General features: G+C 48.5%; 2 protein-coding genes across 2 annotated transcripts in view; both read left to right on the forward strand.

Moving 5' to 3' along the window:
* Prkcb (protein kinase C beta) overlaps positions 1-4,712 on the forward strand; it is a 294,255-nt gene extending 289,543 nt beyond the window's left edge. Inside the window, exon 17 of the mRNA XM_026392125.2 lies at positions 4,354-4,712. Coding sequence (XP_026247910.1) covers positions 4,354-4,506 — 153 coding nt within the window. The 3' untranslated portion in view covers positions 4,507-4,712. The remainder of the gene's footprint in view (positions 1-4,353) is intronic.
* A 33,091-nt stretch (positions 4,713-37,803) lies between these two features.
* Cacng3 (calcium voltage-gated channel auxiliary subunit gamma 3) lies at positions 37,804-111,762 on the forward strand. Its single transcript, XM_026392166.2, has 4 exons — positions 37,804-38,014; positions 100,399-100,482; positions 106,956-107,096; positions 111,251-111,762. The coding sequence occupies exons 1-4, from the start codon at positions 37,804-37,806 to the stop codon at positions 111,760-111,762; spliced, it is 948 nt and encodes a 315-aa protein (XP_026247951.1).
* Positions 111,763-144,179: the final 32,417 nt, after the last annotated feature.

A 144,179-nucleotide genomic window follows, 5' to 3' on the forward strand; every position in this document is an offset into this window, starting at 1 on the left:
TCTGAGAGACTGTCAAGGGAACTTAAAAACAAACTTGACAGATGTCCTTGGAGCAAGCCTTCTCCCCTCTAGGGAGACCATACGTTTGGGATTCTGCCGAGGCAAAGTCCCTTGTAGACCGTTCTTTGTGGCCCTCTTAGTTCACCTGGCTTCAGTCTTGGGGACCAAGCCTGCTGTCACCATTGTCGAACAGTCTGGACCTAAGGTGGAGCAAACTTGAAGTCCCAGCCGACTAGGAGGTTGGAAAAAGAGGGAAATCAGGGCAAACCCTCCCCCTGCCCCTTACTTTGAGAGGAAGTAACCTGCCCAAGGTCCCTCAGCTGGGACCCAAACCCAGGTGTCCTGACCATTAGCACAGGTCTCTTTCTGCTCCGTAGCACCCTAACAAAGACCTGTGACCCCTGCCCACCCATAGACAAGTTATTTGAGGCCTGTCATCTGGCAGGGACACCAGGCCTCTCCTTGGATATGTTCTCAGGATCAAACACATAGAGAAACCTTGGGTTATTGACAAATGATCGAAGATAACCTTAGAAAACAGTTGTAGGATGGATAGGTAGATAGAGAGTTAGATAGATAGAATATAAGTGTATATTTATATACTGCACTCTACATTTTCCAAAATCTTGCCATTATTTTTCGAGTTTCCTAGTTGGCAGAAATAGATACTCAAGCCAAAGCCTCCGTTCCTCTAGCATGACCTGGCTAAGGGTGGGTTTGAGAAGTGAGGGATCATTAGTCAGAATTCCTCCTGTTTCCATTTCCAGCAACACTTCCTGTACCCAGGGATCCAGAAACAGAACTTGCATCATCTGTAATCTCTGGGGGAAAAAAAAAAAAAAAACCTTTGCAAATTTTTATCCAGGAAGAAAAACTTTTATTTTTGCCTTCATCCATTGATCCTGCCCTCCATTCACTCAGATGAGCATTTACTGAGCACCCAGTGTCTGCCCGGCTGGGTGCCAGGAGCACAGTAGGTCATAATCAAGATGCAATCTGTCCCCTGCCTCCTTTTCCTCTCGCTTGCCATCTTCAGGGGGAGGGCAGCCATTCAACCAGGAATTGAAATCCAGGTGTGCTCTAGAGATAACGAGTCTCTGGATCAGTCAGGAACAGCTTCTTAACAAAGAAAGATATCATCCAACATCTTCACTGGCTTCCCTTTCTCTTTAGAGACCGCAGTTTGAGGCTGGGTTTCTGGAACAATCAGATAGTGCCATGGGTGGGGAAGGAGAGGTAGGATGGTCCACGGAGCCACTCCCTTCTAGAAGACCAAAGGCACAGAATCACCGAAAAGCTGAGCAGAGACAGATACCCACTCACGTGGCCTCTTTCCATGGAGTGGGGCGGGGCTGGTCTGTCGAGCAGGGTTCTGAGTTCCAAGTGTCACCTCTCAGGTAGCATTTCTCAGACTTCTGCAGGTACCACCTATTCCCACCCTCTCCTTCAAGCACACGGTCTCTAGATGGCCACACCTGGTTCTTCCAGCCTACCTGAGAACAGGCTGAGATGTTCCAAAAGAATTTAAACGAGGGGAGGATTTAAAAAGAAACAGAATCAGAAAATTCAAAGTCACCTCAACGATGTCCTTGTGAGCTAGCCGTGGCCAGTCGTCCACCATTTGGCTTTCTTCTTTGGACTTCCCCTGATCGTCTTCTGCTCTTCTAAGATAGGATCGGGCCACAGTCACAAGGACCTTCTTGGAGGATTTATAGGAAGCCCGTGGCATGAGTCACCTCCTCTAGATGAGGTCTACTCTTCGCACATGGCTTCAGATGCTTTCGTCCCCAAAGGAATGATCCCAACCCAGAGGACCACCCTCTCCCAACTTCTAGGGTACAGTTCTCAAGTACTTTCCAGAAGGATCTACTCGCAGGACACAGGCCTTAAAGGCCGATGCTATTTGGACAGGAGGCTGCCTGCAGCCTGGGTCTTCACCAGAAGAGCCAATGAGAAAGGACTTCCCAAGTCAGGGATGGTGGGAAAACAACTTCTGCCCCAGGCTCCGGGGCAGGAGAGGCCAGGTAGGGCGACGGTGCCTGAGGAGACCCCAAGGGGGACAGCTGTCCATCTCCTCACTCCGGATAGGCCCGCCTTCTGCCCCACACCCAGCCCTGGAACTCCCAGACCTCGCAGGGCCCTCACACAGTTCAGTTCCCGCTGGGGTTCGACCTAGTGTCCGAGGGGGAGATCCTGAGGGCCCGTGGGAATGGATTCAGAGTGAGATCCCTGGCTCAGGGTGGTTCTAAATGGGCAAAAGCCAAGAAGCGCACCCTCAGTCAAGCCCTCATTCATGGATTTATTCCCTCCACAAATACTCAGGAAGGGCCTCCTCCATGTCAGGTACTCTTCTTGGTACTGAAAATACAATAGCAAAGAAGCAGACCAGGGCCGCGCCCTCCTACAGAGAAATCACAAATAAACAAGACCATGTCCGGAAGCAGTCAGCGCCATGCAGACAATTAAAAGGATGCAAAGGGATGCATGGATAATAAAGGACAAGGAGGCATTGGAGTTTCCCCCTGGACACAGGAAGTGACACACAGAGTGCCCAGGCTTGGACACCCTCCCCACCCATAGCACGCACTGACCAGGCAAGAGGAGGTGAAGCAGATGGGACATGCAGGAGGCGCCCCACCATCCAGAAAACGGCTTCACCTGCATCTGTAGCAGGGTCCTCTTTGGCCACACCCACCAGAATATATTTCTTTTCTTTCTTTCTTTTTTTTTTTTCTTGTTGTTGTAAAACTGCTTGAATCGAGTTCTGTCCACATTACAAGCTCTGGGGTGAGCAATCTCCCAAGTATCTTTCTTTCTCTCTTTCTTTTTTTTGTGGTGCTGGAGATTGAACCCAGAGCCTTTTGCGTGCAAAGCACAACTGACCCACTAAGCTAGATCCCCAGCTCCCAAATATATTTCTGATACTAGTTTTGTCTCCCTCCCTCGCACACCCCCCATTCAGACACCCCAAGGGGAAGTGGGGAACTGCACAGAGACATTTCGCCTCTATCAGGGGCACATCCTAAAAGAAGCAGCTCTCGTGAAAGGCGTTTTGCAGAAGGAAACAAGCCCAGCAATAGTACACCCTTATCCATTGGTGCCCATAAAGCCTGGATTTCAGTTCAGCCCCAGGAGACTGGCCAAACTCGAATCAGCCAGTCCTTTCCGACCCTGCGCTCTGCAGTCTGACATAACTCTGGTTTCAGCCAGGCAACCTCCCTGGGGTCACTGAATCCAACGCATTATCTTTTATTGTTCTGTAATGACACAGCCATCAGGGCTGTCCCTGCAAGCCACAGGGGCTGTGTTGGGGCCCTACTTAGCAGTGATACGGTCAGGTAAGACTCAGCCACCCACTGTGCAATCCTGGGCCAGTCACTTTACCTAGAACGGCCTCCATTTTCTCATGTCACACAATGGGGTGAGGACCCCAGCTCCACCTGCCCTCCAGGTGGGTGGGGTGAGGCTGGGAAGAGGTCATAGACTGACAAGGATCCCCCAAAAGTTAAGACATCATGCAGAAGAGCTCACACTCTGATGGATGGTCCCTGGTCAAACTTGCCCCAGACTTTAGATAGTAAACTGGGGTTCATGCCCCACCCCCATAACACACACACTTAAAACCAGAGAGAGAAAGCAAGCTCAGACTAGCCGGGAGAATGGAGTCGTGGCATTTTTTAAGCCTGCTCTCACAGACCTTGGAAGCTTTAGGTTTTGTTGCTCAGGATGCTAGAAACATCTTTAGAGGGAACCTCTGGCTCCTGAAGACCCAGATTCTGCTCTGCAAGGCTTTGGGGGTGGGCTTTGGAGCAGCCCCTTAGAATCCTGGATTGTACCAGCGAGTGTGGAGTGGACCCTGCTCAGCTTCTTTGGCGGAGCAGAGACCTGATTTCCCCCCACGGGACCATTTTAACTCTGTGCGGTGAATGGCTTCTTTTCCAAAGAAGGAGGCCTCCCAGACACAGGGGGTGCTGTTGAGCGGGTTTCTGTGCAGGACGCTCTATCTTAACAGCTAATTCTCTGCTACTCTCAAAGACACACCCCCCCCCCCACACACACACCCACTGCCCCCAACACACACCCACAACTCTTTAGGACAATCTTTAAAGGAACTCAGTGATTTATTTCCTTTCTCAAAAAAAAAAAAAAAAAATCCACCAAGGTTTCTATACCCAAAGCCAACATGCCATGTGCAATGTGCCCACCAGGGACCTGCTAAAACCTGCCCCTCCAGGGCATCTTCCTGCCTCTGCTCTTGAGATGCCATGGGCCTGGCAGGCGCCAGCGGCGTGTCTTGGTCCCTTTCCTCCCTCTTCTGCTTGTGTTAATGTGTGTGTGCTTTCCGTTTGGCAGAGAGACAAGCGAGATACCTCCAACTTCGACAAAGAGTTCACCAGGCAGCCTGTGGAACTGACTCCCACTGACAAACTCTTCATCATGAACTTGGACCAAAATGAGTTTGCTGGCTTCTCTTACACTAACCCCGAGTTTGTCATTAACGTGTAGGTGAATGCCCACACCACTGCTCCGCCTGGGGTGCCAGGCTTCAGGCCGCTGTGTACGTACCACTTCTCGTCTTCCAGGATCCATGGTGCCCTGTGCTGGCGTCCGGCATGAGGAGAGCTTGTCTAGAGGGCTTCTCTTTGTACGTGTAGCTTGCTAGTTTGTTTTCTACCATTTGAAAATGTTTAGTTTAGGAATAATAAGCGCATTATCCAGTGATTAGAGGTACAATTTTCCAAACTTCCAGAAACTTCATCGAATCAACCAGACGATGTCAAAACTACTGTGTCTGACACCAAGATGCTTCCGTATTTGTAATTTTTAAAGTCAGAAGCTGATGTTCCTGGTTAAAAAAAAAAAAAAAAAAAAAGTTTTTACAGTTATTCTCTAATATCTTCTTTGAATGCTCCGCATGACCGGTATTTTTAAAAGTTGTAAGCTTTGCAGTTACTGTGAACTATTGTCTCTTGGAGGAAAACATTTTTTTGTTTTGTTTTGTTTTGTTTAAGAATTGATATGATTAAACTGAATTAATATATGCACACTCTCTCGCTTGTGTGTCTGTCTTTAGGTCGACCGGCTGGTATTGCCAGCGGATTGAACTTTCATTTCACTCGGGCAAAAAGTTTATTTAATGAAAATCGTCATTAACATTTTGGAAATGGGAGGTTTTAAATGAATCTCCAGACCTTCAGATTCCCTTGGGGTGGAGTGGTGTGGGGGGGGTACATGGGTGTGTGACAGGCTTGATGACCTCAGTATTTCCCTGTGCCCATAATCCGGGTACCTACACAGTTGTCTAGTCCGTGTGGTTTCATGTTTATTATTAAGTACAAAATGCATAACAAAAAAATCATCCCACCCATGTGACAGAGGCCAGGAAGGAGGCTGGCCTCTGTACAGAGGGCACTTTCTGTGGCCTGTGAGGGTGTTACCGTTTGGAAAAGGCATACACCTCTCTCTTACTGTGCTACCCTAATTCAGCTTAGCATCTGCAAACGAACAAACAAAGACAACAGAAAAAAGAGGGCCCATTTGTCAACCACGGAGGCCCAGGAGAACTTGAGGAAATAAGGCAGGTTGCTTCTCCATGTCTGGGGCATGATAAGGAGTCCCCGCAGGGTGAGAGCCGATTGTCACGGTGCTGCATCTCTGTGTCCGCTGGATGCTGTCTTCTCTGAATGAAATCCTGCTTCTAGTTTCTTTTTGAAAGATGTCGTCATCCCATCGGCAGCACATGTCTGCGTCACTGCTGAGGCTGGTGGGTAACCTGAGAGCAGACCTGCCACGCTCAGGCCATTAGGACTCTCTCTCTCTACGGGGTTGGCTCATCTCCTTTCTTGGAGGAGGCCCAGTAAAATGGAGCAATTGGGCAGATAGAGTGAATCCATTGATCCTACCTAGTGAGCTCATCTCGGCAGAATTTTGGAAACTCTGCCAGTTAAAATTGGCTGGAGCCAACCTCAACTTGAAGGAGAAACTGTGCGTTCTGCATACCATATTTAGAAAACAAGAATCCATGGGTTTTCTGATAGAGGTTTCTAGATGGGTTCCACTTAAGATGGCATTAGAGAAGAGGTTACTATTGCATGCCAGCTTCTCCCACTTTTCCATCTGCTAGATATAAACCCATCTTTTATTGAATAAATATTGAGTGCCTACTCAGAACCCCGTGGAGTCCTGGGTGCTGGGTAGGCCAAGTTGCACATAAAGTCAACTGGAATGATCTGGAATTCACTCCCAAGCTTCCTGACATAATTATTGGCAACTTCAGATCCCCACCAGAGGGGCTGCCTCTGGACACAGGACCTGGCTTCCCCTAGGGCAGATGATTCCAATGAGAGTGCCCATCGTGGAAATCGCAGACCTTTTATAACCTAATCTCAGAAGTGACATCCCAACTTGTTGCTGTTTTCTATTCTTTAGAATCGAGTCAGTTATTTTCAGCCTGGGGTCCAGGGGATTATCCAAAATGAAACTACTGGAAGGTCAAGATCCTTGGGGACCATCTGAGAGGCCATTGCCACACACATCACGAGCGGCACCTCCGCAGCTAGGGTCAGATTCATGCTCAAAACACAAGAACGGAATTCCACAGCGCTCTGCACACCAACAGGAATGGGTTCTTGGAACAAAAGGGATATAGGTTCGGGAAGCATATTCAGATTCTCTGTGGACAGGAATTTTGGTCTACCCCAAAGATTCGTTGCAGCTGGTGACGTATGAGACGCCATTAAAGGAGTGGCTCCCGGCTTTGCCTTTGACCATGAAGGTCAGTATCATTTCACAGCCTCGCTCACTGCCTGAGTTCCACCCTCTGAGGAATTATAGGCTTTTGCTTTCTGGGCCTGAAAATCCACCCACGAGATGAGCTGGGAGAAACGTTCACATGATGAAAATCTGCATCAGCTGCCTAATGCCGAGTGACACACCACCTCAAAGCCAGTGGATTTTCAAAAATGCCATTTATTTGGCTCACGAGGGTGGCTTTTCTGGTCTAGGTACCAGCTTATCTCTGATGGATTTGTCCGTGTATCTTCAGGCAGTGGGAAGCTCAGATGGTGACAGTGTCAGGGGGACCTCATTCACTTCTAGGTGTCTGATGGCCTGGTCAGCAGGTTGGCTGTTTTTGTTCTGAGTGCTCTTGGGTGGTCCAAGAGGCTAAGGTGGGCTTCTTCACAGAGTGGGTTTAGTGACTCCAAAGGGCAGGACTAGGAGACAAGCCCAGTGCTCAAGGGCCCACCAAGCCTTGGCTCCTTTCCCATATGGTAAATCAGCAGGCGGAGAAACAGACTCCTAGAATTCATTTCTAAGCCACTCACATGCTAGGACTTAGTTCCTTGTGGGCTATTTGATTGAGGTTGCAGTTCCTCACCGGTTTTAGCAGGTGGATACCCTCAGTTCTTTGCCATGTGAGCTTTTCCAAAATTGTAGTGTGTCCATCTGTTTGCTGTTGCTAGAACAACATACCCGAGACGGGGTCATTTATGAAGAATAGAGGTTTAGGTAGCTCACAGTTATGGAGGCTGGGAAGCCCAAAAGCATGGCAACAGTGTTTGCTGGGTATCTAGGAAGAGTCTTCTTGCTGCTTTAGACTACGGGCGGCAGGCAGTGCCAAACCACCCGGCATAGGCCCATGGAGGAGAGGATGGCAAGTTTGTGATCAGTTTTCTATCCGTTACACAGTCATTCCCCGGAATTATTAATGAATTTAGGGAGCATCAAAGAAATAAGACCAATGGGAAAGAAATTGCTTCCCCATGGTGCCTTCCATCCCTGCAGAGACACGACACCAGATTTTAGGCCTGTCAGTGGGATGGCCAGAGTCAGCTTCAGAGCTGATGATAGAGACTCTTCAAACCAACGACGGCAAACTTAAACCCTCTGATCTAATTCCTGTCATGTTTTCTTTCTTTTTTAAAAACCTCGAATGCAAGCTGAGATGCCGGTGTAATCAGGAAGGAATACAAAGCAAGAAAGAGATGGACCCGAATCCGGGACATCCAACCAAGTACCACCCTGTCCATGCCCGACTCCCCAAACCCAAAAGCCAGACGTCTCGGATCCCGTATTTTTGCTTGTTGGAATTCTCTGGCTCACCGCTTCCTGAAAGCAAGCCGAGTGAATCTGGTTCCCAAAGTGAATCTTGATTTTCCAAAAAAACAAAGGGTGGAGCTCAAGGCCTGTCCAAAGAGTGAACCACCACACCCTGTCCATTGAGGATAGTCATCTCCTGCAGTCTGGTCTCTCTGACATACAGCTCGCTCAAATTAGGCCACATGTCAGGGTGAGATGAAAGTGACATTTAGAAAAGAGATACAAGGACGTTCTGTTCTGTTTTTGCCCAGGGACTTCCTCTTATGAGGTCCAAGAGACAAATACATGCATAACGGACAGTCCTGAGCCAGTGGAATTTATGACTATTTGAAGATATGGCTCCTTATTCAATATGAGATCTTAACCCTATTGTGGGCTGGCTTTTATAGGGAAATCCTAGATACATGTGTCTTCTCATCTATGACTGTTAACAAGTGACACCAACACTTAGCAGCTTAAAGCAATACACATCTGTTATCCTAGTTTCAGCCTGTTGGGAGGCTGAGCAGGGCTTAGCTTAGAACCTTCTGCTAAAGATTCCACTTGGGAAGAATTCACTTCTAAACCACTCACATGCTTGGACTTAGTTCCTTGTGGGCTATTTGATTGAGGTTGCAGTTCCTCACCGGTTTTAGCAGGTGGATACCCTCAGTTCTTTGCCATGTGAGCTTTTCCAAAATTGTAGTGTGTCCATCTGTTTGCTGTTGCTAGAACAACATACCCGAGACGGGGTCATTAATGAAGAATAGAGGTTTAGGTAGCTCACAGTTATGGAGGCTGGGAAGCCCAAAAGCATGGCAACAGTATTTGCTGGGTATCTGGGGAGAGTCTTCTTGCTGCTTTATAACATGGTGGAGACAGAGCAAGCATGCTAGCGTGGATCACTCTTCCTCTTCTTATAAAAACATTAATGCCATCCTGAGGAACCAACCTTCATCTAATTCTAATTACCTCCCCAAATCCTCCCCCTAATACCATTAACACAGGAATCAGGGGATTAAATTTCCAACATATGAAATTTGGGGGAGCAGATTCAAACCAAAGCAGGCAGCTTACTTCAACAAAGTGCATGAGGCAAAAGTCCTTGTAAGGAGAATACCAGTCAGACGGACGTTCCATTCTGCTGTAACTGGATCACAGAAGGGACAGTACATCATTTTCTCTGTGTACTCTTCATCACTAACAAATGACACACTCCACGGGAGGGAATTACCCAAGGGGCATAGATAAGCAAGGCGGAGATCCCTGGGAGCCACATCAGAAGCTGTCTAGCTCATAATATATCCTGGGATCTAGGACAGGGGTGTCTTAGGGCTGGACACTATGTCCAATGAGTGTGCTCCATCTTCTTTTTTGGAGGGGTGCCTACTTCGTTTATAGCTCATGTGAATGACCATGTTGAGGGCCCACAGGAAGGTCATGGGCCCTACAAGCAAAGGATTGAGGTCAGTGGAGGGTCTGCAGTGGGGCTGGTGGGCTGCATCCTGCTGAGCCGGATCCACCCTCCTACATAGAGGGGAAAAGGAACCCGGGAGGGGAGACCATGGTCACACTTGCTCGGGGAGTTTCTGACTTGATGTCGATGGGCACCATTCATCCAGATGAAAAAGGATCTGAGGGACCCCCTGGTGAACAGAACAGATATATCTTATATCCATGAGATGTAAGATCCGTTAATTTGGAAACAGAGGAATTCCCTTGAATCCCCCCAAACACAAGCAACATCAGCTTGTCCAGCTAAGAAGCAGAAAGCCAAAAGGAGACTGTTTTGTCAACTTTTTCTCTGCTGTGACTAAAGGATCTGACCAGCACAACTGTAGGGGAGGGAAAATTTATTTCAGGGCTCATAGTTTCAGGGGTCTTAGTTCAGAGAAAGCCAGTTCCATTCCCAGGGGTTTGAGGTGAGGCTGGACATCATAGCGGGAGAGTGTAGCAGAGGGAAGGAGCTTGCATCCTGGTGATCATGAAGCAGAGAGAGAGAGATAGACTCCAGCTCCAGATACAGAAGATGCACCCCATGGCCACGCCCCCAAGGAGCCACTCCCTCCAGCTCCAGATACAGAAGATGCATCCCATGGCCACGCCCCCAACGAGCCACTCCCTCCAGCTCCAGATACAGGATATGTACCCCATGGCCACGCCCCCAATGAGCCACTCCCTCCAGCCACACCCCCTTGCCTCTAGTCACCACTCAGTCAATCCCATCAGGGATTGATTCACTGATGGGGTTAAGACTCTCACAACCCAATCATCCCCCACCACCCCCACCCGGAACCTTCTTGTATTGTCTCATATGTGAGTTTTGGGGGGACACCTCATCTCCAAATCATAACAGGGACTTTAAATGAAGAACCCCTTGAGGTTATGTGACCTCAAGATCATCCTCAGGAAATTCTGGTGGTTGTAAGTAGACAGAGCCCAACCAAAGGACTTACAGAAGAGAGGAGCAAAGAGGAAATATTTGAAAATTATGTTAAAGGGGAGGAAATTCTGAAGAGCCCAACGAGGAGAAAAAACTTCTGGATCTCGCCCTCTATCTTCTCACGGCTCCAACCTGGGCTTGTTCCTTGTTCTGTTACTACAAGGGATGAAACTCTTCAGGGGGCCCATGACCCCAGCAAAACACCACTAGACATGGAAACTATATGTCATTCTTCATTCAACCAATCTCTTGGGGACCAGTGACTGTTCTAGGTAGGCAACAAAGCATGGGCCCCCTTCCCAGGTCGCTGATGTTCTGGAAGGGATGCGTATTAAGGGTGGTGAGTGATGGTATGAAGAAAACGAAACAGGGTGGTGATAGGACCCTGGAAGGGTGGGAATGGCCAGGCTATGTAACTCCAGTGGTCAAGGAGGGACCTTCTTGACAAGATGGTAATTTGAACTCAATAATTAGAAGCCAGAGAAGAGCATTTCAGATTGAGGCCACAGCAAGGACCGGATGTGATGCTTAACCTGTTGGGGAGGAGAAAGTGGGCCTGGGGGCTGAAGAACAGCAAGCCCTGGCAAAGTAGGGGGGAGATGAGGCCAAAGAGGAGGGTCGAGGCCTGATCATGAAGACGACGTGCAACCTCAGTGAGAAGTTGGACTTTTTAAGTTCAATGAAAATCCCTTGGAGACAGTATTAGTTGCTTGTTGTTGCTATAACAAATTACTGCAAACCTCATGACTCAAGACTGTTAGAGTCTGTAAACAAGTCAGGATGGCGCCTGGCATTTTGCCAGAGAAATGTTAGAGTCTGTAAACAAGTCTGGATGGCGCCTGGCAAAATGCCAGAGGGAGTGGTTTGTGAAGTAAGGCCAGCGAGCCATTAAGTGTGGAGATTCCTTATTGGTTGACTGATGTATTTAGTTTATGTTAATTAGATAAGCTGTGTGGAATGTATAAATACCGTTCCTGTCCTACAATAAACGGCTTCCATTCCTGCTGTATCAATCTACACAAGTTCCTCATCACACCCCCCCACACACCCCCGGTTATTTTGCCCAGCCAGCTGGGCTGCGGCACAAGACAATACAAATTTATTATCTTACAATTCTGGAAAAGTCAGAATTCCGAAACTCAGCCCCACCAGACTGAAATCAAAGTATAGGCTGATCTGGTTTCTTCCAGAAATTCTGGAGAGGCATGTCGACCACCCAGAGGCGGCCTGCATTCCTTGGCTCAGAGAGATCCTTTGCCTTCAGTGCTTCACCGCACCCTCTGCTTGTGTTGTTACAACTCCTTTCTGTGGTGCTCCCATGTCCTTTGTGATTACAGTACACCCACACAGACAACCCAGGATAATCCCCCCAGCCCAGATCCTGAACATGCCTGCAAAATCCCTTTTGCAAGTAAGGTGACAGAGTCACAGGTTTCAGGGATTGGGATGGGGACATCTCAGGAGGGCCTTGATCCTGCCTCCCCACAGTGTCTTTAAGCAGAGAATTGCCAGGTCCCCATCTACTTTAGAGGGCACAGTTGGTAGGGGTAAGAGCAAGAGTGGGAAGAGCGATGTGGGTCATTGTCCTTGTGCAGAGGGAGGTAGATGTGGCTTATCTTGACCCTTGTCATCCTCGTGGAGACCAGAGGAAGAAAACTACAGAGAAGGAAGGGGACGATCAGACTCCTCCTGCCCAACCCGTCCACCAACTCTAGTCAAGTGCTCTATCAAGCACATTCACTTCAGCCTCTCTGGGGCCCTCAGGATCTGTGTGACCGGGCTAAAGAGAAGAGGCCAAAATAGGCAGAAAGGAAAGCAGCCCGAGATCAGGACTTCAGCAGAGGGGAGGAAGTCCTGATGTGTGGGTAGGGGAGGGCTACCTGAAAATGCTCTGCACCATAAAACACCTGCAGGGATTAACTTATCAGAGACTGACTTAACTCGTGTCTTTGGAAGTTCAAGTTCACCATCGAGCACCTCTGTTATTTGAGACCCCTGGTTGGGGTGTTAACAGCCATGTCGGGGGGACATGGAAGAACAAAACTGTCCCCTACATGAGCCAACAAGCAAAGAGAAGAACAGAAAGGGGTTGAGGTCCTACAGCCTCCTGAAAGGACACGCCCCCAAAGACCTAAAGACCTCCCATCAGACCCCGCCTCCCAAGGTTCCAAAACTTCTCAGTAGCGCCATCCAGGGGGCCAAAACGTCACACCTGGACTTTTCAGGGATACTCACCCAAACCACAGCTGGTATCACATCTTCACCCTGGAATTTAGAACCGTTAAACTTCTTTGGAAAAGGCATCTTTGCAGCCGTAATTAAACTGAAGATCTTGAAAGGAAGAGATGGCCCCGGGTATCAGGAAGGGCTTTTAAATGCTATGACAAGGGTCCTTATCAGGAAGAGGTCAGGGGACATAGGAAAGATACTCAGAGGAGGTGTGGCCACAAGATGAAGCAGAGAGAGATGCGACCACCAGCCCAGGCAAAACTCTCTGCACGCACCTTGATTGTAGCCTTCTGCCCTCCAGAACCATGAGAGAGACATTTCTTCTGTTTAGAGCTACCCAGTTTGTGAGGGTTTGTTACAACACCCTGGGGAGCTAACACGACTGGCTAGCATCGGGTCATTGGCCTAGGGTCTAATCCAGCGGCTGACCAATGGGCCAAGCTGGGGATCCCCAACCATGCCCCAGAAGACAGGGGTGCCACCAAGAAAATGCACTTGGAGATAGAACCTCACCCCCAGTTGCAAACGAGATGAGAAGAAACCCACAGGACCACTCTTCCAGCCAGGGGAGCCAGGTGCCTCTAAACCCCACCAGCCAGAATGAGGAGCAAGGACCCCCATCTCTGTGGGTGCAACCCTCCCAGGAGGGCCCCCAAAGACAGCCGGTTTTGCTTTGTACAGTTCAGGCCTGGGGACAGCTGGCCTCCCCCTCGCGATACACCCACCTGAGTTTGGCTCCGACGCCTGTCTGATGCTGCAGCGTGGAGGAAAGCTACAGAGACTGGACAAGACTCACGGACCATCTGTTTCTCTTCTGTGTTTTGTGAATTTATTTTCAAATGTGAAGCATTTGATAGCAGTCGGCAGGCATCATCTCAAAACCTCACCATTTGGGTAAAGACTTTCTCTTAAAAAAAAAATAAAATCCTCGGGAATCGCTCATAGATTAGCGATTCTCTGGGGTTTGGAATGATGTGGGGGGAGTCATATTTTTGAAACAACATCTTCAAATATTATCATATAATTTTATAACCGGAAAAGGGAAATAAGATGTCTTGTTGCTATAATACAGACTTCGGGGAGGGAAGCTTGACAAAATTTTGCTAGAAGAGCCATGTTGGCAATGAAGGAATTTCTTCAGAGAGAATGAAGATCCTAGGGGTGGGGGGCTTGCTGGGATCTCCTGGCCCTGGGGAGATGCTCTGTGCGTCTCAGGAAGGGACGCAGGATACACACAGGAGTGTATATGTGTGTATGTATGTATCCACATATATATATACACACATGCATGCAGATGATGCATAACACCTTCAGTATAATGATGTGTCACCTTGATGTGATTCTCAGCCTGATTGCAAAGTGAAGATACCTTAGAGTCCAGAGGTGCATGCTGTGCTTGACAAGGATACTCAGAAGGTACCAACTTCTGGGCTCCACTGTGCGCACAGACTCTCACTCCAAGTTCAATGGCTTCTAGCAGGAGTAAAACTGTCCCGGTAGATCACAAGTCGTCTGGAGATGCCGAGGGCCAAGGAGGAGTTAGGCAGCTAAGTCCCTCAATATGGTCTTAGGCATCCACCACCTGATCCCTCTTGGCCTACATGATTTTGACCCCCCGTTGTCCCCCCGCCCAGCCGAGCTCCCGTTTCATTCATACACCTGCACAGAATTTTTCCTAGATGGGAATCAGTTTTACCCAGGTAGGAATTTTACCCCAGGATTCATTCAATGGAGCCGTGATAACCTGGACTCTGGAGCCCACTCTGCCCCATTTCATCTGCATCATCTTGGGAAGGAACGTGAATGTTTCTTAAGTTTACATCCTTAAGATAGGACTATTTGGGGATGGTTGTGGAGCCGGATTGAGACCGTGCCTGGAATGTAGTGTGTTTTGGGTACCTGTTGGTCCTTATTTTCCTTGACAATCCAGGCCACTTAAGGCAAATCCGTGAAGCATTTCAGAAGTGAAAAAAAAAAAATTGGAGTTCTGTGACCCAAGAGTTCTTGGCCTGAAGAGCACTTGTCTTGTTTGAAGTGCACTATCTGCTCCAAGTGACCGTCTGCAAAGGAGGGAGCCCAGCGACACCATCTTTTCCCAATCCACCCGAGAAGCAGGGAAGCCAGATTTGTATGTGAAATGTCCTAATTTTAAAATATAGGACATTAATTCTTATTAAAAAAAAAACTTTAGGCTGTGCCAATATAATAGTCCATTGGGCATATCTACAAGCTTGAAACTTCCAGCAAGGAAAATCATTTCAGCCCTTTTAAGAAAATTCTAAGGATATGGGGCGGGGGTGGGGGGGAGGCATTCCATTTGCATTCACTGGACATTATCATTTATACTAGATTAATTTGGCACTTAAGGATGTCAAGCCCCATTCTTAGGGCTTTGCCCTAACAATCCTCACAACAACCTGTGAGGTAGGTACAGTTGCTTTTGCCATTTTGCATTTGGGGAAAACTGAAGCCCAGAGAGGCTAAGTAACTTGCTGGAGATAAAACAGCAGGTGGTGGAGTCAGACTTTGAATGCAAGTTTCATTTAATAAATGTAGAGTCAATCCATTGTCAACACGTGCATACACATGTTGGCATGGCCAGAATTGTCCCCAAAATGTGTATTAGAAAGGCAGTGCGTTGCTGAGTGATCCCGGGGTAAGCAGGCTCTTAGGGAACCCAGGGAACCACAGCTCATCCAAGCCCTGTCACACTTAGTCACCCGTGTCCACCAGAAGTCAGTGTCTGGCCACTGAATGTGCATATAGTCGAGGTGGCACCATAGGAAAATCACACAGTGGGTAACCACAGCCCCGTGCCATCCACGGTGCTCAACGCTCCTTTTGAAGTTGATTAATTCTTAAGTTTATTAATTTGTTTAATCTCTCTGAGGCAGGCACCATTTCCATCATCCCCGTTTTATGTGGAAACTGAGCGACAGAAGAGCAGAGCCCTCAATCCAAGTCCACTGGGGCCCGAGCAGGGTCCACGCAGGCTGGTTCCTGGGTGCATGCTCTGCTCCACGCCGTGTTCATAAATCCACTGAGAACACCCATTACCTGAGGCCGTGTCCACCGCCAAACACCCTGAGCAAGAGAAGACACAACAAGGGGGAAATCTTTAATTACGTGAGAGACAAAGCTGAACGTTGGGAGGGAGACTCTGTGTCATGATGATGGCAATTGCTAGCCTTGATGGAGCGGTTACCAGTGTGACATTCACGTTAGACTCCCAGAAACTCCAGGAGGTGGATGTCATTATGAAACCAATTTTACAAATAAGAAAGATGGGTCTTGGAGGTGCCAGGTAACTTGACCAAGGTCACACAGCGGGTAAGGGGCCACACCGAAGCTTGGATGCAGGCCTGTCTGACCCTAGAGCTTGTGTGCTCATGTCTTTCATTGAGACGTTTTGCAGCTTGCTTGTTCCTGTTTGGCTTCTGCTAAGGGAAGTGGAATAAAAAAGATCAGAGACTATTTGCTACTCAGCCTGTTACGGTTGGGATCTGGAACGTTCCCCCAAAAGTTCCTGTTTTGAAAGTATGATTCCCAATGCAGCAAGGTTCACAGGTTGGGGTTCTAGGCACCGATGAGGACTCTGACCTCATCACTGGATTAATCCATTTTGCTGGATTAATCCATGCATAGCTCAGTGGACCCCTGGATGGTGACTGTAGGCAAGCTCTTCAGGCAGGACATGGCTGGAGGTAACTGGGGGCATGGATGTGGACTAGATCTGTCCCTGGTCCCTTCCTCTCTCTTTCTGCTTCCCTGTCCCCACGAGCTGACCGACATTCCTCTGGCACCCTCTTCCGCCATGATGTTCTGCCTACTCAGGCCCAAAGTGATAGTCAGAAAATTGGGGGCTGAGACCTCTGAAACCATGAGGCCAAAATAGACTTTTTCCCCCTCTAAATTGTTCTTTTAAGTCAGTTATTTTGGTCAGTGATGAAGAGCTGACTGGTGCACTGACCCTGAGTTGAACTCAAATGGTGGATTTCCTTAGGATTACAAGTGGCAAAACCCACCTCCAATTGGGGTCATCATAAGAAAAACTATGCATTTTTTCAGGTAATTCAAAGGTCCTTGGGGTGTCTGGCTTCAGGTACAAAGGACCCAGGGACACATACTGTATCAGAAAACTGTGCCTCTCCACCTTCACCTGGTTTTCTCCTTGACTTGACTTCCTGGGTGGTCTTTAGAAGCTCCGCCCACTATCCCCAGGGCTTAGCTGGTAAGTGGAAGGAGCATTTTTTCCCTCATCGTTTAAATGAGAATTCTAGGATTGAGTTTTATTGTCTTGGTTTAAATATCCATCTCTAACTTAAGTTTCTTAAGCAGGCGATGATAGTGGCCTTGCCAAGCTTGGGTCACACGCTTACCTCTGGGGTAGGGCAAGGGTAAGAGATAATCACTGTGAATCACGTGGAGCATGGTTGGTTTTCCAGAGGAAAGCAATATACTTTAAAGAACAGGGAATGGGCTCTGGGATGATAGTAATGACAGATGTTCTTCTAAAAGATCAGCACCTAGGGTCAACTCCCTTGGCATGCTAAGGTTCTAAGACAATCCTATTTAACTCACAATGTGTTTAACTATTCAACCTTAACAGCAGGTGCTCATGATCTCTGAAGCCTACAGGAGAGGCAATGGTTAGCCCATTTTCTGCTGCTATAACAAAATACCCAAGACCAGGCAACTGATAAAGAGCAGAAGTTGATTTGCCTAACAGTTCTGGAGGTTAGGAAGTTCAGGCATGTGGTTCTGGCATCGAGCGATACCAGAACATCTTAATGCATCATAACATGGCAGAGGGCATCACAGAGCAAGCATATGCTAGATTGAGTCTCCCTTCTTCTTCATATAAAGCCACTAATAGCACCATGGAGGCCCCATCCTCCTGACCTCGTCTAATCTAATAATGTCCCAAATACCATCGGCATAAATTTAGGGCTTCCGTGAGACATATTGAAACCATGGCATTTGATGTAGACAATGACATTTCGTTGCTGGTGTAGATAATGGAGGTGACCCTTCTGGAAAGATCACATCAATATTTCCTATTGCTCCTTTCCATTTTTATCCTCAGAAATGCTGGTTCAAGTGGCATTAGCCATGCTCAAGGCTTAAAGTGTGAAGCTGTGACAGCTCCATCTTCCAGGCACAGTGATTGGGAAGAAGAGTTTTCTTCTTTGGTGGTGAGAGGGTAGGTGGCTGACCAGGAGATACTGAGGGGCCATTTGCCAACACAAGGACAGATCTGGCATAAAGAAAAGAGCTGAGAGCTGAAGTCTGAGCCCCTGGATCCAAGAGTACCTGGGAGCCAATGGATCGTCTGTCTTTTTTTTTTTTCCCTTGAATTAAACCAATTTAAAGTACATTTTTCCATGATTAGCAACTGAAAATTACCTCCCTCCTAGTTCCAAGGTTCAAAAAGCAGTTTTGCCCTTTTTCTGCCCCCCCCCCCCCCCGGTTAGCTCCTGGTACTCTTGGATGCCCTGTCTCTGGAGAAGAGAAGTCTCTCTTACGGGGTTTCCAGGACAGGAACAGGGGTGAGAGCTAATTAATAATTCTGCCCTGTGCCCTCCATGGCTGTAAGTTACATTGGCCTTGGGAGAGCAAAAAAAAAAAAAAAAAAAAAATTATAAAGCAAGAAGGATGCAAACCAAACTTGAATATGTGTCTGAGCCAAGAAAATATTTGATGGAGACAATGACAGCAGGCTGGACCCAGGTGATAAGGAGTGCTGGTGGGGGACCGCAGGAGAGCACAGACCCGATCCAGACTTGAAAAGTCAAAATTTCTATGAGCAACAAAGCAAACCCAGGGGCAGCTAGCTCCCACGTCCGGCAAAACCGTGGACACGCCGGGGTTCCAGGTGAGGCCCATGCCGTGAGCCCTGAGGGGCAGCTGCCTGATGCTTAGTGTCCCCATGAATTAGAGTTCTCGTCTCCTATCCTCACATCCTCCCCGCTCCCGAAGCCGGAGAATCAGAGGGCCTCTGAGTCCATGGCTCTCCTGTGCATTTCAAAACGGAACATGACCACTCTTTATTTTTAATCTCCTCTTCCCCTCGTCTATGCCTTCGAGCAGCTTTTCTGGGGAGAGAGTGTGCGCGCCCACACTGGCAGATCGGAGGCTCTGGCCAGGCGCCGGCTGCGTTGGGGCTGTTACCATGCCCACCCACCCCCTCAGCAGGGGCTCATCGCGCTCTGAGGACAGGGGACGTCAAATCCCACAGGTGGACTCGGGGTGGACAAGGCGCCCTCCGGGTTTAAAAGGGACGTGCGTGGTGACGGACGGGAGAAACCATGTCAGGACAGAGCTCCAGGGAGGCGTGGTGGCTCACCCTAGTCACCTCTGTGCCTGGATGCTTTCTCCTGTGCCCGGATTCTGCAGGCGGTCTAATTTGATCACCTCCACTCTACAGAGAAACAGGGAGCTCCGAGAGGTCAAGAACTTACCTAAAATCACAGCACCGAACCTAGCTCCATACAGGTCCCCAACTACAACTCTGTGCCCATATTATAATGCTTACGGGGAGCGTTAGGACGGTGACAGGAATGTTCTGAGCTGTGGGACCATCGTATTTACTATTGATAATTATTAAAGAATCATCGGATCCGTATTTTCCCCTCTCAACTGGAAGAGTAAGGTTGTTCACAGATTCTTCGAGAGCCCTCCCATGGAAAGGTAGAGACCAGTTTCCCTTGATAATGGGTTGGCTTGGAACAAATAGAATGTGGCCGAAGAAATGCCTTTGTGACTGTGAGGTTGGATCAGGAAAAGCTGCAGCTCTTCTCCCTGGGCTCCGTGTCTTGCAGTGCTCAATCTGCCCACCCCACAGGGAGGCTATGGGTGGCGCTCCCTGGGATAACCCCTGCTGAGGTCCCAACCCACAGCCCAGCGTCAGCCGTGAGACGTGAGACGTGGGAGCCGGGAAGCCTTCAGGATGAATTTCGTCCCAGCTGTCATTCAACTGAAACCAAAGGTGGGGGGGGGGAATCTTAGAGCCAGAACCACATAACTGATCCCAGTCACTTCCCAGAACGGTGAGGAGTGGTAATAAAGGATTGCCATTAGGAACCGTTCGTAGAAACAGTTCCTGTAACAAATGATCAATCCTTGAGCTCTGGCACATGCAGAAAAAAAATTTAAAATGAGCTGCTTGACTTGTATGATCAGGCTCTGAACTAAATAGACTTCATCTCTACAAGATTCATCGGGCCTTCCTACAGTGTTTATACATTGGATTATCATGAAGAGGATGATTCATGCTACTACTTCTTGAGAGCTTCGGTGGGTCACGCAGACCCCTTTTGGTTCCAAACAATGGTATTACCGTTTTCTCAGGTTCTTCTGGTGCCAAAGGTACCAGCTAGGATGTGGCAAGGGTGGAGTTTTTAACTGAGTCACTAATCCAACGTGTGTTTATGAAGCTACGACTATACACCGCTCACCGCACCAGGCCCCAAGGACCACCCAAATGGGCGTTTGGTACTGATGTCCCAGCACAGCGCAAGGTGATAGGAAAACAGACAAGTAAGTGAGTGAGTGTTATGTCACTATAATAAAAGATCATACCAAACAACAGAAGCCTATTTTTTTTCTCTCACAGAATCTGCAAGTCCAAAGTCAAGGGGCAGTTCACATGGCTCCCTGGTGAGGGCGCTCTTCCTAGTTGGCTCAGCAGGGAGCAAAGGACAAAATGAGAGAGAACCTTATCTCTCTTCCTCTTCTGGCAAATCCCATTCCCGGGGCTTTGCCCTCGGGACCCTGTCTAAACCCAGTTACCACCGAAGGCTCCCCGTCCAACCACCCTCACCCTGAGGACCAGGGCTTCAACCTGCGAACGTGGGGAGAACACAAATACTCAGGCCACCGTGATAAACAGCCGTGGTGGCTGGGATCTCGGCTGTGAGTCAAGCCCTGGTGGCAGTCAGGTGGTCAGCTGTGAACCCCCTGAGCAGCTCCCTCAGCAGGAACAGGATGTGGCATCCATGCCATGGGATCCAGGAGAAAGAACGTCCCCAAAGAGTAAGCACCAAGAGGAGGGACGCAGCTGTGAAAGGGTTCGGCCCTTCAAGAAATAAAACATAATTAAAAACAAACAAAAAAACAGGGCAGCAGATAAGAGAATTAAAAAGGGGGGAGGGGTGGGCCTGGGATGAGGCCCGAGGGGGAAGGATTCCCGGCCCAGGCAGGGTCTTCTTGGCTGGGGGAGTGAGCTTTCTGTTGCTGCAGCAAATAGCTCGATTCAATCAGTGTAAAAAGAAGAAAGGTTCCTTCTGGCTCAGGGGTTCAGAGGTTTCAGTCCATTGTTAGTTGGCCCCATTACTTCTGAGTCTATGGCAGGGCGGACATCATGGCAGATTGCTGGGTAGAGGGAGGCTGGTCCCCTCCTGGCAGCCAGGAAGCAAATAACATGACAGGAAAGGGCTGGGTCCCGGTGTTCCCTCCAAAGGCGCACCCCTGTGGCCTAACTTCCTCCCCATAGGTTCCACTTTCTAAAGGTTCTGCCACCTCCCAAGGGCACCCCAGGCTGGTGGCCAAGCCTCCAACACCTGGGCCTTCAGGGACACTCCAGATGCAAACTACAGCCTTGGCCAAGGTCAAGGAGGTGAGTCTATTATGAGACTAACAGGAAATTGGCAAGTTTTCTAACCTGGTCATGACATGAGCCGGTCAACCTTTACAGAGTGTCATTTCTGACTGTTCCATGGACCACAGGGAGGTGGAGAGGACGACGGATGGACTGGGAGACCCCCGCCATGGCCAACAGAGGGAAGAATGTCTGAGCTCCTGAATTCGACTGTGCACATGACCTCCAGGACCCGGAACTGAGCTGCTCGGCCTCCGCAGAGCAAGGTCCATCCAGAAGTGGGCGTCCTCCTGACCCACAGTTCACACCAGAGCCCAGAGGACAAGATCCTGAATTCAGGGAAGGAGAGTGGGGGGCCCTGGAGAGGAGGGGGCAGCCCTCATGATTCCCATCCGTCGAAAAGAGGAAGAAGGAAAGGAAGTGAACATCTCTGACTCCAGAAGTTACCAAAGGCAGTGAAACTCCACATCTGCAAAGTCGGCACTTGATAAAACTGGTGTTGATCTGGGAAATCATGACCGAAATTCATTTAAGGTTTAAGAGAACACAGTGATGAGGAGGGCGGGCGCCGCCATCAGGGGACTGTGCATTCAGTGCCACCACCACTCCCTGGCTGTGCGAACGGGGATAACACTCACTCTCCCGGCTTCTACCACCAGGATGAGAACAGACCCCGACTTGGAATAAATTCGACACCCCGTGTGCAGAGCATCTACGAAGCCATAATAAAAGAGCAGCAAGGGAATTTAAAATAAGTTGCGATAAATAGAATTAAAGAGTGATTATTTAATAACGTGGTTCCTTTCTCAACAAATACAAGGGTTTGATGCAATTTTCATCAAAATCCTGAGGCAATTCATTTTCCTTTTGCTGTATTTATTTCCCTTTGAGGGGGCAGGAGAAGAACTTGACAAAGTCACTCTAAAATTCCACCGAGGAGAATGAATGGGCCAAAGAGCCAAGCACAATTTGAGGATGAAGAATAATTAAGGGACACTCTAAAATAGATATTAAAACAGGCTATAACGTCTCAAAGATTAAAATAGCACAGTACATAAATGCTGTAACTGAGATCAATAGGATTTATGTTACAATAATTACAAGCCAGTCGATGGGATAGAACGGATAGCTCCAAGACCATCTTTCATGTACCTGACTTTATTTCATAATAAAAGTGGCCATACAAGTCTCCAGAGAGAGGAGGAGAAGACACAGTAAATGACACTGAGACAACTGATTAATATTTGAGGGAATAAATAAAACAAAATTAAATCCTCACCTCACATTATACATCAGTGTAAATTCCAGATTGATTAAAGAGTATAAAGCAATTTAAAAGTTAATTAAAACTAATAAACAATCAAGACAAAGTTCTGGAAACTCTGTTACTGGATCAAGGGCATCTAACATCCAACTGCCCTTCTTTGCTCCTAATTGCCTCATTTTAAATATATAGAGACCTGTGGCTGTAAGTATGTACATATGTGATGTAAACATGTAAGATATGCAGAATATTCAGACACATGGGTTTCGTAAATGGGATGCACATATAGACATGCACAGTTTTTAGGAAAAAAATTACTATATATAGGGAGGTTTGGGAGAAAACATTATGTACAGATTTTGGTGCTAACCATGGTTTTGGGTATGCACTAGGAGACTTGGAATGTATCCTCAGCATGGATAAGGGCCAGATACTGAAAGCATATATATATATAGATAGATAGATAGATAGATGTCTATTTTTATATATACTATGTGTGTGTATGTTGACTATATTCTATATACTGTATATACTATGTAGAGCTTATAGTATATTTATATATACAATATTCATATATAATATGAATTCATATATGTATAATATATTATTCATGTATATAATATGAATATATTACATAATATATATAATGTTCTATGTGCTATATAGAATATATAGAGAGATGCTTATAATATATATATGAATATATATCCTGTCTCATATATATATATATTTCAATATACCATATATAGTATTCATAATATGAACATATTATGTATGATATATAATAGTCTATGTATTGTATAAAATATATACAGAGATGCTGCATAAAATGTAGAGATACTACATAGACTGTAATATTATATAAATATGTATGAAAGAGAGTATACTACATACTATATATATAGTATTATGTATGGAATATATGTGTGTATATATGTGTGTGTGTATTTGTGTGTGTATGTGTGTGTGTGTGCGTGTGTGTGTGTGTGTGTATACTTCTGGGAGACACTAAGGATAAAGCTTTTTCCGTGCTGGAAATTATGGAAGGCTGTCATCCATGTATTTAAAATTTTAAAAGCATTTATATTCAATATGGTATGGATGAGACAAACTCAAAATTGGATATTGATAGACATTAGGGGGAATCAATAAAAAAAAGAAATCTTCAATTAACATAATCAAGTGAGAAAAGACACCCTTAAAATAAGAGAGGAATCAGAATTACAGGTAAAGAAATCTAAGCTATGAGAAAACATTATGCATACATTTATGTTGACAAAGTAGAAAACATTTAAGAACATCGAGGATAAGAAAACATGCGTGACCAAAAAATGATTCCAAAAGAATTTTTTAAATCTCAGATACAAAGCCACGGGAAAGACAGAAAAATTAGTCGAAGCGTGGCAGTGGGTGACCCATCAATGAGACCAGCGTTTTGGGGGACAAACTGATGAGAGTTGGTGGAGTCTCTTCATAGATGTCTCATCCATGAGACATCGGGGTCCCCTGGAGCCAGGGGGCTGACTTAGGACTCGCATAGACAGCAGATTGTAGGGCGGGGGGCTGCAGCCAGTTGAATCAGACGTGTCTCACGGAAGGGGACAGATGCTACTCCTCCGACCAACTGCTGGCAGGAATAAGGACCCACGTCGAATTCAATTCAGTGCAAATTATAAAACCAGGAGGGCGAAGCCACATAGGCAAACCGGGAAGGACCCATGAGCTACCATTCGCAAGTTCTCCAGGAAACACTCCAAGTGCCAGAGACTTGGGGAAGCTGAGCTCCAGAGACTTGGGGAAGCTGAGCTCCAGGACATTTTCTGGACTCACTTTTTGAAACTCTCTTTTAGAAGAGAGCAATCTGCGAGTCAGTCCTTCCAAGTGGGACATGATGCTCAATAAATATGGGTCAACACGGAGGCAAGAAAATCGAGTAACAGCAAATAAGGAATTCGTCCTTTACCTCAATCTGGGCACCTCGAGGGTGGTGGGGAGGGAAAGCTGGACGATTCTTCACGGTTCACTCACTTCTCCAGCAAACAGTTCCCAAGCATCGACCAGGTAGGATGCACTCTTATAAGTATGGACTGAAATAAGGAATGAAACAGAAAAAAAATTCTCTGCCCTCCTGCAACTTTCTGTTCCAGAGATTACAAAAATGAGCAATGGACAAAACCCAGGGTCTTCGGGTCCATTTCGATTTTTAAGAATCTTACTTTGATAATCAGGACCCCTGCACAGCATCTGAAGCCCAATCCTGGAGCGCTCCGTGTCTGGGGCTTGCTGCCGAGCAATCCAGCAGGGAGGGCCAGTTAATGGGGCGTAGAGGTGAACAAGACTGGCTTCGAGTCAAGAGCTGTTGCAGCTGGCGATGGGTACAGGGAATTCATTCATTTTACTTCTCCGGCCACTTTTAGGTGTGTGCGAAAGATTTTCATAAAATGACAAGATGTTGAAAGTCCAATTCAGTCCAAATCGAAACTGCAGCCTCACAAAGCTTTGTCCTCGGTCTCATCCCAGCCTGGTCATGAGTGGACTCCCTCCCCTGGGACTCCTCCTCTGGGGCCAAGATGGCAGTAGGGGAGTGGGGGGGGGTGAGAGATGAAATTCTCCTCACTTGCCTGGTGCCTTGGTTGGTTCTTTTTGGCTTCTGATGCTCTCTGCATTGCCAGCATCGAGTGCTGTTTTCCAGAGCATGCAAATGGTACCCAGTGCATCTTTGCCACACCCAGTCCCTGGGAGTGGAGGCTGAAAGCGGAGGCCAGGAGTGGAGGCTGCCTTCCTGAGGCCCTTTCTCCTTGCCCTGTAATGGTGGGGTGCAGTCTCTTGCCATCTCGATCTTCCAGGAAGGATCCAGGTACCATTGAATATCTGAGTGTTCCTGTGTGTCCCCAATGCCAGACAACACCCACCATGGTCTCCCCAGTCCTCCCTCTGGGTGCTCTGCTTTAACCCGGGGCTTCTATTTAGGTACCAACTTAGAGGCTCCACAGCTCAGCAAGCGCCTTTCCCTTCTTGCAGATTTCTAATCCCTCCAGTGAGCCGATTGGGCTTTCTTCTCCCTTGGCATGTTGGGGAACCCGAGCCAACAGGAGGAAGTCCCAGATGACATCCTACTTCACTGATTGGGGGAAGGGTTCCAAAGTGGGTTTTAAGCCTCTTGGTTGTCTACTGAGGTGTGCATCTCGGTCTCTTTTAACAAAGACACTTTGGGGTTTCTGAGGCCTCTGGGTGATTTTGTTTCCTTAGCACCTAAGTCTCGAGGAACCCGATCAACCACGTAGCAGTCAGCCATTTGTTATTTGAAGGGTGGCCGATGAAAGCCAATCTCACTGAGGACGCCAGCTGCTCTGGCATCCTGGCTTTATTCACAGCCATGGCTGACACTTATTGGCTACTTAATACATGCCAGGCACGGTGCGAAGCACTGACGTGCATCGTCATTAGATAATCCTCCTTATTATTCAACGAGGAAGGTCCACTGACCAAAGAGATCAGTCCTATTCCTATTCTTAATGTGGAGAAAAGAGCGGCGTAGAAAGGTTAGGCAAACGTGTCCACGTCACATAACGGTGATGCCATTGGGACTCGAACCCCAGTTCCCCTGTCTCCAAGCCACCTACTCTCCACCAACACTGACTGCCATGCACCAAGTCGGGTATTTGGTCCTTCCACAGATTGGAGCTTTTCTTCCTCAAATCCGTGAGGGATTACAGGTGAACAATGATTCTTTCTCCTGGTTTCTCCCAGTGAAGTTTGTCCAGGACACATTGTTGGGGGGATATCAACCCTGAGTCTGGTTTCCATAGGCAGGTCTTGAAGAAAGGCCAGTTCCAAGCTTCTTCTCCCCGACCTCCATACTTCAGTTTAGGAGATGAGCAGGACAGCAATCACCCCAGGGAAACTCGGAGCCAAAGGGATCTGCTCTTTTCTTGCCGTCTTCTGGGTCCCTGGTGTCATTTCTACCCAGGGAGCAGACCTAAGTCACTGATGTGCTACTGGAAAAGCACAAGCCGATCCATCACTGCCTGCTCAGAACTTCCCAGGGCTCTCCACGGCCTGCAGGAAAATGTCTGATAACGCCAAGGTCGAGGGTTCGTTCCCCGTACGGGCCACCAAATGCCGAAGTCTGGCTGGGCACAATTCAGGAGCCACTAGTCAAAAGAAACTAACTTTATTTTTAGAACTACAAATGCCAAGCAAAACAGCTCCTCAGGAAAAAACCCTCAGAGCCCAACTGCCACCACCGGCTTCCACAAGCCTCTCACCCACACACAACTCACCACCTCCCACAATCCTCCTGCTCTTGAGGCCGATTGGCTGGGTCGCATGGGCGGAGCCAAAGAAGTCCCCCAATGAGCAGCTCCGTGGTCTGAAAGGGCAGGGAAACAGCCCAATGAGCAGCTCCGTGGAGGAGCCAATCAGCTAGATGTTGCTGGGGCCGCTGTGAGCCAATCATCAGCCGGCAGCTGGAAGTTTGCTGGGGCCCCTTTGGCTGTGGCTCTCAACAGTTGTGTTTCTTGAAAGTCCAGGATGCGGTTATCTCCAGCCCAGGTTAAGGCCATGGGTTCCTGATTTACCTCCTGACCTTCGTTCTTGGCCCTGGTAGAGTTCATCATCCACTCCAGGGCTAGGGTGGACTCTCCAAACCACACACCGCATCCTATCAACCCCTTGCTCAGAATCACGCAGTGGCGTCACACTGTGAAAGAGTAGAACCCACACTCCATCTACACTGGCCACCTCGGTCTCCGCGATCTGGCCCAGCCTAACTCGATGACTTCATCGTGCGCCATTTTTCCTCCTGGGCGTGGAATTCCTGCCTCCCCATCCTTTCTGACCTTCAGCCAGCCAAGCTCATGATCATGCCGCAGGGAACGTTCCCTAGATCCTGTGAGGGTTGGCTCTTCCCCCACACTGACTTTTCTTTCTTTCTTTTTTAATTTACTTTTCGTTGTAGGTGGACACAATACCTTTATTTTGTTTTTTTATGTGGTGCTGAGGATCGAACCCAGGGCCTTCCACTCTCGAGGCGAGTGCTCTGCCGCTGAGCTACAATCTCAGCCCCTATCGTTGACTTTTCTTAACTCCAAAATCATTTCCCCCAGAATGTTCCCCCGAACATGCTACCGAAAGCAATTCGGCGGCTTCCAACACGGATCACATGTCACATTACACAATTTCATTTTTCTTCACAGCATTTATCATGACCTGCAGGCTGACATTGGATCTTCAATGTCCTTCAAAGGCCCATGTGTTAAAGGCTTGTTTACAGGGTGCCACTACAGGAAGATGGTGGAACCTAGTGGGAGGTCCTTAATCCACTGAGGGTACACCTCCAAAGGGGACTATGGGACTCTGGTCCCTTCCTATCTCCTTCTCTCTCTGGCCATGAGGTGAGCAGTTTTGCTCTGATGTGCTTCTTTACCCACAGCCATGAGACTGACCCATCAAAGACTGAAACCTCCAAAACGGTGAGTCAAAAAGAAACCTTTTTCTTCTTTATAAAGTTGGCTAACTCAGGTATTTTGTTATAGTTATAGGCAGCTGACTAACACGCTGCTCTTTGGTTGATGAGTTGCTCACATCTGCAGCTTCAGTACCTACAGCAGTGCTTGGCAAATCAGTGCAGATTAATTTGTTGGATGATCTCACATGGCGACAGTGCTCAGTGTGATGTGGCGTTTACCTGCCTGCAGGGCACAGTGAGGAGCTCTTATTTTTTCTTCCCACCATCTATCCATCCCTTTTCTGTTAACAACATCCTCAGCTTTCTCTAAAGAATCATCCCTCCGCCCCACTCCCAGTGCACATGGATTAAGACAAGGTGGATCTTCCTCCCCATGTGTCTGAAGTTAGAAAGACAGCCCAGCTATGAGGTCCATGAATGGTTTTCTGCCCACCATGACAGCATCCAGGTGGGCATGAGCCAATGGACCAATGAGAACCAGGAGTTCTGGGTGCTTCCGAGGAGAGCCAGGCTGATTGCAGAGCTAGAGCAGAGCGGGTCAGGGCTGAGGCAGAGAGAGGCCGGTCCGAGAAGCTCCTGTTTAGGGTCCTGGATCCGGTCCTGCCTGAATGTGGACTTTGAAGCTACACACGGATTCATCACTTTTCTCGGTTTGATGTGCTTTGAATTGGCTTTCTGTCAACTGTGACTGGACACTTCCTGACCAGCAGACTCTAATTAGACTTCACCTCCTCCATATCAATTAGAATTGTGCTCAGTGGTTAAACTTGAAAACGAGTAAAATCAGCCAAAGAGTCTATTTTTGTCTTGGAGTAAGAATCTTGGAGGTAAGGAGTCCTGGACTGTGATGGTGGGTCCACGGTACGACTAGAGACTCGGGCTTCTCCTATTTTATTTGAAGCTGCCCCAAATAGGCACTCGTTACCTTATGGGAATAAAGCAGCTGCTCAGCCTCCAGCATTGCATCCTGGTTCCAGGCAGGAAGAGACTGAAAGAAAAAAAGCCACCACACATGTGGTGACAAAGCCTGACCACCAACACCCCCTTGGAGGACATTTAACAGAAAACCCACGAAACTTATTTTTGCAGGGAGGGTACCAGGAATTGAACCCAGGGGCTCTTAACCACTGAGCCACATCCCCAGTCCTTTTTATCTTTATTTAGAGACAGGGTCTCACTGAGTTGCTTAGGGCCTCACTAAGTTGCTGAGGCTGGCTTGAATTCTCAATCCTCCTGCCTCAGCCTCCCAAGCCATTGGGATGACAAGTTCGCGTCACCGCACTCAGCTCCACAAAACTTTTTTACTGTGGTAAAACACAAATAACATAAAATTTGCCATTTTCCCCCATTTTTAAGTGTATGAGTCAGTGGCGTGAAGGACGTTCACAGTGTTTTGTGATGTTGGCCATTTTCCCTAAGATGTTTTCATAAATGTAATGGAAATTCTGTATCAGATAAGCAATAGTTTCCCATTACCCTCTCTTCTCAGGCTCTAATAACCTCCAATCTATCCTCCGTCTTTACATATTTTCCAGTTCTAGGAACCTCATGTGGGTGCAATCTTTGGTGTCTGGCATTTCCACTTAGCATACTAATGTCTTAAAGTTCCATCCATGTGGTAGCATATATCTGAGCTTCAGAACTTTTCATGGTTGCATAATATTCCATTGTATGTATCTACCTACCGCATTATGTTTCTCCATTCATCTGTCAATCATCACTTGGGTTGTTCCCACCTTTTAATTATTGTCCACACAACATATAATTTTAATTATATTTTATTGAGCAGAATTTCATCACAGGTCTACCCTTCTTTTTAAAGAAGACTAAAAAAAAAATGCAACTTTCTTTCAACTCGACAAAAATGTCCCCCATTTCCCCTGGAGTTTTATTAGTAAGAAGAAACAAAGAAAGACCCGGGCTAAGCAACGACCGGGTGACTGCAACCGTCCCCTCCTTTGCCAGCAGAGTCTTTCTACGTGGAGAACTCATTAACCTTTTCCCAAAGGCTGCCACCCCAAGTCTCGCCCATTTAAAATGCAGGATTTCTAGGTGATGTGCAGTGCCCTTCAGCTGGCCTGGGTGTATCTTCTCATGGCCTAAACTAAAAACAAACAAACAAACAACTTGCTTGCTCCCAGCAAGCCCATTATTCAAGAGTGTGGAAGGAACCAGACAGCCAGTGAGGACTTTCAAATTCAGAGTCCAAAGTGCACAGCGCAGTCCAAGGCAGGCATCCAGAAACATCCACCTGAGCAAGACCAGCAGCACTGCTCACCTGGGAGTGGAAGGAGGGTCGGGGCTGGCCCACCTGTTCTTTTATCAGTCAGCAACTCCCTTATCCATTAATTCCCATCATCCTTCTATTGGCCTCTGGAAGGTTCTTTGTTATCCCTCTCTCCCCCCCGCCACCCCGGGCTCATCTGGGGTAGAATTGGAGAAGATGAGCATCCTTTTGGACTTACGAGATCTTTCAGGAGTTTCACTTACCACCCCAAGTTGCTACAAATCAAAATGGAAAATCGTTTGGTCACCTATTTTCTTCCCAGAGCTAATAAGGGTGGCATATTTTCTATGGAGAGGATCCGTGAGGGAACATCTGTTTGGACATAAGGTGTCAAGCATGGAAAGAAGCCTGCTACAGTCACCCCCTACACTCCAGCCACGGCAAACTCGTCTCTTTCCCCCAGACTCATCATGGACCAGGGCTTTGAACATGCTGGTTCAACTGCAGGCAAAAAGTCCCCTCAGCCCTTCATGAAACTGTTCATCCTTAAGAGTTCCATGGGCCGGGCACGGGGGCAGCACACGCCTGTCATCCCAGCAACTCGGAGGCTGAGGCAGGAGGATCGAGAGTTCAAAGCCAGCCTCAGCCAATGAGTGAGATGCTAAGCAACTCAGTGAGACCCTGTCTGTAAATAAAATGCAAAATTGGGCTGGGAATGGGGCTCAGTGGTCGGGTGCCCCTGAATTCACCAAAAAAAAAAAAAGAGTTCCATTAATGTGAAACTTCAGTGAAGCCCTCTTGATGACCTTTGGTGACATTAATTGTCCTTGACCTACAGTTCCCCACCACAACACTTCTCAGCCCTCCTTGTTGTCTTAGGTGGGATTCTCTAGAGGCAGAATCTGAGGCAGGGATTCAGATGCATCCTGACTTATGGAGAAGTGATCTTCAGGGGAAGGGGGAGGGAGTATGGGATCCAGGATGAAAAAGAACAAGTGATTTTTTTTATTGCTAGAAATGAACATTTTTAAGCACCACCCTTCTTAGAAACTCTGGGGGTAGAAGCCAGTATCCTGGCATTTGACATGACTTTTCAATGATTCTAATGTACACTGTGGCTTAAGGACCATGGGGGACAGAAGACCAAGTCAATTAAGGATGTGATAAAGTTGAGTCTTAGACTGGTCCACTGTGATCCACTGTCTCTAACAGTTATCAGACATCCCAGGACAATAGGTGTCCTGGGTATAGCAGGATAATAGCAGAAAGTTCTTAGCACTGCAACAGTAGGATAGCAGCAAAAAAATGTTTCTAGCTCTGTAACATTTTAGTGCACAAAGGAGCCTCTGACTGCTCACAAACCTTGAACAATGTACAATGGTCCTATAGTTTAAATTCCTGATTATGAGACCCTGTATAATCAACCTGCGGAACTAGTTCTGAGTCACTGTTCCTCCATCAGAGTGCAGTGTCCTACCTGGCCCCAGCTTGACTGGATGATGTCTCTGTGTTTTTCTCCATCTCCAGTCACCCCTACTCAGGAATCCTTTGTTGATGCTGCATGGGTCATGGCAATCCACAAAGGACTCTGGAGCATAAATTGCATCTTGGAGCCATCTCTGCCCTGGACCCAATTCTGACTGGCTGCTGGCTGCCCTGGGGCATGGGAGACTGCAGTTCCTTAGCCAAGACAGATCCCATGAGCTGAGATTAATTCTTCCAAGAAGGGGCAGTGGTGGGTTGGGTGGGGTTGGGAATAGAGGAAGGTAAATGCACCAACCTAGGAAAAGAAATCTTAGTAGGGCATCAAGAGCATCTTCTACCATTGTTCTTATTGGCCCACTGATCTGTGACCTCCCCATTACACTGAACGTGCCAGGTGATCAAGGTCACTGTGTTTCTTGCTTGTTATCAACTCTCCAGGGCCTGTCGCAGGTAGGAAACTTAATCATTTATTTATGCAATTAATTGACTCAGCAAATGCTAGTTGAATATCTATTAAATCTTGGGCAGTAGTCTTGGGTTTGGTAATTTAGACATAAACAAATGAAAAGCCCCTGAACTTCTCAGGGAGATGAAAATAAATGCAAAAATATATACGCATACGTCTCCATGTATGTACACATATCCACGATATCCAGTCAGGAAATGATAAATATCATGAGGGAAAACAGAGTGGGAGGATGGGGGAAGGATATTTCAGACAGTGTGGGGTGATATTTTAGACAGAGCAATGAAAGGAGGATTCTCTGAGAAGGTGACATTTAAGTTGAATGAAGTGAGGGATCAAAATGTGAGGATACCTTCTAATGGCAAAAATTTCTATGTCAATTCAAAATTATTCCAAAATTTAAAAAAAATTTAATTAAAAGGACATCTCAGGGAAGAGCGTTCCAGGCACAGGGAAGAAATGGATGAGTCACAGGAAACACCTGGAATTTTTGTATTGATAAAGCAGAAGGTGGCTGAGAGACATGGACGGTTGACCTGTGGCTTACTATGAACATTTTTTTTAATTAACTTTAAACATTTTTTAAGTATACATGCACAAGATTAGAAATCAAATAGGATAGAAAAGTCTAATGAAAAAAGATATCCTGGCCCCACCTGGTCCTTTTCCCCAAGAGCCATCAAGAGTCATGATTTTTGTCTAAGTTTAGCTTACGCCAATCTCTCCTCTTCTCCAAATATAGTCATAGGATATTTTTGGTTCTGTTGGTTACTTTTGTGATTTTCAATAAAATACCCAAGTTCGAGATACCCTCTCATCAGCCAGAGACCTATATCCTTGTTTGTCTCTTTGTCATATAAGGATATTGCAGGTCACCGTCCTTCCCCAACTCACCAGGGCTGGTCCCAGGGGCCAGGCTGTGCTGGTCACCCGTCATCTTGAGCATCACCCCTGACTGGAAATGCTTCACACACAGGCTGGGCCAATCAGATGGTCTCTTCTGGAAACTTGGACCGGAAACGAAAACTTCTCATTTTTTAGTCGGGTTAGGTTCCTTGAATAGAAATGACACGAAGACTCAACATCTCACTCCCATCTTGAAGATCAAAGAGTAGAGAAGGCAAAACAATTTCTTCCAACTAAAAAATATGAAAAGAGGAGAAGATGAAAAATGGAACAACTGTCAAAGCTCCTGATGGCTTTTTCTTTCCTAATTCTAGTTCTTTGTCAAGGCCTCCTGGTGCCTGGCCTCACGGATCCTTAAAATGTTTGCCACATCCTTCTACCAAATCCCCCATTTTCTCAAGCTAGTGCCAGCGAGTTTCTGCAGTTTACAGACAAAAAATGTTCTCACTAGTACCAACCCCTCACTGCATAATTGGCCTCTGGGGGAATGAGGACTATATCTTTGTTCCAAAGTACGGAGCAGATTGTCTTGCACTTAGTAGGGACACAAGAAGCAACGATTGAATTGAATGACTTGTTGGTGCTCCTTAAATAACAGAGCTACTCTCTTTCTTTGTATGCTTTTATTAGTGCATTATAGTTATCCACAACAGTTGGGTTCATTTTGACGTAATCACATATGCAAGGAATTTGATCTACTGCATTTCAGGACTGGTACCCTACCTCCTGCCCTTCCATTCCCTCCCCTCCCCCTCCCTCCCCTCCCCCTTCCCTCTATTCCCATTTATTTATTTATCTTTAAATAAAGATAATTTATATATTTTTTAAATATATATAAATATATATAATTTAAATAAAGATAATTTATCTTTAATAAAGATAAATGCATTTATTTACTTATCTTTAACTGATGATTTATAGATATGCATAAAGGTGGAATTAACCACTTTCACGGGGAACTCACTTTTCCGGAGGTGAGTAACTGATATAAAAGGATGAGCAGGAAAAAAACACAAATAAATACGCTGTGCCAGCTACTCACTAGCTAAGAGTCAAATGGGAGGAAAAAAGTCTTAAGAGAATCACACCTGAGTTTCAAGCTGTCTGAATGCTCTGCCAGACTCTTGCCAGATAAGTGGAATCAGAAAGGGTCATCAGCCAACACAGACGACTGTAGCTCCCTGGCTTTCAGGGAGGGCTCTGGGAATCTCTGGGGGCCCTGATTGATCTGGCGAACGAGCCCTCTAGTGGTGAGAAGGGGAAATTGCACCTAGGCTTAGAAACAAGATTTCTACGCACCGCGTACACACCTACACGTTCTATTGAATGAAAGGATGAGGTCACCCCCTAGTAAGTGGGGAGGAATTATCAGGAACTAACTGGCGGTCTCCCTGCCTCCGCACTCCCACTCCAGTCAGGTGTTCTGACTTGCTCCATATGCAGGATCAGGACTTCCCACACTCTGTGATCAGCTGCTGCTCTGGACAAGAGTTACAGAGGATGCTCTTGCCTCCCCAAGGCAAAAGCTCAGCATACCTCGCCATTCTTGCAACTCTCTTGCGTCCCCTTTCTCCACGTTGTGACTGTGATTGTTACCTTCATCTACCTGGGTTCCTGACCCCTTCTTCCCACCAGCCTACCTGGATACTTGATTCTTCTGCAGAACAACTTCTTGGCCACCACACCTGGATGTCTGGGCTTCTAGTACAATCCGAGGGGTGGAGATGGATCTTCTCTTCTTTTACCGCAGATCTGGTGAATGGAGAGATTGGCACTCTCTCCCCAAGGCCCCTTGACTTTCTGTCAACGTGGTCCTACTTTAATAGAATACCTTTCTTGCCCCGTACTGGAGTAATGCAAGAATAAAATGTCTTGGGGTGACTGTTGGGTCAGTATGAATTATTTCATATTGCTTAAGTTTCTTAGAGTGGGAAAGGAAAATTCACTAATTTAATAACTTCCACCAGAAAAGAACAATTTCACCTCCCTGTTATACATGGCCTTTTCCTTAAAAAAAAAAAAAACTAATAATAACCAAGGCAGGATATTTTATGGAGAAGAGAATTTTCATTAGAGGAAAAAGAAACAGCACTAAGTTACTGGTAGGAGGCTTGGTACAACTTACTCCATGATCTGCTGGGGTATGGCTACATGTGATCCTGGCCCCAAGTTATATGTTGCAATTCTTTTGTTTATGCAGCAAATTTTCATGATACATTCACATGAAACCAAGTACATACATGTAAAAAGCTACACATTCCAATCCATGCAGCATGCTCACTGCTGCATGTTTATATCAGATATGAGCCCATGGGCCATGACACTGCTTCGTACACATAGGTTTTGCAACAAATCTCCAGGCATTCAGAACTCGAAGCAAAGTTGAACACAGCACAGGTAAACATTCAAATGCAAATAATACCATAATGGCATATTCAAATCAATGCATGCACATACATGTATATCTAACACCACGAATGAAGTCTTCAAATGACCTTAACACCAAATAAAAACAGCAAAGTCATGGAGAAGTTGGGAGTGGCTTTTGAGAGCCCTCTGATACATGCTGCTACTCAATCAACGGAATAGTAGTTCTCAGACAGCCAGAGATGGCTCCGTGGCAGTATGCTGTCAGTGATTATCTCCTATTACATTTTTGTCCAGTAAAATAACACTTAACTGTGACAGCTAGTTGTGGACACATCTCAGGGACAGCAGAAGCAACTCAAGCAGCCTCGATTGCAAACACTCAACCTTTGACTGTATCAGTCATATAATAGCACAAGAAAAAAAAATAAGAGCTAGTCTGTAGAATGTCTTCAGTCAACTAATTCCGTGGGTGCTCATGTGTGTGCTGGAAGACATGGTGCTGGCTGGCTCAGGGCTGATCCTTTGCAACATGGTCTATTTCCAAAGGAGAGAGCTTTCAGGTATGCAAAGGCATTGTACTTTGGACTAACAAGGAAAGCAGCTCAGACTTCACCTGTTTTGTGGTCTGCCTTCGACATGGATGTTAACAAATGAACATCACAGGGCGTTCTGGAAAGAATCTGACATTTTCAATGGCTCTGGCATCTTGGATTCATGACCCCCTCAAATGTAAAGGTGTTAACCTATGTAAGAGGTTTAAGCAGACCCACAAATCTCACATCCCATCACTCAAGGTCCCTGATATGTGAACAACAGAACATTTAGTTCCTTTGGTCCTTTTAGGAGTACATGTTCATATTTATATGAAGAGTTTCCTGGTCTGATCTGAGCACGTTATCTTCCGTGTAAACCAGAGCTCCAGAGAAAGGAGGGTAGACATATTGGTTTGTTTTCTGGGGAACCAAATTGAGACAGACTATACACAGATGCGCCTGTGCCAACACTTTTGCCGGCCCAAGTGAGCCACAGAACCGTCACCCAGACCCGTCGGTCCCTTTAAGAAGGCTAGGTCTCTCTGATCTTCTCTGTCCCCAGTGGGTTTCCAGCAGCTCCCGCAGCAAAAAGCAAACTTGCCTGGCTCCCGGGGCCCGGGGCGGGGGAGGGGAGTTGATTGGCGACTGCTGCGTCGGGTGGGCGCCGAGAGAGCGCCAGAGTGCGCTGCGGGCTGCTTCCCCTTCCCCTCTCCTTAACCCTTGGCGGAGCGGAGGACGAGGATCGTGCCGCAGCGCCAAGAAGCCAGGGCGCTGACTGCCCTGGGCTCCCGAAACTTTGCCGGAGCGTGGGCTGGACTAGACGGAGCCGAGCCTGCTGCCTGGCCGGGGAAAGGTGCCCGGGGAGCGACCCTGGTGCATCCCGGGTCCCTGGCCCAGGCGCGATCGAGGCAGGGGTGCAGCTGCAGGAGGGAGCTGTCCGTTCAGCACCACGGACCAGCCACCCCGGGCGGGAGGAGCCAGAGGCCGGGCAACAGGCGGGGAGCTGTCCCTTCAGCACCACGGACCTTTGCCCTCCCTGGAAACCAGGCGGCCCCCGCCCAGGACTCTGCCTTTTTACCCAGTTTGCGCGGGGGTGTGGGAGCAGGCGGAGAGCTTTCCTGGGAGGCTGGGGAAGCAGTGAACACTCTTCTCAGCGATCGCCTCCCAGCAGTGCTATTTTTTGCCATCCGCCCTCACCCCCAGCACACGCGCTCGCACACACACACACACACACACACGCACGCACGCACACACACACACACACGCGCGCGCGCGCGCACACACACACACACACACACACGCACACACGCGCACACAGACCTCTCCGGATTTCTTTTCCTTGAGTCTCCCGGGGCTGTGAGGAGCCAGGCGCATCTCAAAGCGAGCTGGAGGCTCCAGGCTCTGAAGCCATGCCCTGCACGAACCCTTGTCCTTACCAAGCTGCTGAGGAATGAAAGGAAGCCAGGGATCCTCCGAAGGCAGCAGTGATGTGGACCAACCCCCTGGAGCCAGCACCCTCCCGAGGGCCATAGACGACCCAGGGAACTGGAGAGAGCTCAAGACAGGAAACCCCAGCTTTCCCAAAGTCCCCGTGGATGCTGACAAAAGGAGATCTGAATTGTGGGGAGAGCCTGTCCTAGGTTACACAGCTGCAGAGTGATTTTTTTTCTCCTCCGGCACTGAATCTCCCCCCCCCTCCAACCCCCAGACGTCCAGAGTACCATGAAGAATTATGAGGATGTGTGACAGAGGTATCCAGATGTTGATCACCACCGTGGGAGCCTTCGCAGCTTTTAGTTTAATGACCATTGCAGTGGGCACGGACTACTGGTTATATTCCAGAGGCGTGTGCAGGACTAAATCTACAAGTGATAATGAAACCAGCAGGAAGAATGAAGAAGTAATGACCCATTCCGGGCTGTGGAGGACCTGCTGCTTAGAAGGTATTTACAAATTCCTCTCGATGGCTCTGAATTATCCGGCTTCTGATATTCTGGTGGGTGTTCAGGGAGCTATGGAGGCAGGGGTGGGGGAAAGAGGAATAGTTGGGATGATTGCTGAGAAGGTGCAGGTGTCCAGACTGTTCCCAGCAAGAGCGATGCTGTGTGGGATGAAAGTGTTGGATCTTGTTGATTGTTTTTGGTGTAAGCTTCATGTGACGAGATTTGGGTGACACTCGAGGCAGCTTCTGCAGTTGAGATATCACGAAATCCAAAATCCTCGGGCATGTTGTGAACTGCTTGGGTCTCTGGTTAGAAAAGAGGGTCTTTACAGTTGCTTTGATTGCATTTCAGTGGTGGGGGTGAGGAAAGGAGGAAGCCAAGATAGAAGGGGGGGGAGAGAGAGAGAGAGAGAGAGAGAGAGAGAGAGAGAGAGAGAGAGAGACAGACCCTGGTCTGACCTGGTGCATCCTGAGCTATTTCTTAACATAGTCTTTTCAGTTTCTTCTGAGTTTGGTCTAACTAGATATTGGCATAAACTTCCAATGCCAACCAGTATCAGGGTAACATGTGGAAACCCCCACGTCCTGCTACACACATTTAAAGAAAACTTCCTTATTTATACCTGTGTCATTATTTCGGATCAAAATAAAACGGAAGTCTTTGGGAATTGAATCCACCTGCCTTCATTCCTAAATCATCCCCAAACCCCACAAATAATATTTCATGGCATTTACATAAGGTTGATTCCCCCAAGAACTGCAGCTCATCACTTCTAATTCTAAAGATTAGAGGATTTGTTCTACATTATAATGAAGAGGACAGAGCCGTTTTAGAATGGGTAGCCTATCTCACTCTCCAACTTGTTTCACTACATGAGGGTTGACTCTCAGTATCTCTGGGCAGTGCCTGGGTATCATGGGGAGAGAAAAGAGAGATAAAGAAGAAAATCAAAGCCCTGTGGAACCTGGATGCCTGAGGGAAGTCATTGGATTAGAGGGACAGTAGACAGTTTTTTTTTTCAGGCTTCTGAGGAATCTGTCAAGCTTATCACAGTGATAAGCAAGAAAATATGGATTTCCTATGTCCTGCCCTCCCTTCCTGTCATAGCTCTCTATACCTGCATTCCCAGTGGCTGGTATTGTCAGAGCTTCTGGAGAACTTGCATTTATGTAAATGTCTTAGGAAGTCATGCTATGACATCACTCACTAGTGTAATATTGCACCATCCCTGGCCTGCTTCCCATGCCCTGACTCTGAACAACTGCTCTCCTGACTGTAGCGCTACTACAGTTGATTGTGTTTCCAACGCATATTTGCAACTGGTGGGAAGCCCAGGTAGGAAGGGGCTCCTTAAATTGCAACTATGATCATGTGAAGTCGAAAGTCCCGAGCAAGGCTGCAAATGACCTGGGTAACCTTGGCCAAGACCTTTGCCCTCTCCAACTCTCTGTGTATCAATAGGAGCAATGATTAGTTTGCAATTGGTGGTCTTGCCTAAGCGTTCTCCCACATGTATACTGTATCCAAGGCACTGACTGAAAATTGTAAGATGATTCTTTCCTAAACATTGACAAAATGCTAATATTTGTGATTATTTGTGATCATGTACAAGCTGGATGGTGAAATCATTTTCCTTAGGGAAATTCCATGAATTCCCTTTCCTATGTTGGCAAGAAGGAATCAAATTATATTTTGGTGATACTGGGATATGGTGAATGTTTGGATGCCTACATAGTTCCAGAGATGGCATTTAAAAAAAATCTGAAGCACCTCTCAAGCCCCAAATGGCACATAGGTATATCATGTTTTAGTCATTTATAGTCCTTCTGCTTCTTGCAACTAAACCTGGAAGTACCCAATGAAACACCAATTTTGGCTTTCCCCATTATACTCTATGAAAAAAAAAATCTGTCAGAGCAGAAGTGTGGCCTAAAATTTCTGAACCCTTGCTCAGAATTTCTCAAGTGATGGTTTCCTCTTTTTTCCCAACATCATGTCCTACACCCACAATTTGCACAAGGAATTGGAACTCCACCCAGGCTTTCTGTGGGCTTGGTGGGAGAAGTGAGAAATTGACTCAAGAAGGGAACTGGATGAATTGAAGATGTGTTCTTAGGCAAGTGAATTCTTCTGAGAAAATTCATTTGCAGTCTTCCTACAGTTTGGCCCAGCTAAATCTTTTTTATACTTCTGAAATATTAAATACAACAAGATGCACAAACATTAATGAATCACAACAAATTTTTTTAGCTAATGAATACAGCCCTATCACTAACATGTAGATGGGCCTGGCTAACATTTGAAATGGGATTCTTTCTTAATATACCAAATACATCAAGTGTTCAAGGAATTTGCAGGACCCTTTGGTGTCTGCATGGTAAGATACAGGCTGCAGGCAACATGTATTTCCATCCTCTGAGATTGAAGATGCATAGCCATCTCCTATTTGGTATCTCTTTTCTGTCCCCGAGCCTCAACATCTTCATCTTCTGGTCCTTTATGTATCCAAGGAGACCGGGGGTGGGGGTGGATCTTGTAGCTCAATTTTCTTACAGATCCAATCAGAAGAGTTCCTCCTTCCATACATTTTTAAAAGCCAAGAGACAATGTGACTAATTTGTCCAAAAGAAGAAAATGCTCAGGGGGGACATGGCAGTTGTCTGCAGGTATCTGAAGGGCTGTCATTTGGAAGAGAGATTTGAAATGTTCTATGTAGCCTCAGTGTGGGTAGAAGTAGGGACTAGAGTTAAAAATAAATAACTATCCAATGTGGAATGGGAATCTCCAGGAAGCGATGGAGTCCCCGACATCAATGATACTCACATAGGAGAAAATAACTTCAATTGTTCCCTGACTTGACTAGACATTGGAATCTCATGATGAGTTTTTCCAAAATAGATCATCAGAACCCACAATTAAATCTCCCGCTTCTATATGTCTATGATGGATCACTAGAGTCTGAATTTTCTAAGTCCTCCAAGCAATCATGAGGTTCAAGCCAACACATATTGAGGATTTACAAGGGGCTTGGACATGACTATGTTTGATAATGAGGATCACGTCACTTAAGGAAGAGAAGGATATTTCCAGTTTTTATTCCCATAACCCACCAGCATGTCATTTATCTTCAGCCCTTACTACATGCTAACACTGCTCTATGAATTTCAAAAAAAAAAAATTCTTAAACTTTTGATGAAATGCTTTCCTGTTCAGAAGAGCTCAGTGATGTAGGTACAATTATCATTAATCTCATTTTATAGATGAGGAAACTGAGGGAAAAAAATACATAACTTGCCCAAGGTCACAAACCTCCACTCAGCCGTCAATACTTAAAATCTACACTAGGCTGCTCCTCAGAGCATTTGCTAGAGAACATTAATTCGTGTTCTGATGGATAGTTTTCGACTGGTACAAGCATCAGCTCAGGAGAATGCCCAGACACATGGGTTTTTCCATTCTAGGAGTCCCCTATCTCAGAATACTCAGCCTGGTGTGGCATCAGCAGGAGAGCCAGAGCCACCAGATACCACCAACTCAGAGGTGGCAAAGGACACACTCTGAATGAAAAAAAAAAAAAAAAAGATCAATCTATGTACAGACACCCACACTGAGAAACCAAAAGGAATGACTGACTCATTATCTGAAAAAGCATGTGAGGCATTCACAAAGCAGTGCCCGCCCTAACCTGCAGCAGGTTTTCAATGGCAGCCCGGGAATTGCAATGAGAACATGTGCAATATGGAACTCTCTCATTAAGAAAAACCTCTTCAAGTCCTAGCTACAACCAAAGCAATGTATTTCATGGGTGGAAAGACCACTGGCCTAGGAGCTTAGAAGCTCTGGGTAATAAATCCATTTAACTTTACTTACAGTTAGCTCCATTGTGTGACTGGTTGTCCTCCATTGGAACCCAGGTGACCCAATTCTAAGAAGAAGAACGTATGGTGAGATGAGGGAGTAAGAAATACAAGTAAATGTCCGTGCGGCCTAGGCAAGCAGTGTGAAGTGTGAAACAGGTATTTCAAAGTCCTCTGGATTCTATGGGGCAGGGTTTTAGAATACATTTGGGAAGATATATGGTACCTGAAACTTGGTCTCAGTGTGGGGGCAGTAGGGAGTGGTGGGGACTGTGGCCAACTGAAGGGCACAAGCACCATCTAAAAAAGCAGCTATGACTTGACTTCGGTTGATTTTCACCTCGGGGAGATGTGCACCCAATGGGGCCCAGAATTCCCTGTAAAGAGAAGCCAGGGTGCAAAAATCTCTTCAATTTTAAGACGCGGGCAACTGGTTTGCCTTTTTTAAAAATCTGGCATTCATTTGTTCCATTGTAGCTGAACTTGGCCTACGGGATGCCAGTTTTGAGTCCCCCAAATTGCCTCAGTGCCCTTTCTAATCCAAATTTTGGATATTTTCATATCTGATCCCTAAATTGTCCTTTATAAGCCAATAATCACTTTTTCAATTCGTTTTTTTTTTAATTGACTGCTAAGAAAAGAAAGCCCACTTAGGATTTTAGGACAGGGGACTTAAAATTTATGGAAAAGGGGTTCAATAAACTGCTGTTTCTGCTCCAGATGGGCCTAGATGACACCAAACATCTGGCTGAAAAACTGAAAAAAAAAATTTAGCCAGTCATTAGAAGTTCCCCGCTATTTCCTCATCTCCAGATGGTTGACTTCTTCAGCCAGATGGGGTTCCAGCTTTATTTATGTGTTCGGAAGGCTTCAGGGAAGCTGCAAAGATGTGGTTGAGGATGAGGGGAGGCAAAGACATCCCAGTTATGGAGGACTTCCTGTGTGCCGAGCCCGGGGCTCAGGTGGAGTGACTCACGTTTGGCATCTTCTACCCCCCAGGAGACTCGGAACGCCACAAGAACCCCTGGGTTTGGAGACACTGCAGCTTAGACACAGTTCCTAAGTAGCCCCTTCTGCTCCCCCAGTCCTGGACTGAATGCCACACCCCCCCTTAGCCATGGGTGTAGAACATTCTAGAGCTCTTCTCCCTGTTCCCTTCTGTATTCTTCCTCCTCACCCACAAGGCCCCCCCAAACCCATAGGAAGGAGGCTGGGGTCCTAGGATAGGCGTGGGTGACCTGGCCGTGTGTGGGTTCAGTCAGGACTGGGCAGAAAGTAGAGGTCAGAACGTAAGCATGAGGAACAGGCAAGCTTCCACCGACTTCCCACCACGGCTACAGCTCCCCTGCCCGCTTCTGGAACCTCCCAGAGATCCCTAAGATCCAGCAAGTGAAGGGTGAAGAGCTGACCCCACGGGCACCCCCACGGCCCTGGGAAACCATCTGTTCTTCCGGGCTGGCCTTGTGCTCTACTGATGGCTGAATATTTGAAATCTCACTCTGAGTTGTGTCATCGCCGGTAGAAAGAACCTCCTGATGTGTTTCTACCTCTCCTGTGTGACTCCACAATCCCACCCATTTTAAGAAGTAGATGCTTTGAAAATACTGTGGTTGGTTTCGCCGCTCAAAATCGTATCTTCTGGATTAGAATAAAGGCCCGTGGCTGGCCTGTGTCCCAAGGCTGGGTGACCAGTGTGGTTTGTTTGTATGGGCTAACTAGTGGGTGTCAAGAAAATAATTAAAACAAGGAATCAGGCAAAACGAGGGTGCGTTCTTTATCGTTCTCCCAGAGCTGCGTGCAACAAGTTCACCTGAGAAGTCATCTCATTCTCTGGGGACATATATGTTTAACTTTGATTCTCCTTCTTCCTTCTTCCTTCTCCTTCTCCTTCTCCTTCTCCTTCTCCTTCTCCTTCTCCTTCTCCTTCTTCTTTAAATAAATTCGGCCCTAGCTGCTGCATATTCCCTAGTAGAAAACTGAGAAAATGCATATATATATATATATATATATATATATATATATATATTGGTCTGTAGAAGGACACATGATTTCTGTTCATTAGAAGAGATAACCCCAAAGATTGTGGATTTAGTACTTGCTTTCCGGAACACGAATCCATTTTATATCTAACTTAGCAATCTTACTTGAGAACTTTTTCCCTGAAAAATAAAATAACCAGTTTTGCCCTTCCTTATAGTTGAGTTGGAAAAAAAAAATCTGACATAAGCTCATTACGTATTTTAGAAGAATTGTCTCTTTTTTTAAGCAATTTGAAAATTATACTATGACATGGGGAAGTTCCCCCAATGAAAACAATGTTTCTGAGGTTGAAGAGAAATCTGGAAAACCCCAAGTTTGATTTCCTCTTCCCACATCCTTGTGACCCTGCCAGAACACACTGCTCCAATAGAGGAGCCAACGTGCCTTCACAATTTATTTGAGACCACAGTGGATGCTGAATAATGGCAGGGTTTTGGGGGCCAGGTGGACTTGGGGTCTCATCTGGATCCTCCCATTTCCTGACTGGGGGACCTTGGAAGTCCCTCCACCTCTGGGCATTATTTTCCTTACCTGCCAAAGGGGAGAGAACAAAAATAGCAAGTGCTCTGAACGGTTTTACGTTTAGTTCTTGTGGCTCCTTCAAGCTTCTGAGTAACACGTTGGCCATCAACTCACGATTCATTCATTTTAGACGATATCTATTTGCAAAGAAAAATGGTGGTTAGCCTCATATACCAATTTCTCCCCTTTCTCCAAATACTTTGAGTTCCTCTACCTGTGGCTCCAGGAGAATCATGCATATCAAACAGGGGACTTGGGAAAAAGAGAGACTAGTATCTCATCACCAGATTGGATGCGCTCAGTACCAGTCTCAGAAAGGGCGTTGGATGGGGAACAGGGTGGGTAGGCAACAGGGCAGCCTTTTTGGAATGGTGAGGCCCTGTGTGCGGACTGGTTCCAGTGATGGAGAGCTGAGTTCGAGCCATTGTGCGCCTGTCCCCAGGCAAACTGCCCCTAGCCAGGTCTGCAAGATGCTTGTGAAGACATAGCCCTACCCATAGCTGTCTGGCCTTGGGGTCCAGTTGGGGCTGAAAGTCACCCACACTCCACTCATCAGACTCACACCTTGGCCCAGAACTCTGTCTACCCAAAGGGAAGAGGATCATTTTTTAATTGTACGGGTCAACTTGGGTACCAACAGCATGGGTCTGTGAGTGGCTGACAGCAGGAGCCAACGCTGCATAGGAAATCCTGCCCCAGAGTTAGATATGCCACATCAGGGAAGGAAGTGGCGGTGGGAGAGCACTCTAAGACCCTCCACTAGCCAATGCATGTTCCCTGCTGAGAGTGAACATGTAGGTCCCCGCCACACAGAGAGCCCAGCCGTGGGTGCTGGCTGGAAAAACTGTAACAACCAATCAGAAAGATTTGCAAGGTCACCCAGCAAAATGAAGTGACAGGTTGATTTTTATTTTCTCTCTCTCTCTCTTCCTGCTCTGGTCATGGGTCTCTAAGGGAAATGGGATTTGCTATCGTTTGGAAGCACAGAAATCTCCTCCCTTCCCGAGGACAGCCAGTAAAGCAGAGATAAAGGAGGGGCATTCTGGATTGGAGGGGTCTGCTGAGGCTTGCTCCCCAATGCCGCAGATGAACAGCAACGTCCAGAAACTTCTCAGCCGAAGAGATATCCCTGCAAGGAAGGGGCTCATCTGTGGCTATTTCCTGTGGGCTTGGGTGGGACAGCCATCTCCTGAGCAAATCTTCCCTCCTTCCTGGAATTGGTGAGCCAGAGAGGTAGTGTTATGGATCCTGAGGGTTTGCTTCTAAGGGAGCTATAGGAGGAGTGGACAGGCCATGAGAACCAACCCCAGAGAGATCCAAGGGCCAGGCCCTGAGCCTTTCTTCCTTCCTTCCTTCCTTCCTTCCTTCCTTGCTTCCTTCCTTTCTTTCTTTCTTTCTTTCTTTCTTTCTTTCTTTCTTTCTTTCTTTCTTTCTTTCTTTTTCTTTCTTTCACTGATGCTGACACACACTGATGTCAGGCACTGTTCTCAGGAAGCACTCTACAAACACTACTTCATCTCCACGACTTCCTCCGGAGATAGATCTTATTATTATCCCCATTTTGCAAAGAGAAGTGTGCAGTCAATCACAGCCAGGATTCAAACCTCACTCTCTGCTGTTTTTTATTACCTAATGCTGGCCTAAACAGGCTGCACTGATCTCATACTGGTCTTATCTACTTCTGGTTTTTCTGCTCCACTAGCAAGAGGACAGAGGCTCAGAGGGTAGCTCGTACAAGATCATGCTTCTAGGTGACAGGGACGTGAGCCTCAGCCTCACTCGCCCTAACCATCACACTATACTGCCTTGATTGAAAAGCCCAGGCCTAATGGGGTGGGTTTCCTTCTACCTGTCTGCTCCGATGTCAAGGAGAGTGTGGTATCAATCACTAGCTCTGAGCCATTCAATGACTAGGAAAAAAAAAAAAATACTCCAACAGTTGCCACAAGCAAGGTCAAGGTCAAAGAGAAAAAACAGTGAAGCCAATAAGACTTTTGGCCTCTGTAGCACTCGGCTGTGAGGAAGCACTATCTCTGGAGGTTCAATGCAAATTTTTATTTTAAAAGGTGACGTGTCAATCATTTGGAAATGAGAAGCACAGTCTGATGGGTGGGGGGGAGTGCACCTGAGCAGACCACTGGAGGGCCTCAGGGCCGGGTATGTGTAAACTTGGACATGCCATTAGGTGTGTGGCTGTCCCCCTCCCTGAGGATTAATCTTGGCACAGTATTTATTTGACCTCTTTGAGCTTTCGACTCTGGGTCAAGCAGAAGTCAAGGATTCCATCCCCAGTCCCCCTCCTGGTTTTGGGTTTGGACAACTCTATTCCACAGGCAAAATCCATCTGCAGCCAAATCCCCAGTGCATCCCTCAGAGGCCAAAATCATCCCTGAAGAGCACCAGTCAGTGCACCCATGTACCACCAGGCCTGATTCTTGCTGACCTTGGGCTTGAGTGGACCAGAAATGGCCAGATGGATGAAATTTGGGACAGACAGGTCCTAACACCATCAAATATTTTGTTTCCATCCCTAAACTCTATTCGCTACCTTTCTCTGAATCACCAGCCTAATGCCAGAGCCTGGGGTGTAGAGTAGATGCTCAATAAATACACATTACTTTGTTGCTGGAGGGAGGATAACTCAATTACCTTGCGCTTCTCCTGGTGTAAGCACACTAATCCCTAACGATTGCTGTTCTGCTCCTGAGTGCTTACAAACCACCCTTTTAATAACATATCCTATTATGCCGGTCATGATTTTTTTTTTTTATAATTCAGCAGCCTGTAGTTTATGGAAATCTGGCTTTCCAGTCTTGAAAAAAAAAAATCTCCATGCTATTTGTCATCTGTTATTTTCCATTTTGTCCTTGAAGATTGTTCAGAATAGTTCAACCATCGCATCTTAAAATTCCTCCAATACCTTGGGTGCAAACTTGTTGTGTGGACATATTGTGTATACACCCAGCAGACTGCTTCTATTCCTTGTGCCTAAGAGTCTCTCTCTATATATTTAGTTACCTGGACGTTTAGGAAATAGAATTTCCACTACTCTATATTCTGTAGCATATGCTCTTTGGTATCATGCATTGCTGCTCTGGAATCCGATAATACCTACCTGTTAAATGAGAGTGATTCAAAAACTCACGGGTAACGACTGGGGGGGCATCTTCTCTCATCTAATCCATTACAAAATTCTACTGTCGCCCGTGGAAATTGGTTTTGGCAGAGGGCAGTTAATAGAGATGCATATTTACAACAAATCATTTTGACCCTTTGCAAATCCCGGGGCCGCAGAACCAATTAGCTGTTTCTCCGCTGAAGATGCCTTCAAATCTGCATCACCCCGTGAGTTCTGATTCTTCAAAATATTGCTTTTCACCAAAGATGAATCTGGCGTGGGATCAAAATGTTCTAGGTGTTTAGAGAAAAATAAAAAAGATCAAATCAAGAGGCAGTGATGTTAATCGGAGTCAAAGGGTCTACCGTGCAGCATAATAATTGCTCCTTGTGCCTTTGCACTCTGCCATGAGGGGAGGATTCAGCTCCTGAGCAGTGAGGAGATGGCAGGGGTTGGGATGGAAGGAATAATAAGGTCTGGACCAAGGAAATCAGGGCGAGGCCAGCTCTGGAGGACTCTTTGCCAGCGAGAGTCCCTGGGGCTTAGCTGCAGGGACCTCTCATCCCCTTAAGAAGTAAGGAATCATTTCCCAGCACAAGGGACTCCTTCCAAATTACCCTGACACGGGGCACTGGGGTGGACACGGAAGTTTGAGCTTCCTTGAGAAGGGGACACTTCATTTACAATGTGAAAGAGGCGAGAACCAAGTCCAGTGGTTGCTGGGGGAAGGGCATTGAGGCAGAAGGAACAGCAACTGCAAAGACCTGAGGTCTTGAGGCAGCTGTGTGGCAGAGGAGGAGGGAAGTGGGTCAGCCGAGGTCCTGGGGGAGCCAGGCCACGCCCGGGCCTTGAAAGGAGCTATAGGGACTTTGACTTTGACTCTGAGCAAACTGGAAGCCTCTGGGGAATTTTGGACTCCTGTTCTTGAGTTTGCCAGGTCTGAGTCTTCTCCACAGTGTCACCTGCTGTGGTTCGTCCTGTGACTGTCCCTTCTTCCCTCAGGCAAGAACTTTAGCTGTCTCTTTAAAACCTTTGCCCTGCTCTGTCCTCAGCCTCCTGGTGACAGGCGCCATGAAACAGCATCTCAGCCTTGTCCTCCTTCTTCCCTTAAAGAGGAATCCGTGGTCCCTTATGATTCTCAGTGTTTTAATTCTCCCTGGAGCGGGGAGGGGGACAGTTTAAATAAAAAGTGACATCCATGTAGAAACTTCTGGCACTGACAGGACCTTGCAAAGATCTTGCAGTCATCCTTCCTGCTGGGCAAAGCGCCTTCCCAGCTCACAGATCTTCTCCCACCCCTGCGGCTCAAGCTAGCACGTCTTCCCTGCAGGCCCCCCATCCAGCCTGGAGAGCCCATCAGATACGCTAAACGAAGGGCTTGCAATTGGTGGGTACTCTGGCCGGGGTTGCCTGCCCTCTGGGTACCTCTCCAGCAGCCACTGTGTGCTGGACACAATGCCAGGTCCTGAGGACTTGGATGAGGACAGGGGAGACGGAGTAGGTAAGCTAACAACCATGAAGGGGAGGTGCAGCAAAGATGGCGCACCCAGGTGAAGCTCCCGCAGCATCGAGTAGGAGGCCCTGGCTTAGTCAATGTTGGGGTTGTCATGGAAACGCTCCCTGAGGGCTTCTGCCTCCCCAAAGTGCCTGGTCCTCCGATGGTGCTCGAAGCACTTTTGCAGAACACACAGAGGCTTGTGGAGAACACACCACCGAGGACTGTGCTCTCCTGGTCCTGGGAGTTGGAATCCAAGGGAATTCAGACCTCCTGGCCTCTTCCCCTTAGGCAAAGGGGACAGAGATCCTTGAGGGCCCTTTGAGTCATCACACATTTATTACTGAAAAAAATTGACCCTGGCTATTCAATTATAACGGTGTTCTTTTCAGTGGTATTTTTTTGCATGGTATTTTTCCTGGTGTATTTTCTTAATCAAAATACTTTTAAAATGTATACGTGAGAGGCTGGGGCACAGATAGAGAGCTTGCCTAGCACTAGGTTCGATCCTCATCCCATAAAAATAAATAAAATAAAGGTATCGTGTCCATCTATCACTAAAAATAAGAAATAGAAAAGTAATGCAAAAGCACATTTTTATTTTTATTTTTTATTTAAAAACATTTTAAAGCTCGCGTCCTTTTATTTATTTATTTTTGGTACTGGGAATTGAACCCAGAGGTGCTTAACCACTGAGCCATATTCCCAGCCCCCCTTTTTTAAATTTTTTATTTAAAAACAGGGTCTCACTGAATTGCTTAGGGCCTCGCTCAGTTGCTGAGGCTGGCTTTGAACTCACAATCCTCCTGCCTCAGTTTCCCAAGCCACTGGGATTACAGACATACACCACCAACCCGCCGCCAAAAACACATTTTTTAAAAATATAACACAAAATCTATCTAAGTTTATCTTTGTACCCTTACTATAATCTCATCCACTCCTCCTTCCCCCAAATGATTGCCATTTCCGGTTTGGTGAATAGCTAATAAATATCATTTCCTTATTTTTCCACTCTACCAAATCAAAGGGATGAGAGAGGGTATGATTTTCCTCTTGGAGTTCAAATTCTTCAGAATCTACTCAAAAGCTTTCTAAAATCTATCTTATTATGTATAAAGGCACTTAATCATTCACACTATTTTAAAAATCAAATCAGAGAGAAGGGATTTTAATGACAGTCACCCACCTCCTCTTCCCCAGTGCAAGTTATTCTTTTAACCATTTCTGATTTGGTTCTGCCGATGTTCACCCACATCCCTAAATAATATGTTTGTCTATTTCTTGATTTATCATCTATTGACTTCCTGCCATGATACGGGAGGACTGAGCTAACTTACTCCACCCTCTGTATCGATTAACTTTCTAATTTTTAAACATAACATAAATCTTCATTTCTTTTCCCACTCACCTTGGACAGAATGTCTTAGCCTCCTGCTTCCTGGGAGGAGGATCGGCACATCCTCCATCGGCCTCTACCTGTGTCTGTTGGTTATATCTGTTCCTCATTGTCAAGATTCATCCGGTGCGTTCTGTTCTGCGGCTGCACCAATGCCTTCCCTGCTTGGGCTGTGGACAGACTCTGAAGTTGGACAGCCAATGGCCATGTTGATGATCATGTAGATCACATTCGACTCCAAGCGAAGGGGTTTTCTGTCATTTCCCCTTTCTGGCTTAGATGTCACCATCTCTGAGTCACTGGAAGGAAAATATCCAAATGGTGTTCACCAGTTGCTCAAAATTATGTCTTGTGTGTGTTTACATCACAGTTGGGCAGTTTAGTGCAATTTTCATTTTTTTTTCCTGGAGTTTCTGAAGGACCCAAGGGGGTTTTTAACATGTTCTTTTAGAGCAGAATTAGGTTTTTCAAAAAACACCAGCCCTGCGTGTATATGGGGGGGGGGAGATCTTTCTGGAAGAATTACTCCTCTCTCCCCACCTCTTTTTCCTACTTCTTCAGTAGAGTCTGAGGTGGAGAATTCAAACTCTCCCACCATGAGCTCAAGCAAGCTCGAAAATCAAGTCAACCACATAGGACCGTCTGACTTCCGGTGCGTCACTTAAGCTGAGTTGGTTTCCTCATCTAGATTATCATTGCACCCACTCATAAGGTTGCTATGGGTACTTAATATTTGGATGGCACTTAGAAGAGTGCTTGTCACACATAAGTACCAAGGTGGTGGTGGTGTGATTATCCCGTTTTCCCGGAATAAACAGATTGCACGAATCTCCTCATCTGCCCTGTTCTGTCAACAGCAGGAAATCATCTGGGCCATGGCTGCTGTATCCCCTAGAATCTTCTCCAGCCTCAGAGAAGACTGAGGCAAAGCCAAAGATACAATTGATGGAGACCCCTCCCAGGGAACCAGGCTCACAGTCTTTAGGGACCAAGTCTTGGGCCTGATTCTTTTCAAAGTCTTTGACAGGGTCATCAAAACGTTACGAAATCTACGTCCCTAACATTCTCCCAGCTTCTCAGTGTCCCTATTCTCGTAGCTTCTCAGTGACAGCAGCAGGATTCAAACTCAGGTCTTGCAAATCTGAAAGCCAAAGTCTTTAATTCCGATGCTACAACCCAGCCTTCTCAAGGGTGGACCACTACCAGAGCCAGAGGGGCGGGGACGCAGGCTTCCCAAGATTCTTCCAGAAAGTCCGCAGCATCAAAACTATTTCAGAGTAATCAAAACCTCCTGTTTGCCTTTTTCATTGTGTTGACATTTGCACTAATGATGCCAAAGCAGACATGGGTACACCTGCTGGAGCCTGATCACAAACCATGACAGTGACTCAGTCGGCATTGTGTGAATTACCACCACTCCTAGGCAGAGAAAACATTAGTGTCACTTTAAGATATTCCTGGCAGAACAGCAAGAAAAAAAGAAAAGAAAAAGTGTTCATTTTATTAAATCTCAAGGCTTGAGCAGTCAATTTTAATAGTGTGGGTAACACCGTGGGAAGCATCTTCAAGGCACCTCAAATGCAAAGCCAAGCGCACTGGTGGTCTCTGGCAAAGACCCTCGAGGGACTGAGTCATGAGCTGAACTTGCTGCTTCCCCCCCACACCATTACCCCATGAAACGTCATATTTACTTGAAAGAATGACTGACAGGCAAATTATGGTTATTCAGACTTGGGTATTTGGCAGATTTTTTTTTTTCAAAAAATGAGCTAAGTAAGCCTGTCACTTCAAAGAAAGCAACTAACAGTATTTGTTGCCAAGGATAAAATTCAAGGTTTCAAGTGAAAATTCCAATTTGGGAAAACTTGTATCTGGCCCCATGAACCAAAGTGATGTTCCTTTTTATTTTTTTTTTAATATCGTGTACTGAAATGTGGCAAATTTAGAAGACCTGCGTAAGTTAGTGAATCAATATTTCCCAGATAACCCATGCATATGCCCGGTAAAAGATCCATTCAAGGTGCAAGATTAGAATAATGGCTTTTAATAGGCCAGAACGTGAAAAGCTAATTAATATGGTTTCAGATTCTACATTGCAACCAGCTTTTAAGAATCTACACTTGTTGAGATTTGGCGTAATAAAAAAGAACAACGTCCACAAATATTTTCGCAGGGTATTCAAATATTCCTCTCTTTGCCATCCACATATTGGTGCGAGATTAGATTTTCTTAATTTACTTCTGCCCAAACAACCTTTGGCCAAGGATCAAATGCAGAGCCAATGAGAATCGGACTTCTATGAAGCCAGACATTGAGGAGGGTTGCAAAGAATCTAAAAACAAATGCCACTCTTCTCATTCAATATTTTTTTTTCTGGAAAGTATTTTTTTTTCATGAAAATGTGTTATTGATGGTAATGTGCAACTGGGGTTGCTCATCATTTGGAAATGAATTGAAAATTTAAATGCTTTTTTAAATTTTTTTGCTTCTTTCTAATTCAAGAAATACCAAATAGATACAAGTCACAAAAACAAAAAGCTCAATCATTAATCGTGAAGCCAGACCGAGAGCAAAAATTTGAGAGCTGTATTTTAATTCTGATGACAAATTTCAGATGGTCCAGGAGAGACACTGAAAGAGTCATTTTCTAACCTTGTCACATTGGCTTCTGGGCTTGCCTTTCCTTCTCCGGTGGGAGATGAAACACGGTCCCTTGGTGAGAACTGCCATCTCTTGTTTCTGAGTTCTTTTTTAGTTGCAGCTAAGCAAAGCCATTGTTCCTCCATTGCAAGAGGCAATGGGGGACTTCAGCAGCCCCCGGAAGAGGTGTCTTTGATTAAAATGCAGCCCTGCTGGTGTAAAGTCTGATGGGTCTCAGAGGAGGCGTAGCATCTTGTGTCTTTGTTCACAGTGACAAAGCCAAGCCACAACTCCACAGAGTCGGGATCTAAGTGCAGGAAAACCATGCTGTAGCTCCTCAGGCGTTTGGTGACTTAAATTTATGTACTGTCCACTTTCTACCCTATAAGCACAGAGACTGCGGAGAGGATGCAGAGTTTATGGGATGGAAGGGACTGTTGGGAAGTCTCTGAACACACACTCCCCTTGGCCCATCTGCTACTAGGTTCTAGAAAACAAAGAGAAATCAGAAGAAAAAATTAGGCTGGGGTCTGCAGCCTGGTACATCTCTTCTGTTTCTTTGTTGCTCGCCCAGCCCCACATCTGTTCCCCTTTTCTCCTTCTGCAATAGAGTTCTGGTTTTCTTTGGGGGTCTCTACGTCACCCTGTTCACAATCCGTGTGGTTCACATGGAACGGACCCAAGCGCGGCTCTCAGGATGAGTATGTGACCTAGGAATGACCTTGAAGATTAACATAAGGCACCTGGAGTTTACACCAGGCCACTGATTCTCAACAGGGACATTAGGCCATCTTTGTAGACATTTTTTGGTTGTCACCATTTGGAGGGGAGCGATACTAGATCCCGTGGGTGAGGCCAGGGAGGCTGCCAAACACCTAGCAATCAATGCACAGGGCACCCCGCCCCCCTCCCCCCAGCAAAGGACTATCAAGACCTAAATGTTGAGAGCATCAAGGCCGAGAACCTGCTGCAAGGGGAAGGGGGAGCCATGGGAGGGTTGTAAGCACAGGGGCCATGTGACCTGAGTCAGAGTTTTTACAGTGAAGTGGCTATTCACAGACTGTGGCTACTGCAATCGCCCTGGTAAGAAAGGACTTGAGAAACGGGAAGCGCATGTGATCTGGAAATAGACAAAGTAAAGAGCAGAGGCTTAGGTGGGAATGAGAACCTCCGGTGAGCTGTGACACATAGGTCCAGACACAGAGCCCTTGGGAGCTTCCGCATGTCACAGTAAAGTCATAATCACCACCTCTAACATTGCAAGTGCCACCTGCTACGCTACATAATTTACATGATCACATAAGCAACTCTTACTGTCCCCATCTGGCAGAGAAGAAAACGTACACACAGAGAGTTTAAGAATCAGACCCAAGGCCACACAGATAGCTATTACCTGAGACAGAATTTGAACTCAAAGGGTATGAGGCCATGGCTTCCCTCCATAACCACCAGGCTACCTCCCCAGACGGAGAAGAAAGAATCTTCCAGAAGAAAAAAATCACAACTCTCAGAAGAGCTGACAGATGCATGAGAGTTAGGGAGACCTAAGCAAGGTTTCATCTGGAGGCTCCTTCTGGCTGGACGGTGGAGAGCAGAGTGGGGAAGGGAAGAGGAATATTTGAAGATGGATTATGAGGACTTAGTGCAACAATGCAGTAACAATGGATTTCCATATTAAGGCAGGGGCAGAAGTGATAGAGGCTTCGGACATCAATTTGGCAGATACTCAGAAGCAAGAATCGGACAGAATTTCCTGATGATTCTATGTAAAGGGCGAGGGAGAAGGAGGTCAAAGACCCTTCCAGCCTTCTGATCCCCTTCGGTGACAGCAAGCTCAGTCATGGAGAGGTGGCGAGTTCGCTTTTGAACACGTCGGAGTTTGCAGTCACCTATGTGACATTCAAGCGGGGCTGTTGAGAGGGCCACTGGATCGTCTGCTGTGGCGCTCCTGGGGACATCTTGTCTAATTATTTCTACGCTTTCTGATCACAAAACACTCAAACATGCACATCCCAACCCCCGCTAATTGTAATCGAGACAACCGGATGAAAAGGCCATTAGAGGAGATTCCGTGTGACAGATGAACTGATGTTAAAAGTCCGCGTGCGACAGCAGGAGGTCACCGCGGTCTAATTGGGCACGGATAAGGTTTACTGGGTCACGGGAAGCAAGTTGTGCGTAACCATTCTGTCAGCCCCTTGCCTGCTATTTCTGACTTATCTTCTGGTTTTGAGTGAGCATTAAGGAACCCTTTCATAAATGGTGACCTTTCGAAATTTGAAATGATGGTTTCTGGCTAATTTCCATAGCAGCCCTAGGGCTGCTGTTTGAAGGTCATGGGCTGGAAGCTCTTGACTTGTCTGCACCCTGTGCTCTCAACCATAATTTGGAAAAGGGCAGTGTTATTTTCATCCTTAAAATGCCTATCATTCAGATGAAGGAGCATCTTCATGGTTGTGTGGTCAAACATGGTTTGAGGATGAAAAATGTAATAAGCTTATTTTAAAAAAATAAAAATAAAAAAGACCAGACCCAATCTCTTGTGCAGAATTCAGGAGCCTTTTGCCTGAAGTCGTAATAATACAATAATACTGTCCATATTACCTGGAAGTCTCTGAGTGGCACCAAATTCTGTTTGAAGACTGGAGATAAAGAGAAAGGAGAGAACCTGATTGGTTCACATAACTGGAGAGTGGAGACAGGGTTGGATGCATGGGGTTGAATCTATTGTTTTCTTCGCTTTCTGCACCGACTCAATTTTGAAGCGATGAATGGGAGACTCAGGGATCCACCAGGATGCTCTCTTCCAGGCCAGAATCCAGCATGAGTAGGCGTTTCCTGCCCAGCAAGCAATTCATTGGCTGGGGTTAGGTCACGTGCCCACGACTGAACCAATCACTGCAGGCAAGGGGTCTCAAAGAGCGGATTGGCTGAAGCTCAGTCAGGGGTTCCAATCTAGGAGTAGGAGAGCCAGAGCCCCCCAGAGACAGGTGTGCTAATAAACAGCAGCTGTGATTGGTGGGCTGCTACCTGTCCAGAATTGTTCTAAGCAATGTGCAATATATTTTTTCTCATTTGTTCCTTATAATGACCGTTTGGGGTAGGCACTATTTTATCACTTTTTTAATCATGAGGGGAAAATATAGTGATATTAAGTAAATGGTCCCAGGAGCCACCGCTGGTAAAGGACACAACCACAAAGAGATGAAGTCCCCTTCCCAGAGACCCCCAGGAGATTCCAATAGTGGAATCCCGATGCAATCAGGCAGCCTGAGAGCCCAGCCACAGCCTTCTGTTACCACCCTGGGTGAGGATGGAGTTTCCAGATGGCCACTCTAACTTAACACTCTGCAGTTACAGAGGCTTTCAAATATGACTTCATTTTTCCCCCTCCCAACAAACTTTATGAATGAGACTGGATGCAAGAGCAGCATCCCCATCTCCCATGAGGAACCTGGGGTTCAGATTCATTGATCAGCTCTAGATCAAACATGGAGGCAGCTGGGCCACAGGAGAGTGGAATCCCATGCCCACCCCTTCTAACCCTGCAGCAGCGGAACCTAAGAGCTTGATAAATGTTCAGGGCGTATCCCAGGCTTTTCCAGAGGACTTACCTTCATGTGCCACCCCCTTGGTACTTTCTGCACTCCTTATAGGCAGAGGTCAAAAATCCCAAGAACTTGGACACAAAATTACCCTCGAAGACTTAAAACTGTAAACCTATTTATGCATCAATGTGTCCAAATGAAATTTCTCTTTTGTCAAATTCACATTCACGCATAATAGATATGCACACATACACACATAAAACAGATTGATTTCTGAATTTTCTAATGTGATTTTTAATCTATACTTTTATTTCTGAGATTCTGTCATACTGGTTTTTGAATTAATGTAGCTTTGCAAGACTCTGAATACTACATGGGCTTCCTTATCGATATCTTAACTCATGATCTGATTTTCCCAGCTGTTCTATCAGCTTGCCAGAAAAAAACTGAGATAGCAATAAAGATTTAAATAAGGATTTATTTGGGCACAATCAAAACATTGATTTCGTATTTTAAATGTCTCTTTTATTTGTTAATATTCTATTCTATGTCTTTTAGATAAATTTCAACATTTTTTACATTCAAGCTGGGGATAGTATTTCTGGGTAGTTTCTATATTTTGGGAAAGTCATGTTACTTTCCAGGATATTTTCCAAGTTATTAATATTACTTCTATAGAAGAAAACTACTATTGATCTGTGATTATCTATTTGTAAGTTGCTTGAACTTTTCTTTTACTGGTGCCTATTGTAATTAATTTCATTTAGGTTTCTGGTTATACAATCCTTTTTATTTTTTATTTTTTTTTTTGGTACCAGGGATTGAACCCAGGGGCACTTTACCACTGAGCCACATCCCCAGTCCCTTTTTATATTTTATTTGGAGATAAGGTCTCACTGAGTTGCTTAGGGCCTCAATAAATTGCTGAGGCTGGCTTTGAACTCACAATCCTGCAATCTAAACCTTATCCCAAGGGAAAAAAAATGTGGGGGGATTGAACTCACAATCCTCCTGTTGTTACAATGCAGTGATCTGCATTGTAGTAACTCCTCTGAAGTGAAAATTTCCTGCAGGATTTTACCAAGAAGCAGGGTATTTTCCATTGGTTGAGACAGGTTTTCTATATTACTGGTATTTATCAGGGTTTCCACTAATGTTTAGCTAACTAAGAATCAGGCAAGGATGTTTATATATTTGGATATCTATTGAAATTATAAAACTTTTTTGTTTTGTTTTTAGTAGCAGGGATTGAACCTAGGGGCAGTCAACCACTGAGCCACATCCCCAGCCCTTTTTATATTTTATTTAGAGAAAGGGTCTCACTAAGTTGCTTAATGCCTCACTTAAGTTGCTGAGGCTGGCTTCAAACTCTCGATCCTCCTGCCTCAGCCTCCTGAGCCACTGGGATTACAGGCATGCATGCACCTGGCTGAAATTATAATTTTTTAACCCTTTTGTCTTATTAATAGGACAAGTTGCATCAAAGCCTTTTTTCATCTTAGCAAACTAAGCTTCCATTCTTTGTGATAAAACCTTGGGAGTCATATTTTATTTTTTGTTATAATTTTGATATAGGTTTGCTAAAATATGACGTGGGATGTTTTTATCTATTTCTCAATGAACTTTGTCTACAGGTTTTGCTTCTGCTTGAGTCTATCTTCTCTAGTTTTGAAATTGGAATTGTAGTCACCTGATCAAATGATTTTTCTATACTCTGGAATAGACTAAAATGGCAGGTAAATGTCTGCATAAAACCCTCTGGAAGTGGGGTTTGCTTTTTTTGGTGCTGGGGATTGAACCCAGGGCCTTGTGCATTCAAGGTAAGCACTCAGCCAACTGAGCTACATCCCCAGCCCCCTCCTGGGGCCCTTTGAAAGTGGTATATTGGTACCTTCCTTCTCATTTGTCAATATCAGGAGTCATTTCTGTTTCCTGGAAAGCCTTCATTTCATAGAAATGTATAAATGTTGGAGTAGAGCGTTCAACAGTGTGATTGTTTACCACTTATTTTCTTCCAAGTCTGCCTTTTTTTCTTCTCTGTTTTCTCATTTGGTCTCCAACTGCATTTATAATTGGTATCCTCGCCTCTTCCAAGATTGTGCCACAAAGTTGTCTTTCAGTCTTCAAACTTCAGGCTTCGAGTTTCCATCTTTTTCTGGGCTTTCTCGTGTATTTTTGAAGAGGTTGAGAAGAACCGTTGAGAGGCAGCTCGCCAAATGCCATTTTGAGTAATAAATTCTTGCTCCTGGGTTTTTTTTTAAACCCATATTTAAAATTTCATCTTGTTGAGGTTGACAGGTTTTAGTGTGAGGAGGTCCTTTGGGGGATCCTAACCCACATCTTGCAGAGTCACTGGCTGTCTTGGGGAAGGGACATCTGCTGATGGGATTGACTAGATTGTCACCTCTGGTCTCAGAAAGTCGTTGGTGATGTCACTGGACAGGGGAAAGTACCCGGATGCAGTCCTGGGTGCATCCTCAGCACCTAGAGTCGCACCTGTGAACTCCGGTGAGGTTCTCGAGCAACCCGAAGAGCCACGCCCCCCAGTGCAGGTGGAGTCCATGTTGTTCATTCCTGTTTCCCACACGCTCCAAGACTGACTCCGGGATCCCCTGGTGCTGCTCTGGCTTAGACCCATGAAGCCAAAAAGATGTGACCCCTGCTCTCAATGGACTTAAGTAGGAGAAAATCCTTTCTTGGTTGTGCAATATCCTGCATCACAAGGTGACTGCACCATTATTTTCTTATATGTGTGAACATTGATAGTTCTAAGTTCCCTCTTTAAAGATTATAGAAGCATGTATTCTGGATATGTGTTCTTTATTGAGTATGCATATTAAAGAACCTTCTCTAACTTAAAAAAAAAGATTATAAAAGCAATGTATTTACCAGCAAAATTATCCAAAAATAGGAAAAGAAGTAACAGTACCCCCCTGCCTCACCCTCACCAACTCCAAACTAGCCACTGTTAACAGTTGTATTTCCTCTACACCCCTCTTGACCCTCAAAACACACACACACACACACACACACACACAGGAGAGGGCCATTCTTTGCCTTTAGAAATTGAATCAAGTGTTAGACATTACTCTGCCACTTACTCTCCCCCTGATACCTTCCAGCTATCCTTCCAGGTCAACAGATACTAACTACAGAACTAACTCAGTCTTTTTCACGGCAGCATAGTATTCCACTGGTCAGAATCCCCCCATTTATTCAACCATAAAGTGGACTTTTCACTTTATTTCCAGTTATTGCTGTTGTTATCCTTCTTATTCCCATATCCTTGTGTACTAGTGCTTTTGTTTTTCTGCCTAGGCTTCCAAAAAATGAGACTTCTGGATCAATTAGGGAGTAGTCTAGTAGATATTGTCAGATTATGATTTTAAAAGATTGCAGCAAGGGGGCTTTGTTATCACACCAATGTCTTTATTAGTAAAATAAAGAACCCCACACTTGGAAAGGAGATACCGCAGAAGGGGACGGACACACAAATGTGAGCCCTGAGTTTCGGTCTGACCTTGGCCTTGAGCAATGGCAAAACCAAGTCTGGCCTCCTGTTTTGTGGTGGACCTTGTTCTGGGAACGATAAAGGCAGCATTGCCATTTATTGAGTGTTTTCTGGGTGATACGGCAGTGCTTCTCAAGCCCTCAGCTTCCATCTCACTCTCATTTCTGTGTATTTTTAGTTTATTTTTATTTTCTAATTTTTATTGTTTTGGTACTGAGGATTGAACCCAGGAGTGGTTAACCACTGAGCCCCATCCCCAGCCCTTTTATATTTTATTTAGAGACAGGCTCTCGCTAAGTTGCTCAGGCCCTCGCTAAGTTGCTGAGGCTGGCTTTGAACTCGAGATCCTCCAGCCTCAGCCTCCCGAGCTGCTGGTATGACAGTGCACTGCTCTGCCCCGCCAGCCTCGTGTTCTGACCACCATGGGGGTTTCTTCCAATGATGCAGCTGAGTCCCATCTGCCATGAACCCAGACACTCCCCTTGAGCAGGGTCAAGGCCGATCCTTGCTTCCTGTGGTGAAGGAGGAACACTCCTGTGTAAGGTCCCTGCAGTGAGTCTGACCTGCAGGATGGGGGCCCTTCTCGGGGACCTCTCCTCACTCTCTCTTGACAGGAGACAGTCCTGGCTGGAGTGCAGACTCTGGGATCAGTTGGGAACCCACCTGTGTCCTTCAGCAGTTGTCCTGAGACTCTAAGCCTCCTGCTCTCTTGGCCCATGGCTGCCCGACTCAGTCTCCTGTCTTCTCCCAGAGCACCGTCCCCTGGGGGGACAGGCCATGTCCCTGCCCCTTGGCTTACAGGTCCTGAGGCAGCACAACACTGGTGGGTGTGGCTTCATGATCGTTAAATTCAACAGTGTTTTAAAGTCACATCGAGGGCTCACGAGGAGAGAGGGACCGTGAATCCCCGTTTATCAAGGGCTCATCGTGGGACAGGTGCTGTCTTGGAACCTAATAAGCATTCACTCTGCGGATCAGGAATGATTATTTCTATATGGTAGTTTTCTATGTAGTATTATTTTATAGTCATTTCTATGAGCCGTAGACATCCCCATTGAATGAAGAAGAAAAATGAAATTTAGCAGAATCAGGGTGACTTTGCAAGAATCGCCTTGGAGGTGGTGATGGTGGCTGTGAGTGCATCTTGAGCCTTTTCAATGAGCAGTCATTCATCTCAGGCTCTGTCTGCACTGTCTCTTTTTAGTGCTCGCAGCCACGAGTCATCCAACCAGCAAAGCCTACTATTATTATCCCCGTTCACAGATGGAAAAACTGAGGCCCTGGTTCAGTGACTTGCCAAAGGCACTTGGTGATGGTTGGTGCTCGGGTCATTCTGATTCCTTAGAAGGGCCTCTTCCGCTTGCTTTGGAAGGGAAATCTTGTGTGGCAGTGATTCAAGTCTAAACACCCAGCTTCCTGGGCCACTCTGAGATGCAGTGTCATGCCACCACCCAGGAGGCCTGGGGACAGGAAGCCAGCTCCCATGACCCTCCATCTTCTGGACCCTGTGGGCAACATGATTCTGCATCCTGTCTCGTGGCTCCACAGACGGTCTGTGCTTGGCACGGCCCGCTGTCCCCATGGAACATCTGTGCTCACTACTTCTGTGAGTGATTCTATTTTCCACACATCCCCAGCTCGTTAGAAAGCAAGGCTCCTATTTGTTGGTGGATGTTTGCAATCTGAAGCCGAAACAGACAAGAAAATGATTGAGCTGATTCACGCTGGAGGGGAGTCACACACACACACACACACACACACACACACACTCACATGCACAATTAGTGAGGACCAATCTCTGGCATCTGATCCAAGGCCCGAGGTGACTTTGTCCACCCACGGACCATTTGGCTCTTGGTGACGCCTGCCCAGCAGGGAGATGGTCATGCAGTCATGGTGGTCTTCCCCGACCAGGGCTGCAGCCCAGCGTCCTCTGGACCAGGCAACCAGGCGAAGTGTCAATGTCCTAAGACACCCTCCCTCAACCAATGTAACGTGAAAGCTGAACTAAGCAGCGCCCCGCAGCCCAGCCAACCCGGGGCCCTGCAGAACGGTCCCTCTGCCCCTTTACAAATGCACAGAACTTCCTCAACATTCCTCTCAGATTTTCCACTTTTGGTCTTTGGCCAAATGCAATCTTTAAAAATACACATTTGGCAAGAATCTGGGAAAAAAAAATCCCTTCAGATTGTTATGTGATGGTGGGGAAAGACACGCTTTTTTTTTTTAACTCTAAAAAAAGCACCTTAGCATTTTGTAGGCTTTTATAATTCTCAAACAGCTGAAATGCTAAAACTTTCAAGTTGGCAGGATTGAAACTGAGAGCTGCAAAGCCCGTTCCCTTTGACAGGAGTGGGTTCCTGGTCTTGCAGACAGCTTTGATGGACCCACGTCCTGAGCCTTCAACACGACGGGTGGCCGCCCACAGCAGGGAGCCCTTCACACCTGGGTCTCCGTCTCCCTTCTAGCTGCAGGTACAGACCACTCCAGGAGCCACTCTGGGGCTAATCTACAAAGGCTACCCCACTGCCCTCCTAGCTCCTGGTGGTATAACCTAGTGGTTAGGGATTCGGGCTGTGAAACCTGACCACCCGGGTTGGCAGACTGCCTGGTTCCATTGCTATGAATGACATGACCTCACTCCAGCTCCTCTGGTCCTCTGTGCCTCGGTTTACTTATCTGTATAATGGGAATCATCCTGATCTGATGGGATTGCCACGGGGCCCAAGCAAGTTAATTTGTATAAAGGGCCTTAGACCGATACTAAGAATCCAGAGGTCATTCTATAATATCGGCTATCACTTATTAACAAAGACGGATGTGGGTCAGGAGCGAGAGACTGGGGACACTCCCGCCTGGAAAGATAGAAAGGCTAGGGATATGGCTGGCAGGGATGAGGTTAGCCCAAAGTCCATCAATAATGAAGACCCACTATGTGTCAGAGACTCTCCTGGGATTCAGAATTAACAGTTCGTATATTGGTGAGCTATGCCCAGAAAGGACTGAAGGAGATTCCTAGCCATACAACATACGTCAGGGTGATTTTCAATTAGACCAAAAAAAAAAATGGGAATATAGAAAAAAAAACCAAGAATGACTCTAAACATGCGTATGGTGATGATTTAGGGTAGTTCATGAGGTTGCCTTCGAACCAAGCTTCCCTGAAGCCCCCTAAAACCAGCATGAGCCGTCAGTTAGGCCTGGTCCAGAGCTCGTCCCTGGGTGAATGACTCATATCTCAGAGTTTTGAGTTTCTTCACCAGCAGTGAGAATAATAATTGTACTCCTGGGTCATTTTGAGGGTAAGACAAAATAATAATCGTAGGTAGATAAGATTGTTTATCACCGCTCAGCCATGAAGCAAGTAATCAATAAGTAGTAGTTCAATAAAATTGACCATTTAGAGATACACAACATTCCTTGGTACCAAGATCAGAGAGGAATGCCCCCCTTCCTAAGAGAGAGAGAGAGAGATGTCACATAACAAGGCACAGTGACCTCGGTGGTGGCCGATGGCAAAATCCCCAGTGCTATGACAGAGAGTGCTCAGGACCTTGGCAGAAGCACAAGTGCAGTCCCAGCTCTGCCGCTGACCAGCTGGGTGACCTTCAGGATGCTGCTTCACTCTGCTGAGACCTGTCTTCATCTGCAAGAGCAGAATGGCAGACCTCCCCCTGGGATGGTTCTGAAATGAAAGGCTGTTATGATGGATGAAGGGCTTGAACAGGTGGGGGCCGACGACCCCCGGTGGCTGCCACGTTGGTGGTTGTCTTGTAACTGATCAGGGGGGATGCGGAGTGTCAGTCGGAGCACCCGGGAGGCTGCGGCCCTGGCCTTCCGCTCAGCCACACCCGCCGAGGAGCCACGCACTTCAAGACTGCACTGCAGAGTTCAAGTGCAGCTGGGCTTATCTTGCCGACTGAGCACCCATCCTGCACAGCCCTCCCTCGGTACCCAGGGGGACGGCTCCCAGGACCCTTCACAGACACCAAGCCCACAGATCCTCAGGTCCTTCCTATAAGATGATGTCATACTTCTATGTAACCTAAGGGAATCCTCCCACAGGTGTTAGGTCATCTCAATTACTCCTAAAACAATGTCAACTCTAGGTCAACAGTTGTTCAACGGCCTAGTTTAGGGAATAATGACGAGAGAAACTGTCTATATGCACTCAGTAGGGATGCGATTCTTTTTTCCTGGATATTTCCAATCTGTAGTTAGTTGAATCAGAAACCCAACCGTAGGCTTAAATCATCAAGAGAAAAGTGCAGAGAGAATCCTTTAGGGGAAGATGAGGGACAATAGAAGGACCTGGGCCTGCATGAAAGGCCATTTTAGGATCTTCTTTAGAAAAAAGACAGATGCACAGCATGGAGTTAAATGTGGGTTATTGCAGTTAGGATCAGGCTGCCCTGGGTTCAGGGTCTGCTTCCACTACTTACTGGCTGTGTGACCTGCAACAAGTTGCTTAATCTCTCTGTGCCTCCGTTTTCTCTTCTGTTTTAAAAAAAAATGACAATATTAATGTACCTGAACTTCATGCTGTTGGAGAAGGATTGGGGAAACTGTTATCTGTGAGATGCATTCAAAGCCAACCCAGGCGTTATTCAAGGAGTCCATGAAGGCGAGGAAGGGCAGACCTTATGGAGGAAAGGGTTCAAGGGGAACCCTTTTGAAGGACGGCAGAGTGGAGTGAATGCATTTTAGGATGAGCCAGAGGGGAGAGAGAGACTGGGGCAGAGGAGGGCTGGCGGTTGAGGAGGTAAAGACACGGGGGCGACAGACAAGATGGGCTCCTGGGCACAGGTGGAGCGGATACCCGGCCGCGGAGGAGGAGGAACACACGCGTTGGGGCTGAGCAAGGTGGCAGCTAAGTTTAGCGCTGGAAGGGAAGGCTCTGAATATGCATGTCCCGTCCCACTGTGCCAACCGCACGGGGGAGTCGGTGGCGCAGGGATTCCTGCAGGCTGCGCTGTCCCCAGGGTCACGCGTCCCCTGGACTCTGTTCAGGGGCCCAAGAGGGACCCTCCTCGCTTTTGATAAATGAAACTACCTGATGAGCGGCGTTGGATCTGCAGGGGCCTGGATTCCCTTTGGACCCCAAGAAGCTCTGCTCGCCCATCCCAGGCTGAGACCCTCGGAAACCGAAAAGGGTCCTGGTGGGGTTCCTGTCCCCTGTCCCCGAGCTCAGGTCCCGCCCACTCCTGCGGCCACCGACTCCCCCAGCCCCAGCCCCCAGCCCCCCATTCCCCTCTGCTCCTCTCCTCCGGCTCCCTCTGGATCTCGCTCCCACAAATCTATATTCAGTTTCTGTCTCCCAAAAAGAAAAAGGCGAGTAGGAGGACAAATTGTTTAAAAGCAACGCAGCTATTTTAACAAAATGCTTTTTTTCCTTTGAGTCAGTCCTAAGAAATTTGAGTAAAATCTAAGCCGGAATTAACTTAAAAAAAAAATTAAATGAATTAGGAAAAAGTGTGCCCCCCCCCACCACTCCTCCAGGTAGAATGGGGAACAGGGGAGGGAAGGGCCGGGCCCAGTGGGAAGGAAACCCACCAAGCGCTTGCCGAGAACTGACAGCTGCCAGACGAAATGGGGACCCTGCTTCTGCTGTGACAAGGCTGAGAGTCTGCGGTGCCCAGCCCCGAGGCCAGCCGCTGAGGCTCCTGGGAACACGTGGAGGATGGCTTGTGGCCATTCAGATCTCAGCCACTCGGACCTGGGTCCCTCCCTAAGTCAGGACGTCCTTGCCCCTGGGATTTAAAGGTCCTGGAGCTGTACTGACACATGAAAAGGCTTCTCTGTTGGAAGAGCCGGAATCCCAGCTCTGACCTCAGCAGTAACAGTAACCAGAGCGTGGCTCACTCCACATTTCCCCCACTCTTGTTCTAGAAAGTTCATCAGGGCGCAAACGAGTGGGAACAGAACCTGTGCTCATGAATAAGGATAGAAAGGACATCACATGATTCTCTGAAATTGAGATTAGGTGCCTCTCTCTCCTAGATCCATGTTGATTTCAGCTTGAGAAAGCTGAGGACCAGAGACGCTAAGAGGTCTGCCCAGCGACATTCAGCAGAGGCTTTTCACTCCCCTGCAGGAAACCCCAGGAGACAGCCAGAAGGGGAGATTGTCTCTCACAACGGGCCCCCTGCATCTGGCTGGGAGATCCATGCTGGGGAAACCTTAAAAACCCATCCCCTGCTTCTCCTTCCAGTCTCCTCCCTCCAGCCTCGTCCTCAGCTGCAGGAAAATATTTCCATAGGAAACGACTCTTATCTCCCTTCTGAGAAAAGGTGCTGCTTTGAAGAAAATGGATTCTTCCCACAGACCTGGTGTCGTGCACCTGCTTGTAGGTGGAGGAGCGGGAAGGAAAAAAATCTACGAGCTGTAAAATTGCTTCCTTGGCTTCTCTGCAAACTCATCTTAGGACACTGGACGAAGATTCCAGAAAGTCTCCCGCACTCCAGGCAGCTGGGCCAGCCTCTGCTTGGCTTGGGAATGAGAAATCCCCTGAGTCAGCCCCTGTCAAGGGACAGGACACCATCCCTGCTGGCAGCCCAGCAGCCCGGCCACAGCCTGGGGGTTCCCGCCACTGTTCATTAGCGCTGGCCACAGGCTGCGGGAAAGTCTGTCTGCTCCAACGGGCAGAAGGTCCGGGTTCCGGGGCACTGGAGGAGATAATTGCCTTTTTAACCAGGGGACTCTTGGCAAGGGGGTCAGGTGGCTTGCCCATTTCAGAAAGTGCAGGCGGATGATGAGATAAAGCCACGCTGGCCTCAACTGCTGGCCGATCACACAGATGAAGGGTGGTGCGGGAGCCGCTGTGCCGCTGTAGAGGGAACGACAAGGGACCTGAGGGGACTCGGGCCTGAAATCTCGCCAGGGAGGAGAGCCCTGTGACAGTTCATCTGGCAAAATTAGGAAAGGGATCCTTGCCCTGAATATTTCATACGACTGTTTTGAGAATTCAGTGGGATGCGAGGTGAAAAAAGGCTTTGAGGATCATGCCCCACTTCATGCTGCATTCCTTCCTTCCTTCATTCATTCATTCATCCCTTCATTCATTCTATTGGTGAATGGTGGTGCCCCACCCTGGTGGATCGCTGGTGCCAGGCAGCCAGGGTACCTGCCCTGACGTCCATGTGTGCACAGCGTCTGTGCTGAAGAGCGCCCTCCAGCGGCCAAGTCCTGACCTCCACCTGCCTTTTGAGGGTGAGGAGGTTACCGGGGATGGAACTCAGGGGCACTTGACCACTGAGCCCCATCCCCAGCCCTGTTTTGTGTTTTATTTAGAGACAGGGTCTCACTGAGTTGCTTAGGGCCTCGCCTTTGCTGAGGCTGGCTTTGAACTCACGATCCTTCTGCCTCAGCCTCCAGAGCCACTGGGATGACAGGCAGGTGCCACTGCACCAAACTGGAGCCCAGATGTGCTCCCTGGAGACCCCTACATGTCACAACTGCCACCGAGATGCTGGCTTTGGAAGGTACCTCCTCCCTGCCGAGTTCCCTAGGGTGCCTGCTGGGACTGGGAACCCCCAGAGATCTCGGCTAGCTATTCCCCGGGCTGATGTTGGCTAGCTCTCAGCCTTCAGAGATGGTGCAATTTCTGCCCGGGCTGCTGTGATTCTTTGAAGTGTGAGTAATAAAAACAACTGGCATCTATCGAGTGCTTTATATGCTAGGTGCTATGCCGAGAAATCATACCTCGACTCAGACTGCGATGGGTGTGTCTCTCCTTCCCCACATGCACGTGGGACAAGAGTGGTCTAGGCTTTCCTTTCATGCACGATTCACATACTAACTCATTAATCCTCAGAACAACTCTAGAGGTATTAGGATTCTCTCCATTTCATAGATGAATAAACTGAGGTGCAGAGAGCTTAACTAACTCTTCAAGGTCACTGTTAGCAAGCGCAAGACCCAGGATTTGAACCGGGGTCATTGCTTTAACTAACAAGCTCTGCGTCCTCTAAGGAGGATGACGATTCTGCAATTTGATGCATCACATCCAAGTAAGACATAGCTTTAGATCCAGGTGTGAGTCTTCCCGCAGGATGGCGAGGTGGGGTGCCCCCGCATCCACCCGTCCACCAGGGCTGACCCCTCCCCACCACCTGGCTCCGGCTCCTGTCCCCTTCCTGGCACTTCCATTTAGGGGTGTGAAGTCCATCTTCTCGCCCTTCCATCTTGGTTTTGCCTGCGGGGTCTCAACGTGGCTTCTTGGTTTCTTCTCCAGGTCTGTCTTCCCGGCCTGCATCTCAACAGACTCCCTTGCAGAAAACAAAATGAAACCTCTTCCTCAACAGACTCCCAGCTGTGCCAAGAAACTAATCAATTACAGTTGAGATAAGAGCTGTGGGAGCCAGCAGAGGAGGCAGAGGCGGGTGTGGTGAGGCGCCTTATCTCTGAAGACACGCCTCAGCCCTTCCTTGCAAAAGAAGGGCCTGGCTTGCTGGGGACCTGCGCTCCTCCTCTGGAGATTTCCACCTCTGCTGCTTCCCCACAATGCCTCTCCCCTCCTGCTCTCTCCTCCTTCCGTGAAGATATTCAAGAATTAGTCCTCCTCCTTCTTTCTGGGTGTGCATGACAACTATCGCTGTGTCTGAATAATTAAATTAGCTTCCTATTATACAACCAAGACTCTCAAAAGACCGTCAGAGGGAGGAGAGAAGGGCTTCTGGTGCCTCCTTGAGTCACAGTTCTGAGGAAGTGATCCCTGGGTTGGAGAGAGCGTCCTCGTCATTCAGAGTATGCCAGGCAGGTTGGGTCGGCGAATGGTGCTGGAACTGTCCCGCACACAGGGACGGGAGCTAGAGGACAGTGGGGCTGAGGGGCCTCAGTCCTGGCTGCACAGGACCTGGGGACTGCCTGAAAATGTTGCTATCTGGCCCCTCCTCCAGATCCACTTAAATCAGATTCCTGCGCAACAACTGGTTTTGAAGCCACTCGGGATTCTAACTGGGGTGAGAACTGGGGTGCTACAGGAAGCAGGGCCTCCAAAAACAAAATTAAAACCTCTCTAAGCTTAGAATTGCAAATAAGAGAGGACACATCCACCCACCCATCCACCCATCCACCCATCCATCCACCCACCCATCCATCCACCCACCCATCCATCCACCCATCCACCCATCCACCCACCCATCCACCCACCCACTCACTCACTTAGCAAGTATTTATTGAGAACCTATTATTCACCAGGAACATCAGAGTCTCCCCCAGACTCAATACCCAGGGCAAACACAGAAACCTCTTTGGCTAGAATTTAGACATGGAACCCAACATGCTAGAACTTGGGAGATTGAGACCTCCTAAGAGTCATCTAAGGAAGGAAGAAGCACCCAGTAATGGTAGTTGGTGGGTTTTTGGTAGATTTCTATAAGGTTCTAGAATCTTTCCACTGTAAGTTACCTTTCTTTTTCACTACAGAAGCAATGGATTCTCTTTGTTTTGTTGTTGTTCTAATTAGTTCTACATGACAGTAGAATGCATTTTGACACATCATACATAAATGGAATGTGAAGCATTCATCTGGTTGTACATGATGTGAAACTGCACTGGTTGTATAATTTTATGCACATAAGTCATAAAGTCCGATTCATTCTACTATCATTTCTACCCTCATATGCCACCTCCTCTCCCTTCACGCTCCTGTCTAATCTAATATACCTCTACTCTATGCCCCCCTTACTGTGAATTAGCATCCACATATCAGAGAAAATATTCAGCCATTGGTTCTTTGGGATTGGCTTATTTCACTTAGCATGATAGTCTCCAGTTCCATCCATTTACCATTTACCAAATGCCACAATTTCATTCCTCTTTAAGGCTAAGGAATATTCCATTATGTATATACCACATTTTCTTTACCCATTCATCCACTGAAGGGCACCTAGCTTGGTTCCATAGTTTAGCTATTGTGAATTGTGCTGCTATAAACATTGATGTGGCTGTGTCCCTGTCATACGCTAATTTTAAGTCCTTTGGGTATAGACCAAGGAGTGGGATAGCTGGGTCAAATGGTGGTTCCATTCTAAGTTTTCTGAGGAATCTCCATACTGCTTTTCAGATTGGTTGCACCAATTTGCAGTCCCACCAGCAAAATATGAGTGTGCCTTTCCCCCCACATCCTCGCCAGCAAGTAATGCATTCTTCATTATAGAAAAAAAAAACTTAGAAAATAAAAAAGTTTAAAAATACAATTACCTTTATAATCTGAGTACAAAAATAATCCCCACCAGGTGTGTGTGTGTGTGTGTGTGTGTGTGTTTGTGTGTGTGTGTTCTAAGTTTTCCCTTATTTTTAACCCAAATTGAATTATACTGCAGGTTTTTTTATGATAAACTTTTTCATTTTTAAAAACATAATGATCATCCTTCCTACGTCAACACGTATTTTACTTTACCATTTAATGACAGCATTTCACTGTATGAAGTACCATAATTTATCTAGTTAATCCCCAGTTCTTGGGCACTTAGCTTGCTTCCCATTAAGAACAATAGGTATTCACACATGCATATCACGGCAAATAAATACAGGCACACATTCATTAATGATTTCCTCACGATGATATTTCTAGAACTGAAATTACAGAGTCAAAATTTAGCCTATCTTTAAATAAATCTTTTACTTTGGAATAATTTTCAATTCATAGAAAAACTGTAAAGGCAGGACAGGAAGTTCCTGTCCACACCATTTCCTGTTAAGACTTCATATCAAAATGATGCAGACAGTTGTCCTAACTAATGAACCAACATCGGCCCATTATTATTGACTAAATCCCATGCTTTGTTAGTTTTCACCTAACATCCATCTTCTATGATCGTCTCCCCCTTAGGCTGCTCTAGGTTGTGACAGTTTCTCACTCTTGCTGATTCTCAGTGACCTTGACCCTTTGGAGAAATACTGCCCAGTCACTCCTTTGTGTCTTTGGAGTTGTCCTCTGATAACGGGAGGGGGTTATGGTTTTAGGGGAGGAAGACCATGAAGGTAGAACATCCTTCTCATCTCCCCGTCTTAAGAGGACATCTTTTCAACGTGACTTGTCACGGATGGTGTTGACCTTGAGCGCCAGCTGAGGTTGATTGACAGGTTCTTCTGTAGAGTTGCTCTCTCTTTTCTCCTTTCCCTCCTGGGCACATTGGAAGGTAGACATAAGCACAGCCCACGCTCATGTAGTAGGGAGTTAGTGTCCATCTCCTCAGGAGGACCAGGTCCTCACGGGCTACTGCCAATTCTTCTACCCAGGAGACTCATCTACTCTCCCCCATTTATTTATTCACGCATTCATTTATATCGGCAGGGCTGAATAGACATTTATTTTATACATTGGCTTATAATTCACTACTGCAACACCTAATTTGCTTAAACTGTTCCTTTGGGAGCTCTTCTAATTTGTTCCATGTCACTTTATGTCACTCTGACATCCCTCTAGCAGTTGTTTTTTTCTGGGGTACCAGGGATTGAACTCAGGGGCACTCCATCACTGAGCCCCACCCCCAGCCCTATTTTGGATTTTATTTAGAGACAGGGTCTCCCTGAGTTACTTAGCAGCTCACCTTTGCTGAGGCTGGCTTTGAACTCGCGATCCTCCTGCCTCAGCCTCCAGAGCTGCTGGGATGACAGGCGTGCACCACTGCGCCCAGCTTCTATCAGTTTTAATTGTGATCACTTCCTTCTTTTCTGGCACCACAAGATCTCCCGGCTCATACCTTCCATTTCCTGCCCAGATCCTGGAAGTAGTTGTTTCTCCAAAGATCCCTGGTGCCTTTGGCTGGAGGATGGTGTTAGAAACCAAGATCTGGGTGTCGGATGTGCTCATTGCTGCTGGGCCACTGGGCTGCTCTTGTTTCTAGGTGCTCTCAATGGTCAGAGCTTGGAAATGTTGTGTGTGTTCTACTTTATCAATGGGGACATGCTCAGAAGTATGTTATGTCAATCCATCTGTACACAAAGCTAAACAGGACTTCATAATGGTGTCTCCCATTTGAATCCAGTTCACCTGAATCCTGGTTCACCTCCCTTTTCCCCTCCTTGAAGATTAGCAATATTTTAAAAGCTTTTTGTTCATGTTGCTTTTCATACATTTTATGGGTGTGTGGGGGAGCAGAGGTGTGCCCTGAATCTACTTGCTGCTCATCAGGTTTTAATCAGCTGACTGCACCAAGATAGTCCAGTGCACCCTAGGATAATCATTCTCATGAGACTTAGAGCTTATTTTATTTTATTTTTTCTTGAAGAGATCAAAACCTGAAGGTACAGTGTGCACAACTCACCCACTTTGAGAACCAGAGACCATTAATATCAAAGAAAAAGTCCAGATGGAAAGCAACGGCTGTTTCTATGTTTATTTCTCACTTTGTAGAATCTTCTTTGGAGCTATGACTAAGGCCTTTTGATCTGAACTGCTTCCAAACTGCCTTTACATTCTAGATAAAGAGTTGGTCTTTGGTCCCCACCTTGGGAGCCGTATACCTCAAGAGGAGAACAGTGGGCTGTGAGCTCAGGTAGGGCTCACAATGTCAGGTACCTGCAGAACACTGGAGGGTAAACTGGGGAAGGTCTATGGCCAACACAAAATCCACGTGGCCTGTTATAGGAAGGAGACCATGTTGCCAGGTGTTCTGATTCTGGGGACAGAAACCCAAACTAGATTTTGTGTGAACTCCTGCACTTTGTAAGCTGTTGACTGTGATTGCCAAATCTTCCCCAAATGCTGTAAGAGCTAACCAAACTATGACCTCTGGCAGAACCACCAGAGTAGGATCTTGGTACCTTTACTCTCTTATTGATAGAAAAAGAATAGCAAGTCAATGACATGGGACTCTGTGAACTTTTTTTTGCAGGAGGGGGGGTTACTGGGGATTGAACTCAGAGGCACTCAACCACTGAGCCCCATCCCCAGTCCTGTTTTGTATTTCATTTAGAGACAGGGTCTCATCGAGTTGCTTAGCGCTTTGCTAATTTGCTGAGGCTGGCTTTGAACTAGCGATCCTCCTGCTTCAGTCTCCCAAGCCACTGGGATGACAAGCCAGAGCCACCTTGCTGGCTCTGTGAACTTTTTTAAAAAAAAAAAAATTCAAAAGAGGTCCCAACTACTAGAAAATCTGCATGGCACTGGGTCATTTTGTATCCCAAAACATCGACCTTTCTCCATTTCCTGGGCTGGGAATCTTGATTCTCTGGAGGTTGAGGAATGAATACTGGCATTTAGCAAGCCAGCAGATGCAGTCCAACCCACGCCAGTCCACTTCTCCGTGAAGTTGGAAGAAGAATGGAGTGGTGTCCCACCGCCAAAAATGGTCCCCAGGAGCACTCAGGCAGGGAGAGATTTCCATCTGCTAGCCACGGTACATCCCTCATCCCCTGAGGACTTGGATGCTTCTTTTGATTTTCTGACTCATGATTCTTTTTCTCAGGGGTCTGGGGATTGGTTTGAAGGCAGGGGATGGGACTGGGGGGAATTATTCTCCAACTGGGAGCATCAGGCCTCCAAATGGAATCCATGCTTCATTCATTCATCTGGGCAGGGAGCCTGGACTCTCTGACCCAGGAGACCTATTAGTTGGCAACAAGCGTTGAGATATGGATGATCATTTTCATAGCGCTTTACCCCTGTTTCTTCTTCTGGTCTCTGTCCCACCCCCCTATCTGCTGTCAGAGACCTCTGTGGCTGGGAGACAGATCTGGGTTGGGGAGTCATCACCGGGGTGAAGTTGGGAGGAGATCTTCTGAGTATCTACGGAGATGACACAGGCAGGGGGTCACGGTCAAGGTCGTGGACACTGGACATTGCTAATGTCTCCCGCTAGCCTGATGCCCAGAACCCCCAGGGCCTCGGGCAGCCAGAGAGCCGCAGTTACTCAGCTCTCGTTCCTCCTGACTCCTCCTGACTGATCTTCCGGCTCCCCCTCCAGTCTATTTTTCACATCGTCGTAGCCACAGTAATCTTTGGAAAACATCCGTAAGGTCGCGCTATCCTTCTGCTTAATATTCTCCAGTGGCTTCCCATGGGTCTGTGAAAAAAATAAGCCTCCTTATCGCAGCCAAAAACCTTGTTACTCAAAGTGTGGTCCTCGATCTCCATAGCTCGTAAGGGACGCAGTTACTGAATCCAACCTACGGACTCAATCTGCAGCGTCACAAGGTCCCCTGGGGATTTGGATGCGCATAAATTTTAAGAAGCTAGGCTTCTGGGGGCTCCCCACCAGTGCGTCCCCCTTGCTGGACGTACATCTCAACTCTTGGGGAGTTTTTAAGACACACCTGGACCTGGGCTCCATCCACCATGGGGTGGGGGCGGGGATAGGTTCTCAGCATCCATTTGTTTTGTTTTTGTTGTTTGGGGATTGAACCCAGAGGCACTTTGTCACTAAGCCATCTCCCCAGTTCTTTTAATGTATTCAGGTTTTTTTCTTTCTTTCTTTCTTTCTTTCTTTCTTTCTTTCTTTTTTTTTTTGTTTTTTTGGGTTTTTTTTTTTGAGACAGAGTCTTCCTAAGTTGCTCAGGGCCTCACTAAATTGCAGATCCTCCTGCCTCAGCCTCTTGAGCCGCTGGGATTATAGACATGCACCACCACACCCAGCCAGCACCAGTATTTTTAAGAACTGCTCACGTGGTTAGTTGTAAGTCGCAACAGGGGTTAAAACAACTGCTATCCCTCATGGGCTCCTTGCTCACCTCTCCAGTGACCTTTCCACCACTGTCCCCTCCTGGTTGACTCCGGCTGCATCAGGCCTTTCCTCATTCTCTAGGAAATTCTTGTGTCCTTAATTCTTGCATCCCCACAACCTAGAATGGCCTTCTCGTGGGTGTGTATTATCCATTTAAGTGCCACCCTCCTTTAGGGAGCCCCGCCTTACAATCCCCCCAACCAGCTCTGTGTCCTGTGGCCCTGTTTTATCCTCTCTGAAACTTGCTTCCGCGTCTGTTTGCTTCTGCAATGGCTGTTTTTCCTTCATTAGAATTTCAATTCCTGGAAGACGGGCATCGTGTAGGTTTTATTTACCAGCAAGACTGGATTAATGGCCTACCACGTCTGTGCTCTGGGCAAGAATGTGTGCGAGCCGGGGAAAGGAGAAAGGCTTTGAAAAATGAGACTTGATTTTCCACCCCCCAAAAAATGATCAAAACAGATATCATGGGAAAAGATTTGAATGTGTTGACTTTCTTACCCATATCTTAAGGAGACTGTGTTTTTTCAAATTACACCTGGGAGAGGGTATTACCAACTTCTTAGCACATGGAGCTTTTTAAATGTTTTTCGCTTCATTTGAAAGTATAAGAGGCACACGGAGAGATACAGACATCCTAAGCATACAACTCAATGAAATGTCAAAATGTCACCTGTGTCACCAGCACCAGATAAAGAAAGAGCCCCTGAGAGGCCCCCAAAAGCCCCTCACATGCTCCTGTGGTCTCTGCCCGTCCCTGGGAATCACACTAACCTGACTTTTTTTGGTATCAGGAATTGAACCCAAGAGTGTTTAATCACTGAGCCACATCCTCAGCCTTTTTTAAAAATTTAAGTTAATTATTATTATTATTTTTATTTTAGAGACAGGGCCTCACTAAGTTGCAGAGGCTGGCTTTGAACTTGCGATTCTCCTGCCTCAGCCCCCAGAGCTGCTGGGGCACCACCCTGACTTCCAACAGCCCAGAACGGGGTTTGGGAAGTTTTATTCCAACACAGCTGCCTCTATGGACCAGTGACCAGGCAGCACCTCACCAGCACAAGGCACTTTAAACACTGGATGAATGATGTGAATTCATTGCTTCCTTCCCGTGATCTCCATGCACATCCTTTCTGGAGAATCCAAAGGCGTGTGACTCTCAGAGGCTGAACTGTCAAGTTTTAGTGGCAAAAAAGTGACAGGCGGCTATTGCAAACGCTGGGCTCTGGGTGATCCCGAGGCGTTCACGCGGGTGTCCCAGGATGGGAGACCTTGGTCCTGGGCAGCCTGCGCATGCGGGGTCCCGGGATCAGGGATCCTCCAGCCCCTCTGCTCACCTGCCGTGGACCTAACCCTGAGTCAAGGGCTCAGAGCGGATGGCCACCTCCTCTCAACCCATGGAGGTGCCTGGTGCCTTGGCCAGGTGACTTTGGTGGAACCGCCCCTCTGTGCCCTCCTGGGTGCTTGTCCCCAGCGCCCTGCAGCTTGGGGATGCACTTGCCCCTGGGATTTCCTTTGGAGCCAGCGCTTTTGGGTTTCTGTGTGTCTGGCTGCAGCCTGTGGCTCCATCCTTCCTGTGGCCTCTTGTATCCTGACTTCAGGTGGATGCAGTGGTGCCCAGCAAGGGGACAAAGGGAGTGGCAGTGTCAGAAGCAGAAAGCTCCCCCACTAGTCCCCTGTGTGCAGGAAGGGCCCCCCAAGGCAAGGCCCCCCAAGGCATGGACGCCTTCCAACCACTGGACTCCCGATGCTGTCTTCTGTCCCATCATTTGTCCCTCCCTCTGCCCCTCCCTTGGCTTCCACAGCCAGGTAGCACAGTGTTCTCCAAGTTCACCTGTCGCCAACCTGGCCAGTTCCTGGCCGCCGCCCTTCCTGCTCTGAACTCCTGTCCTCCCGGGGTTCACGTGCATGTCCCCGCACACCCACGGTACAGTTTGCCTTAGGTGGGACCCTTTGCACTGTCACTGGCACAGTAATCACGACCTCTCGTACAGCTGCCAAGCCCCCTACCCAGCCTTCCCGGAACACTCATGCAGTCCCCACCCCTCCCTATGAGGTCCCTCCTGGCCCCAGCTCACTCACAGATGGGACAATGAGGCTCCAGGCTGCGGACTCACCCAGGGTCTCTCGACTAGGAAGAGCAGAGCCAAGGCTGGCCTCTGGGTCTGCGCGACCTGGGTAGCAGGGGCTGGGGCACTGTGACCTCCTCCTGGGATGGAGCTGCAGCACAGGTCCTTGGCCCAGCCCCTCCCTGGGAACTGCCTAAGCACAGGACAGCTGTACCAGCCGAGGTCACCCTCCCAGCGGCACCCACGTCCAAGGGCTGGGCTCTGCCTTTGTCAGGACATTTCTACCTGCCATCCCAGGGCCGTGGTCCCCATGGGACTGCTGAGTCTGCTGTCACCACTGCACCACACTCAGCTTCCGTGGCCGCCCCACCTACGGGGCTTGTTCCCGGGGCCCCTCCCTATAAGCCACTGGCCTGCGGATCTATCTCAGATGGTGGATCAGAGCGAACACAGCCCAGGACAGCCCTGGGTGCCCGCTAAACACCTGGTGGCACTCTCCGTGGGGCCGCAGTCGGCTCAGCACAGACGCCAGCAACGGGATGACACAAACCCTGCTTCTCTCTGTGCACCTCTGGGTGCTCTTTGGGGCTCCCCGTCTTGCTGTGTGATCTCCCCCTCTCCCGTGTTCTCTGGGCATGATGCCATCTGCCACAATACAATGCAACCAACAGAGCCTTAGCAGAGTTAGTGCTATGTGAACCTTCAGTCTTCAAAACTGTGAGCTAAGCAAGCCTCTTTTCTTCCTAAAGCACCACGTCTTGGGTATTTTGTTACAGCATGAGCTATTGGACTAAGAGAGAGACTGGGGAGGGGCCCGGCTCCCTCTTTCACAACAGCCCCCCCTTAAGACTTCACCAGGGTCCCAAGAGAGCGACATCAATTCCTCCCAAGGGCAGGGCCCCCAATGACCTCCCACCAGCCCCCACTTCTTAAAGCCCCAGCATCTCCTAGCATTGCCGCACTGAGGATCCAGTTTCCAGCACAAATCGCATTTAAACCTCAGCATTCCGACACTCTGTGCTGAACTTGTGACATGCATTACCATGCTTATTGTCCTGGCCTGGGACAGGGCTTCTGACTTTATGACATGCAGAAAACATTGCTTGAATGAAGAGACAGGCCCAGGACCCAGGAGGAAGGTCAATGAGGGGAAGGACCACATTTGGTAGGGATGGGAGGAAGGAGCTCGGGGGCTCATGGCCTCAGTAGGACTGCTCCAGCCCACCCAGCCAGCCAGGGGCAGCACAGCCCCCCGCCCCACGACCCTCTCCTGCCCTAAAGAACCTAGATGGCGTGTGCGACTTCCCTGGGCATGGCCTTGCAGAATCCAGTGCTGCCCTTCATCTCCATAAGGGCCCTATCTTCTCTGCAGCTGTATCTCCCACTTCCTATCCAGACCTGAGGCCACTGTAAGCACGTAATTGACGAATATGATCAAGGGTAAAAGCAAATAGTTCTTCAACTTTGCTGATGTGGCCCCTAAGGCACAGACACGCCAAGCAACCTACCTGAAGTCACACAGCTAAGAAAGCAGGGACTCGAGCTCTGCATACAAGCACTTGATCCCTGGTCTGTGAATCTCCAGTTGCCCAAAGTTGAATCATGTGAATAAAAAAATAAGGACTGAGAGTCTATAGGGTGGGAAAAAAAGGCAGAGAGCAAATGATATTTACTGTGTAACACATGCGAGGTGTTTTCCCACACTCTACATCTTTTTACTCCCAACAGCTGGGTTGTGAGACAAAGGAAGCTCAGAGAGGTTAAATAACTTACCCAAGGTCTTCACAGCTAATGTCAGAGCCAGGACTCAAACTCGGGCCTCCTAACACTGGTTAGAAAAATTTCACTCTTTACAGAAAGTTTCCATCCACGAAATGTTTTCTGCCTGAGAAATCACCAGGTGACCTCCCAGCTGCGGTGCTGACCTCCTGGCAGCTGCCGTGTGACTCATTCGTCTTGGTTTTGTACACAATCCCCAGTACAGCGCCTGTCAGTGAACAGATGAATTACGATTCACGGAGGTCCACGCAGGGGTGCCTGGGAACACACTGTGTAAGCCACGACTTCTCCACAAAACTTTCGAATCATCCTCTGAAGCGTAAATCAGATCCTATCCTGCCACAGGATGGCAGGGAGGGCCTCTCTGAGGTGGTGACATTTGAGCTGAGACCTGAGTGGAAAGGGGAGGCCGCTTGGGGAGAATGTGGTGAAGATGAATATGCGAGGGTCCTGGGGCAGTGAAGAGCTTGGTGCATTTGCTGTGGCTGGAGCACAGTAACCAATGGGGTCCAGTGGTAGGAAGTGAGGGCTGGAAGGTGCACAGGGGCCGGAACACGGAGGACCTCGTGGTCCCTGGCGGGCATGTGTTGCAAAATATCTCTAAGGAAAAGAAATGAGGAAGCCTAGAAGCGGGGCATCACAGAGGAGGTCACTGGAGCCATCCGGGTGACTTGTGACTAGGACATCGGGAGGCAGAGAGGCTGCCAGAGACAGGAACTTTCTGCAGATTGAGTTGATGGAAGCATCTGGCAAGTCTCCAAATGAAAGGGACCACATCAAGAAGCCGAGCTTTTGGAGCCAGGGAAGACTTGCCAATGACAATGGCCCTGACTTTGATGGTGTTTGCGGGCCGCCTGGCACTTGTCTAACCCCGTCACCTATTACCCCCTTTAGTTTGCATGAAACCCTATGAGATAGGTATCCTTGTACCCCCATTTTACAGATGGGGGAAACTAGGCACAGAGAAACTGTGTGATTTGCCCAAGGTCACACAGCGAGCAGGTGGTAGTACTGGGATGGGGGCCTGGGCAACTGGCTCCAGAGTGTGTGCACTGGACTCTCATCCCAGATTCTCCCCTCCCCCACAGAGGCACGTTCCCCAAGCAGGAGCTTAGGGTTCCCCACACCCTGCCCGGAGCCCCTGTCAATACACACAGACATAGGTGCCCAGGGGACCGGTCCTCCGAGGACGCTGGGGGTCAGATGGGGGCGTTCCTCAGGACACCTAGAAAATGTCCCTGCAGGGAGCAAATACTAGGAACCCCCAGGGTCCTGAGTCCTGGCCAGGAGGGACCCAGGGCCTTGGGACATTCTCGGGAGCTTTCCTTTGTGGGGTCGGGAAGCAGGACACGAGCAGCTGGTCACCTGGCTTGCCCCTTTCAACCTCAGGGCGGCAAAAGTTAGGAGCCAAAGCTGCCCAGATGGACCCCGTGTCTCCATCTCCCTGAGGATAAAGTGGGGGCCGTGAATGTCCCCTGGGGCTGTGAAGGGTCGCCCACGGAAAGCGCCACAACTGGGAACCACCTAAGCGCGTTTCAAGTACGTGATCGTGAAATGAGCCGCCGGCTGGTGCGGACCGGGCAGAGGTGTTGCCCTGGGAGCCGGGACTGTGGCCTGGCGCGTCCACCCTGGACCTGACGGTGTCAGGGGTGGGTGACTTGGAACCAGCGCGGAGTCAGCCTTCATCTCTGTGCTCTTGGTGGGAAACCAAGGAAGGCAGGCTGAGTGAGGCCGGAAGGTGAGGGGGCGTGGCCGGAAGGTGAGGGGGCGTGGCCGGAAGGTGAGGGGCGTGGCCGGAAGGTGAGGGGGCGTGGCCGGAAGGTGAGGGGGCGTGGTCGGAAGATGGTGGGGCGTGGCCGGAAAGTGGTGGGCGCGGTCGGGAGGTGGGGGCGTGGCCTGGCAGGGACGGTAGGGCCCGGCTTGTGCGGTGAGTCCTGCTCCCTGGAGGGGAGGCCACAGGTCGGGAAGATAGATCCCCAGGGGCGCGCAGCCCGCCAGGCGAGGCCCCTCGGGTGTTCTGCAAGCCTGGCCAGTCCCCCTGTCCATAACTGAGCCAAACATCTCCTCCCTCCCTGTGGATGCCTTTGGTTCCTTTTCCTGATTTGATGGGTTGCAAAACAAAGAGAAGTGGAGCGCCAAAGGTACCAAAGCCAAAGCCAGACCCACTTGGGTTCTAAGCCCAGCTGTGCTTCTTGGCACAAGTTACTTACCTCTCTGTGCCTGTTTTCTCATGTCTTAAAAAAAAAAAAATTGGGTGATGATAACTACCTTTATGGCGCTATTGTGAGAATTAAATAAACGTAGACTTCTCCCATGTAGCAAGCACTGAATAAATCGCAATCCCAGGGTGTAGAACTGTTTATCTTTTCTTCAAATAACAATGGCTAAGACATATTCGTAAAAACGTTCATTTTTCTCTAGGAATTATATTTATATGAGCTCCTTTATTTCTCACAGCAACCGCCTGAGATAAGGCTTATCATATCCAATTACGGGAGAAGACAATGAGACTCAGAAAAGTAAAGCAACTTGCCCCAGATCACACAGCTTGAAGTGGTACTGCTGGGATTGAACTCTGGCAAACTTGGCTTCAGAGAGAGGCTCAGGATCTGTACTCTAGGCTGTTCCTTTAAAGCCAGGCTCAGAGACGCACACCTGTAACCCCAGTGACTCAGGAGGCTGAGGCAGGAGGACCACAAGTTTGAGGCCAGCCTCAGCAACTTAGTGAGACTCCATCTCTAAATAACTAAATGTCACAGGGTTGGGGGATCATTCAGTGGCAGTGCTTGCCTAGCATGTGCAAAGCCCTGCGTTTGATCCCCAGCACCATGGGTTAAAAAAAAAAAAAATCTTTGGCACATTTATGTTGTAAAACAGTTCTATTTTCTACACCTTTCAGAATCAAGAAAAGATGAAACTGAACCTATTTGTAATTGACATGTTTTTAATTCCTTAGAACAGCTGCCTTCGAGCTGTGTGGGTCACTCATCTGGGGGTTCTTGGGCCATACTGGCCCCTCCCTTCCTGGCCACCCCCAGTGAAGCCCACCTCGGGACTGTCATTCTGGCTGTCCCCACTGCCCCTGGACACTTTTGCCCAGAGGCCACTCCTCCCTGTCCCCTTCGTACCCCTGACCCTTCGTCTTCCCTCCTAGCACTAAGTACTGTCCCCGGGCTGTAGACAGTAGCCCGCAGCCTTGGCTCTGGATCTGCAGACCCAACCAACAACAGGTTGGAAATATTTGGGGGAAAAAATTCCATCTGTCCCCGACCATGTGCGAACTGGATTTTTCTTTTATTTCTTTTTATTTTTTTGTACGGTACTGGGGATTGAGTCCAGGGGTACTTAACCACTGAGCCACATCCCTAGCCCTTTTTTTAAATATATTTTAATAGAGTCAGGCTCTCACTGAGTTGCTTAGGGGCTCGCTAAGTAGCTGAGGCTGGGTTTGAACTCGCGATCCTCCTGCCTCAGCCTCCCGAGCCTCTGGGATTACAGGTGTGCCACCATCGCGCCCTGCTCCTTGTTACCTCCTTGCAGGACAATGTAACAACCACTGGCGTGGTGCCCACGTATATTGGGTACTACAAGTTGCCTAGAGGTGGTTTGAGGCGTAAGGGGCCGGGCTGGGGGGTGTAGGGCAGGGGCAGAGCGCTTGCCCGGCATGAACAAAGCCCGGGTTCGATTCCCCAGTATTACACAAAGAACAGGTGGCAAATCTCATAAAGTATAAAAGAGGGTGTCTGGAGGTGGTGTGCAGATACTATGCCTCTTTACATAAGGGAGTGGCGTATCTGCCGAGTTCGGCCACCAAGGAGTGTCCTGGGACCTACTCTTTGTGAATGCTGAGGGACAGGGGCACTCAGTGGGGTCCAGGGCAGATGGGGAGTCCTTTGTTCAAACACGTAAGAATCTCAAGTCAGAAGAGGGCATTAAAAGAGGCACTTGGCCGGGCTTGATGGTGCGCACCTGTAATCCCAGGGGCTCAGGAGGCTGAGGCAGGAGGATCGCAAGTTCAGGGCCAGCCTCAGCCATTCAGTGAGGCCCTAAGCAGCTCAGTGAGGCCCTGCCCGTAAATAAAATATAAAAAAGAGCTGAGGACAGGGCTCCGAGGTGAAGCACCCCGGGGTTCAATTCCTGGTACCTCCCCACCAAAAGTAGCATCTGACACTTTTAAACGTGGGCCCCTGTGTGGCTGCTCTGGTCCCCCAGAGAGTCCCCACTGCCCTGTATCCCCCAACCCCAGGGCAGCCTGGTGGCCCCGGGTGGCTGGGATTCCCTGGGTTCCAAGGGCTGGGATTGACCCTGACCTTTTCCCTCAGGGCACCACCATGTGGAAGGGTCCCAAGCCCTGTCCTCAGGGACAGACGGACCTAGACAGCAGCCTCTCCGGTCCCCGCACAGCAGAGCCAAGCCCAGCTCTTGTCTCTGGGGTTGATTAGCCATCAGAATGCTCTGTGTGTGGGCTGCCGCTCCCCCACCGTATAGATACATATGTCCCTGCGTGCCCACGGACGCCACGGCACATATGTGGCCGCCGCTCCTGGAAACCTGGCAAATTCTCCAAGGACTCGCCTCCTCCCCTTTCCCCTCCTCCCCCTCCCCCTCCCCTCCCCCTTCTCCTCCTCCTCCTCCTCCTCCTCCATGCCTCTGTCACCCCCACCCCCACCCAGGTAGGCCATGGGGGAGGGGAGCACACGGTGAGCAAGACCCCAGTCCCCCAGCTTGCAAGGCTGTGGGACCCTCTTGGGCCACTGCACAAGGAAGCCCTGGGTTCCTGCAGGATATTTCAGTTTTCCCCCCCGGATTCTTAGGGAAGCTCCTGAAAAAAAAGGAGTGGACCTATCCACCTGGCCCCCCCCCCAAAGAAATGGAGCTCCGGCCTGCAGGCACGAGCTGTCCCACCCCCATGTCAACACCCCCTCTCAGAATTATTCTTTCTTTTCTTTTTTTATTCAACAAGTGTTCGCTGAGCGCTTACCCAGGCCACCCTGCCTGCTGCGGACGTGCTGTGTGTCTTTCACCAGGATTTATCCATCTCTGTATCTCACCCAGACCCTGGGGGAGAGGTTTCCTCCCCTCTCCCCCTGCCCCAGCCCCCGACCCAGGGAAGGGACGTGTGGACTTCTCCGCTGTCCTTCTGCAGCATTCAGAATAACCCGCCACCTCTCTTCCTCCAGTTCTGGTCGCCACCCTGCCCACCAGCACCGTCTTCTTAACTGACAGGGTTTACTGAGCACATACTCTGTGCCAGATTTCCAGTAGCACCATGCCCAAGCCCACAGCTCCTGTGTCCACCCTCCTGCTGCCTGATTGTGGGGTCTCCTGGAAGGTGTGATGGAGGGTGGGTGGAGGAGGAGGAGGAGGAGGAGGAGAGAGTCTTGGGGAACTGGCCAGGTTTCAGAGTGAGGCTGCCACATGGCTGTGGGGAGTCTGTGGGAACACAGGGACATCTATATCTACAGGCGAGGGCTGCGGCAGCCCCCATGTCCGCTCCCCAGACTCTCACTTAATCCCACAGCAAACGCAGGGGTTGCACGATGATCGATGATCTCTGTAAGGAGAAGGAACTCAGCTCAGGAGTGTGAGGAACTTGCCCAAGGTCACACGGCCGGGAGCCAGGCTGCAGGAGTAGATTCGGAGTCTCCCCGACTTGGAGGACCTCGGGACCCTGGGCCTTCCCCACCCACGGGGCACAGCGCTGAGGCCCAGCTCCCCCTCCCTAATGGCCTGGGCCGGGCCACCCCTGGACGGGTTGCCCTTGAGCCCCACCCAAGTGCCCGGCCTTCTGGAAGCCTCCACTGCCTCCCTGAAGTGGGTTTCCCCGAGTGAGTCCCGGCTCTCCCCCCACAGGGAGACAGAGCTCCTAGGGGAGGCCATGCCTCTCTGCGTCCCCATGGGGTGGACGCCCTGCTGCCCACTGGAGCCACCTCTGATGGATCCGTCCTCACGGCAGCTCTGCTGAGAGCTCCCAGACCCCTGAGCCCCCGCCCGACCCTGGCTGTGCCCATCAGCCCTTGGTTCCTGGGAGTGAGTGGCATGGCTCTGCCCAGAGTCCTGAGACGGTGGCCCCCTGTGGGGTAGCGACAAACAGAGCTGATTCGAATCCCAAAGGAACAGCATATTTCAAACAGAACTCGGTTCAGATTCCAGCCCCCGGGCCTTTGCACAGGCTGGTCTCCCTGCCCAGCTGCTCTCACTCTTGCTCCTAGCGTGGCCGCTGTGCTCAGAGGGGTGTTGGCTCTGATGCCTCTGGTCTAAGAGGCTCCCCTAGCCTGCGGCTGTCACTGGCCACCTGAGCACCTGTCTCACGCAGCAGTGGGCTCCCCTCTCTTCTCTCTGGTACTCACAAAGGCCTGACGTCTCTGCACCCACAGAACCTGACGCAGAGCAAGTCCTCCGTCTTCCTCTTTTGGACGAATGCAGGAGCAAACACCAGTTTCAACCTCAGCAAAAGCGAGGCCCTAAGCAGCTCAATGAGACCCTGTCTCTAAATAAAATACCAAATAGGGCTGGGGGTGGGGCTGAGGGGTCGCGTGCCCCTGAGTTCAATCCCTGGTACCCAGAAAATCTATGCCCCTACCCCAGATTGAAGGGACATGGGGGTAACTGGGCAGGCCACCCACCAGCCCCACCAGTAGGCGGCTCCTCCACCAGGCGCCCACCCTCGCCCAGGTGTGGCCTCTGGACCCAGCATCTGAGAACATGTCACCACGCGGCCGCGAGAAAGCGATTTCCTTTTCGATTCTGGGCCTCTAGCGGGAACGGAGTCACCTCCCTTTGTTTTGATGGTGTCTATTTTCACGGTGGCCTTCTGTTTATGGCCAAAGGTACTGGCTTTCCATTCACAGTCGAGTTATGACGTTTCCGTGGAAAATATATTTAAGTTAGAAAAAAACGCAGTTGCCTTAAAGAAAAAAAAAAATGGAAGACGGATACTAAAATATGTGACATGGACCTGGGACAAAATAAATCAAGACCAGAAACGCGGGGTGGATAGATCCCCGCGGGACAGAGCCACAGCCTGGATGCAGGGGAGCCTCGGGATGGGGGCGTCAGGATGTTTTAGGAAGAGAAGGGGGTCCATTTGTCCCGGGTGACTTAACCGTTTGGGGACAGCGCTCCATGATCCAGTTCATTCATTGCTCTGCAATAAAACTTAGTGATGGCCCCAAGAGGGGAGGTAGAGACCTTCTTGGCAGGCAGGAGGCAGAGAGAGGGGAAGGGCCGCGGGGGAGGGAATCCCGCCAGGTGGTGCCTCCAAGGCCTCCCGGCCTCCAGCCTCGACCCTCCTGCCAAGGTCCTGATGAGGTCCCAGTTCTCACCGTCGGGTCACTCCACCTCTGACCCTCGGGGACACCTCCTACCCCGACCATAACAGGGATCACACCAACGCCCACGTTGTACCAGCGGAAATCCCGGCTGAGGGTTAACCAGAACCTTCTGGGCCCCACGCTTGGCCCATCTGACGGTCTGTAACCCTCGGGCCTCCGCGGAGGGGGACTTACTGAGGTCCCTTCCCCAGATGAGGAAGCTGAAGGCCTGGTGCCTGGGGGATGAAGGGGAGCCCAATGGGCTGGAGGAGGGGAGCCGGGGGTCGCCCCCCAACTCAGACCTGGCCACGACCCCCTGACCCCCATGAGGACGCCCCTCCCTACCTGGATCAGACTCTGACAGCACCGTCAACGCTTCGTCCTGCGGCTCCAGGCGCCCAGTGGGGCGGCCGGGGAAAGCACTCCCGTGTCTGGGGCACCCCAGAGGGGACCCTGGCTTCCCTGGGGTCTGCCATGGGAACTGTCTCCTGGCTGCTGTGATTTTTCTTTCTTTTTTTAATTTTTTGGGGTACCCGGGATTGAACCCAGGGACACTTGACCACTGAGCCCCAGCCCCAGCCCTTTTTAAAATATTTTATTAGAGTCAGGGTCATAGGGTCTCACTGAGTCGCTGAGGGCCTCAGTAAATTTCCCAAGCCGGCTCCGAACTCACGATCCTCCTGCCTCAGCCTCCAGAGCCACTGGGTGACAGGCCTGCAATTTCCTTGAGCTTGGGACCTGCTCCCACCTCAGCAACCAATATACTCTGGACTGTCGCTTTTTTTCCCTAAAGTCGCCATTTTTCTGATTGAACACACAAACCCGGTGCCAAACCATTCTTAGCTAAACCTTTTCTTATATATCACCTCTGGTTTTTTGTTTAAAGATTTTCAAATTGGAAATACGCAGGAACATGGAGCCCAAACAGTAAAGTTCTGTTACCATCCATTTTAAAAAAATAGAGTGTAAGCTGCAGGAGTCACCCTCCCCCAGCCTTCTGCCAATTAAAGTCGATCCCTTCCTCAACCCACAGAGGTAACATTTTGAAAATAGCTCTCAATTTTTCTCCTATGTGTATTAAGACTTTTCTACGTCCAGATCTATATCCATGATTATTATACCTATACCTAAATCAGTATCTACCTGTTACCACACACACACACACACACACACACACACAAATGACCTATATATGGTTGCTCAGGTGGTGCACTGCCCAATTCCTGAGGCTGTCATTCACATGAACTGCCATATGTGAATGATAGTTTTTGCCTGACCAAAAAATTGAAATAAAACCTTCCAATATTGAACTACAACTTTTAAGAAATATATATATCCCTTGTGGACATTTTTCCTGGCCATAGAGCTTCCTGTTTCTCCGTGATAGCTACCTGTCAGTCCATAGTAGGATAAATCTCAATCTCAATGGCTCTCACCCTTCCTCTAAGGAGGCTCATCTAAGATGTCTCCGGGCCTTGTCACTCTTACTCTGGCCTTTCAATATTCATAGCAGCCTTGTGAGGATGGCATCATTATACCCACTTTAAGCAAAAGAAATGGATGCCCAGAGAGGTGGAATAACTAGCTCAAGGATGCACAGCTCTACAGGGTAGTTCCGCAGTGCACCTTAGCTCGGCCTGCTCTCATGTTTATGTAAAGCATTTGGTACGGAGGTTGGATCTCAGTCACTCAATAAATCAAGAGCATTCGTCTTCACGGGTTCATACTGGTAAGCGCCACCTTTCCCTGGAAGAGCAAGAATTTTATTTAGCACTTATTATGTGTCCAGAACCTTAATAGACATTTTAAAATTGAATTCTCAAAATGACAAATAACAACAAGAAAGCCATTGAGAAGCACCAGCATCTCTGTTTACAGAAAGCTAAAGTTCAGGACAGATAAATGGCTCAGGGTCACCTGGGATGTAGCAGAGCTGGGATCTGAACCCCCATCTCCCACGAATACAGATTTCAGCCCCAAATCCAGGTGTGTATGAGTATAGCTTTATTTTTCGGCAGGTGAGCTGTATTTCCTAATTCCCTTTATGTCCCTGGGCCTTCACAGCTTTCCCCGTCCCATTTCCGAGTACAACTATTTACTCTGGCCACACACAGGCCCCACACTCGGATATCCTGGGTGCCTCTGTGTACCCCACGCCTCACACTCAACACTCCAGGTCTTGTTGGCTCTGCCTTCAAACCACAGCAGCCTCTCGATCCCCACAGAGAACGGGTTTCAGCACCCCCCTGTAGCCCAGATCCAAGGGTGCACGGGTCCCTGATATAAAACGGCATCCTATTCGCATGTCACCTTCGCAAGCTTCCCACACACCTGGAATCATCTCTTGATTGCTTATCATGCCTCGTACAATGTCAATGTTATGTCAATAGTCATCACGCTATTGTTTAGGGAACAATAACGAAAAAGAAAATCCAGACTCTTTATGTCCATCACAGATGCCATTTTCCCCTGATATTTTCAATCCGCCGTTGATTGAATCCTCAGATGCAGAAGCAGCAGACCCCGAGGCCCGGGCTGAGCAATCTCGGCTGAACACCAGGGCTCCTCCCACCTCCAGAGATGCCCACTTCGTCCCAGCTGCCATCACCCATCGTCCCCACCTGATGGCTGTGGCCCCCAGCTTCCCCCAGACGACTCTCCACCCCTCGGCCTGGGGACCCCTGAAATACACATCATGTGGCTGTCCTGCCCGAGCTCCTGACCCAGGCCCCAGCAGCCTTGGAACAGAGCTCAGTGCCCTGCCCTTCGGGGTGCACAGGTCCCCCTCCCACGTCCAGAGTCCAGGGGGAAGCCAGATGGGCAGGGTCAGGTCCCAGAGGACCTCAGAGGCCAGGTTAAGGTCCCCCCACCGGGGGATGCACCCACGAGAGAGACAGAGACAGACACTCAGTAAGTACTGACAAAGCACCTGCTCTGTGCAGGGATCACAAGACGCTCCAGACCCTGAGACGGGCTCTAGGGGCGAAGTTCAGAGAGAAACGACAGTGAATGCCAAGGAGATCTGGAACACACCCGCAGTCGCAGCTCCAGCCAGGAAGCCACCTGATGGGTCTAACGGAGGCTGGGACCTCAGTGGTCCCTGGGGGGCCAGGACAGAGGGGTCCAGGGGAAGACGGAGGCAGATGTGAAGGCCTCCAAGCCACAAAGCACGTCCTCACCAGCCTGCACAGGGTGGCAGACACATCTGGCACCTCTTGGCCATTACAGCCTCTGCTTTCCCCAAACACGGTGACAATCACCTCTGACCATGCCAGACACTGCCTCCACCTGCACCCCACCTGCACATGCACACACTCACACACACGCTCCTCTTTTGGGACACACCCTGCTCAGACACAGCCCTGCCACACCCCCACTGATGCACGGGGCTGGGGGCAGGGGGATGGGGCCATCTGGAGGAGGGGACCCTATCTCTCTCCTGCCCCAGGACCCGAGTCCAGCCGGGAGTTCTGGAAGGACGCTCAGATCCAGGCAGGTCAGAGGGGGCCGGCCAGCCGTCACCTCCCTCTGCCAAACCCCAGCGTGGTGTCTGCTCCACACGCCAGGACTATTCCTGGATGTCAGGTGCGGTTAATGGTTGCCGTGGCAACCACCCATGCTTAATGAATAGAAGAGAGTCAAAGACGCCAGATAAATGTCAGGGCCCCGGATGGATTTGCTCGCCAGCAAAGCTGGTGGCGCTGGGCAGAGCTGACCAGCGGAGGTTGAAATGAGCATCGCAGGGCAGCTGGGAAGCAGATCCGGGAGGCTCCCTTCCCAGCCTCAGGTGGGCACCGTCAGAATGGGACCAAATGTCAAGCAAGTGTGGCTCTTTATAGCCACTGTCAAATGCAGGCTGTGGGTTTGTTTGTTTTTTTTTTTTTTTCTTTTGCGGGTCTGATTCTGGAAATTATTTATGGAAATTGAAAGGAGCAGAAATCCAAGCCCAGGTCCCTGAGGAACGAAGAGACACCACTGGAAATGAATAAATAAATAAATAATGAACTAGGCAGGCTGGCGCCCACCTCTAATCCCAGAGACTCGGGAGGCTGAGGCAGGAGGATCCCAAGTTCAAGGCCAGCCTCAGCAACTTTGTGAGACCCTGACTCAAAATAAGACATAAAAATTGCTCCAGATATAACCTTCCTGCTGGAAGACTTCCTATGAGTTCCCTGAATCCACTGGGTGCTGCTGTCCCCGAATATCTATGACGGGGTAATTAACCTCCAAATCCACCTTGTGCGTCCCCCAGCCGAGGTCTCAGTCACTGGCAGAGCCTCAGTCCTTTGCAGGAGTGTCAGTCCTCTGTGAGTGACTAGCTAGAGACCTGGAGCCCCTCTGGAGCTCTGGGGTGGCTCTCAGACGCTGGTGCACATCAGGATCCCGGCAGAGCCCGTGACACCACAGGATCTCAGAACCTCCCCCTCAGCCTGTGTGCAGAGGGCCCAGGACAATCTCACACCCGGGAGTCCATCTTCCTTGGGCACCTCTGGAGGAGAGATGTCACCGCCTGCCAGCAGCCGAGACGGAGAGGCACCAGCCACGGCCCTGGCAGGCCCCCAGCCCCTCTCCCCAGAGCCCCCGCCGAGCCCCGGCAGCCCCTGTAGTCTGCACGGTGGGGGTGAGGTCCCCACTGGGGCAGGGAGCAAGGCTCCGGGACTCTAAGCATCCGACTGTCGCTGACATCCAACATGAAAGTCATGCAGCCAACTCTTCACTAAGGAGGATCACTTTGGATTCTTTCTCTTGCATTTTAATGCTATTTTGTAAATAATTCCCAGGTCTCGCTTTCTCTTTCTCCGTGCCCCTGCTTGGCTGGCACCCCAAACCCATGATGCCTGGCTGGTTCATCCTACGTCAGTGTTTATGGGGTTTGGGGAGGTCAACTAGGATCCGCCCTGTGGTCTGGACCAGGATGGGTTGTCTCTTGGTTTGGGCCGCAGGACGGGTCAGACCCTGGGCGCTGGGTCAGGTTGGCGTTCCAGTTGGATCCTCAATTAACCAAATAACTAAGGACCATGGAAAATACTTCACCCCAACCCTCCCCGGCTCAGCCCCTGTCCCACCGGCCCTCCACGTCAGGCTCTTCAGAAATCAATCAGGACCGTTAACTGTGTGCACAGAGGGACAAGGGACACCAACAGCCCGTCTCACGTCTCCAAGCCCCCCCTTCTTGGGATCGAAGGCAGGACGCTCTGGAGCCTGGGTCTGTCTGTCTCTCTCTCTCTCTCTCTCTCTCTCTCTCTCTCTCTCTCTCTCTCTCTCTCAATGACCGTGTCTGGAATCCAGCTTGACCTCAGCCCCATCCACAGTGGCACCTTCAAAGGGTTCAAGGTCCGGCTCAGGGATTCCTCCAGGATGCACTTCTACTCCGGCTGCTCTGCCAGCCCTAGGCATCCAAAGACATCTTTGAAGACTCTAGGTCAGATTGCTCTTCTCATACGCTGGAAGCTTCTAAAAGCATGACCCACACTTTCTCTCCCAGCTTCCGGGCCAGGCTGTAAGGTGCCCCGTGATCTGCGCCTGCCCCTGGGTGAGCGTGGCCTTATTCTGCTCTCTCTCTCTTTCTCTCTCTCTCTCTCTCTCTCTCTCTCTCTCTCTCTCTCTCTCGCCCGTTCAGCTCCGGTCGCCAGACACCTGCCTTGTTAGCCTCTGACCCTGTGGTTCCCAAATGGTCCCACGAATGGGTCCCTCTTGTCACTCAGCCTACCCTTCCCTGTCCAGCCAATCTCTCCATGGTCCTCCCTGACCCATCCCACCCATCCCAGCCGCTCTCTGTCCCTCCAGGGCTTAGGATTTCCATGGGACTCATCACTCTCTGAAGTTATCTCTGTCTCTTGGCTGGTTCCTCCGATTCCTCCATGACCTGGTTTACTCGGGGTCTCTCCCCATCAGACTCCCAACCTAGATGGCTCTGTGCCCCGATGGAGGCCTGCCGCCCAGAAGGGTGCTTCACGGGACCGAGGCGCCGAGGATGGGCGCCAACAGCTCTTCCCTAACATCAGAAGAAGCTTCTGATTTCTCATGAACTCCCTCTGTCTGTCTCGCCTGCTTCTCTCATTAGACGCGGTGACTCTTAATTGCTCTACCCCAAGTGCTTCTTCCATCGGCTCAGAGAGACCCAGCTTAGTGCAGGTCCTCATGATCCAGGAATTCATTATCGGATCCCTGCAAAGGCAGAGGCAAACCGACTCCGTCTTCATCCGGACGCGGGCAGGAAAGCCCGAGAGCTTATAAAACATCCCAGCCCCCACCGCGGCCCCTGCCCCGTCCACTCTCCCGGTCTCTGTCTGGTGGCCCCCCAACCCCACCCGTCGCCAGCTCTTGGGACTTGGACAACACAAAGCAAATAGAAGGCGCCCTGTGACGACCGATGATGATGACCGTGGGCCAAGGAGAGCCTGCCTGCGGGACACCGGCCAACAATGGAAGAGGGAGTATGGATAAGGACAGTGACAAGACAGACCCATCCAGTGATTTGAATATCAAAGGGTTAGCAGCCGCCCCCAGGGAAACTGATGCTGTGCTCAAACTTTTGTGGGTGTGCAAAATGACCCACTTTATGATCCGGCTGTGAAAATCAGGCTTCATGATCCCATCAGGGAAGTGAAAGGGTCGCATGTGGGACCATCCTGCGACTGTCTGAAAACAATGACCCCCTCCCCCACCCCACCGCCTGCCAAAAAGTCAACATGACTCTCTCTTTTTTTTTTGGTATTGAGGATTGAACTCAGGGACACTGGGCTACGGAGCCCCATCCCCAGCCCTTTTTAGTTTTTATTTAGAGACAGGGTCTCACTGAGTTGCCGAGGGCCTCGCTGAGTTGCTGAGGCTGGCTTTGCACTCGCGATCCTCCTGCCTCAGCCTCCTGAGCCCCTGGGATCACAGGCACGCGCCACGAGAGACCTGGCTGACTTCCTATTTTTGTTCACTGTCAGCGGAGTTGGGAAAGATGAGGCCAAACCAACATATTCACCTGAGTCAGAATTTCACATTCAAGATGACGTGGGAAGCACCTCTCTTTACTTCACGGCCCCAAAGCTCTAGACCTAGAACCCGAACCTCGGTAGATGTTGGGTCTCTCTCCCTCCTCCAGGCGAGGACCCTGTGAGCCCTGGTCCATGATCACAGTTTCTGCTCTCGCATCCTCAGAGAGCAAAGCCCCTCTAACAGCAGGAACCCACACATTCTTCCCGTCCAGGGGTGGCTTTTGTTTCCTTAACCCAGGTCCTTGGGAAGCGTAAACAACCTTGATATTTGCTCTTCTTTCTAATATCCCAAGGCAAATCCATTACAATGAGAATCCAACAAGAGCCCTGCTTTCTAACCCGCCTCCGCTTTGAGCTCTGAGCTGGGCTCCTGGGGCCTGGTATTTGGAGGCTGAGGTGGGTCCCCAGCTCCAGGCACTGGGTGAGCTGAGGTGGGGGGGCTGTTCCCCTCATCAGAGCACCGGGTGACTGTCCCACCAAAGCCCACCTCAGGACCACCCCTGTGGGCTGTGCGTGGTCCTGCAGAGATGGACGTGGATGGTCCCCTCCATCCAGAGGCCTCGCTGACATCTTCTCCGTCCAGTGGACAAGGCACATCACGGGGAAACCTGTCCCTACCCCCATTCAGGATCCCCCTTCAGGACGGCAAACTTAGGAAAGCTCAGCCTGAGGTGACAGTCCCCCTTCCCCAGGCCTCTCTGCCCCAGGGTCAGTATTTCTTGACTTGAGGCCCCAAGCGCTGGACGGTAGAGCTGTTCTCCAAGGACCCAGGAAGCTCTCTCGGGTCCCCGGCCAGGCTTGGCATGGCAGATGGTCTAGGCTAGTCCCTCCAGAGGGTGACGCTCCTCAGGTTCCTGAATTAGAGCCCCTTGGCACGTACACACCCAGGGACCCACATGCACCCGTCTGCACCTGCGCTCCTGAGTCTCTGACGGGGAGGGAGAGAGACCATACTCTCTGGATTCCCCCTGATTTCCTCTCACTTCAGGCCCAAAATAGAGATGATGATACTAACCTGAGGAGCCGTCCCCTGTCAATCCCATCTGCGTGCCCAGCGTCTTGTTAGGACTATCAAGAGGACTTCTGCTAAGAGGTGTGGTGCTGGAATCAGAGTTTGCTTTGACGGCTTAGTTTCCCAGTCTAAATGTGTTTGTTGAATTAACATACAGAGGACTTGCCATGTACTGAGCATCGATTTAAGTACTTGACAAATACGGACTCCTCCACTCCTCATAAAAACCCAAAGAGGTAGATCCAAAAACCCAAAGAGGTAGATCCTATTAGGTACTCATAGCTAAGTAACTTGCAGCTAATGTGTGGCAGAGTCAGGATTCAAACCCACTCATCCTAACCCAGAATGCCCTCTCACCCCACTCTGTGATTGACAGTAGTGCCCCCTTTGTGGGGCTGTGAGGAACGCCCCAAGAGTCCTTCGCCTTCACCGGCTGCCTGGAAGAGTATGTCTAAATGAGCAATGGATGATGTAATGGGATTTCTTCTGAAACTCCCAACAATCAGGAGATTTTCAATACTTTGAAAATGAGGGTATCCAGGCTCAGGGGAATTAATAACTTGCCTAAGGTATCTCAGTCAGTTTGAGTTGCTGTAACAAAATACCAGAGACTGAGTGGCTTATAAACAACAACAACAAAAAATATTCTAAATATTCTCTAGCCCCATAAATCCAGACTCTGTGATTATGTGCTTCTTGTTTTCTTTATAATATCTCTGGGCCTTAGCACCTGAATGCTCCACCCCTGAGTCTTAGCACCTGAATGTTCCCTCGAGCTGAAAATCTCTTTCCTGGGTCCTTCACATACCTGCCTTCACCTTTTCTTTCTGGTCTGAGATCAAATTTGGTGTCCTTCAAAGCACTCATCTTGCTCATTCATTTATGGTTCCAGAGTCTCTCTCTGTAATGAGAATGTGAGCTCTGAGGACCAGAATCTTCTGTCCTGCCCCCCCCCCCCGCCCCCCGGGAATCCCTAGGACAGGAACCCAATCTTCACAGTTGAGTTCTTCTCTCTCACCTCCCGTATCTCAGGATCCCAGCACCCCTCCCCTCTCACCTGTACCCACTGGGTCTCTCCTGCAGACACCATCTTCCAACCCCCTCCCAGCAACGGGCTCATTTTCTCTTATCACCACATGAGCTATTCCTTCTGCTTTGAGAAACACGCCTCCCTTTCTCTGATCAACTTCTAATTAACCTTCAAGTCTCGGCTTAGACATGATTTCATTCATCATTCCACCGTTCTGCTGATTTATCAGGTGAGAGCATTTGGGGTTGGGGGGGAAGGTGTGCTTCCCTTTGAACCCTTTCTGTACTGCTTGAATTTTTTCCTGCACATATTGTTCTTCCAATTTAACAAGGATTATCTGAAGATGGGAAAAGGAACGGCTTCTTGTTTTCTTTATAACATCTCTCCGCATTGAAAAATGTCCTGATCAATGTTATTCTTAAAGCCAAGTACCACAATGTCTTAATTCTTGCAGCTTAGTGGGTAGGACTTAATATCCCACGAGAAATCACTTTACTAAGCCCTTTTTCATTCATTCTGATATTTTTTTTCCCTACCAAATTGCTTTCAGCTTCCCAAATAGACGAATGCTTATCACCTGGAAAAAAAAAATGGTCCCCTTATTCCATTTTTTTAAAAAATTATTGCTTCCAACACAATTCTTATGCTAACTAGAACTTGTACAACCATCTAGTAAATAATAGAGGCGATGATGTGGGTTATCTAATTCTTGATTTTAATAATATCTCCAAGGTTTGGCGTTAAGGGGTGTTCGTTCAAGGGTGCATCCTTATTCATGTGACGGATGTTTTCTTCCATTGTGGGAGCTGGAGATGAACTGCTGATATCGTCTTTTCTATCTAGGATGCAGCCAGAGTCCTAGGGATTCGGGGGGGGGGGGGGCAGAACAGAAGATTCTGGTCCTCAGAGCTCACATTCTCATTGCAGAGGAGACTCTAGACCCATAAATCCAGGCTCTGTGATTATACCTCAACTGCTCAGGAAATTTCTTCTGGTTCTGTCTCCCTTTTCGCAAACTCTTCCCAAGGTCCTGCAATCCGTTGGTTCTCATGCCCAGGGCTGGTTCTCCATCACCTCGCCCCTGGAGCCCCGGGTTCTGTCTCCAGACCACACCCCTTCGGTCCTCTTCCTGATTTGCTTCTCTCTGCCCCAGGGCCTTAGCCATGTTTATCTCCGTGTTCTGACTTGCTCCTTACCTTCTGAAGGTTTTCAACCTCTCTCTTGATTTCTTCCTGTGCAGTTGGTGGGAAATCCAGCCCCCTTCTATTTCCTTGGATGGACTGATATGGGGAAATACTCCTAAGAAAATGTGAGAAGAACAGCATGATCTCAATCTTGTTAAGTCATTTTTGTGTGAAAGCACAAGATGGGGGGAGGGGAGCCTGAAAGGAAATATATATATATATACAAATTTTAAAAATGCAAAGCAGTGGTTATTTCTGGGAGCTAGCAATATGCTACCATAGGAATGGCCAAGTTCACTTTATGATGAGTGTGTGGCTTGGGGTGCCAGCAGCTCCGTTTTCAGTGTGGAATCTTCCTTGAGGAAATTCCTGTTTCCCTTTCCTTTTATATTGCTTTCTAAAAATCTCACCATGTCGCCGATGTGTCTCTGCCGGTCCCAAAATACCTACCCAAACCGGCGATAGTAATAGCTGTAATTTATTGAGTTCTTACTAGGTGCCAGGGACTGTAAAAAGCGCTTTACATCATTGCCTGATTAAAAGATTTATGTGCAAAGTCCCGAGAACAGCGACTGCCACCGTAACTACTATTACTGCTGCCATTAATTCTGGTGACAACTCCCAGGAGTGACTATTATTATTATCTCCCTTTGGTAGAAGATGAAGCTGAGGTTTTGGAGAGGTACTTGGCGGCAGGCAACCACAAGGAGTAAGCGGCTGCTGAGTCAGGATTCTCTCTAAAGGGTGACTCCGTGAAGACTGGGTTCTCACCACATTTTTGACTCTGGGGTTATGAGCTGAAATATCTACAGGGACAGGGAAGCCTCCCAAGTTGGGGACTTTGGCCAATTGGAGAGTTCATGCCCAGGCTTAAGAGGGCTGCTGATGCCCAGCTACAAAGGGTGTTGTCCCATGGAAATGTGGGATGGACGGAGCAACTCATTTTTTTTAACAGAAACTGCCAATCAGGCTTTCGAATGAGATACCTTGAATTTTTAAATTGTAGCGACACATTTAATTTTTTGAAAAATGCATCAAAATATGCAATAAAATTTTGCAGGTAAGAAAAGCACAGAACTATTTATTTAGCAAACAAACAACAACAACAACAACAAAAAAAAAAATCACCAAACCAGTCTGCTACCAGATTTTCTAAAAACCCACCACTATTTGCTTTGGAGGGACCAGGCTGGATGATTGCCTCCATCTCAGGAAGGGCCCAACTCCTCCTCACTTTTCACTTGTGACTTCACAACACAGAAATCAACAGACCAGGGTTCAGCAAGATGTTTCCAAAAGGGCCAGAGGGTCACTATTTTCAGCTTGGCTGTCTCTGCCACACCTCACTCCTCCGACACAGGAGCATGAAAGCCGCCATCAAAAAACTATGTCAATAAATGGGTACAGCGGTGTCAACAAAACTTTATCGACACCCGAATCTGAATTTCACGTTTTTTCACGTGTCATGAAATCATATTCTTCTTTTGATTTTTTTTTTCCCCAATCATCTAAGTACACTAACACCATTCTTTGCTCATGGGCTGAACAGAAACAGGTGGAAAGGACACTGGTGCCGGTGACTTGAAAAGCCATTGGCATTTGAGGTTCTGAGTCCCAGGTTCAAGCCACCTGGAGGCATCTCGAGGAAGGCCATGTCTCAAGCAGATGCAGGCAAGTGCGTGGCTCCCGACTCCCACAGCGATTCCGACTGGGCTGCTGGAGGAGGGTCCACATTCCATTGTCACCAGAACCTTCTCTTGCCCAGGAAATCTTTTGTGGATCAGGTGGAACTGCTAACCTGCCCATGGGTCCCTGGAATACATCATAGAAAAAGTCTAAGTTGGTGGGAAGATGACTGGTGCCGTTCCATGCCACACCAATAGCGGGGAACGGACCACAGAAGGACCACTAAGCCACCTCTCCGGGGACTTGCTTGCAACTCCAAAGCCACTGCAGGGAGAGCAAGTCACCATAGTGCTTAGGAACCTTGACCTTGAGTCAGCCAGACCTGCCCTCGAGTGACGCAGTTACCAACCACAGCCTTGTTAAGCCTCTGGGTTTCCTCACCCATCAAATGCGTAGGCTGGTCCTGGGGCACATGGTAAAAGGAGAACCTATGTTACTTATGAGGATTTATTATCCAGGCAAAATACCTAAAGGAAACTCTGAAATCCGAACAAGAAAAAAACGAAAGGCCTTTTTTTTTTTTTCCAGTATCAGGGAAGATGATACAGGTTTGTCTTTTCTTCCGAGAAACTTCCTGGAGACTTCTCTCCTGAATCCTTTCCTTGGTTCAAAGTCTATTCTTTGCCCGGCGAGCCGGGGATCAGAAACAAAGAGATGTTCTTACATAGCTCATTGCAATTATCGTGAAATATCCCTGGGGAGCCTACTTATGGTAGAGGTTAAATAGATAGTACTGTTATCATTATAAGATAATAATAGACATAATAATAGTAGACATGATAGTAATGGTTATATATAGAGTAATGATGAAATCACAGGCTTCGGAGCCTGGATTCGAATACCAATTCTGCCACTCACTGACTGGGACACCTCCATTCCCCTCTGTGGCTCTCCTGCCTCGTCATAAATGTCAATATTAATAGACCTTACCTCCTGGGGTGCAGGGGGCGAGAGTCAGTGAGATAAGGACTGTAAGGTTTCACCAACATGCCTGGCTCCTTAGAAGGACTTTATAACTGGCAGCTATTATTATGATGTGCCTACAGCTTTGCAAAAAAAAATTATCTCCTGTTTGTGAGTGTGGCTTTTTTTTTTTTAATATGCAATGACTGCTCTGAAACACAAGCTCCGCTCTGTCTGATTCTCCCACCAACAACGACACTCTTTCTCACCTCCCTACTGTCTTTGCAGACAGGGAAGAGGACAGGAATGCATAATTTCATGCTGTGTGGCGGCCAGATGAGACATCCTGAATATTGTTTGTCATTTATAAGAACTGACAGAGCCATTAACTGCCCCAGAGAATGGCTAATTGGCTAGTTAATAAACACCCACAATGATTATCAAACACACACACACACACACAATGAGTTAAGTCCAATCTATGCTGAAGAAAAAGGAGAGGAAGTCAAAGGCTGACAGTTTCTTTGAGATGTTTCCTCGCCAATTCTGTGGTTCCTGAAGGGGTGAGCCACACAGCAAGGGACAGGGAGCCGTGACCCTGGGAACAGGAGAGTCCTGTGGTCAGATAGGAGCATTGTCTGAGAAAGTAGAATATTCCACAATGTCTGGATTCAGATCTTGACTGGGAACCTGGCTTGACCATTTGTTTACTAAATATAATTTTAGTTGTTGATGGACCTTCATTTTATTCATTGACTTATATGCAGTGCTGAGAATCGAACCCAGCACCTCGCACATGGTAGGCAAGCGCTCTACCACCAAGCCACAACCCCAGCCCTCAAGCAAAATCCTTCAAGCCTGATTTCCTCATTTATAAAATGGGAAGATTAGAAATTACTAAACATAATTCCCACCTCTTTTTCCTTTCACTTGTGGGAGAGGTCAGACCCGACAGTGTCCTGAGACGTGCTTTCATATTCCTACTTCTTTTTGCTCTTCCAAGGTGGATGCCAACGTCGTGCAATATGGAAGAAATAGAATATTTGAGTCTTTTCCTTTTTTTATTTAAAGAATGGCTTGCCTCTAGTGGAGTGCTCGCTTTAGGTCACTGTGACAAAAACCCTGAGATAAATCAACTTTTAAAACAGGAAGAGTTTATTTGGGCTCCGTCCATGGTTGGTTGGTTGGTTGGTTGGCTCCATTATTTTTTTGGCCTGTGCCAAAGCAGAACAAAATGGTGGAGCAGGTGTTGGAGCAAAGCTGCCCACCTCAGGGTTTCCAGGGAGCAGACAGAGGAAAGGGCCTGGGATCCCAATAATCCCTTCAAGGGCCTTCTCCCAATGACCCCGCTTCCTCCCACCAAGCTCCACCTCCTAAAGGTTCCACCACCTCCCACTATGTCACTGGCTGGGGACCCATAGACCTTTGGGGGACATTCAAGATCCAAGTCAGAGCAGCTAGTCTCTTTTTTTGTGTTCTGTATAAGATGCGATGGAGCCTCCCTGTGCCCAGCTTCCCGACAACCAGGGGAAGGAACGGTCCCATGAGGTCAAGGACTCAGGCTGGGCCCCAGGGAAACGGCCTTCTCCCGTGGGGTTCTCAGGACCCTGTTTGTTTCCGCAGGGGCTTTCCGAGGAGTGTGCAAGAAAATCGACCACTTCCCTGAAGATGCAGACTACGAACAGGATACAGCGGAGTACCTCCTACGTAAGTCTCTCCTCTTCCTGGCTTTCTCTTGGGGGAACCAGGGGTGGGATGGAAGGGTCCCCTGCCATCCACCAGCTGCTTCTGAGTTTGAGGTCCCTCCATGTCCACACCGATGTGCAAAGGAGCATCCAGGTGCCACTAGACGGAGCTATCGACAGGGTTCTGAGACCTAAGTCTCTTTCATTTTTAATGAACTAGAAACAGGGGTGGGAGAGTGGGTTAGCTAAAATGGAAAGGTCCTTTTTAGTCTACTTAGGATAAAAATCTAAGAAATTTTCTTCAACTTGGATACAAGTTTTCCCCTTCCCCAGAGGGTTGATTGGAGGTGCTAATGGGCGAGGTGCTAAGGGGTGAGATGCTAATGGGTGAGGTGCTAACGGGCGAGGTCCCCAGGGGTAAGTCCTGGGAGGATAAACACAAACCAAAGTCCACTTTCGTTTGACTTCCCTTCGGTTTCAATCCTACTGGGACAGGGCCAGTGTCGCCATAGGATTTTTCCAAGGTCAGTACCTTGGATCTGATACAGACTGTCACAACTAAAGCACATAGGAGCCAGTGGAGTGTGGTGACTTCAAGCAAGGGCTCTGGAATCTGACAGATCGGGGCTGTGACCCTGGTTTGACTCCCTCCCAGCTAAGGTTCAACCTGGGGCAAGTTGTCTCACCTCTTAACCGTTCTTCATCTTTTCTAAAGCGGAGATTGTCCTGTCCTCTGTCTGACAGGGTCATAAAAATTAACTAAGCTAATACACAGTTCTCTTAGCCCCGGGCCCAGCGTGCAACCGGGAGGCAGTGTGTGTGTTAGCTCTGGTTTGTTGCAGGGGATTCTATTGGCACAGTTCAGCCGCAGAACCGAGGTATTGCTTGTCATTTATAAGAATTGACAGAGCCATTAACTGCCCTAGAGATTGGTTAATTGGATAGTTAACAAACACCCACCACGATCATCAAACACACACAATGAGTTTAGTCAAGTTTATGCTCAAGAGAAGAATAAAAGTCAAACTGGTCCCAGCCCAGAGGGAACTTGGTTTGGGGTTTACACGTCATTTCTTCAAGATCCTGTTTTCAGATCACTCAAAAGGAAATTTCCACCGGTGTTGATTAATTTGCTCTTCAGAAGTGTTAGACTTCGGGTGATTATTTTTTTAAAAACGGTGATTATAAATTAAAACTCCAAGAAATTTTCCTATTCAGCTTCTGTGTGTTAACTCCTGCCTCAAGTGTTTGGGGGCTGGGGATGTATCCCAGAAGTGGAGCACGCGCTTAGCAGGCAGGAGGCCCAGGGTTCTAGCCCCAGTAGCAGAGAGCAAGGAAGGAAGGAGAATTTTTAAATTAAAATCATTTTCATCTTTCATCATGATGTGATTCTAGATGCATATGGCATCTAGAATCACATCATGGCCGTGAATCTACCTATGAACCTTTAATAACGTAACAGGAAAAAGTTATTGTGGAAGAGCTAATATGAAAAGAATCGTCGTGCCTAGGCCCACTTTGCACACGGAACACACTATTCATCTTTCTTCAAACCCCCTCATATCAGCAGCTCAAATAGATCTGGTGTGCAAAGTCAAAACCACATTTGGAGATGCAGCTGATCCAAAGCTTAGGATATTGCATTAAGGAGAAAAATCTCAGGCATTTCCTTCAACTCAAATACATGCTTCCAAAAAATCTCCAGAGGGTAGAACTTGGACCTCCTCAAAAGAGAGTAGCTTGGACGTCAGAACCGGTGGGATTTCACAGGAGCGCCCACAGCTGATCCTTGTTTTTCTTTCCTGCCTGGACGAAACATTTTGATGTTTGCTCTGTTGAAGGGTCAACAGAACCGTGACTGCTATAGCACAACTCGGAAAATTGATTTTTTTAAGTTCTTTGGAGAGGTCAATTACTTTTCCATCAAAATGCTTTTCTCCCCTCTGTTCCTTTATCTCCTCTCAGCCCACCTCAGGGTTCCCGTAAGCGTCGTCACCAATCTCCACACCATCTGGCTAAGTCAAAGGAGGGACCTTAAAAGAGCCCACAGGTCAGGAGTATTGGAATCCTCGACTCAGCCACGGAAGACCAGAGCCTTGTTCCTGCAGGGATTCCTTGCCCATCCAAGAGTATATAGGCTGCTAATTCTGTTGGGACCCACAGTCCTGATGGAATCAGACCTCTGCACATGATTTTTTTGTTCTATTCCCTTTTTCATGTGCCCTTTGGGGTAGGCTGCAGCTTAAACCCGTATGTCTCAGTCTGCTCTCCATTGGTATAACAAAATGCCTGAGGCTAGGTAATCTATAAAGAATAAAGGTTTATTTGGCCCACAGTTCTGGAGGCTGGAAAGTCCAACAGCATGGTGCCAGTGTCTGCTCAGCCTCGGATGAGGGCCTCCTGTCTGCATGGCATGGAGGAGACTATCACATGCTGAGATAAAGCCAGTGTGCCAGATGGGGTCCCACTTCTTCATCTCCTAAGGTCACCAGGGCCTTTGTGGAAGGACCCTGGATGAAGCTTACCTCCCCGCCCTGAGGCGCTCCCTGAGCTCCAGCCAGTGCGGTGGTCAGCTTTCTATCACTGTGACCAAAACACCTGACTTCAGGGATGGGAGATTTATTCCGGTTCATGGCTTCAGGACACGCAGTCCGTGGTCAGCTGGTTCCAAGGCAGAAATCGTGTTGGAAGGTCCTGAAGGGGGAGGGCTGCTCAGCTCACGGCACCCCGGGAAGGAGTGGGGGGGGGGAGAAGGGGCCGGGAGAGGACAGACCCCTCCAAAACAGGCTCTCAGTGACCTACTTCCTGCAGCTCCCCCCCCAACTCCCATTCAGCTGAAAATGGATTAATCCATCCACCCACTGATGGGGTCAGAGCCCCTCAGGGTCCAATCAGTGCCCAGAAGTCCAGAGCACCTCTGCCCTGGCTGCACTGGGGACCAAGCTTTCAACACACGGACTTTCAGGGAACATTCCAGATCCAAACCAGGAGAGAGACCTTGAGAAGGAGAAACGGGGAAAAAGACAATATATGTATTTTTTGTTCTGAAGCCACCATGTGACCCCTGGGCTAAACCGTACAGGGTGGACTCCAACCTACTCAGAGAAAATGTCAGCAGATTAAAAAAAAAGAAAATCCTGCCTTACAGACACCTGTAGCCAGAGATGACAGAATCTGTTCATGTCTTTCTTGTTCATTAAAAGTTACTTAATGGTTACTTTGCCACTTTGAAAACTGCCACGTTTACATGTCACATATTCACACGTTGCAAATGTGCACTGTCACAGCCAACGTGAGTCAATTGCTTCAAGTGTTCAGATCTTTTCCTTGGGGCACATTTCAAAGGTTAATCATTTTTTGAAAAAAAAAAAAAAAGAATTTGTAAAGGATTCTCTCTCTCTCTCTCTCACCAAGTAAACTCATCTCTTTGAATATTCAAGTGATTCCTGTCAATACGCAAAGCAAGTGTTTACGTTAAAGGTTAGTTCGCAAGTTCCAAAGGGGCGCTTGAAGCCACTGGAGGGGGTGGATCCCACCCCCTGAATCATTTTGGGGGGTTCCAGGCCAAGAGTCCAAGTGGAAACCCGCAGGCCAGACATTGTAAATTTCTAGAAATTATCAATGAGTTGCTCTCCCACATCTGGGTTCATAAGAAGTCAGTTCCATCCACACTCAGGACGGCAGAGCCCATGCCCTGAGATGACACCACTTACCTGGGGGCTAACGAACACCAAGGTGAGCCTGTCCCCTGTAAGTGTCAGGGTGAAGGGAAACTGGCCCTCTGCCCTCTGAAGGTCCGTGGAAATAAGCTGATTGCCCCAGTCAGTGTCTTGTTGCTGTGACCACAATACCTGGTAAGAATGACTTAGCAAAGGAAGAGCTCATTTTGGATCATGGTTTCCGAGGTCCATGGTCGGCTCACTCCATCGCTCTGAGCCCAAGGTGAGGCAGACCATCATGGCGGAGGAGCACTGCTCCTGTGCAGCCAGGAACAGAGAGCACAAGGTCCCCAGGGAACAGGATACCCCCAAGGGCAGGCTCCCAGGGACCTGCTCCCTCCAGCCACGCCCCACTTGCCCACGGTTACCACCCAGTGACTGTCTAAATCACCAGCCACCCGTGGATCCATCCACAGACTCAGTGACAGCTCTCCTCATGGGATCATTTCATCTCTGAACGTTCCCGAAGGGACATAGGAGCTTTGGGGTGTGGGGGGGACTCCTTATGTCCAAACCACAACACTGACATAATATCTCACAGACATAAGAAATGGGAGAAATAATCTGCCAATTTATTAACAAGCAAAAAAACATCACAACGTGTTGGAAAACCACAGGAATGTGCTTAGCCCTGTGCAACGTGATGGAGAAGCTTCTTTCTATACCCCTTTGGCTGGGGAGGGAGTAGGGGGCCCCGTAAATGAGGTAAATGATTTTTCAGGGGACTCCATGAGCCTGGAGAGCACACGGTGACCTGGGGTGGGGTCTGGCAGGAAGGACAGGCTGGATTGTAAATGATTCCCTCTGGGACTAAAATAGAGGCCATGGTGTGTGACCGAAGTCCGTCCAGGTGTGTTGACAGGCTCAAGTCTTTTTTCCTGTGAAATGAGTTTAGTGAGTGAAAACCCAGGAAGGAACCCAAGGTAACGGCTTCCTCTTTAGCGGGCCTGGACCTGAGGCAGACAAGGGAAATGTGCAGAAGGACGAGGGTGTGCGTGGGGCTGGGATGGGGAGGAGACAAGGGCAGAGGGACCTTTAATGCTGAAGTTGCTCTTTGAAAGCCTCCTCATTTCCTTTAGATCAAATTACTCAACATGCAGAAAAAAAAAACAAAAAACATTGTATTCCCGCGTTACCATTCTCTGAGCCCCAACCCAAGCCAGTGTGTGAGCAAGGATCTTCAGAACAGCTAGCCCAGGCGAGAAGCCCACAAGGAACTGATCCCTTCATGTCCCCAGGGTGACAGGGTGGCAGGATCCTCTCCTCCATGCCCGTCTTCCTCTAGCAGGTTTCTAGGCAGTTTGAAACTGCTCCCAAAATGTCACCATCGCAGCTAAGGATCAAGAGGGACAGAGTTACCTGGGGCCCTGGACAGCCCAGACCCTTGCGTTGGGTCACATGGGGCAGCCAGATTGAATCAAATGCTGGAAGCATTCTGTCTTCTCTCTACCCCTGTGAGCTCAGCTCCTGACCCCAGGGCTCCTCCACTGTCCCCTTCAGATAATCCTGGCTACATTGGTTACCAAACTTTCAGAAATCTGAAGGTAAAAAACAAGCAAGCAAGCATTTCTTTAATTTATTTAAACACAATCATGACGCTGTGGAGAGAGTTCTTGTCCCTGGGGTCTTGAGCATCTCTTGGGTGGTGAATGGAAGTACCCGGAGCTAGACCACTTCCACTGTGGTCTAGCCTAGAACACTGAGTAACGCAAACAGCTGTGAGTCCTCCATGGCCCAAAAGAGCTGCCTCCCTCCCTGCCCCACCCTCACGCTGCTCCTTTGTCAACACAGATGCCACCATTGCTCGGGGCTGACAGAACTTTTTCTCTCTCGTCCACAACTGCTCCATCAGCAAATTCTGTCAGCTTCACCTTCAAAACATAAAGTGCCCGTGCCTCTGTGGTTGTTAAACATTCCTGCTACTCTCCTGGCAGCCAGCAGAGCACCTGGAATCTAGTAGGTGCTCAATAAGTACGTGTCGAGAGAATAAATCCATTTGCTCATTCAGTGACTGAATGGGTTTTCAATGGATAAGAGCAGGCTCTGCGTGGCAAAAATGCAGGTGTGTGCTGGGGAAGATTCTGCATGTGATGAGCATCGAATGTTCTGATGGGAGTCCCCGCATTCCAGGCTGGGTGCATTATCTGCAGATCCCAGTACAAAATAAAGATTTCAGGCTCCTCGTTCAAAATGCAGGGGGAAAAAAATCCTTTACTGTCTTCTGCAATCTCTCTTCTGACCTGTCATAGCACTTTCTATTGGTTGTTTAATGTCACACTCCCTTGGGCCTGGGGACACTGTTAGAGTGAGTGCTAACCCTCCCAAGGGCCTGGGGCTTACACCTGACCCTGATTCTCCCTGTGTTTATATGCACAGGCCCATAGCAGGGACCAAGGATGATAGTGGTCACCGAGCAGACGCAGGAGAGGACAGAAAACCCGGCCCAGGGAGTTGGGGAGCTGGGGAGTGGGCAGTAGAGAAGTTGTGAACCAAGGCTCAAAGCTCACAGCTCAGAGCCCTGTGTGCCCTGGGACTTGGCTTCCAGCACACGGATTCAGAGACAAAGGTTGTTAAGACTCTCAGGACGGTGACTGCAGAGTGCCAACCCCTTCCCAGCTCGGGTCCCCGAGCAGAGGGCACTGGCCTGTGCCCACATCACATGTGGCCTCGCTCTGCAGCTTCTGTCCCGTCTTCCCCTCAGGGACCCCCATGCCCCTGGCAGGGGGACCCTGGGCGGCCGGTGTGCAGGATGCGGCCTCTCTCTGTCTCCCCACAGGGGCCGTGAGGGCCTCCAGCGTCTTCCCCATCCTCAGCGTCACCCTGCTGTTCTTCGGGGGGCTCTGCGTGGCGGCCAGCGAGTTCCACCGCAGCCGGCACAATGTCATCCTCAGCGCGGGCATCTTCTTTGTGTCTGCAGGTGAGTGTCTCGCCCCAGCCCCGAGATCGTCACAGACCCCCAACCTGAAGCTAGGTGGACAGAGCCATGCTACCCCAGGGTCCCCTCCAGGAAAGAGCCAAAAATAAAATAAAATAAAATAAAATAAAATGTGCAATTCGTTGTGCTAAAGCAGAGCCCACGAAGAATTTCATCAAAACCAAAGATGCTGAACCTGCAGCTGGAAGCGGGCACCCGGAGCAGATTGGATGTATCTGCCAGGGCTGCACCTCTCTGACCCCTGGGCATGCTCCGTGCCGACCTTGGACCTTTGAAACGGGCTTATCGTAAACCCCACTCCTCTCAAGACACACCGGTGCCCTTTGATGGGATGTGACAGAGGATCGAAGGACCAGGCAGGGTTTGGGGAGGAGGGGACCTACCTTCTCACCAGGGACGACCTTCCAAGGTTTGAACACCACTCTAGTCCCCAGGTATCCACAGGCGACACTTTCCAAGACCTCTGGTGGATGCCAGAGCTGCAGATAGCACCAAACCCTCCGTGGACCACGTTTTCCTACCCAAACACAACTTATGATAAAGTTTAATTTGTTAATGAGATTCTAACAAATCTATTTAAGAATATATTCTATTACTAATATAGAACAATAAAAACAGAAGAGACATAACCATCTATGCTGATAAAAGTTCTTTAAAACTTATGAATTGTTTTTTTTCTGGAATTTTCTCTGTGATATTTCCAGACCGCACACGAATAAAACCCTGGAAAGGGAACGTATGGCTTAGGAGAGCTGCAATGGCAGGATGTTGATTGAGGTGGGGACAAGGAAGGCTAAGAGAGGGTGATAAACAAGACAGGGGTCCTCCTGGGTTTGAATCCTACGTGGCCTTGGGAAATGTCACCAAGACCCTGTAACTTGGTTTCTTCAGCTGGGAGATGGCGAAATGATAATCGTATCAACTTCCTGGGGTGGTTGGAAGGAGACTGAGTCAAAAGGACCACAGTGTTACTTCTCAATAAATTCCTAACATATTCCAAAGTCGGGGACCCTGTAAATCCCTGCTCCGGTCCCTTCCCCACTGGGTACCCTTCTACAAAGTGAGGATGTGAGAACCATCTGGCCGAGTCTCTGGGAAGCCACCACAGTGACAGGCCAGGGAGAAAGCCACCCCAGGGTGGCTGTGGCCTCTCTCCGGGCTCTGGGTGGACAGATGTTCCCGACTGGCAAACCCAGGGACTTGTTTTGCTTCGAGGCACGTTTCTGTAACTGGTCGGCCCCCTCCTGGCTCCCATCGAGCCAGAGCCTCAGTACCAGTGTTGTGCTGATGTGACAGTTTCCCAAGAACAAGGGAAGATCATTATTTTATCCCCCAAGGGGATTGTTAGGGAGGCCTGTGTCGCCAGCAACTCTGTCCGCACGAGGGCCATCATGAGACATGGCAGGTAGATTAGGTTCAGAGGAACTGGAGGGCCCAGAGGGGGATCCCAGAGCTTGGGGTCTACACCTAGACCCCTCCACCAACCTCCCCCAGGAACCCCAAGAGTCTCAGGGCTTTTTTTCCACTTATAAAATGGCGGGAAATGGAGGATTCAACACTCTCTAGGGCTCTTTTTGCTCAACTTCAAAAATCAACAGCCATTTATTGAGCACCTACTGTGTTCCAGGCACTGGGCATAAAAAAATAATAATAATAATAACATGATCTCTGGAGCATGCTTGCTTTAGGTCAGGCTCTGGACTAGGAGTTGGGGCCATAGCAATGAGCAAACCTATTTCCTACCCTCAGGAAGTTTACAGTCAGACAGGTGGGACCAAGACACTGCCCACTCACACCTTCTTCCTCCTGAGCCACTGAAATCTAAATCTACTACCACCGCTGAGCTGGGGCTTCAAGTTCCACTTGGAGCTGGGTGCAGGGGCGCAAGCCTGTAATCCCAGTGACTCAGGAGGCTGAGACAGGAGGACTACAAGTTCGAGGCCACCCTTAGGGAGACCCTGTCTCAAAATTTAAAAAATAAATAAATAAAAATAACTGGAGATGTGGCTCAGTGATCGAGTCCCCCTGGGTTCAATACCCAGTACCAAAAAAGAACTTAAGTTCTGCCGTTTCCTTATCTGCAAAAGGGGAATAATTAAAAAATAAGAAAATCAGGCCTGGCACAGAGTTAGTGCCTTATCCATAAATGACTGACAGTTCACTTGGCTTCCTGCCTCTTTAACCCAGGTTGACATCTGAGCCTCTTTCTGAACTTCTTTTTCTTTCTTTTTTATTCCCAACCCCCAGCAAGACCCCTTTGGGGAGTGGAGGGGTTCCTAAACTTTACCACCAAAATTTCCCTGCTGGTGGTGGAGAGAGCAAACATGGCCCTGGGGAATCAGGGGGCATCTCTAGCAGCCGCCTTCAGGGAGCGAAAATGCCTTTGAAGTCAGCTTCTCATTTTACTTAAAAATTCATGTGAATTCTGCTTTCTCCTCCTTATTATATCCGTGTTCCTTTTAATATAAAAGAATGTGCCTTCCTTACTAATCTTCCAGCCAAATTGACACTCCAGGAAGAGGGGGACCGTTTGTTATCCTGTCAGGTCCCTTGCAGCCTGACACCGAGCAGGATGTGCCAACCCTCCGAGTGACAAATAGCAAGGTGATTATCATTTGCTGAGTCCCTGATGAAGGCCTGGACCCAGTCATGCCAAGAGGACCCACGGCAGGAGCAGACCCCAGCCCTGCCCCTGAGGGCCAGGTCCTAGATGGAGCATAAGCAGAGGTCCCACCCCAAATATTAATGATACCCGTCACCCAGGTGCTCCTGCCGATCACATGGTAGCACTTGAGCAGATGCTGTGGCCCTGACATGCCAAGCTTTAGCCCTTAGTTGCTTGATTTGGGGGAGATCTAGGGGAGACCCAGAAAGAATACGGAGGGTTCAAAGAGCGTTCGGAGGACTCAGGAATCTTCTGGAAAGGATTCCTTACCAACTGGTGCTGGGAACGATCATGCAGGACAGATTCCATTTAGCACTAATTGCCAGGCAGTATGTCAACCTCCTCGGGCCGCTGTTGGCACCAAGTCTGAGTGAGACCCCATGAGTAGAGGGTCCAAAAGAGACATTTCCCATCCGGGGTAATAATGTGGGAAGGTACCCGAGATGAACACAGCCCTTAGAGATTCCTGTCCCTTCTTGTCATCTTCTAGCGAATCTATTTCTCTCCGATGGGCTGAACTGAGCTTCCCAATGCTATTCTGTTGGCACTTGGGGGGAAACTAAGTCTGCAGACCTCGCCTTTGGGGGCAAACAGCTTTGCGTCCCCCAATTTTTGACACTCAAACATCAGCCAACCCAAGACTGGTTATCTTCTTCCGCACAGACAGAAAGATGGTCAACGACTGTCCCTGCCCCCTGAGCTTATTAGTTCCCCCAAATTGCAGCCCCAGATCCGTAGACATCCAGTGGTGGATGTCTCCCCCAACGCTTTCAACTTGGTGTATCCAAATCTCTGTTCTCTAAACATGGTCTGTTGGCTGCCTCTTATTTTAGTTTGAGATGCCACCAGCCTCCCAGTCACCCAAGCTGACTAGCCGGTCATTCTTGGTCCCTCTCTGGTGCTCCACGGTCCACAGCCTTCTTTCTCAGCTGCAGGATCTGGCTCCCATGTGGCCTCATCTTCAAAGCAAAATGTTCAGCCTTTCTCTCTCCCCCTTTGCCTCTGAATCATTTCCTAAGTGTCTCCAGTAAAGTTTCTACCGTATTCTGCTCCGATGGCATTTATCCAGTCGTCCAATGGTGAGAAATTCGAGGGCAGGGGTCAGTCGCTGGTTCGCTTTATCACTCTCATGACTTAAAGCCAAAGATTCAGTGTTGCCTTGTTTCTAAGGGGACACCGAGGTCCCCCTGAGTGCTACCACCCTTGCTAGAGAAGTAGGATGGCATCTTGACCTGAAGGGGCACAGCCCAGGATGGGAGCCGCAGAAATTCCCCACTTCCCAAGACACAGACCTCGCAAGAGGAGCTCAGCCCGAGGATTTTCTTAGCCATTATCCATGTCTCTTCCCCTCCCCACCTTAATTCTGCATTTTCTATCCATATTCCAAGACCAAAAGTGACCTTGACCTTGGAGGGTTTATGCCACACGCGTGTGTGTGTGTCTTTTTTTTCTTTTCCACTTTTTTTCTCAGGCTTAAGCAACATCATTGGCATCATCGTTTATATATCAGCCAACGCCGGAGACCCCGGGCAGCGTGACTCCAAGAAAAGCTACTCATACGGCTGGTCCTTTTACTTCGGCGCCTTCTCCTTCATCATCGCCGAGATCGTGGGCGTGGTGGCCGTGCACATCTACATCGAGAAACACCAGCAGCTGCGCGCCAAATCGCACTCGGAGCTCCTCAAGAAGTCCGCCTTCGCCCGCCTCCCGCCCTACAGGTACCGGTTCCGGAGGAGGTCCAGCTCCCGCTCCACCGAGCCGCGCTCCCGAGACCTGTCCCCCATCAGCAAAGGCTTCCACACCATCCCCTCCACCGACATCTCCATGTTCACCCTGTCCCGGGACCCCTCCAAGATCACCATGGGGACCCTCCTCAACTCGGACCGGGACCACGCTTTTCTACAGTTCCACAATTCCACGCCCAAAGAGTTCAAAGAGTCGCTGCACAACAACCCGGCCAACAGGCGCACCACGCCCGTGTGAGCGCACGCCGCTGGCCGCGCCCAGCACCGCCCGCGGGGGCGCAGTGTCCACAGACGTCTCCAAGGTTGCATGGCATGGTCCTCGTGATGGTTCTTACTTCTCACAAAGAAATGAAAACCAAATGGACTCCGCCCTGTCCCACGGGGGTCCCCCCACCCCACCCCATCCCCACAGGACCCCCACCTTTCCATTCCCCACCTCCCCAACCGGATCCCTTCCTGTCGTCCCTCCCTCCCTCCCCTCTGTGTATCTGTGCCCACATGTCCTTCTGTCCTTCCTTCCTTCCTTCCTTCCTCCACTGTTCTTCCCTCCTTGGGAGAGGACTTTATTAAAAGTCACAGGGTGGTGGCCAGAGGGGAGGGGGGGATCTGCCAATCTCCCAGCAGGTGCCGGCGTAGCTGTCCCCATTTGTCCACCCAACACAGATCCTCAGGAAACCCACCACCGCCCAGGTGGCCCTGAGGGAGGCATTCACCTTTAAGTGTTAGGAAAAATAATAATAATAATAATAATAACATGACCGGAAATCAAAGATGTCAGAGTCCGAAGCAGCTGATGTAATGAGCACTCATGTTATTAAAGGTTTTGCCTTGTCGTAATCAACGAGCTGGGGTGGTTTTTTGTTTTTGTTTTTGTTTTTTTCCTTTTTATTTTGATTTTTTTTTTCCTGGGTGCTTCCCACAGGAGCTCACTCACCTGCCACCCCCTGGGTTCATCTGCCTCTTGGAAGCTGAATTTCATTCAGTCCCGCTCCAGCCTCTACAGCAAGGATCCTCTCTGCCTCCTCTGAGGCCAGCAAGGTGTTCCCTGTAGATGTCAGAGTCAGTGTGTCCTCCGGGGTCGTGGGAACGGTGGCATTTGAGGTCTCACTGTGGCACACAGTAGCTCTAGGACCTCGGGCAAGTCACCTGAGCTCCAGTCTCAGACTTGATCTGTCAAATGGAATGTGATCGTCCTTCTCTCCTCCACAGAGTTTTGAGGCTTGAATAAAATGCTACAGATAAAACCATGAGCACGTTATAGATAACCAATGTGTGTTTTTAAATGTTTAGATGGATTGTAGTCAGGCTAAGCATGATATTGCTAGTCAGTTCCTACGACTATCACACAATCGTGTAGACTCAGTGCTTAAACAATACACATTGGTTTTTCACACTTGTGGAAGCTGGAAGTTCAAGATCAAGGATCCAGCAGATCTTGTTCCAGGGAGGGGCTTTCTGCTGGCTTGTGGACATCTGCCTTCCTGCTGTGGACTCACGGAGTGAGAAGAGAATGTTCTCTCTTCTTCTTAAAAAGCCACTGATGCCTTCATGGGGCGCCCACCCTCAGTGACCTCATCTGACCCTCATGAACTCCCAAAGCACCCCCCTTCCAATATCATCATACTGGAGGTTGAGGCTTCAACCTAGGAATTTGAGGGTACAGGGAGACAGAGACCTGCTTCAGGCCACAGCCAAGCACGGATGCAGGATAATAAAAACCAAATGGAAATTATTCTACGTGGCGGGAAGGAAGGAGACCACTTCTGGCAGGTTCTGAAGTCTCTGGGAAGAGAGAGAGGGGAAGGAGAGCTGAATATTTTGAATATTTGACATTAGACAGTATGAGAATATGTCCCCTCTGCCAGCAATGACTTCCTAGAGCATTTAGGCCCACACCCAGCACGCTGCCGTTCAAAGACCTTTCCCGTGTAGGACTCCAATGGCAGCAGGAGGCAGGGTCACCGACCTAGGAGATGACAGTTCCCTGGTATAGCCATCTAGTGCCCCACGTGTGTCAAATCATTTGATCCCCAGTATCCCCATGGGGACAGTGTTAGTAATATTCTTATTGACCAATTAAGAAACTGGAGGGAGAAAGATATGGGACAGGTCCAGATTTGACCACATGTCCAGATTTTTATTATTATTATGGGCTGAGAAACTCATATGCACCCTCACACCGTGATTTTTAGTATAAAGTGGCTTTTATTATGAAGTGCACACTGGAAAAAAGAAATTTCCCTTGACACTGAAGAGTCATTACATGCAAATGACATAGACATCAAATTATCTCATTTAATCCTCAAAACAACCACATGCGGTCGGAATTACTGTCTCCGTTTTGACAGGTGAAGAAATGGAGGCTCAAAGAGGGCCTCTTAGGTGCTAATTAGCATGGCTGGCATTTAAACCTCAGCCTCTGCTTCCTACGGGGAACGAACCCTCGCTGTAGCCACATCTTCTAGACCTCGGTCATCTGAGTCCAAATTTGACGAGATTTTTTCAGATCTCCATTCCCCTCGGACAATGACTTAACCTCATTTTATCTTTAAGTGGACTCCCTCTTCCCCTTCAAAAATATGTTTATTGGAGGGTAATCTTAGAGTTTCACTGCTCGAAAAGGGAAATTTGGAATTATTTGCCATAAGCAAATGGCACAGACCAACCATGTAATCTCCCAGCTGTTGCTTGTCCTAAGGGGGTGGCCAGGGCAGAAGCACAGTGCTAGGGTCTGACACTGAAAGGAGATGCTTCAGCAGGAGAACTGGAGAGGGGACCTCTTCCTCAGTGCCTAATGCAATGTTCTGTGATTCCTGAGCATCTCCTCCCTCTCTTGGGGACAAGTGGCTTCTGCCAGCCCCGGAGATGGGGACCTCAGAGTTCTAGGAAATAGGAAATGCACCATAAGTGTGAAGCAGCAGATTCCAGCCACCCTAGACCTAGGAGTTTGTAAAAAAAAGGTGCATATGGGAAGCTGATTTGGGGTAGGAAGGTTCCAGAGCCTTAACTATTAGGGAACCAGCCCTGGAGGCAGGGGAAAGGCCTTTCTGCAGAGCCACGCAGCTGCAAGAGGGAATCGGGTCCCTGAGTCCTGGGAGACTCCCCCGCACCCTCTCGGTCTGTCTCCTGCAAGCCTTTGACCTGGGGAGCTTCGGGGTACCTGTGCCTCACCCTCCCAGACCGCAGCCAGGATCGTGGTCCAGCCTTGTCCTCCAAACCCCTGTGAAGGGCTTCCACACACAAGGTCATCTCCCCACGTGTCAAACATGGGCTACGAATGTCGCTTATTTCATCTTACTTTATTAAAACCACCCCGATAGATGTTGAAACTTGCAAGTAGACAGGAAAGTCGGAGTGCCACCGTGCAGACCCGTGGCTGCCTGGCTTCCGAGTCCGGCCACAGCTGCCCCCTGAGCTCTCCTGGTCAGGCCTCAGGCAGGTCCTGCTCCATCCGTCTTCTCTGCTCAGATCTCTCACTCCTGGATGAGCAGCATCCTTCTGGCAAGCTCAAACTAGAATCCTGGGGTCTCTCTTGCATGTTTTCTTAATGTGAGGCCCCCAGAACCCGTCTGCTGGCATGTCATACCTTTGCAGAGGACAGAGGCAGCTTGGGCCAACCCCTGTCTAAACCTCTGTGGCTGCAGCTGCCCACATTTGAACTCCAGCTCTGTGTTGGTCCACCACGAGATCTCTGGTGAGATAATCTCCCTGGGTCTCAGCTTCCCAGTCTGTAAAATGGGCACCAAAGTAACACTCCATAGATTTGTTGTGAGCATTAAAAGAGTTTATGTGCCTACAGCACATGGAAAAGAACCTAGAACATCGTAAGCGCCATATAAATGTTAGCAATTACTATTTAAGACACTCCTCAGGTTTTTTCTTTTTTCTTTTTTTTTCTATTTGGGTCTCTTTGCATTTAAACAACCTTATCTTCCATATCTTGACTGCACACATTTCTGCTCTAACCAGGCCAGTGTCCACTGCTCTATCAGGCACCGTGGCTCTATCCGCACTGTTCCCAATTCTCTGCCTTTACCAATAATCATTATCCCTGCCTGAAATGGTTGCCATCACCTAATCTTCTCCATTCTTCAAGGCCAAGATCAAAGTTCATGCTTTCCATGAATTCTTATTTCTTCTTCTTCTCCTCCTCCTCCTCTTCCTCCTCCTCCTCCTTCTTCTCCAGGGATTGAACCCAGGGGTTAACCACTGAGCCACATCTCCATCCCTTTTTATATTTTATTTAGAGACAGGGTCTCGCTCAGTTGCTCAGGGCCTCGCTAAGGTGCTGAGGCTGGCTTTGAACCTGCCATCCTCCTGCCTCAGCCTCCTGAGCCGCTGGGATGACAGGCCTGCGCCACCACACCCGGCACTTCCCATGAATTCTTTAGGGAATTTCCAGACCATATAATCTCTCACTCCTCCGAATTCATTCACCCACTCATCCATCCCTCCTCCCGGCACTTTTTATCGGGCACCTACTTTATGTCCACAGCAGCCAGAATCTCAACAGAGAGGACCACTGTCCTGATGGAAGGCTCAGCCTAGCAGGAGACAAGCCTCAAACAAGCGACCACATAGATCAATCATTTTAAACTGTGATCTGTGCCATGACAAGAGAAACACAGTGCAAGAAGTAGGAGGGGACATAAACAGGGGTCTCTACCTCTGCAGAGTCATAAAGGAAGAGAAAGAATATCAAGGTCAGACTTAAAGAAAAGCTGGAGTTCTCCACGTGAAGAGAAGGAAGTGTGGAGGCAGGAATGGCAATGTGTGCAAAGGCCCTGAGGCCCGAGAGATGGAGGGGGGAGGGAGCCAGTAAGCTGGAACACAGAGGGGGGAGAAAAGCAGCATCAGGTGAGATCAGGGAAGAAAAGAAAGCTGGGTCCAGAGGACGCAGCATTATAGGTTGGTTAAGGATTCTGGATTTTGGCCCTAAGTGCGTTCATCAAGAGCCATTTAAGAGTTTTACTCAGGGATACATTAGGCCGAATCCAACTCGTACCTTCAGAAGTTTAATAAGTTAGGAATCCAGGGACACACTAGTCCCTAAGTCTTACCTCTGGAACTAGCTCCTCCAGGGCTTGTATCATGGCCTGCTCCATCCACAGCGTCTAGTAGGTGAACCTCACAGTATTACAGACAGGACTCGGTCCCCCGAGCCACAGCCAATGAGCTCACAGGCCGGCACCAGCCTGAGGCCCACTACTCCACCCATGGCCAGGGGTCCAGGATTTGTGACCAAACCCAAAAGGTAAGCCAGGCCAATCAGAGGATCTCTACTGGGACTTTTAACTAAGAGGCCAGGGGCAATTGCTAGTTGGCTGCTGAGAGCAGGACAGAATGGACACGGGGCAGCCGTGGGACCAGGGCAGCCACAGTGGGCCAAATGCAAGTTGGAAGCTGCAAAACACTGTCTGGCGGAGAGGACCGCCCTGCAAAGCCTTCCTGTGGTACTTAAATGAAATCCAGATTTTTGCCGTGACCTCCAAGGTCTTGAGTCTCCAACTTCATGCCAAGCTACTCGCCCCTTATACTCCCGTCCTGCCGGACTCCCTTTTTTTGGTTCGTTAACCGAGCCAAACATCTCTCTGCCTCAGGGCCTTTGCACCTGTTGCTCCCATTTCTTGAAATTTCTTCTCTCTCTTTATACAGAGCCTTGTCATCCTTCAGCTCTGTCACCTCCTCAGAGGGAACGGCTTCAGCAACTCTCTAAAGTAGGTGGCCCATTATTCTTTACTCCATACTTATTCCCTTGACAGCTCAAAGTTTTGCAATGTCTTATATTTGTCGATTTTTTTTTTTTACTTATTTTTTATAGGTTTCCCCTTAAGAACATAAGTTCTGTGACAGCGGGGTCCTTGACGGTCTCGGTCTCATTGTATTCTCCAGGCCTAACACCTGGGGGGTGCTCAAACATCTGAAGAAGGCAGAAAGGAGAGAGGGAGGGAGGGAAGGAAGGCCGAAGCGTCTCAAAGGAGCAGACAGTGACTTCCTGGGTTTCGAATAGCTTCCTCGCCCCAGATCCTTGAGGCCCAGCTGAATCCCATTCTCTGATTCCTAGGACATTCTTCCAAACACCTCCCTTTCCTGAACCAGCCTAAGTGGATCTCTGTTGGGGATTACTGAGCCAGCACCGACTCAGAACTAATGCTTCTAGAAGCTTCCAGAACTGGGGGACACCTGACCATAAGGGTACAACTAGGCATCTCTCTTAGAAAGAGCAGGACAACCAGGCCAGCATCGCAGTTAGTCCAAATGTCAAGGAAGGGCTTAAGCCGAGCGCAGTGGCACCCGCCTGTGGTCCCAGCGACGCCAGGGACAAAGGCCGGACCATCCCAAGTTCAAGACCAGCCTGGGCCACTTAGCAAGATCCTGTCTCAAAATCCAATCAAAAGGGGCTGGGGATGCAGCTCAGAGGTGGAGCACTGGACTAGCGTAGGGGAGACTCTGGGTTTGATCCCCAGTACCAGGAAACGTTTTTTTAAAAAGTAAGGAGGAGGAAAAAAAAAACAAAAAGAAAACCCTCAAAGTGAGTTTAATTCACAAAGATCCAAGACAGAGGAAACCAGGACTGAAAGCCACCATAAAGACAATAGCTGGGCCAAGTCACCAAGCCAGACGCAAGCAGCTCCTGGAGGTTGAGTTGATGCAACGTTGATGGCTTTGTGTGTGTGTGTGAATGGACATCAAACCAATCAAACAGAAACCAGTCTTTGAGGTAGTAATTTGGACTTAGTGGACGCTTCTCTGAGTATTTAGGTAAAAAAAAAAAAAAAAATTGTTGACTTGATTCCAACTTAACCAGCTTGTATTCGCCATTTAAACTTCAACTATCTGTCATAACAAACAGACTCCAAAAGATCAAGCACTTGACACAATAAACCGCTATTTCCTGTCCACACAAGGACCACTGCGGGTCCCTTTCCTGGGTGGGTTGGCTCCAGGCGGTGACTCAGGGGACCAAGCTGCTCTGTCTTGTAGTTCTGCCACCTTGTGGCTGCAGGCTGGTACTGCAGTCATCCACCTGGGGGATGCAAGGGAGAGAAGAAGAGATGGTGAGAAGGTCAAGGTCATGGGCCAAAACAGCATCACCTTGGCCCGAAGTCATGCACTTCAGGTCACGTGCCACTGATGAGGACAAAATGGTAGGGTCCTGTCCAGCTCCCATACGGAAAATGTCACCTATGGCCAAAGAGTCGTAGCTCTGCCTTTCATAGCGTGTGCACATCTCCTGTCTTTGGCAGGAGACTAGTGAGTGCTCTCTGCCACACACGTAAGTAGGAAAAAAAATGTTCTCCATAAAAACAAAACTCAAGGTGAAGAGCCCTTGAGGTTTGTAAATTCAGCATTTTAAGATAAATTCCAAGGCCCCCCGATTTTCTGTGTTTCCACATTTCCATCCTTAGACCCCGTCAAAAATCAGGTAGAATGTTCCATTGTATACAAATACACTACCACCTCCCACCCAGGTACAGTATCCCATAATATCCAGAGACGACATCCAGCAAAGAGCCGACTCTTTCCTATGTGTCTTAAAGAGTGGAGAAACCGACTCAGAAGCATTCTATTCAATTTTTTTTTCTTATTCTTACTGGGCAAAATGGGGTCCTGGGTCCCTAAGCCATTGAGGGGGATGGACTTAATATGGGGGAGAAGGATCAGTGGTTGGTTCTCAGCCCCTGCTGCACTCAGTTAGCATCATATACAAGGAATTTTTTTTTTTAATTCCAAATGTCCAGTCTCTACCCCAGAGATTCTTACATAATTGAGCCAGAGTGAAGCTGGACTTCAGAAATCACCAACCGAGAGTTTGGACCCAATTACATTCACATTCGTGTTGAGTTTGGGCCCACGGGTGTTTATTAAAAAAAAAATCAAGAACTTCTTAAAACCATCAAGCAAATCATGCAAAAAAAATCAAGAACTTAAAACAATCAAGCAAATCATGCAAAAAAAAAAAAATGTTCCTGGGTGAATCTGAGTAGAGGGGAGAGAGGAGCTCTCTCTGTTCTGTTCTTGCAATATTTTTGTATAGATTGAAACTATATCAGAATGAAACGTGACCATAAAGGGGAAAAATGGGAACTTGGGCCTCCCAGCCAGGATCTTTCAGCTTTTCTTAAAAAAAAGAAAAAAAAAATCTGGAAAGACGGGCTCTGTGTTCCTGCAGAAATTTAAAGCAAACCTGAGCAGTCAGCCTTCTGAGCCTCCCGGGCAGGGCCCTGGGCACCTGCATTGTGGGCTAGAAACCAGGTGAGCCTGGCGATGCTCAGGTGGGCCTGGGACCCGGCTCTGGAGTCCTCTACATCCTCGCCCCCCCCCCACCCTTCTGTTCCAGCCTCTCCCAGCCCTAAGTATAGCTTGGATTATTTTCTGCCAAACGCAGCACCTTGCACTTGCCCACACTGAAGCTCGTCCCTGGCAACTCCTCTGCCCACTCACACAGCCTGGCGAGCGCTTCCTGCGGCTTGGTATTTCACTACCTGGCAGCACTGTCACCAGCCAATGTGATGGCCACCCGTCCACTTCCGGATCAGTCAGGCAAATGGCCAACGGGAACGGCCCCACCGCCGACACCCCTCGGCTCCCAATTAATTAATTAACTCATAACACACACACACCCCCCCCCAAGCAGCTGGCTGCAAGCGAAAAGATAAGAAAAAGAGAGAAAAAAAAAAAAAACTGTGGCTAATAGCAAGTGACAAGGGATCTGGTCTGGTTTGGGGCTTTTTTTTGGTACTGGGGATTGAACCCAGAGGTGCTCAACCATGGAGCCACATCCCCAGTCCCTTTTTAAAAGTTTTTTATTTTGAGACAGGGTCTTGCTAAGTTGCTTACAGCCCTGCTAAATTGCTTGAGGCTGGCCTCTAACTTTTGATCCTCCTTCCTCAGCCTCCCCAGCTGCTGGGATGACAGGCGTGCACCACCATGCCCAGCAGAGATTCAGGGCTTCTTAACAGCAGCATTATTGACACTTGGACAACTCCCTGTTGCTGGGGGCACTGTCCCATGCAAGGTAGGACATTCAGTAGCCCCCCTGGCTTCTACTCACCAGATGTTGGTGGGACAACTCCCCTCCACTGCCAAATTGTGACAACCAAAATTGTCTCGGGACACTGTCGAATGTTCCCTGGAGGGAGGAGGCTAATGCTCTTAATGCAGAATCACTGGAATGGGGAAGTTGAAGAACTAAGCCTTAGGAAAAAGATGGCAATCCGAGTCCATTTGGGGCTCTACAGAGGAAGGACTAACAGAGTTTGAATCGGAACATCACCATTTACTGTGCATCCACTTGACAAGTTACTTAACCTCTCTGGGCCTTATAGTTCCCTCACACAAAATGAGGTAATCAGGAGAGGATGGGTCACATGGTGGATAGCAGTAGCTTAAAACACATGCTGTGTGTCCGTGTGGTCAGCTGGGGGGCGCTGGGGATGGAGCTCAGGGGCAGAGAGCTTACACGGCATGTACCAAGGCCTGGGTTCTTCCCGAGAACTGCAAAATAAAGAGGGCGGGGAGGAGAGGCTGGGAGACACTGCAGTGTGGCCCTCTGGGGCTCTGCTTGCTTGCCCACGACAGGAGATCAAAGCAGACAGAGCTCCACCTTGTGAATGTTGCGGGTCACATGATCGGGTGTGTGGGGGGGACGAAAAGATAAATTGGCTTTAACATGTTTCTGCCGGCGAGTTACATACCCACTACAGCTCCTAAGTCCTGGATGAAAATAAGTCACAAGTCCACACCAAACGGGAAGGCTGCAGGAAAGTGACGTCTCACCAGACGCTTGGGAAGAGAAGAGGGAATATGGACCGATAAACAGCAGGACTGGCCAGGTGTGGTGGCGCACACCTGAATCCCAGCAGCTCAGGAGGCTGAGGCAGGAGGATTGCGAGTTCAAAGCCAGCCTCAGCAACTCAGGGAGGCCCTAAGCAACTCAGCAAGACCCTGTCTCCAAAAAAAAAAAAAGGCTGGGGACGTGGCTCAGTGGTGAAGCACCCCCTGGGTTCAATCCCTGGCACCAAAACCAAAACCAACAAACAAATACAACAGCACAACTGTCCCACACAGATAATAACACTGATTTCATACACTTGTGGGGCTGGGCAAGTGAATTAAGATACACACAGTTTCCAGAACTGCATGCGGCGTGTTTTCACTGCTGGGTAAATATCAGCTTATTCTTCTCTATTCATTTTGCAAATGTGTGTTGAGCACGTGGTGGTCCGCTTAACGTGCCAACCCGGCCACCCTGTGGCACCCCGTTCATCAGCCTAACGCCCATCTAGGAGCTGCCCGGAAGGGCTCTGGCAGATGTGCCCAGCATCTAGAGTTGGCTTTCAGGTAAAAGGCTTATTGATTCAAAGTTTAATTGGTTGTGCTCAATAACCTGGGCGGGCCTGACGGCATGGGTGAAAGGGCTTTAAAGGCAGAACCCAGGCTCCTCTAAAGACGAAATTCCACCCGGGAGAGTCCAGCAGCATCTGCCCGGGACTGAAGCAGAAGCTCTGAGCTACATGCTCTGGCCTCCCCTGTCACAGGAAGCTCTGGCTCTACTGCCACAGCCCCATCCTTCCTGTCTTTAAAACATACCCCCTTTAAGTCCCTACCCCATGACTGTAGGGGGCTTGCTTTCTGATGTCCTCTCTCCTATACCAGCAAGAAGAGGGGATTTTTATCACTGGAAATGACACCAACTCAAATCTGCATAACCAACCTTCCAACAGTGAGCGCAAACAACCCTTACCTTCCTCCAGGTCCCCGCTAGATTTACCTTCCCACAATTCACCACCCCCAGAACTCCAAACCCTTTTCCGTTGCTGTGCCATGTTGCCCCAAATTTACTGCTCTTTGTTAAAATGGTATATAAACTCTGAGGCTTCACCGCTTCATTGGAGTTCTATTTCCATTTCTATGAGGCTCCTATGTATGTGTATGAAATTAAAATATTGGCATCAAACAGTATTCGTTATGCCTATTCTCTTTTCTGTTGATCTGTCTTTTAACCAGTTTAATTTGCAGGGCCCCGGATACTGAACTCAAGAGAGTAGAAGGAAAATGACTGTGTCTTTTACGTAGCAAAATAGAGATGACGATAGGATCCACTTCACGGGGCACAGTGAGGATTAAGCAGGACAAAGCTTGAGTGTCACTTAACACAAGACCAGCTCATGGTCAGGGCTTCATAAGTGAGAACTTCTCAGACCGTTATGAAAATACGAATCCTACTCCTCCTAGACCCCAGTATCCTTGCCCTTAAGGTTCTAGAACAATTTAGAGAAGGCAGACGACTGAATCAGTAGCTAATTTTATCAACCCTAAAAAAGCAGGTAATCGCCGCCCTAAACCTCTCTCAGGAAGGGGCACTTCCATGAGGATTCCAGATACCCGAGTCCCGAAATCTTTCCTGCCAACCCACCGTCCCATCAGGCCATGAGACACTTGGGGTAACCGGGGAACCACCGGGAGCCAGCTTCTCTCTCCCCTTCCCTGGTCCATTCTCTGGAACCCCAAGGTCAATATCCTCACCCCAGATGTGACAGAGTCACATTAAATCTTGAGCCTTCGAAGTGTCTCAACTTGATCCACATTGTCCCCATCAACAAGGGACGAGGAGCCTAAATATCATTATCGTCCAGGAAGATGGAGGAAAGAGCGGAGGTTGAGAATCCTCAAGCAATTAGTTAGGACCACCAGAGGCAAGACATTATGCAGATGGAGGCGGCGCCACCTTGAGAAGATAATGTCGGCTCTGAGCACAGAGGGGTTTAGCGCAGCCCGGGTCCCTTCCAATCCTGCTGGAACATTAAGCTTCCTTATTCATAATCTCAGGCCTGGGTCACGTCAGGTCTCTGAAACATTAACACTTTCAATTTCCTCCCTAATGACGTTGGTATTAACTGTGCTGGGTTTTAAATACTTCACCCCACTGGGTAGGAGGGAGAACAGGAATAAGTCTGAGGTTTCTCCAGATAACTTACACCTGGCTGGGGCTTACACCTACCTCCTGTGTTGCAGGCTTCCCCTGAGAAGCCTTTTCAGAGTGACATCGTGGTGGGTGGTCTTCAGCACGGCGTCAATCAGTGGGTGTTGGGGAAGCTGGTGGCTTCTGATTTCAGTTACTCTAGGAGAAAGCCAGAGACACCCAAACAGTGGATCTCCCTTCCTCCAAAGCCCCATTGGTGGGAACTGGACTCTTCATTCTTTCTACCCTTTTTTTTTCCCCCAGAAAAGAGGGTTTAATTTGCAGGGCCCCGGCTACTGAACCCAAGAGGGTAGGGTCAGAATATGATCTGCCAAGAGAGACAGGCACCTTTGGGAGTAAACTTCTGCATAAACCCATGGGCAGAGTGGTCTCTTCCCTTTTTTTTTTTTTTTTTGGTTTCAGCTAAGAACTGGTGAAAGACCCGTGAAGGTCTCCAAGACCCTCTGACTCATCCTTTCAGGCCTCTTGCAGTCACCTAGGCTCATTCTAGACCTGACCCAGCAGGCCCAGAAGTGTTCATTCCGCCATCTTAACTTTTCTGAACGTGTGCTCTCTGACCTTGAGGTGAGCATGCCCAGAAGTGGATCCGCCATCTTTCCTTCTGGAACTATGAACCTCAACTGAGCATGCTCAGGAATGTGCTTACCCCCCCACACACACATCCAAAGAGCTTGGGGAGAACTTTCTTTTGCAAATAACCCCAGTGCTCTCCTTACCTGCTGCAAGTACTAAGTCTTTCTCCACTCTTTTGTGACCTGGTTGTACTTTTGGGGGGCTTTGTATTCACCAAGAGGCAAAACCACCCTATTCAGCTACAAGAGAGCCTCTCTCTCCACCAGCAGAGCACACCCCCACGCTGGTGACCCCCACCACTCTCAACCCTCCCACGGGGGTCCCACAGTGCTTCTGTTCAGTGTCTCAGTGCTCAAAGCTCCTTTCAAATGACCCCGGCCATGGTGAGGCCCAGGCCAGGGGAGGTCTTCAGGACAGGACAGTCCCAAGGGGGGACCCCACTCCTCCAAGGTGGACCCCACTCACCTCTCCCACGCAGAGCCATCACCGTCCATGGCAACGTACTGGGCCCCCAGGAAGCTCTGCCCTGTCCTCCATCCCTGGATTCACCCGAGTCAGCGCCTCACTTAACCTCTTGGCAGCTCCGACGGGAGTCCACCGTCACCCCCGGCTCTCCTCTCCAGGGTTTCAGCTACCCGCAGTCAGCCTCTGCCCAAAAGCATGAGATGGAAAATTCCAGAGGTAAATAATGCATAAGTTTTAAATTGCATGCCATTTTGAGGAGTGTGATGAGATCTCACGCTGTCCCACTCCACCCCACCCTGGACATGTAACGTCCCTTTGTCCACAGTATCCAGATGGTGTCCATTGCCTACCTGTTAGTCACTCAGTGACCGCGTCAGCTATCTGGTCAACTAAGGAAGTACTGGCGTGTTTGTGTGTAACCTTGTGTGGTCTCCCATGCTGTGCTGGGACGCCAAGGTCATTCAGCTCCTCTCCTCTCACGCAGGCATCGTACCACACACACACACTCACACACACACACACTTACACAAACACACACTCACACACTTACATACTCACACACTCACACCCACACACACACACTCACGCACACTCATGCACACACACATGCACACACTCACACACAGTCTTACACAGTCACACAAACACACACTCACACTCACACACACTCACATAATAACAACATTCTAAAGCTTTTCAGGTTTCCATTTCTAAATCTTTCAAAATTTCTCCCACAAACCAGCACCAAAGTTCTCTGGATCACACGGTCAGTTTCGTGCCCGTTATGACCCCACTCCCAGGATCAACTTCTGTTTTAATGAGCTTTTGCATGTCTGAGACTAAAACACCCAACAAGAACAACTTAGAGGGCTGGAGATACAGCTCAGTCAGTATGCACAAGGTCCTGGGTTCAATTCCCAGCACCAAAAAAAAAAAAAAGAGGCAGGAAAGTTTATTGGGGGCTCATGAATTCAGAGATCTCAGTCCATAGACAGCAGCTCCATTGCTCTGCGCCTAGCTGAGCCAGCCCTTCGTGGGGGAGGGCCCAGCAGAGAGAAGCTACTCAGCTCATGGGGGGGGTGCAGAAAGCAAAGAGGGAGATGGAGAGGAGGGGCCACAGAGCAGATGCACCCTTCCAGGGCACAGCCCAGTGACCTCCTCTAGCCACACCCCAGCTGCCTAGAGTTGCCACCCGTCCATTCAAGCTAGGAGGGACTGATTAGGTTACACTCTCACCGTCCAGTCTTTTACCTGCAAATATTCCTGAATTAATACCTTCAGGGACAGTGCTTTCTAAACCATCACACTATTATTACTACCCTCTCCCCAGAGAATGGAGCCTGCTCTCCACCAGGGGACCCAGCGCACCACCATACAAAGGCCTTGTGTGGTACGAGAGACGGAATCTCAGGGTGCTCTACCTCGGAGTTACGCCCCAGCCCTTTTTATTGTTTATTTTGAGTCAGGGTCTCACTAAGTTGCCCAGGCTAGATTCAAACCTGTGATCCTCCTGTCTCTGCCTCTGTCGTCGCCAGGGTTACAGGTGTATGCTACTGCACCTGGCCACAAAGTTCTTTGGTGGCTCTGGGGAGATTCTTCTCGGGAGTGATCATATCACCTTCTGTCACCTCTCCTGCTTGGTCAGAGAAAATAACTTTGATTCCGATGCAGCATCTGCTACAGGAGCCAAAGCTGGTTACCTTCAGAGGGAGCCTAGGTGAGCTCGGTGGGATTCCAGCTGCGGGCAGGGACTTGGCTCCCAGGATTCCCCCTCTTCTGTCCCCTAGCAATAGGAGAAGAGCTAAATGTTTCCTTCATCAAGGGAAATAAACAAACAAATGTAATAACAAGAGGGAAGCAAATGTCCAAGAAAGCGTACCTCTCCTTTGCCCACTAACACTCCACCTATTTGGGGTGAGGGGGTACCAGGATTGAACTCAGGGGCACTCAACCCCTGAGCCACATCCCCAGCTCTATCTGGTATTTTATTTAGAGTCAGGGTCTCATTGAGTTGCTTGGCACCTCGCTGTTGCTGAGGCTGGCTTTGAACTCACGATCCTCCTGCCTCAGCCTCCTGAGCCGCTGGGATTACAGATGTGCACCTATTTTAATATTATACTATTTTATCATTATACTATCCATTATTATGTGTTTATTGCATTTCTATTGGTTACATAATTCTTACATAGTTCTATTATCAGGTTCTGTGCTACTGTTCCTATCCCTCTAAAATCTGCTTCTTCCTCCCAGCTGAGCTCCCACCCCAGCCCCTAATAATGAAACCCACTCCCCCAGCAGCTCTCCTGTGTTGTAGAAGCTGCCGTCTCAGCGGCCACCTGAGTATGACTTTCCTCTGCTCTTTCTGCTGGTGAGACTTCCTTCTGGTTTCTGCAGACAGTGAGAAGGAAGAGCCCTGGACCGTGAACGAGGACTGCAGGTAATGTGGGGGCGGTGCTCCCTGCACCCTAGCTGTGGCTCGTCCGCTCCTAGGGGAACCGACACCTGACACAAGGTAGGTTTTCCTTTGAAAACCAACCCCATCTGGGCTAAGTGAGAAATGTGTCTGTCCCCTCTGGCTTGACCTTGGCCTTGCCCCTAAAGACCCAGCTAGCCCAGACCCCGATTGACAAGTTTTAATATCCACGGCCCCACGTTTCTTGAAGATGGCTCTACCCACCCTCCAGATCCATTACTCTCAACTCTGAGTAAATATTAGAACACTTTGGGTGTTTTAAAAATAAACAACAAAAAAAAAAACAATACCTTTTCTGCAAATACTAACCCTACACCAGTTTGTGTCCCCACAGACTGGAATGCACACCCCTAGGTGGAGACCTAAGATGGTAATGAGACAGGTGACGCATGAAGACGCATGATAAAGAGCCCAGGAGGCAGCCAGAAGCCACCTCTGCCCGTGACATCAAGAGACAGATCCTTCCCCTACAGATGCCGTAAAGCGGTCCATCTTTTGTCCTTTGTTTGAGCTGGTGCACCCCATCCCCCTAGGAAGCCTTGCCTGTGCTGAAATTCTTCCTGAGTCTACTTTTATTTCCAACCTCTCTGAACTCAAGGACCCAGGCTCGGGTGACCATTGGAGTCTGATGAAGACAACCAAATTTCCATCATCGATGGGATGGATCAGAACATGGCGGTCTATTCATTCAGTGGAACCCATGGCGCCTGCCCTGGTATCCTGCAAGGACGGTTCCTCTTCATGACACTGGGAAGAGGCAAAATGAACCTGTTGGGAGTTGCCCTGGCTCCAAAGACTAACTTCCCCATCCCCCAAGAAGAGCTGTCCAATGGTGAGCCCTGCTGGCTCACCTGATCCTTACCCACCAATCAGACTAGCCCTGCTGACTCACATGATCCTTACCCACCAATCAGACTAGCCCTGCTGGCTCACCTGATCCTTACCCACCAATCAGACTAGCCCTGCTGGCTCACCTGATCCTTACCCACCAATCAGACTAGCCCTGCTGGCTCACATGATCCTTACCCACCAATCAGACTAGCCCTGCTGGCTCACCTGATCCTTACCCACCAATCAGACTAGCCCTGCTGACTCACATGATCCTTACCCACCAATCAGACTAGCCCTGCTGGCTCACCTGATCCTTACCCACCAATCAGACTAGCCTTGCTGGTTCACATGATCCTTACCTACCAATCAGAAAGCACCCCATGTCAACTGTCAAACCCTCCAACCATTAAACTGTCATAACTGTCAAACCGCCCCCGGCTCTATAAATATGCAGAGCTGTTCCTCAACAAAGGGGCATTTTCTCCAATGGCAAGCCTTGATGGTTCTTTCAGAACCTAGGGTGACAGAAGTCAGAAGAGTAGCACCCTGTTATGGTGCCTGTCTACGTCTGCCCCTGGGTGATGACACACAGGGTACATTTACATGACGATTCATGGAGCTGTACATACCAGGAGCGGTGCTCCCCACTGTAAAACTCCATAAAAAGCCCAAGTTATATCAAATGGAAACCATTTGTCCCAGAGACTCTGATTCACTTGGCCTTAGTACTGAGAATCAAACCACTTTTCCACTGAGCCACCTCCCCAGCCCTTTCTTATTTTTTTTATTTTGAGACAGGGTCTTGCTAAGTTGCCTCGTCTGGCCTCAAACTTACTGTCTTCCTGCCTCGGCCTCCCAAGTCGCTGGTATTACAGGCTGAGGTTGGGGCCTTGGCTTTCCATTAGGACCATCAAGAAAGATTTGAAAATCCCAGTGCCCGCCCGGGCTGTTTCCCAGACCCATTGTAGCGGAGTCTCTGGAGCAGGGCCCAGGCATCAGCCTTCTGTAGAACTTTCTAGATGGCTCCATCGTCAAACGGTCCATGGTAAGAACCACTGTTCTCACCTCGACGGCCAAAGACGGCCGCACCCAGATGACTATCAAGTGAATGCCCAGTGACATGGCCTTGGTGAATGGGCCCGTTGACATAGAATCTGACCCAGCCCTGATGGTCTTTTCTTCCCTCTCCCTCTGCCCTGGATGGAACTGTACCAGGCAAGTGCTCTACCACCGAGCAACATCCCCAGCCCCCCCCCCACCACAGGTCTTCCTGTGTTGCCCAGGCTGGCCCCAGACCCTTTTGGCTCATACAATCTCCCTGCCTCAGCCTCCGGAACAGCTGGGGCCACAGGTACAAGCCACCATACCCAGAGGGGACGAAAATGAGATAGGACTGGCAGTCTCCTCCCCTCACCAACTCCGGGCAAGTTGTACCAATGTCCTGCGGTTACCATACACAGACTTTCTCTCCAGGGCCACCTTTAGTCAACAGCAGCATGATTCCCTAGGAGCAGCTTCGCTTCCCGGAACCCCACTTCCCTGTCCGGCTCCAGGTTCGAGTTGCCAACAGCTGGTGCTCTGGGCGATGGGCAACACAGATGTCACCCATCAGCATGGAGAAGGTTCCAGGTGGCGAGACGGATGCAGAGGTGCTAACCGGCTCCAGCCCGACCAGCGGCGACCCCCATGCACCAGCAGATGTGGATTCCCAGAGGCAGCAGCGACAGAGCCAGCCACCTTCCAAGGGCAGCCCCCTCCTGCAGCTGAACATGACTGACATCCTGCAACCTCCACCTGCTCACCTGTGTCAGGGCCTCTGGACACCTGTGAGCCCCTTTTCCCTGATCCCCTGACCCCCTAACACTCTTGGGGCTATTTCTGATTCCATCCTGATTGATATATAAGAGAAGGGCGAGGGGGGTCTTCCAGAATATTAGAAATGTCCCATACGTCCCTCTACCCAGCGGGTTCCCCGGGGGTCTACGTATATTTACAAATTCATACTTGAGAGGCGTTCCCTGGGCCCGTCACAGGCTACACCTCACTACCTTTCTAAAAGTGCGACGTTCGCAACTCCATCCCACAAATCAATGAAAGCACAGGGCCCTTCATAGGTGGGGTGCAAGGCCCTTTCTGTCACCTGCAGGAGCCACAGATTCCTTTTATACACTGCCGCTGCGGCTGCCGCTGGGGCTGTTGAATATGCAACAGTCCTTCCAAGGACTCCTCTGCCTGCTGGCTTTGACAATAAGAGATCATGATTACAAATGGCTTTCGACGGGGAAGGATCTCTGGTCTTCATTAAGGTTTATTTGTGACTGTTCCAATGGTGGTTTCTCCGAGAAGAAAAAAGAATGCCGATGGTAATTAGGCCTTCCTAATTGCAGTAGTCACTGATTGCCTGTATTAAAAACATTTGAGGAAGTGTAGCAATTAGAGCTTTGGGAAATATTTTAAAAACAAAAGCAAAAAAAAAAAAATAGAGGCCTCTTGGTGCAAGGACACAGAGAGGCAGCAAAGGAGCCCCTGCCCAAGTCGGAGTGGACCCTGAGCCACCACCGACGTCTGGGCAGAGCACCCCACTTTGGATGGCAGCCATGACGGTCTGAGGAGGATGAGGTATTTTCCTCCCTCGTCATTCTGCAGATGTGGTTGTGAATGTGCCCGCGAAGCCGCAATTTGGGAGAGATGTTTCGCAAACAGTGCGTAAGAATGATGCGAAGGCCGAGCATATGATATTAGACCTGTTAAAATCGACAGGACCATCTACAGCCTGATTCCCATTTTAAAGATGAAGACATTGAGGTCTTTGTTTGGAGAAAGTTGGAAAGTTTCTCCAGGACACACAGCAGATGTGAGCCCCCCAAATCTGCTGGATTGCAAAACCCATGCTCAGAACCAACCCATCATTCTATGGCCTTGCAGTGCCAGGACCCTGGAGGCCACCAGCACCCCAGCAAGGCGAGATCGTATGCAAACTCCCACCACCCCGTCCCACCAGCCCTCCGGCCTGCGTCCCTCAAGAGCGTATTTCCAATCACCAGAGCTCTAACGACGGACTCTCTTGCCTATCTTGTCCCTCTCCAGCCCCGCATAAGAGTTGGGAAGAACCTCTCAGTCCCCCTACCTCAAGTTCCCTGAGAATGAGGTCTGAGCATCTCTCCACCCCCCTCTCCAAATAAGACCTTGGATCTGAGGTCTTTCATCATCCCTTTAATTCTACTTTGAAGGATTCTGATCACAGTCATCGTTCAGCTCCAAAATTCTTCAACTGCCAATCCATTTTTTTTTACTTTTTCCTCTAGCCCTTTGGCCCCCAGGACCCTGATCCTAGAATGTAAGTTCCACAAAGGAAGAGATGTGGGTCTGTTTTCTCTCCTGCTATAACACTAAAATGGTAACTGGAACATAGTAGGTGCTCACAAAAATATTGACCAAACCACCGAGAGCTTTCTTTGGTCCCAATACAAGTGTGTCCTCTCCATTTCTAGGCATCTCTGGCTGCATGATGGTTTCTCAACTGCCAGAGAGGCATCTGCGGTGCTTCTTTCCATGAGTCAGTGTTATAGCTTGGGTCTGGAATGATCCTCAAAGGCCTGGTCCCCGGTACAGCAGTGTTCAGAGGTGGGGTCTGGCTGCATCCGTGGATTAACCCATCCCTGGGTTGTCATTGAATGGACTATTGGGAGGTGATGGGATCTACAGGAAGGAGTCTAGTGGGAGGAAGTGGGTCACGGGGGTCAGGCCCTGGAAGAGTAGAGCTTGTTCCCAGTTCTTCCTCCTCCTCTCTCTCTCCTTCCTGGCTGTCGGGGTAAGCAGCCTTCCTCTCTCCCATGCCCTTCGCCATGAGGTAGCAGCCTCTCCACCGACCTAAACGTCATAGAGCCACCTGACCGTAGACCGAGGCCTCTGAAACCAGGAGCCAACAATCAACCTTTCCTTCTTTAAGTTGATGTTCTCAGGTATTCTGTCACAGCAACGAAAAGCTGACAAACACAACTTTCCTAGAATCAGACCCAACACCTTCCTAGCCCAGACAGGTTCATTGGGCCCCTCTTGGAACTCATTTGTATTTCTAAAACAAGACGTAAAAGATGATGACCTTCGTGTCACTGTGCAGTGCCAGCCCAGGTAAAGATGATCCCAGATTTACCTGCATAGTACCTGGAAGAGAGGGTGTGTCCAGAATGAAGCAAGAACGAAAACTTTATTTCCATCTCTTAATTGGAACTGGCTCCCCAGGAGAAACACTGGTCCGTTTAGTGAGGCATGCTAATTGCTTACTCACCTCCTACTGACAGTGATGACAGGCTTGGTTAAGGGTTTTTATTAAGGCCCATTAAAGGGAAGGCTGTGTGGCAAGTTCCTGGGTTTTGCGAAAGGGGGAGACTTTGCACGTAGATGCTGAGGGCGTGGGGGAGGGGGATGCCAAGCGCCGGAAGGTGCAGGTGAATGAGGAGCCAGATTCCGGAGGGCGGAGGACAGATGGCAAGAGAGCAAGTAACGCAGATCACATGCCTCAGACATGTTTTTGGATCTGAAATGTTTTGTTGTTCAATTTAAAACAAATTGAATCTTTTCTGATATATGCACCAGGTGTCCTCCTAAGTACTCTGAGTGTACTCCTGCATTTAGCCTCTCTGCAATCCCACCAGGTGGGAATTATTATCACTCCCGATTATGAATGAGCAAAGCGAGGCCCAGAGCATTAAAGGAAGGCTCGGAGTCACCCAGCTAGTGAGCGGCTGAGCCAAGTTCAAACTCAAGCCCATCTGTCCTGAAGGTCCATGTTTCTGAGCACTGTGATACAGAGGTCCCTGGGCTTGCAGCATCTGGAAGCTTCCTTACCACCCACCAGTCTCTTGATTCATTCTGGAACTAACTTGTTGAGTGTCTGCAATGACCTGGGCACCCTGTCCTGTTTCCTATATAAGCAACATGTCAAAAAGTTCTCTCAGAGATTGACTCAGATGATTAATTAAGCACGGGCTCTTATATCTTTATGACTCATCTTCTCGTGAAACAAATCTGTAAGTGTATGGAAAAAACAAGAAAGTGCCATCAGATGGCCAGAGATTTGAAGTCGAAGCTAAAAATGGAGAAGTAGACAGTATAGGAACTATAGATAAACCAAAGTGGAGGAAACCATCACTTCAAACATGGAGAATCATCAAAGAAAGCAGGAATACAGGAGGAGGGACCCCAGCTCAGGATGAGCCCGGGAGCCCAGGATACAGTCATTCCTTGGTATCAGCAGAGGACTTGGTTCCAGGACCCAGGTTATGAAGGTTCATAAAACAGCATAGTATTTGTTCATTCATTTACTTATTTGTTTGTTTATTTATTTATTTTTATTTTTTAAAATAAATGACAGCAGAATGCATTATAATTCTGATTACACATGTACAGCACAACTTTTCATATCTCTGGTTGTACAGATAGTATGTTGACACCAATTCGTGTAACAGCAGAGTATTTGAATGTAGCCAATACATATCCTCCCATGGACTCTAGATTACTCATAATACCTAATACAATGCAAATGGTATGTAATCCGGTAGAAAAAGATCTGTACGTGTTCAGACGCAGCCATCATAGTCCTAACTGCATTTTCTATTAGCAGTTGGTTGAATCCCCAGATTTAGGTGGCTGGCTGCACTTGTCAAGGTAATTAACTGGGGAGAATAAACAACCAAGCCGGCCCTTGTGTTAAGCAATGTGATGCTTACCAGGTAAAGAGGAAATTAAGAAGTCCCATGACCGAATGCATTCTGTTGACAATGATTAGCATAAAGAATAAAGCGAACATCTTAAAACCCACAGAAAGGAGAAAAATGTCCCATACACCTACCATTCCTTATCGTCTTCCTGTTTTTGTTTTTAATGGAAGAAAGCCTAGGTTTTGAATAGGTATGAATGGGGGATGAAGAAAGAGGTTAAGCATATAGGAGAGCATCATTTACATAGCAAGATCTCTGTTGAGGTGGATTAGGTTGAAGGGCTCTTCCTCTAAAGCAGGAGAAAAAAAAAAAACCCTAAGAACAGGAGAAGATGTAGCTCCATTGTGAGGTTGATAGGCCTAGAATTGAGAAAGATCATTCCCTGATAGCCCCTGTTCTCTCTATTTGGAATAATTACTATATTCTGGCTTTGTTCTTAACATATAATACTTCAATTGAATCTCAAACAACAACATACAGATTAGAAAAACAAAAACAGTACCTGTATCAAAGGAATAGTATCCTAAATATATAAAGAACTCCTACAAATCAACAATAAAAAATCAACAACTCAATGGTTTCAATGGGCAAAAACCATGAACAAATAATTTGCAAAGGAATGAGCAACAGGCACAAGAAATGGTTCTCATTATTGTTTGTCATCAGGGCAAAGCCAACAGGAGCTGTCATTTCATAACTATTAGAATGGCTGAAATCACACAGACTGACTGGTGTCAAGAAGGATATGGAGCAACTGTGGCTGTTCTGAACCATTTAGAAGTTTCATATGAAGATAAATGTATGTCTACAACATGGCCAGCAATTCCATGCCTAGGTATTTGCCCGGGACAAACAAAATCACACATTTACAATAACATTTACATGCAAATGTTCATTACAACCTTATTCTTTATAGCCCCAAACTGGAAATGATGCAAATATCCCTCAAGAGGAAGATGGATAAGCAAAGTGTAGTATTGTCCTCGCAGTGGAATGTTCTTCCTTAACACAAAGAAATAAACCACCGATACACACAACAGCGTGACTGCGTCTCAAAAACATTCTGCTGTGCAAAAGAAGTTAGTCACAAGACAGAGCACACTATATGACTGCATTCTGTGGCCGTAGAGCTGAATTAGCTAGAAAGGGGCCCAGATTGACTTTCTGGGGTGATGAAAATGCTTTTTATCTTACTTTGGGAGGATTATTACACAAATGGATACATCAGTCAAAACTCATCAAACTGAATCTAATAGATGAACAGACATCAATTCAAGGACTGAGAGGCTTTAATATGGTTAAGCTGACAATATTCCTCAAATTGATCTACAGGTTCCGTTCAATTCCTATCAAAATCTTGGTGGCCTTTTGGTTAGAAATTCAGATAGAATTTCAAGGAGCCAAGAAGAGCCAAAGCAAACTTGAAAATAATGAAACTCAGAGGACTCACACCTCTCCCTTTAACACTTAGAACTGAGTTACAGTGTGGCGTTGGCAGGAGGCTAAACACATAGATTCGTGGAATAGAACTGAAAAGTCCAATGTAAGTCTTACATTTATAGTAAATTAATTTTCAACCAGGGTGCCAAGACAATTCAGAAAAATAGTCTTTCAACAAATGGTACTGGGACAACTAGATAGTCATATGCAAAAGAATGAAGTTGGACCCCTGCTCCACACCATGTAAAAAGATAATAAATTCAAAATTAATAATTCCTAAATGCCAAAGTGAAAACCTTAAAACATCTAGAAGAAAATACGGTAATAAATTACCCTGACCTTGGGTTAGGCAGTGGTTTCTTAATCATGACATCAAAATCCCAAGTAAAAAGAAAGTAGATAAATTCAACAACATCAAACTAACTTTTTTAAGTGACATCATCAAGAAAATAAAATGACAACCCACAGAATGGGGAAAAAAATTCAAAAGTCACATATCGGATAAATTACAGTGTCCAGATTACATAAGGAATAAATACAGGTCAATAATAAAACAACAACAAAAAAATAACCCATTTTAAAATGAGCAAACGGTTTGAGTAGAATTTCTCTAAAGAAGATCTAGAAATGACTCCCAAGCTTATAAAAAGATGTTCAACTTCCTTAGTCATTGGGGAAATGCAAATCAAAATCACAATGAAATATCACTTGACACCCACCAGGATAGCTAAAATATAAAAGACAGAAAATTTTATATAAGGGACTTGAGCATCCGTAGCTTCTGAAATCCAGGAGGGTCCCGTGGACCAGTGAATCCTCCACGGGCACCCAGTCATTCAAGGCACGAGTGGCCATGTGGGAATTGGAACCCTCCTGCATTGTGATCGATTAGGATTGTACCACGGCAGAGCCTCTTTGGAAAACAGTTTGACAGTTTCTCCAAAAGTTACCACGGGACCTAGCAATTGAACGCTAACCTGGATACCCGTCACTGATGAATGGAAAAATTCAATCCGTATCCTTGCCATGGAACGTACGCAATGAAAAGAAAATAAAGTATCAGCACACGCTACAACGTGAAATGCCATTCTAAGGGAAAGATACCAGACACAAAGAAACATATTGTACGATTCTGTCATATGAAAATGTCCAGAATAGACCAATCCTATTTTCAGACAGTTGATAAAGTCAACTAGAGGCTTCCAGGCCCTGGAGAGGGGAGGGATGTAGGGGTGGGGTTGGGGGGGTAGGGTGGTTAATGGGAATGGGGCTTCTTTGGGAGTGATAAAAATGTTCTAAAATTAGATCAGGGTGACAGGTCTACAACTTTGCATATATCCTAAAATCACTTGACCATTTTAATCGTACACTTTAAAGGGGTGAATTTTATATCACAGGCCTGATACCTCGATCAAGCTTTTATTTTAAAAATTCACCCTCTGCAAGGTAGCGGGAGTGGGGAGGGGCCAGTGGGTACCGAGGCTTGAAGCCAAGTAATGAGGTTTGGAATTGGTGGCAGTGGGCGTGTAATGGGATTGCTGAGCAGCGAGCGAGGGCACCCCTGTCTGAGATACAATACCACAAAATTGTAATGGCACCCATCTGCGCGGTCTCGTTTCCCGTGAGCACCTTGCAGTCAATGGGATGCAAGCTCAGAGGCCCCAGGTGTGAGAGGAAGGTCCCCAGGGTGGAGGCAGGGGGACAGCTTTCAGTAGAGAGAGCGAGGGGATACCTGCTGTTCCCTCCTGCCCACATCCCAAACACTCCGGCTTTCACACCCCCAAAAAGGAAAAAAAAAAAAAAACACGGAGGACTTGGCTTGCTGTGTCTCAAGTAGAATTTTTGGAACTAAAATATCTACTAAACCTGCTGCCTTAGGCATCAGTCAGGGGGAAAGAAGAAAGGAAGGAAGGCATTTTCCTGGTAATTAAATCTGAATTATTCACAACCTGTTAGACACTTTTTCCCCTCCTGTGATGGAGAAGCATACATTGCCACTTCTTCCCTGAGTCCTTTACAGTCAAAGTTGAATTGGAGGCTGAGAGCCACAGCTTTGGACCTGAGCCAGGGGCCCAGGCCCTGCCCTCACCTGGGTCCCCAACAGACCCATCCCCAACTCACCCCCCCCCGGGGCCACTCCGAGGGGCTGCTTTTACCGAATGCTTTATTCCTGCCCCCCCCCACCTCCATGAATCCCCCCCAAGGCTTGTATATCATGAGGGTTCTTTGAATTGTCACAAGTGGCCTAGTTTCAACCAACTGCGGCAAATCGGGGAATTTATTGACCAAAGTAACTAAACCTTGGAGAGACTAGGAAGCCGCTGCCTTCGGGGACAATAAAACCAAGAACCCGGGGACTCCTGCTTGGCACGCGGTGACGCCCTCCCTCCCACTCCCCACCACACTCCACTTCCTCTCTCTCTTTTTCTCAGATCTGTTTTCTCCATGAAGCCGGAGACGTGGCCACCCGTGATGGGCAAGCTCGCCTCTGTCTTACAGCTCTAACTCCCAAAGTCTCCAGGGCAGTTCTGATCTTGGCTCAGGTCACATGCCTTTAGTGATTGGCAGTCCCCGTGAAAGTCCTATTGTTGGAATGGAAGCAGGAGAGGCTCCCCACTCAACAAGGAAAGCCATGTTCCCAGTCAGAAAGGAGTTGAGGTCAAACAAAGCTTCAGATGTCCAGGGCAGCCAGATTCCCACAGCCTAGTGGGAGGAGATTAAGGTCTGGAGCCAGGACATTTGGGTTTGAATGCAGCTAGGTCATTGAAAAGGTCATTCACAACTATGTGCTAAATAAAACTCTTTTTAAAATATCTGGCTTCAGGTATTTTGTGATAGCTACAGAAAACAGACTAACACCATGGGGAAGGTTTCTGATTCATCTTTGTAATCCTCTCCTTCTGTGACCTTGGGATCAGTTTCCCTGTCTATAAAAATAGGTCTCACCATAAAGGATACAAAGGAAAATTCCATCTCTTGATAGGAAGAGCTACAAAATATGTAGTCGATCTCAAACCCTAAGTGGAAGTAGCCAGAAGGGCATGCTTCCGGTTATGGGTGGGGGACTTGGGTAGGAAGGAGCAATGGGGTATTCCATGGAACTAGGAAAAGGTGGACGGTGACATCTGGAGTTGTTGACCTCTAAGTTCCAGACAGGAAAACGAGTAGGAATTGACCCGATGAAAGAAGGAAGGGGAATGTTCTAGGCAGAGGTAATAGCATGCCAAGAAAGCAAAAGTGAGGAAAATCATGCACTCAGGGAGAGAACTTAAAGGAGTTCAATGCAATCAGGGCATGCAATGCAGATGGTGCCGTACATGGTAGCAACTGGGGCTGAGCCGTGAGCAGGGACACCACTACCACAGCCCCAGCCGGGAGCTCTCTGCACTCTTGCTCCCCAATTAGGGCTTCACAGCAAAAAGCAACAGGGAGTTGCAGACAGTTTTAAGCAAAGAAAGGAGCGTGCTCCAATTTGCAGCGTCTGCAAATGAAGCACATTGGTACCTCCTTTAGACTACCTCCCATGAAAACTGCAGACAAGAGTGAGTGTTGGTAAGAACACGGAGCAACTGGAACTCATATGCTGCTAGTACGATTGCAGAGTGGTGGGATCCACCTTGGCAAACAACTTGGCGTTTTCTTACAGAGTGAAACCTACGGACCACGTGACCCAGCAATCCCACTCCTGTAGGTTTACCCAAGGAGAACGAAAACTTATGTTTGCACAAAAACCTATACACACATGTTTCTGGCCGATCTGTTCCAAATCACCCCGCACCGGAAACAACCCAAATGTCCTTCGGCGAGTGAATGGCTAAGAAGCAAACTGGGGATCATTCACATCATGGAGTGTCAATCAGCAATGAAGAAACAGAGAGAGAGAGAGGGATAAACTACTGATACACACAGGAACTTGAATGAATTTCCAAATGAAATATTGCTAAATGCAGAAGCCAGACTCAAAAAGTTCATCTACAGTATGATTTCATTGATAAGCCATCTGGAAAAGATGACCCTGGGGGCAGAGAAGAGACACCAGGGTCTGCCAGGGGTGAGGGCTGACTGTAAACTGGCATTGTGAAGGGATCTGGGGTGATGATGGAATTGCTCTGTGTCCTGATTTTGGTGATGGTTTCATGGCTTAGATGCCTTTGTCAAGACTCATCCATCTGTTCCACCGGAAGAGTGAGGACTGACGCCTGGCATTCTCAAAAAACTAAGTTTTAGTTATTGTGTACTGGACAGGTCACTCCGACGGCACCACATGGACCAGAGAGGGCCGTGACCAGACTCTGAGAAGCCACTTGAGACCTGCAGTGAGCATCTAAGTCAGTGGGTGGTGTCCTGAAATAGGCAGTGGCGGCGATGGAGAGAAACAGGCTCATGTAAGCAATATTTAAGAGGAGGACTCCATCGGATTTGGGGACCCGACCGGGAGACTGTGGATTAGAAGGACAGGAAGCCAAGGAGATGGCGGATTTAGAGGCCTGGAGGGAGAGTCATGGAAACGAGGGGCTATGGCTCCAGCTAGAAAGGAGGTCACTTGGGAGGGACGGAAGGATGGGCAGGGCTACAAGGTCACACAGAAGGTATATCGGGAGGGATTTGGTAGAATAGTTGGCAGGACAGAGAGGTCACCAAAATAGGCCACTGGGGTTTGAGCTTTTCAGAGCTAGAACAAGGTGCCAGAAAGAAGGTGAGCCTGGCTAACTTTCCGTTGGTGGTACCCTCTGTGACAGGGAGATTTTGTCTTGTATTTTGAGACGGGGTCTGGCTACGTTGACCAGAGTGGCCTCAAGCTTTTCATCCTCCTGCCTCAGCTCCCAAGGAGCTAGGATTATTGTCCTAGCTTGTGCCCGGCTTGATAGTGAGATATTTGAGGGTGTGTTCTCTGGTTTGGGTGTGGTGTGTCACCTAAGGGTTCAGGTGTTAGAGGCTTGGTCCTGAGTGTGGTGATGTTGGGAGGTGCACCTTGAAAAGGTGGGACCTACCGGGAGACCATTAGATCCCTGGGGGCATCACCCCTGGAGGGGACTAAGTAGTTCTTGTGGGACTCCATTTAGTTCCCTACAGAGTAGGTGGTTGTGAAAGAGTAAGACAGCCTTCCTGTGGTGCCATGCTCTCTCTCCTCTCTTTCACTCTCTCTCTTTTTTTTTCTCTCTGTCTCCTCTCTTTTCAATGTCATCTACCATGAAGTGACATAGACAAAAAGGCCCTCACCAGAGGCTACCCCATGGTGCACTTTCAGCCTTCAAAACTATGTGCTAAATAAAACTCTTTTAAAAATCAAATATCTGGCTTCAGGTATTTCGTGATAGCAACAGAAAACAGACTAACACCATGGGGAAGGTTTCTGATTCATCTTTGTAATCCTCTCCTTCGAGGTGTTCAGCACCTAGCTCAGAGGTTTATAACCTTGGATACATCCCCTGAGGAGCTTAGAAAAATCCTCCAGCCAGGCACGGTAGCATGCCCTTGTAGTACCATTTACTTGGGAGGCTGAATCAGGAGGATTTTTCTTGAGCTCAAGGCCAGTCTGGGCAAAATGCTTATGACCCCATCTCAAACAACACAAAACAACAACAACAAATACCCCCAGGCTTCCTTGGCTACACCCCAGTCAATTACACCCAAACCTCAGTGGATGGGACCTAGACTGTAATTCTTCTTAAACTCCCCTAGGGCAGCCATGTTGGATAATCACTGATCTAACTCATTGCTTATTGAAGAGGTTCTCGGCCCTGACTGCTGAGAATCACCTGGGGAGTTTTGAAATCTGTTTTTAAAATTTACACATGTCGAGGAGTCGCCCCGCAAGGATTTGGCCTCACTTGCTCTGCAGTGAGGTACCTGTGTCTATATGTTTAAAAAGCTCTTTGGGTGGTTTTAATGGGCAGCCAGGGTGGAGGGTCCCCAGCCTGGCCCATGGAAGCATTTCGACAATGCCTGGGGTGACTTCTGTCTGCATTTACAGCCCTCTCCCTCCTCTGGGCCATGTTTGTTTGTTTCTTTGTGTGTTTGGAAGAGTGAGGGGGATGGTAAGCTCATAACTCAAGGTTCAAAGATCTGGGAACCCAGCTGGGGGTCATCGGTTGTTGGACTGATGGACACACACACACACACAAAAAAGCAGAGAAATGGTTTTAAGGGAAGGGATTTCAGCCTCATTACATCACAGACACTTTGTACGTGCTCCAAATAAATGGCAGTGGAAAGAAATGAATGAACCGGAGGAGGCTCCAGAGCCATCCGTGTGCAGAGGTTAATTAGCCGACATGAAAAAGTTAGCGACATCTGCTTACCTGGGAGCCCTCTGGGGATTCTCCAGCCATACGGGGGCCATCTCATCCGTCCTCAGAGCTGGTGTATCTGCGGTTCCTTTGCCTGGATCACTCTCTCCCCAGATATTCAGCATGGCTCAGCAAAGTCAATCTCATGCTCCTGACTCCCTGCAGCTCTTCCTGCTGCAAGGTTAGTATGTCCCACAATGTTCAGAGGTGCCATGTTTAGATGATTAGAGCTACAACACATTGCTCAGTGGAATAATCCATCTGATGGTTTAGTGACTCGAAATGATTATTAGGTGGTAACTGTAGGCAGGTGGGGTGTGGCTGGAGGGAGAAGGTCACTGAGAATTATATCCTGGGGGATTATATCTTGTCCCCCTGATATCTCTCTCTTCTCTCTCTCTCTCTCTCTCTCTCTCTCTCTCTCTCTCTCTCTCTCTCTCTCTTTCCCATCTACCATGAATTGAGCAGCTTTCCTCCACACCACACCCTTCTGCTGCGATGCTCTGCCTCACTGAGGCCCAGAGCCATGGAGTCAGCCAACATGGACGGCACCTCGGAAAACGAAAACCAAAATAAGATTTTCCTCCTTTACATTGTTCTTGTCAGGTATTTTTGTCCCAGTGACAAACATATGACTAACACAGAACATTGGATCAGAAATGGGACGATGGCGGTGACAAACTTCACCATATGGTTCAGGAGACTTTGGAACTGGTTCGCAGGAGAAGTTTGGAAAGATTTGGAGACACCAGGCTTGGAGAAGCCTTGGAAAATGGGGTACGCTGAGCATCATGGATGATTCTGGTGGGAGCTGAGAAGACCAGGATGATGGGCTGGGGATGTGGCTCAAGCGGTAGCGTGCTCGCCTGGCATGTGTGCGGCCCAGGTTCGATCCTCAGCACCACATACAAACAAAGATGTTGTGTACGTTGTGTGACCAGGATGATGACGATAGGACTGCAGACAGTAAAGACTGTGCTCATGAGGTTTCCAGAGGGAATGAGGATTCTTTGGGGAATTGGACTAGAGGCCATTCATGTCGCCATCTGGCAAAGAATTTTTCTATTTTTTTGGTCCATATCCTGAGACTTTCTATGGGGCTGAATATAAACAGCACAGCATTTAGGCACGGGAGGTGGGTTTCGATGTCGGCTTTTAGCCAGGTATAGCGTGATAATTAGGAGCAGAAAGCAGAGCAGAAGGATTTGGAAAACTTGCAGTTTGGCCAGAAGAGTGCCTGTAAAATTGGAGCCAAGAAAGGTGTGGTTGTTGAAGAGATTGCTTCCACTCATGCCACCGGGAAGCTAAGAATTTTGCACAGAGACAATAGGAAAGATGCCTTAAGGGAATCTCAGGACTCAGCCAAAAAAAAAATGTACCCATTGCATGCACAGTGGTGTAGAAGTGAAGAGTAATTTAAGAGAACTTTGGGGTGCTCTGCTCAAATAGGGGTGCTCAGGAAGCTAATTGCCATGGATTTATTTCACGGTGCTCCGTAACCCAGGCACTCAGAGGCCATGATCTAAGTGGACCCAGCTACTGCTGGAGCGGGTGGCCGACACTGGCATCATCCTCAGAATGTAGAAATTCAGGATGTTGGAGTCAAAGGGTCACGGAGCCTTCCGCCAAGATTTCAAAGGAAGGCTGGGAGGCCAGGCAAAGTGCAGCCCCTGAGAGGGTGATGCATAAAGTCACGGAGAGGAAGCCAACGTCAGAGTGGAGGCCCCCAGATGAAGAGGTACCAGTAACATCTGCCAAGGACAGTTGCTAGCTACAGAGAGCCAGCCCAAGAGACCCTGAGAACTACAACCAGCAAGGCCCTCGGGGCAGGGATGTCCAAGCACCGTGGAGCTCACAACTGGCCATTATGTGCTCCCCCAACCCCGAGGCTGGATGTGGAGTTACAGGACCGAACGTTTGCCCCGCTGGGTTTCAGTCTGATTTTGGTCCCATCTCTTCTTTCCCTGCCCCTATTTCTCCATTCTGGAATGGAAATTGTTTATTTTATGTCACTGGATATTGGATATACATCACATGCTTTTGATGTTTACAAGGTCTCGGAGCAGGGTTCGCCTGGAGTCTCAGAGTCTTTCCACTTGGCTTTTGAGCCATGTAGGAACTGGGAAGGGGCTCTTGGACGTGGACTAAATGCATTTTGCATTGTGAGACGGGCATGACGATTATGACATCCACATTCCTTCTCTATGAATTCTTAGAAGTGATCTAGAAATGATTTAAAGTGTAAGGGAGAATTGTGTAACCTAGGCACAAATGCTAACCCATTTTCTATAAGAGACTTAAACATTCATGGATTCTGGTATCTGAGGAGTCCTGGAATCAATTCCCCACAGATACAGAGGGATGACTGTATTTTTTTTATATAAATTTTGTCTATGAAGTGTTTCTCCACTAGCCATAACCCCCATGCCAACAGGGATTTTTGTCTGACTTGTTCCCAGGCATATTCTTGAGCCTAGAACAGTGCCTGAAAGACAGCAGGCCCCCAATCAAAGAATAAAGACATGAAGCAGTGCAAAATTCAGACTGAGTCCAGATATTATAACCCAATAGGCCCCGGGTAGGATCCAGAAATGGACATGTCCACCAGGTGGTTCTAAAGGAGATGGTCAAAGGCCACACAATAGTAGACACATTTCTTAGCAAAGGGTTTTTTGTTTTTTTTTTGCCTGGATACAACTCTCTTGGCATCCGGGTAGCAAGCAGGAAGCTGAGGACCAAGGGGCTCAGGATCCTGGCCAACTTCACTGGATTCTCTCCCGCACAGAAAACACATCTCACATCAGGTGATTTGGCAGAGGCAGTAAGTGTGCATGGGAGGCAGGTGTGTGGGTGGCCAGTTCCTTGGAGGACTCCTCT

Source organism: Urocitellus parryii, chromosome 9 (genome assembly GCF_045843805.1).
Source record: "Urocitellus parryii isolate mUroPar1 chromosome 9, mUroPar1.hap1, whole genome shotgun sequence".
In the NCBI taxonomy this organism is placed as follows: Eukaryota; Metazoa; Chordata; class Mammalia; order Rodentia; family Sciuridae; genus Urocitellus; species Urocitellus parryii.

Bases quoted from the DNA above. Each gene is read 5' to 3' on its own strand.
- Cacng3 (XM_026392166.2), top strand. From the start codon at position 37,804: ATGAGGATGTGTGACAGAGGTATCCAGATGTTGATCACCACCGTGGGA. The intron at 38,015-100,398 runs GTATTTACAAAT...TTGTTTCCGCAG, and splicing joins GAGGACCTGCTGCTTAGAAG to GGGCTTTCCGAGGAGTGTGC. The intron at 107,097-111,250 runs GTGAGTGTCTCG...TTTTTTTCTCAG, and splicing joins CATCTTCTTTGTGTCTGCAG to GCTTAAGCAACATCATTGGC.